A 104567-nucleotide genomic window follows, 5' to 3' on the forward strand; every position below is an offset into this window, starting at 1 on the left:
TTCCGGCCATGTAGGCCTTCGGCAGCCTACCGGCTGTTAAGAATTGCGAGAGCTGAAGTCCCAAACATCTGGAGGACCTGAATTTTGCCCATGCCTGGTGTAGATGCATCCTAAAATTCCCAAACCTTTGGAAAACAAGAAAACATCTCACGTCTCAGATCTCCGTGTGTGAGAACCTTAAAAAAACCCGGAACCACAAAGGCTGTAATCACATCACACAATTACACTCCAAGGATTCCTGGACTTTGTAGTTTAGCTAGCCAGGGATTTCAATACCTAGCCAGGGTCAAAACGCTTTTAGAAAACTGCATGTCCCATGATCCCACGGGAAATCCCTACGGCGATGACACGTTTTCTCCTTGCGACGTAAACGTCAGGACGTCGACGTGCCCTACGTCACGGGTTCTGCGTGAGGGAAGGAGGCGGAGCTTGGGAGAGAGCGCTTGAGGAGGAAAAATAGATCAGGGGAAGGGAAAAAGCTGGGGCCGGGGAGGTGACGGCGGCCCGTAAGGTCCAAGAAGGGAGGAAGGACGGAGCGGGGCCTTCTGCGCGCTCTTCGTTCTGCTCCCCTTCCCCGCGAATAGGCGCGAGGCTCAGCCGGGGACGGCAACGACGAGGCCGCCATTCTTTCCCCTGCTCCCCCCCTTTCCTCGTCCATCCTTCTCCCCTCAGCCTCGCTTTCCGCGTTCCCTGCTTATTGAGACGGGGCTGCCTGCTCCCCTACCTTCCTCCCTGCCCTTTCCCTGTTTTCCTGGGACAAGCCAGGGTCCTGGACCCTTCCAGTGTGGAGGCCCTGGAGGCCTTGGAGGAGTTTGCCCACCTCCTCCTCTCCCTCTCCCTCACAGGTACGAAGCGTGTGTGTGTTTTGATTCGTGGGGTTCGTCTGTGTATATATTAGGGAGGGGGTGTTGCCTGCCTCCATGGCAAATCCATTTACTTATGGTATTTTGCAGTGGCTGCTGCTTTAAAAAAAATACAGGTTGTGTGTATCCCCCAACATGTATGTACATCGCACACACATCAGTATGCATACATATACATGCATCCTTAACATATATAACACACAATTCTGGCTTTTATTTATTTATTTACCATATTTCTATCTCGCCCTTCTCAACCCTAAATGGGACTCAAGGTGGCTTACACATAAGAAACTATTTGATATCTTAAATTAAAACAAACATTGGAATTAAAACATTTTAAAACATTACATTCGTTATTAAAACCACACTGTCCTATCCACAGTTGTAGTCCGGGCCATTCCAGTAGTCATTGCACATAATTCCATATCCATCTTATTCTCCAAAGGCTTGATCCCAAAGTCACGTTTTCACTCCACAGCTGAGGAACCACCACTGAGAAGGCCCTGTCTCTCATCCCCGCCAGTCGCGCCAGTGAAGGAGGTGGGCCGAGAGCAGGGCCTCCCAAGATGATCTTAACCTCCTAGATGGTTCATAGGGAGAGATTTGTTCAGACAGGTAAGCTAGGCCGGAACTGTTTAGGGCTTTATAGGCTTTGAGTTGTGCTCGGTAGCAGACTGGCAGCCAGTGGAGCTGATGCATCAGCAATCTGACTGGCTCCCGTTGGATCATTTGAAGCTTCTGAACACTCTTCAAAGGCAACCCCACATAGAACTTGTTGCAGTAGTCTATTTGGGATGTAACCATAGCATGGACTACCATGGCCATGTCTGACTTCCCAAGGTACAGGTGTGACTGGTGCACAAGTTTTAATTGAGCAAAAGGTCTTTTTGCCACTGCAGAAACCTGGGATTCCAGGCTTAGCAATGGGGCCAGGAGGACCCCCAAGCTGCAAACCTGTGTCTTCAGGGGGAGTGTAACCCCCGTCCAACACTGGCTGTAACCCTATACCATGTTCAGCCTTGCGACTGACCAGGAGTACTTTTGTCTTGCCTGGATTCAGTTTCAATTTGTTTGCCCTCATTCAGCCCGTCACAGCTGGCAAGCACCAATTCAGGACCTATTACTTTTGGTATCCCTCCCCTTCCCCACAAAACCACGTAGAAAATATGTTATAAATATTTTGTACATCTAGCTGCCCCTTCCCATCTTCCCTATGTATGGAGATTTTAAATGTTTGCATATACACATGTATATGCAAACATCTGCATACATCCTTTACAGCATATAATTTTGGGTATTATTACTTTTGGTATTCCCCCATCAAGTGTGTGTGTGTATACAGGGTGTCCTAAAAGTCTTTACACATAGGAAAAATTATATTATATATATATATATATATATATATATATATATATATATATACACACACTAGCTGTGCCCGGCCACGCGTTGCTGTGGCGAAGTCTGGTGGTATGGGAAATAAAGTATTGAGGAATTGGTGGTAGTTAAGGTAAAGGGTAAACGTTTTCCTCTGACATTAAGCCCAGTCATGTATGATTCTGGGGGCTGGTGCTCATCTCCATTTCTAAGCCGAAGAGCCGGCGTTGTCCGTAGACTCCTCCAAGGTCATGTGGGATGACTGCATGGAGCGGCGTTACCTTCCCACCGGAGCAGTACCTATTGATGCACTCACATTTACATGTTTTTGAACTTCTGGGTTGGCAGAAGCTGGGGCTAACAGTGGGGGCTCTGTCAGTTCCCCCAATTCAAACCTGCGGCCTTTAGGTCCAGAAGTTCAGCAGCTCAGTGCTTTAACATGCTGTGCCATCAGGGGACATTATTTCCTAAAGGTTGTGAATATGCAATATTTCTGATTGTTTTTTTTTTTGTCTGTTGGAGGCAAGTATGAATGCTGCAATTAGGAAAAATGATTAGGATGTAATGGTCTTGCAGATTTAAAGCCTAGCTGTTTCCTCCCTGAGTGATTTGTTTGTTGGGAGGTGTTAGCTGGCCCTGATTGTTTCCTGTCTGGAATTACCTTGTTTTCAGAGTGGTGTTGTTTGCGATATTTTATATGCTTCTACTGTCTGTGGCCCTGAGAAAACAGAGGATTGGCCAGACTTTGATGATGGGAATCCTTTGTTGGGAGGTGTTAGCTGGCCCTGATTGTTTTCTGTGTGGAATTCCCCTATTTTCAGAGTGTTGTTCTTTATTTAGTGTTCTGATTTTAGAGATTGTATTGTTCTGTTTTATTATACCACATTAATTTTTATATATTCTGATTTTAGTGTTTTTGAATACTTGGAGCCAGATTGTATTCATTTTCACGGTTGACCGCAACACAATAATAATAATAATAATAATAATAATAATAATAATAGTAAGGATAGTAATGATAGTAATAATAATGACTTTGGTAATACATAGTGCTTCACTGCCTTCTCAGCTTCCTTTCTGGAAGAATCCTTTCTTGGGAGGTGTTAGCTGGCCCTGATTGTTTCCTTTGTGGAATTTCCAATTTCCTTGCTTTATTTACTTTCTTTATTTCTTTATTTCTTTATTACTGTCCTGGTTTTAGAGATTATATTGTTCTGCATTATTCTATCCTAGAAATTATTTCATATCAAAGTAGAATCTCACTTATCCAACATTCGCTTATGCAATGTTCTGGATTATCCAACACAGTCTGCCTTTTCATAATCAATGTTTTTGTAGTCAGTGTTTCAAATTCATTGTGATATTTTACTGGTAAATTTGTAAATACAGTACAGTAGAGTCTCACTTATCCAACAAAAGTGGGCTGGCAAAATGTTGGATAACCGAATATGTTGGATAATAAGGAGGCGTTAAGGAAAAGCCTATTAAATATCAAATTAGGTTATGATTTTACAAATGAAACACCAAAACATCATGTTAGACAACAAATTAGGCAGAAAAAGTAGTTCAATACGCAGTAATGCAATGGAGTAATTACTGTATTTATGAATTTAGCACCAAAATATCACGATATATTGAAAACATTGACTACAAAAATGCGTTGGATAATCCAGAACATTGGATAAGCGAGTGTTGGATAAGTGAGACTCTACTGTAATTACTACATAGCATTACTGCGCATGGAACTACTTTTTCTGTCAAATTTGTTGTATAATATGATGTTTTGGTGCTTAATTTGTATAACGATTACCTAATTTGATGTTTAATTGGCTTTTCCTGAATCCCTTCTTATTATCCAACATATTCACTTATCCTGCCGGCCTGTTTACGTTGGATAAATGAGAGTCTACTGTATATTTCTAATCTTATATTATCTGCTCAGAACTGGATTATATGAGGCCCCTTCTTCACAGCTGTATAAAATGCACACTGAAGTGGATTATATGGCAGTGTGGAGTCAAGATAATCCAGTGCAAAGCAGATAATATAAGATTATAAATGGGTTATATAGCTGTGTGGAAGGACCTTGAGTCTACACTGCCATATAATCCAGTGCAAATTAGATAATCTGTGGAAGAAGCCTAAGTGAAGCCTAAATCTGCCTGTCCCCTAACTGAAACCTGGCTGTCCCTTGGTTGCTAGGCAACGAAGTGGGCAGAGATTAGCCCTCTAAACTGGCAGCAATTGGATAAAAAAAATTATTGCTCTCCCTCTAATTAGGACTTTATTTTTCTTTTCTTTTTGTTGTATCAACCTAGAGGCGTGGATGATGGGTTGTGTTGTCAAATTTCGAGGTTGGGGGGCCTGTAGTTTTGTTGTTTTGTCCACTGCCCTGATGCCATCACTCTTTTATATATATAGATATACACACACACATACATATACATAACTTTTATATATATTACACACAGATTTAAATTTATACTTGCAGATATACAGCATGTAGATCATGTTTTTATTCTTTATATTATTTCTTTTGAACAATTTAAGTATTATTATACAATTTATAAAGATAGTTTTTCTCTGTATGACTTTAATTCCTCTATACAAGTTACGAAGAAGATAGGTTTTGTAGGTTTGTTCTTAAGTTGAATTTGTATGTAAATTGGGACAGGCACATTTTAAAAATGTAACTTCATCCATATATATATATACACACAAATACCACAGTGGTGGTAATCCTTCCATATATATATATATATGTATATGTGTGTGTATATATATGTGTGTGTGTGTGTGTGTGTGTAAGGATTACCACCACTGTGGTATTTCTTTTGCCGGGTGCGCTCCTGTTCAGAAGATTGGATCCCACTTTCTGTCCCTGTGATGATTGGATTTTGAAAAAAAAAGCTTGTTGTAGAAACAAGGATTGGTGATAAAGCTTCTGTTGAGACACCTTTTCCCCATGATAACTCTTTCAGGGGTGAATTTCCCTGCCAAGGGATAGATTTCTCTCACATCCTCTTGTCTCATCCCTGTTCTTAACCATGTATCATTTATAAATTAAATGTTTGTAACTCAAGGATTGCCTTTGCATCAATTTAAGTTTCCCTGCCCACCCCATCGAAAAATAATAATAAAATTGATTAAACTAAAAAATTGAAATGTACTTTCCGTCTCCCATCTCAAAGACATAAAATGAATATATTATTATAAACCTGCTAATTTTATAATTTTAGCCAGTTTCTTAATTTTACCTTACTATGACATGTAGAGAATATTTTGTAATGAATATTTTGTAAATAAAAATGTATTGAGCTACATTTTCCTATTTTACCTATGTATGTAGATCTTGGGTACATCCTGTTTGTGGGTATGCATGTATATGCATCCTTAACAACAAATAATTCTGGATGTTATTACTTTGGGTACCCCCCCCCCCAAAAGTATGCACTCTTAACAGAATTAAAGTAGAGGAGTGTGGCAAAATGGCAAGAAGAACTTTGTGAGGTTTGCAACTCTATTTTGATAAGCAAGCAGCATATGGCTGCCAAGGGATGACACCTTGAGCACCTGCAATTTAAGATGGAATTTGTAACTCTGATTGTGATAACATTTATTATTATTATGATAACATTTACTTCCCAATCTAAATGTATTGACTCAGCCGCCAAATAGTTATCATAGCAACTCCTTGCTGTTAAAGGTGTATAGTTTTTTAGTGGACACCCTGTATAAGGTGCTACTACTGCTGTGGTCAAATCCAGATCAATAATTTTGGCCTCTAAACCTGCCCTCAACTTATGTGTAAGTATATACAGTACATCCTCAATAGCAGGTAATTCTGGACATTATTGCGTTTGGTATTCCCCCCACGACCCCAAACATGTATGCACCATCCACAGGATTAAAGTAGAGGAGCGTGGTGAAATGGCAAGGGAAATTTCAAGTGAGGTTTGCAACAACTCTATGATTTGACAAGGCAAGCAGTGTATAGCTGCACTGGGAAGACACTTTGAACACCTGACATACATTTGTCATTCAAGGTGGAATTTGTTACTCTGATTATGATAACGTCTATTCCTCAATATAAATGTACTGACAGCTATCAAATAATAACTACAACAGCTATTAGCTGTTAAAGATGAATATGTTTTTGGAGGGACACCTCGGATATGGTGCTGTTTAGTCTGATTGTAGACTCACCTGAAGGTTTAGTTCGGCAGGCAGTCTTCTTCCCTTTTTCACTTGTAGAATCATAGAGTTGGAAGAACCTTTGTGGGCCATCCAGCCCATCCCCCTGCCAAGAAGCAGGGAAAGTGCATTCAAAGCACCTGTTCTTTTAAGTTGGAGGAAAAAAGGGGCAAAAATATTAGGGGATGCTGGAGTGGCCTTTGAACAGTCAGTGTGGAATAATAAAGACCCAGGTACTAAGACTGCCTTATGAAGAAAGAGGAGGGCTGAAGAGGGTTTGCAGATCTGAATGTGTGCCGGTTCAGAAGTATATCTGTTCAGAAGTAATGGGATCCCTCTTACTTTTGTGGGAAACACTTTAGTCTTGGTTGTATCTTACAAAGCAAGTAAGGCTTGGACTTCTGGCTTGTTTGGATGGACAATGTGGTTCAGTGCATGTGAAGTTGGACTTGGTTCTCTGTGAAATGGGGAAAATCTATGGACTCAGACTGCAGATAGTAGTGCTTACATGCACATTAATTTGTCTGAGTGTGGAATATGTTATATGAAATGTGGCCTTGTGTCATACCCTGGCCCCATTGCTATATATGTGAACCTGGAAGTGAAAGAATCAGATCTGAAGTAAAAATAAAGAAAAGCCTGCGATTTTTTGGTGTAGAATATCAGGGTAAGAAATCACAAATGATTTAGTGTTGTGTGAAATGTGTAAAATTAGATTAGAATTAGTGTTGAAAATATGTTTTTAAGAAGAGGAGAAAGCCAGAGCGATTAGAAGTAAAGAAGTGTAAGAAATTTCTTTAACTGCAACCTGTTGATGGTGTAAAGAATATATCTATCAAAAAGCAATACGACATAAAGTTATTTTATTGGTATGTGTGTCTCCTCTGAATGAATGCCTGGAAGAGGTAATGGGCTGGATGAGGAAAAACAAACTGAAACTGAATTGAGACAAAACAGAGGTGCTTGCTATCAAGGGTCTTAACCTGGGGGTGGAAGTGTGTCAACCCATTCTGGGTGGGGTTACACTCCTCCTAAAAGATTGTGTTTGCAGCTTGAGAGTTCTGGTGGATCCGTCTCTCTGAATGTCAGCCCAGGTAGATGCAACAGTCAGAAGTGCTTACTATCAGCTTCCACTGATACACCAGCGGCACCCCTTCCTTGATTTGAAGGACCTATAGTGCATGCGCTGGTAACCTCAAGGTTGGACTTCTGCAATGCACTTTACATTGGGTTACCTTTGTACTAAGATCAGAAACTCCAGTTGGTTCAAAATACGGTAGCCAGACTGATTACAGAAACATCTAGGAGTGAGCATATTACACCTATCCTAAAGTCACTCCACTGGCTGCCAATTAGTTTCTGGGCAAAGTACAAGGTGTTGGTTTTGACCTTTAAAGCCCTACATAGTTTAGGTCTAGGTTACCTAAAGGATCGCCTTCTCCTGTACAGTCTTTCCCAAACACTTCAGTCCTCTGGGAGGGCAGTTACTCCAACCAGCCAGAACCTGACTGGTGACTGTCACCCAAAGGACCTTTTCATCGGCTGCCCCAAGACTGTGGAACAACCTGCCGTAAGAGATCTGTCGGAATTTAAGAACCTTCTAAAGACCTATCTCTTCCGGCAAGCCTACCCAATTTTTAAACATGGATTTTAAACGTCCTTTGTTTAATCTCTGTATTGTATGTTTTAGTACGTATTTTAGAAATATGTTTTAATATGTATATTTTATAGAAATATATTTTAATATGGGTATTTGTAGTATTTTTGCAATGTTTATATGTTTTAATTATTCTGTAACCCACCATGAGGACAGGCGGGTAAGAAATAAAATTAATTAAAAAAAAACATGGTGTAGAAGTGAAAAGGTTTATACAGTCTGAAGAGAAATCAAAGTTACTTGCAAAATGTTTAATTTAAATACATTTTAAGAAGCATTATAAGGGCATAAATTCTCATATCAGTCATAAGGTTTTCTTACATAAATAAATCAATGAAATCTCAGTGTCTGGTTGTGAGTATAAGCAGAGAAAGTTAAGTAAGTTGTAGTGATTCAGTAGTGCTGAACAGTGGAAATGTGGTCTCAGGAACCTTGTCTCTGCTGATAACTGTTCACTTGTGAGGTTATGAGAGCTGCATATCATTGAGGGGAAAGTGAACACTGGATTCCTTTAGCTCAGAGTTGTGAAGTGGTGAACTACATGTAAGGAATTTCTCTGGCTTCCGCTATTATTTGGCAAGCAAATTTCTTGGAGTTTGCCACAACATTGTTGGTTGGAAAATCAAAGCCTAGAGATGCTGACCACATCTTGGGAAGTTTATGTTCAGGAATGTTTCTGGAAAAGGAGCGAAAAGGATAGTGGAAGTTTATTTCTATTAAAATGAATTTTTACAGCGTATGTAGAAATTTACAGTTTGAAAAAGAGCTCTAGCACATTAAATGTGTCCAGGTAAGCTCATGAATTCTTCAATGTGTGAAGGTCACATTTTCAGCAAAGTAATTTATTATTGCAGTATTAATAAAAGCTTTAGTATTTGATAGTTTAGCCATTCTGGCATTATTATAACTTTTATTCTTTTCAAGAAAGTCACAATAATAGTTTATAGTTAAAGGTCCTTTATGTTTTATTACTGTTTGTTCCTTTCTTCTCTGTTACCCATACTCTGTATGTGTTTGCACATACCAACTTGAGGAATCTATGATGGAAGCGGACTTGTATTCGTATGCTATAATAATTGGATTAGTTCTTAAGGTGTCCTAAATTTGTTGATGGCTTTTGCATTATAACTGGCAATTGGAGCCTGTAGCAAAATATTCCAGTCAATCAGACATGCCTTTTCTACAGTATATTGTTGCATTTCCACCGCAGTTTTCCATTCCTACCAGAAGGCCACACTCCATATTTACTGAGCTCCCTTCTCCATCGTTGTTTGATTTACTGGCATGTGCAGATATGCCTATGCAATTTATATATGTGTTAAAATATTTGTGTCCCAACCTATCTCATAAGATACCTGGTGCTATATAGATGAAGAGTAATTTAAGACAGCAAAGATCAATGTAAAGCATATATGTGCAGGTCAAACCAAAGTCTTTGATAAAGAGTCACATTTTAGTTTATTATTGAAATGTATTGGCACAAAACAGACTTCCAGAATAAGGCTTTCTTCCATGTCTGAGAGGAATGTTTTGCTCCTACTGGTGGGACACAGAGGAGGCCCCCATCAGCAGATATCAGTCTCCAGAGGGTAGAAATTCCTTGAGGAATTTAGGGCTTAAATATAATTACCAGCTCCTTGGATTCACACCAGATGTTTATAGGCTTCCATGCCATTCCTTATGCTGTAGAGTGTTTTTCTTAGCAATCTTGCTGAGTTGCTGCACATGCACTAGGCAGTCCCAACACTACTAGTCAGGGAACTGCCATTACATGAACTACAGTATATCCTCCACTTTCATGGGAGTTAGGAGCACAGAACCCTTGCAAAGATGGAAAAAACATGACTAAAGAAAAAGCACTTTTTAAACCAGAAAAATACCTCTCTAGGAACCTCTACATAGGACTTTTTTAACGCAACTCTGTAGCTTGGAAGTTGATTACAGAATTTCCAAATGGAAAGTGTTTTGTCTAAGAGTCTTTAACATGACTCTATGGTCAACGTATTAATCAAATCCACGAAGAAATAAATATGTAAATGTGGAGGTATGACTGCTATGTATGAAAAGCTTATCCTTGTCCAAGGCTTTGGCTGGCAAGATAATCAGAGCTGATCCTAGGTACTACAAACCACTCAGTCTGTCTGGATCTCCAACTACAGAGGTGTGTTCAAGAATACACCCAATTTACACATCAGTTCCTTTAATAGTAGTGGGCCCAGCTAAGGCAGGATGCCTAACTATTTCCTAGATGTCAAAACCATCAGTTTCCAGAGCTTTCATCTTAGCATGATTGAACTTGCTGGTCCTTATCTAGTCCATTACAACATCCTGTATGTTGCATGTTTTTCTTAACCTTGGGGTTCTTGCACATCAGTTTATTTCCCCTTTTCTGTGTAGATGATTACAATTCTGTGTAGATGAATTGCAATCATTATTTGATACCATTTGTAATTGCAATCTGTGAAGTTATCTCTTAAAGTCAGGTACTTGTATTTTCTTACATTACATTTGTTTACCAGAATACAGTAATTGATCTTGAGTTAAGAAATATTTTTTATGTTGTCAGCCTTGTCAGTTTACTTTAAGTGAAGTGTACTGTTTTGGATATCATTTTTTTCGTCTCAATGTCTTCTTGTCATTTTTCTTCCCATTTCTTCTCTGTACCAATGTACAGATTCGGAGCAAGTGAATGTATTTGATCTGGGTAGTAGTATTCATATTGAGAACCCATGTGCATGTTAGACTTAGGTGCTCAGGAATGTAACTTTGTAGGCTGGTTCTATGTGTTTGTATACTTGGAGATAAGCACTACTAAATAGAGTTAGAATTTACTCTCCAGTAAATGTTCACATTAGTATTAATCTTAGGTTATTCATCTTTCTGAAATAGCCAGCTCCTCGTCTCATTTTCCTCCTTGTGTATAGCTTGAGTTACATTCAAGCATATTGTATCCCCCAGATGTACCAAAATGGCAGCTAGAAGTGATGTTTTGTTATTTCCCACTTCCATTTTTGGAAGGAACCTGATACAAAGGAGGCTTTAAGAGGGTGTTTGGGGTGGGTGAGAGTTTTGTGTCCAAGACTTTTTGTATGGTATTGGGATAGAAATTGCATGAACATCATGCATTGTTTTCCAAATAAATATTTTGGGAGTTTGAGGTACATGGCCAGACTGGTAGGAGATTCAAGAGCAGCGAAAATTGAGGAGAGGGGCTGCATATCGCCTGTGTGCCAACCTTTTTTTTTACGCTGGTATAAATTGCAGATCAAACTTTTTAATTCACACCAGTAAAAGAGAGAATGGGGAAAATGAGAAATTGAATATGCAGTGAGGGAAATACATTTCATCTTGCACAGATTAGTAGTAAGCCGTCACACTGAGGGGTGTTTTTACCATGGAAGAAACGGAAGAATACTATTTAGCAGTACTTTCGCAAACCACTGCTTTTTAAAAGATACGGTGTAAAAATTTGCAAAGAGGGTTGTATGCAGAATATTGTCAGCAGTAGTGCTGTTACTGGAATTTTCTATCAAATTGATAATTAAATCATGTTAACAATTTTACAATCACTTTGATAGAGAATAGCACTTGTACATGGAACTCAGTGCCAGAAAATATGGGACAGGGGTTGATTGTGCACTTGTGTTTGCTTTTTACATTGCAGTAGCATAAGGAACACTGGCCTTACAAATGATGTTGAACTTCAACTCCTGTCTGCTTTTGTCGTCATGTTGTTGTTATTGTTTTTATTGTGCAATTTCATGTCATTTCCATAGACCTGGCAGAGATTTGAATCTTGTTCTCCAGAATTGTAATTCTGCATTCAAACTACTATATCACACTGGCTTTATCTTAGCATAGTTACAAAAATACAGAGTAGCAGTCCAAAACCATCTGGAGGGCCACAGTCAGCTACTCTTAATGTAAAGAAATAAGTTCGCATAGCAAGGCCCATAAAGTTGTTTATGGCCTGTTGCATAAGGCTACATCTTTTTGAATTCCGCAGTAAAGCTTCTACTGGTATTTGATGTCAAAGGGCACACTTAAGTGTAATTTCTTTTTCATTCCTTTAATTCTATCTTCTGAATAAGAGCTGTGCTATATCAATTGTAATTTAATGAAATACATGCATCTTATGACATTTTTATTTGAACAACCCTTTGGTATTAATTACCGTATTTAATCGAACAATATTCACACACACCCCCTTTGGGGGAAGGCAAAATGGGACTTTTGTCTTTCCCCGCATAATAGTTGCATCCTTAGTTCACTCACCTGTGCGACTGCCCTTTTGGTGCTGTGGGGCTTGACTCAACTGGGAGTCAAGCCCCACAGTGGGTGCTCTTTTTGAAGGAACACCCGTGTGGGCAAGTGGGCATATTGACTATTATGTGGTGAAAGATGCCCTTTAAATAAGGCTTTTTTCACTGCATAATAGACATCATCACATAATAGTCACACATACCTCCCCTCCCAAAAAATGGGAGGCTAATGTGCAACTATTAGGCAATGAAATACAGTAGTTGTACAGAATGGCGTTCTGATGAAGTGTGCATTATGTTCATGTTATATATTATAGTTCACATATCATAGGTGTACATATGGAGTACTCTCAGGGTTATGAAAGTCTCTGTTTTATTAACATTGCATTGCAACATAGCATTCTACGTATCATGGTGCATACTTTTACTGACTTAGACATTTTTAGAGGAGTTCTTTTGCATTTGATGGAATTCTATTGAATATCTTTTGACTTAATACTAGTTCCAGAAATGTTTAATAAAAATGCCTAGAGAGGCCCTATTTTGTTAGAAATTAATGACGTGATACCGCAGGTATCAATTACATGGATATAGGGGTTGTACTATACTGATCCTCTCCCACTTCCTTTTTTGTGTGTAAATAGCCACTATAATTTCCGTCTCCTTTTGCATTGAGAATATTGGTGAACAATAGTACCTATTCAGTGGCTACTTCAGTGTCATCTTTTTCTTATGTTCATTAAAAACTATTTGCAGTAAAGATGCTAAAAAGTCTGCATCCCTGAAAAATAATGTTACAAGTCTGAAGTAACAGATTTGTAAAGCAGGTGGTAACACTTCCAAGGAAAACCATTTCAGTTTAGCACACAGTACATTTTCTGCTTATCTACAGATTCCCCTTCCCCATTTAGAGGTACAGTAGAGGCTCACTTATCCAAGCTAAACGGGCCGGCAGAAGCTTGGATAAGCGAATATCTTGGATAATAAGGAGGGATTAAGGAAAAGCCTATTAAACATCAAATTACATTATTATTTTACAAATTAAGCACCAAAACATCATGTTTTACAACAAATTTGAGAGAAAAAGTAGTTTGATACACAGTAATGTTATGTTGTAATTACTGTATTTACGAATTTAGCACCAAAATATCACAATGTATTGAAAACATTGACTACAAAAATGGCTTGGATAATCCAGAAACTTGGATAAGTGAGGCTTGGATAAGTGAGACTCTACTGTAGTTTCAAAAGTGCTAGGAATGTAAGATTTTTAACTCCGAATGTATGCTACCTGAGTGTACTCATTCAGATGTTCCTTGTATTTGGCTGAGCTTAGCATCTTGAGCTTTCTGGGTGCATTTTCTGTGGAAAAAGATAGAGACAGACACATGAGCATGCTCATGAAGGAAAAATATGGGAAACAAATTATCCTTTTTATCATTGTGGGGCATTTTAGCAGATGTTCAGTCTTAAAGAGACAAGTTCATTAGGATGTCAATCTTTGGAGCCCTTTCTGCTTACTTGTGAATAATATGGCGGTGAATTCTTGATAAACTGGTTTCTCATGCATCTTATTTTCTAAATGCATTTATGTTTTAGTGAAATTGTAGAGAAAAGCTATTTATTTTATTAAAAAGCAATATAAACCCGTTGACACAAATTTAAACAATACATATATGGTGGAAGCTCCTTCCTTGGAGGCTTTTAATCAGAGGCTTGGATGACCATCTGTCAGGAGTGCTTGGATTGTGCTTTCCCTGCATGGCAAGGGATCGGACTAGATGGTCTCTTTCAACTCTATTATTCTATATAATTTAAGTAGTTGGTCCTCCACATTTGTGGGTTTAACTTTTGTGGATTTCATTAATATCGTTTCTCTAGGAATCTCTAGATCTTCTGGTGTGACTATCATCAGTTGAAAGTTGACTATGGAGTTGTGCTGGAGGAACCTAGAGATCTCCAGAAATGCCAATCAACAGTTTAGATCCAACTGTGGATCTAAAACATACCAGTGTCAGGAAAGGTTCACTAAAATTGGTGGAGGCAGCTGCTGTTTAGAAGGAAGATTGGGAACTGGCTTCCCTGTGTTGCCTCTCCATTACTTTTACAGTTATAGGAACTGGTGCATTGAGGTCATCCTCTGAATGTTGATTACTTCAATGTAAAGGAACATGTAAACACTTGGATTCTTTTGTCACCCTAGTGAGAATTGTCAAAGCTTTTTACCCTTTTCCACTGCTGCCCACCTTTTTCAGTGATGAGCAAGACACAAATATGGAGTTGAAGAAAAGATGTATGCTCAATCTCTTTCTAGTTGTCCCAAGCTATCTCCTTGAAAGGGAGATAGCACAGGTAAAATAAAGGGTGAGGGTAGGCAAGAATCTGAATTTGTTCAAACTAGATTGAGCGAAGCAGGGTTTTTTTTTTGTCTTCCCAAGTTCTGGGAAGATGAGAAGCTTTGAATTCTACATCATGATCTTTGATCCACCAAACTAATTATGCTTAGTTGCACTTTGGTGACATATCTGCTTTATTATGATTATGGTCATTCCAAAGCCAACATTTCTGCAAAGATACACATATACCACCATGAATACATCATGTCTTATCTGAAGTTGAAAGCCAAATAAGGCTGAGCCATACGTAGATGAAAGATCATGAGAGGACACCAGGGATCTTTAGAGAGGGCTGGGGAAGAGTCCTGCCTGAAACCCTGGAGAGCTACAGCTGCCAGTCAGAGTTAACATTACTGGCCTAAACGATCCAGAGATCTGATTTTGTTTGTCTTTCATTTGTGGATCTAGATGTTCTCAAACATTTTCAGCCACAGAGCCCTTTTTGAAGCAAAAGTTTCTTGTGGAGCCCCAAGAAATGTTTATATATTATATATTATACTAGCTTGGGGACCCGGTGGTGCCCGGGTTATTTGAAAAAGGCATTAGTTGTCTTTGAATGTTGTGTATTCTCTTTGGGTCTGTGTACCAAGTGTGGTCCAGATCTGTTGTTGGCTGGTCATTGCCTTGCTGCAGTGCTCTCTGGATGGGAGTGAACTACTACAACTTCCAGATTCCCGGGACAATTGTCCCGAAATATCTGTCAATATCCACAGCAGGCTATGTTGAGTCTGTGTGCAAAGTATGGGCCAGGTCCATCGACGGCTGGGTTCAGTAGTCTTTGGATACAGGTGAAACTCCCAAAATCAAGGCCCATTCCCACAAACCCCTGCAGTATGTTCAGTTGGTCATGAGGCTTCTCTGTGCAAAGTTTGTTCCTGGTCCATTGTCAGTGGGGGTCACTGTTTCTCTGGATGCAGGTGAACTATAACTCCCTTTTCCCCAAACTTGTCCAGTATGTTCTATTGGTTATGGGGACTCTTGTGTGCCAAGTTTGGTCCTGGTCCATCAGGGTTCAATTGCAGGTGAACTATAAATCCCAGTACCTACTACTCCCAAATGTCCAGGCCAATTCCTCTCAAAACCCACCAGTATTCAAATTGGGCATATCAGGTATGCATGGCAAGTTTGGTCCAGACCCATCATTGTTTGGGTTCATAGCGTTCTGGGTGTAGGTGAACTACAACTCCTCTAAATTCCCCAGTAGGAGTAGAGTGCTTTGACTTAATGCAGGGTGAACTACAACTTCCACCATGTGGAGTCAGTCCCCCAAACTCCTCCAAAAAATGTAGTTGCTGCTCAGTTATGGTCTGTTTGTTATGCAGACAGATTTGAAAGGGAGGGGCAGTAGGCGGGGTCATGCAAATTCCACACCAATGGAGAACCCTGGAATGCCTGCCTGTGGTGGAGGAAAAAGCAAAAAATAGGATGAAATGGTCCCCAAACGAAAGCATTCCTTGGGTGATGGGTCGTAGCGTTTGGGAAGGACATTGGCAGGGTTTGGGCTACATGTTCATGGCGCTCGCTGTAACCGCAATGTCAGTGGACAGGACTGACTTGGTGCCTCCTCAGCATTGGGAACTATAGACTGTTTGTGGAGGCCGGAGGCTGTCTGTGTGAATGGACACCCATGCCACATACATACATACGGATTTTCACTTATTATGGATATAGATGATAATAGCGGCAACCCCAGGGACCATCGAGTCCAACCCCCTTCTGCCATGCAGTAAAAACAGAGCCAAAGCACCCCTAACAGATGGCCACCCAACCTTTGTTGTAATAATAATAATAATAATAATAATAATAATAATAGCGGAAACCCCTTTTCAACTCCCTTCTGCCATGCAGGAAAAGCACAAAGCACTCCCTGAGTGGTGGGAGGGAAATAGGGTTTTGGAAGCAAGGAAAGTGAGAGGGAAAGGATCTGGGTAGCAAGGGGGCTGAGGAACAGTCTTTTGGTGGCGAGGGAGTTGGGGCAGAGGAAGGAGCAGGAAAGAGGAGAGAAAGCTGGGAGGGGAGAGGAGGAAGAAAACGTGGAGTCCCTCAGGATGCTTTGTAGAGCCCCAGGGGCTCCATGGAGCACACTTTGAGAACCGCTGCTTTATATTATTGCTATCTTAAGTTGTGTGTGAGGAGTACCATGACTCCTAATTGGGATGCAGGCTGAAATGCTATTACTACATGGATTTTCCATGTTAAGTCTAATTTTTCTGACTGCATTTAAGCAAACCAACTAGTTCAGAGATGGACCTCATTTTTTAAGATTGGCAATTAAAGAAAAGACGCATGGTGGGAAGCATTTTTCTTTTCAGATGTGAAGCAATTCATTCTTTTAATCACTGAATTGCTTGTTACCTTTATGTTTCTTTTTCAAAACACTTTCTGATAAGGATATGGCATAACATTTTATGTTTGTCAAAATTCTCTAGAAATACCCTTTTCAACTATTTAGTAAGGCAGTGGTTCTCAACCTGTGAATCCCCCGATGTTTTTGGCTACAACTCCCAGAAATCCTAGCCAGTTTACCAGCTGTTATGATTTCTGGGAGTTGAAGGCCAAAACATCTGGGAACCTTAGTTTGAGAACAACTGTACTAAGGGGTCTCATTGCATCTGTAAATTAACTTCCCAGCACTTCCTCTCACATATTTCCTTGTTACAAACAAGGACTTGTAACACACTTGTTTTTTATGTCATGATATGCTTCCGGTCTCTGAAGGTGTTCAAATAAAAATGACCTGCATGTTGAAACTGCTTTAAATTTCTCTATATGGCAAACAGAAGTATACCATCAAATGCAACCTCTGCTATGCAGAAATACATCATTTAATCACTCCTGAGGAGAGACCATCCAACCTATTTCAACTCCCTCCACACATACACATGAAATAGGAGTCTCCACCATACTCCAAGGGAAGCTATTCCACTGTTCAGCAGCTCTTACGGTAAAGAGGTCCTTTTAAAGATTTAGATGGATTGTCCTTTCTTACAGTTTGATTCCATTGATTTGTCTGTACATTGCAAGGTATATATATACATAATACCTTCCTGTGCAAATCAGAATAATTTTCCCACACAGTTTGTACATCTTTGTTTGCAGGATGTTTGTAGTGAGCTGAAGCATTCAGTTGTTTTCGATACTTTATGGCATCACTGTGAACAATTCCTTATACTGGACAGCTGTTTAGTGTGCATTGGCCTTAATGTTTCTAACAACTGAATGCAGTTGGTGCCAGGATGGGATTATATTATCATCTTTTTTCCTTTGGAAAATATGGTGATATTGACAGTGATAGAGGCATATAAAATCCACATTGTGACTGTGAAATATTTGCATTTCTTAAGACACAACTGTTCTAATGCCAAACCCACTGTGTATAATGGTGGGTAAAAAGGGTAAAGGCTTCCCCCAAACATTAAGTCCCGTCGAGTCTGACTCTGGGGGGTGATGCTCATCTCCATTTCTAAGCCGAAGAGCCAGCGTTGTCCATAGATGTCTCCTAGATCATGTGGTTGGCATGACTATGAAGCGCCGTTACCTTCCTGCCAGAGCAGTACCTATTGATCTACTCACATTTGCATGTTTTCGAACTGCTAGGTTGGCAGAAGCTGGGGCTAAAAGAGGGAGCTCACCCCGTCCTGCAGATTTGAACCACCAACCTTCTGGTTAGCAAGTTCTGCAGCTTAATGGTTTAATCCACTGTGCCACCTCATGATGAATAGCTAAGTACAACACATGTACAGAAGATTCCCATGAAAGACCTGGATCTCTATAATAAAGATGCATAGGGCTCGTTTGTTTTGTGTTGGGTCATACTTTCAAAACTATTGGGTTAGATGTAGACTTATTCTGGGGTGGACAACTGTGCCAGAGGTTTGTTTTCACAATAGTGAGCCTCATGGAAACATTTTTAGAACTGGAATTGATATGACATCACTTCAGATTTCAGCCATTTGGGAGTTGGAACAGCTAGGGTCACAAGATGTGTGGTTTGGAGGTGGGATTGGCTGTAAAATAAGTTTGAAGGGGGCCTCTTGTTACCTATCATAGAAAAAGGCTGAACTGCTCTGTTCATGTAGATCAATTCTGGATTTTAGAAATCTATCAGGTGTGTTTCTAATTACAGTCAGAGTATGGTTATAGTTGTCAAAGATGTAGTTACCTGAGTATGTTACAGGAAAGTGACATAGAGTCCTGAGACCTGTTCCTTGATCATTTAGACTTCTGTGAATGGGACAGTGGTTTTGAGAAATGCAGTTATCCAACAAAAAGAGCAGCTTTATTGAGAGCATTGTGCTTTGGGCCAGTCTGCGATATTATATACAGTGAACATTATATTTTTGTGTAGCAATTTTAGCCATACTGCATTATGATGATGCTGTTGAGCTGAACTGCAGGTAATTGTAAGCATTCTTACCATTTCCATCTCTCTTTGTTGGTGGCTTATTAAATTTAGTGCCTGGGCAATGGCTTTTTTCAAATGGTTGTCATCATAGACTTTCCTGAACTCAGTAATTTCTTCAGTGTTATCTGTTTTTTTCTCTACCTTTTTGTTGTTTGTTTATGCAGTAAACGGATTCTAATGGGAGAACCGTTCTGAAATTCAGGCTGGCTGGCTGGCTGGCTGGCGGGCTGCCATTATGGGTGAGTTCTTCGATTTAATAAAGCACTTCAATTATCTTTTGTTGTTATTGGATATAAAAAAGACTGAAAATGTTCAGGTGTATGCATTAAAATTTGGAAATATATGTCAGCACCTCTTAGTCCAAGAATTGTGAACTAGGGAACATCTTATGTATAATCCTAATTGGCAGCCAGTTTTACTTGAAAAGTTATATATTGGCATCACAGGTCCTGCCTTCTCCTCTTGCATAAAGCCACTTACTGACAATCCTCACATCTACCAAATCCTTTTTTGTTTTGCACCAGGAATTAAATAAAAAATAGTGAAGGAGGAGCCAGCAGCATGTTTCATTTGATCTCAGTTGTGAATGTGTCTTAGTCAGCCTCCTAGATATGATTTTATCCTTGTCTTGGTGTGTGGGTAGTCTTTAGGAATAAATATTTGTCTCCATCTAGTGAGATGCCATTTTCTTTTAATGCAGTGGTTCCCAACCTTTGGACCTCCAGGTGTTTGGACTTCAACTCCTAAAAATCCCAGCCATCTTACCAGCTGTCACAAATTTTGGGAGCTGAAGTCCAAAACATCTGGAGGCCCAAAAGTTGGTAACCACTGTTCTAATGGGTAGGTTACCCTACCTCTAAGTGGAGCTTTTATAAGTAAGATATTTGATTTAGTCAAAGATTCTCCTCCCTTTCTTAATGAGGGTGGTTACTATTTTTTTCCCCCAGAGATAGCCAAATAATTTAGTGGCATTTTATCAGTTAACTGCCTTGATAGAAAATAATGCTTTATGTAGCACATAACTGTTATGCAACAATCAAAGATTTGCAATGTTCAATCCTGCTATCTGAAGAGTGCAAGTTGGAACTCAAAGTTGTTGATACGTTATCAATCTTGAATTATGCATTATTAATGTTGTTAAACTACCTTATGAACCATTATTATAATGCTTGTTTTATTGGAGATATTCCTTAATATGATAATTTGATCATTTTAATTATAATCATCAGTGTTTTATTTTCAAATGCTTCTTAACGTTTAGTGAATATAGATGGCTGTTTTTTCTTTCTTTCTTATTAAACAGATGAGCAGCAAGCTTTGAATTCAATCATGCAGGATTTGGCTGTCCTTCATAGGGCAAGTCGCCCTTCTTTGCCTCTACAAGAAACAGGAAAAGCAAAACCATCTTCGCCAAAAAAGCAGGTAAACTTACAACACATTTGCCTTACACAAAGGAATCTGTGTCTGCATTTGATGTAAGTGATTCTCACTTCCTAGGAATGTTCCACCTTGTGGTATACATATTTTTGAAATTAGGAGGGAAATGAAAGGAGTATAGTGCTGCAGACAGATTTCAAACAGATGTGTGTTGTGTACTAGACCGAGACATTTCCCAAATTCCCACTTCCTAATTATTTTTTCCATTACCAGAGGATTTTGTTCAAATTTGTTAGCCCTCAATAATCTAGAGAGGTGTAGTCACAAATTCCCCTTCACAAGTGGTCTTTGTTACCTGTTTTGTGTTTTTGATAAGCATGCCTTTCTCTTACAGAATGATATCCGTGTCAAATTTGAACATCGAGGAGAAAAAAGGTAAAAATGATTATCTGTTTTACTACATGGCTTTTGCTTGTTGAACTTCAGTTGAACACTTTGTTTTAACTCTCCAGAATTCATTTCTGATTAGTTTAGATTTTTTAGATTATTGGTTTGAGATGCCCAACCAACATAAACATGAGAAACCTGCCTAACTGCCTATAAAAGTATTGAAGAAGCCATTCAGTTGAAATATACCCTAATGCCATATTTTTCATGTTAGCTCAACATAACAATGTTATTCCCTTCAGTCACTCTCCCCAAAATATCAAAGAACATGAGGGTGCTGGACATCATGCATGTAATTGTGATTGGATTCCACATTGGCTAGTATATTATTGGTGTTTATAGAGAGAATAAATCTCAAATTAGGTCATTTCTTCTGTTTTTCTTCCAATGAGCAATTTCAATTTATTTTGTGGAATTATTTTGTGGACAGTGTTCTTTATTTCACCTGAAGTGAATAGAGAACATGTTCTTAAGATGAAGCTTTCATTTGCTTGGGTTCAAATACTAAATCATGTCAGTTTCACTAAATGAGGCATTGATTCACACAGCTGAAGATTCAAGACTTAAATAGGAAGTTTCTGTATATGGTTTTCTAGTGCCAGAAAATATTGTGAACTTTTGCAGCAGATTAAGTCGTTAACCTATGTCTTATGAGAGGCTGAGAGTGAAAACACACAGCTGATTATTAAGAGAAAATACAAAATTTTATGAAAGTTTGCTTCTTTCACCAATTTAATGAACAAAAAGTAAAGTGCTATAATTGTACCTAATAATTGTACCACTTATTTTCATGTTAGTAGATCTCCCCTCATTAAACCATGTTGCATATTACAGAATTCTACAGTTTCCCCGACCTGTCAAGCTAGAAGATCTTGCATCAAAAGCTAAAGTTGCCTTTGGACAGCCCATGAATTTGCATTACAGCAATAATGAGGTAAGGTAATGTTTCTTGAATTGCTATTTATATAGTACACCACACTTTGAAAGTTTGATATCAAAACTTGTGGTAGAAGTAGTTATAAACTATTATTATATTTTTAAGTAAACATAATAGATACATGGACTTACAACATGTACTACTATGTTAACTTGTTATATTAAGATAACTTACACATTTTCTGAATAAAGAAGGTTGGATGTACTTTCAGAGCTTGTTAATAAACTGCAATCCCTTTTACGCCATATGTACTTTAAACTGTCACAGTATCTGTGTCTTTCATTTTAAGACATTTTCTCCAATAGTTATGAAAGAAACATGATTTTGGCAAGTACTTTGTATTCCATTTTGCCAAGGCCACTGTATTTTATTTTACTGTAAAAATTGCTATGCAGTGAAAGAAGTCAGAATGTGGTTTTCAGTTCTATTTCATCCCCAGTTGGTGATGGTAAATGTTTTTGTTGCCCTTAAATGAGCCAGGTTTTATAAGCAAAATGAAAATTCTGTTTACAAGGGAACAACAAATGAGAAAATCAGAGTTTTGGAATTCACAGGAATCTTTCTTTTTCTGATTATTTTAGTGTGGAGGAGTCAGTTGGGAAGAACAAACATGTTGTTTTTTCATCATAAGGTTCTATTTGCCAGGATCCTGATTTCCTGTGTTGTGTAGATGTGACCACTGTGAAGAATCAACATTCTTTAAAGCAAGGCAATAACAATAGTTAAATTTATATTCTGCCTTTTCCCCAGTCCAGCACTCATGGCAAATTACAAAAGTTAGAAATACATCTTTAAAATTCCTATCGAACAGAAACACAAAATATTATTAAGGTAACAACATTCTTTAAAGCATTTGAAGGCAAGGCCATTTAAAAAATAGCAAATAAACCCTGAGCGTCAACTATCAAAGACAAAAAGGTCTTCACCAACATATTTATTATTATTTTTTAAAGCATTTTTATTATTTTCAGAATTATTGTAAATGGTGGTACATAATATACAAACATTCAGAACATTTTCCATTGTTTACATTGTTCCCCCTCTTTCTGTCTCCTTCCCCTCCCCTCAAACAGTTTACAGATTTTGCTGTATTTATTACAATTGTTCGATCATGAGGATAATCTTGTTTAATTCCTTATATTTATCTTTCCCCTTTATTCTGTAAATTAAGTCTTTCCATTTTGCTTCCCATAATTTTCTGATTTGGCCCTTTCTGTAGTAAATTTTCCTTTTGCTAATGTAGTCTTGGAGGAGGTAGTCTGCTAAATATTTATACCATGTTTTAATGTCCCATTTCTTTTGGTCCTTCCAGCCTAAGACAACTGAGGCTTTAATTTAACCGTTTTTAACCGTTAGTTAACTGTTTTTAAAACATTTATATTCTGCCCTTTTCACCCCAAAGGGGACTCAGAGCGAAACACAACATATATACAGCAAACATTCAATGCTAGAACATAAAATAAACTATAAATGCATAAACACTAAAATCAGTTATCTCCACTTTAAAATCAATTGTTTAGAACCATCTCAAATCAGCCATACCGAATCCGGTCAGCCGATGAAGGTTCCTGTTATTGCCTTATTATTATTAGATAAGAGCTTTTCCGATGGTATTTTATAATAGTTAAAGTTTGAAAAAGCACAGATACAGTAACATCTTTAAAAAATCTTGCTATCTGTGATAGATTAGACCCAGATTACAGAGGCATGGTGTTTGCTCTTCAAGAATTCTGTTCTAGTGGAATCTGCCTCCTGAGGATTGATTCTCCTTTAGTGCTATTTACCACTGGTTACAAGTGTTAAGATGTACTAAGCTTCTGAACATTTGTTCCATGAAATGAGAATGACCATATACAAACAAATCTTGGTAGCAGTTCAGATAACTCTCTCCATTTAAAACTTTCTTCTAAATATAATCCCTCTGACTTTAAACTCTTTTGTGTTCACTTTGTGAAAAAAAGAAGAAAAACCAAGCAACTTTACTACTTCAATCATTAACAGATGTGCTTGATTTTGAACATGCTTGTTTTTAGGCCTACATCACATGAAGCCAAAAATAGTTTTAAAAGTGTAGTAATATGAGTTGTGGAATGTTAACAGTATTTAAAAGAGAGGCCAAAGGAATTTATATGGCAAAATTGGAATTAGAAGATGTGATGAGATTGTTACAATTAAAACACTCTCCCATGAGGCAGATTTCGCACATAGTCTCTAGAGTCCTGTGTACATTTGGAGAAGGCCTGAACCTTGGAAATACATTTCCTTCCCATCATGTAAATGTGATCATCGTCATAATCATCTTTATTTCTTTGATAACTTTTTTAAGCCTCTGATCATCTAACAAATATAAATATTAAAAATTAGAAACAATACATTCTAGAAGACAGTGTCCTATCTGCAAGAATAAATTAAAGAGATGATTATTTGTTCAGTTGCTAGTATTTAAAATACACTAACTGTATCTTGTTAAGCATTTGAGATGATAATGTTGGAGCCAGTTAAGCCTTCCTGGGAGAGCATTCTGTAGATGGGGCCTTTGGAGGAACACAGTTGAAATGGCTTTCTCCCCTCCCACCACCCTCTAAGACCTTCTTGGAGAAGGTACTTTGTTGAAAGCCTCAGATAATCATCTCAGATTATGTGTCACAGCAGGAGGGTAATTCTTTCATGTATTAGTATTTAATACTATTAATATTTAATATTTTTAATTAGAATTAATACATTGGAACCCAAAAACTTCAGAATTTTCAAAGGAACCAGGCAGGGATGTCCTCTATCTCCTCTTTTGTTCGTCTTCTCAATAGAAATACTTCTCAAAAGTATCAGGGAAGATACCCAATTAAAAGGCAGTAGTCTAAAAAAGTACAACTATAAAATCAGAGTCTATGCCGATGATTTAATTTGTATAATTGAAGACTCTATAGTATTAGTATTTCAAACCCATATAAGGCTTTAGCACTTAGAATTTTCCCAGGTATATTCTGGCACCCAGTGCAGCTAGAGCTGATTGGATTAGACTTTGTGGTCACTGTAAGCAATGTGTCCACTGAATTCCACAGAACCTGCACTTTCCAGACCATAATCTAGACCAATGGTTCTCAACCTGGGGTCCCCAAATGTTTTTGGCCTTCAACTCCCAGAAATCCTAACAGCTGGTAGGCTTAAATGTGATACTCCTTTTTGCATAGGCAAGGTTTGCAAACACTGGAAAATTGTACTCACATTTGTGTGCCCAACATGTGTATGATACAGTTCTTGTGGATGGTAGAGTAAGGGGTTTCTAGTTGTTAAGTATTGTGCCTTGCCACTAGGCAGAGCATATGAACCAGTCTACTGTAAAATGCCAGTTTCACAGACTTGTCATTATTTAGTTGTGATTTCAGTCAGTTTTATACGTGATGTCATCATCATGTGAAATAGGTTTAGAGTATTAATCTAATCTGTATTTTAAAAAACCCTAAAATGTATTGTGTGCTGCTGCTTGTGTTTCTAATCTACATGCATTGTGTTTGGGTAAAAGTATTTTGGTAACTTGTATCCAGAACATTTAATACGTTGGGGCTAGCATTCAATATCCTGGGGATTTTTGGTCTTTCAAAATGTTATAGGCCACAAAGTTGTAGAAACAAAACAACTGTATACCTTTGGGCAGTTTGAAAACATGGATGTGCACAGCCTTCACATCATGTTACCAACCCTGATTCACTCATACATTCCCCATAGAACGCACTTGGTTCTTGGTGTGGTTTTTTTAAACAGGGCAAACTGTTGTGCTTTAATCACACACACTACCTATGGATGGGAGTATTGTGACTTTACTATCTATGTGTTTTCCCCCATTTAGTTGGTAATCCCATTAACAACACAGGATGATTTGGAAAAAGCTGTAGAGCTCCTTGATCGAAGCATTCACATGAAGAGCCTCAAGATTTTGCTTGTTGCTCATGGAAACACACAGGTATGAGCTTGTTTGTATGTAACATATTTTTATAATTACAAGGCTCGATCCATACTTGCATTGAGCAGAGTCCCATACCTTGTAGGGAAAGGGCTGAGAAGGTTTTTTTTTTTTAAACCAGTTCCTTCTTGCCTTTGCTACCACTCATAACATTGCTTTCAAGTTTATGTGGTCCTTCCCAAACACCATGATGTTGGGGAATGTATAAAAATCAAACATTTACTGATAACAAACCACAATTTGCAAGGTTTTCTAAACAGGCTGACTTTCCTTTTCGTGCAGTACAACTGAAACATCTTCTGCAGAGTCCACTGTAAATAGTGCACAACAGATTCTAGTAAATGTCGAAAACAGCCATTAGGTGATATTCAGAACTTGCCAAATTTTCATGACTCCGACACTGAGCTAAGGGGACCTCATTTGGGGCCAGGACCCACAATTTAAGAAGCAGTGATTTAGGGCTATATACTGAGTCCAAATCTTTAGGTCTGTTACATATAACACTTTTCTGTAGTTAAGTATGAGTTATGTAATCACTTTAAAAACTCGGATGGCTTCCACAGGTTGTTTCTGAATAGACATTCCTATGCTTTTTTTTGCTTCATGGAAAATAGTCCAAATTGAATTACATTTGACCCACCTTAGGCCCTTAGCCTTGATCTCAGTTGGAATATATCCCCCAGATCAGAATTCAGACCCTGAACCAAAAAAGCTTCACTGGCTAGTTTAAACAAGGTTGAAAAGTTATGTTGATGATTCCTATCATTTTGCTTGAGAACAGTGCAAAACGGTTGCTTTGTGGATCAAATGATTAAAGTGTTTCATTCAAAAAAGTGAAATATTTATAGCCAATTTTGAAATATTCTATTTAGCCATGCATACTCCTTTGTATCTTTGGAATTTTTATAGCATTGTATGTTTTGAGAGTATTCTGCTACTTGGTTCCTTTCACAACATATTCACTGAGAAATGGCATGAGGGAAAAAACCTTGCTTATGTCAAAAAAATATTTCCCCTTTGTACAAGTGAAAGATTTCTTCTTCTTAAAGGAATTAATGTAAAACTCTGTGCTTTTTCCTCCAGAGCAACTTGGAGCCTCTGTCATCACTAGAAGATTTGGATAATACGGTTTTCAGAGTTACAGAACGGAAGAACAGGCTTTCTGTAATAGGTAATAAGACATTCTGTTGCCACCTTTGAAGTTGTTGGGCTGCTGGAAATATTATCTAAATCAATGGTATATTTAGTATGCAAATATTTGCTATATTACATTTCTAGAAGTCAAGAAAGGAGCCCATATTTACTTACTGATGAAACAGAGAATTTTAATAATTATTTGAAAAATGTGTCTGTAAAAACTTGTGCAAAATTATAGATATGTTATACATTCTATTTCAAATGTAGACAGATCTTCAAAAATGCTGTCCTTCCCATCTGTTACTTAATTATAGATGGTTCCTCCTGTAACTTTTTAGTACTCAGTGTTTCTTGGAGTTTTACATAACCATTTGCAAAGTTAACATCTACACTTTTTCTTTACCTCTTCCAAGTAGTCGAATTGTACTCATCATTACTTTTAAAAAACCTTCTATAGCTTTCCTTAACGGCCTTCATTAAAAAGCCATGTTTTTAGTTGGGAGTTGATCAGTCTTTCCAGAATGCAGCAATATTTTTTTAAATTCTCTGAAATGTTTGGCTAAGATAACATCATGCAATGCTGGTTTTGCAGCAATGGTTTCTTCAAACCAGCACAAATTTTTATGAGCTATATCTACTTTACATTTCCGTCAGTTTGGAAAAGGCCCCGTGCTCCTTGAAAGCAAATTTGTGTTTGATGGGGGAGAACTCAAAGAGGAATCAGTTCCCTCCACAATGCTGTTGGGGGGATGTGTCTGTCTGTCTGATTGTGCTGCAAGATATTTTTAAAGGCCTTGAATGTTGTAAAGGGATCTGTGTGTGCACACATACATATTTGTTGGTATAGAGTTTGGAAATATAGAGTTCCCCATCAAGTCACCAAATAAGACAAAAATACACTTTGAAATGTTAAAAATTTGCAGTGATTCCTTCCTGCAATGTAAGTAGGTTCCTATATTGCTAGATTATGTGTGCTGTGAAGGCAATAAGTGGAAGTTCAACGAAATACCGTATTTTTTTCTTTCAAAAAAGTGCAAATAGATCATCATCATTACCATAGATTATCACTCGTGGCTGAGTATGTGTCAAGGACAGAACGCCACCAGATAAGATTCAACACAGTTTATTAAAGATACAGAACCAAAAATGCTCGTAAAAAACAAAGAGCTAGGCAAACACTCGCCTTCAATATGAAAAGTCACTCAAAAACGGTTCAAAAGCTAAACCGGATTAAACAGGAGTTTAATCCGGGTTAAACCAAAAATGCTTACTTCAGCCTGGGACTTTAAACAAACAAAAGCTGGTAAATAAAGATTCAATAGAACATAAATACTGGCAGCAGATTCCTCTCTGCTACTCAACAGCTGTGGTTGAGCAACTAAGTTGTTACTCCTCCGTGCAGCGGGCGAACTCCGGGTCCAAACACATCAATCAGGGTTGCAGCGGTCAGCGGGGTCCCAATCCGGTCCGAGGTCGAAGGCCAAGTGCAGGCGTCTTAGGTTCCACGAAATCCTCCGATAGCCAAAGAGAGGGTAGTCCAAGGTCGTAGTCAGCCAGTCAGTCAGTCAGTCAGTCAGTCAGCCAGTCCAGCGTCAATTCCGAGTAGGTAAATAATGTCCGTCAAGAAGACGACGGAGGTCCAAGCTAATAAGATTAAACACAGGTTGCACAACAAAAGCCCACACAGTTCCTCCCGCCGTCTATGCCCAGTGTCCTTGGTAACTTACGTATTCAGCAAACGAAACACATCCGTCTTCAGGAAATTCCCAACAAGAGCCCAAGCGTTCGTCCAGATTACCTTGCCCAACGCAATTAGCCCTGGATTCAAGACCCCATTTTATGCCAGTTACAACTCCTCATCGCTATCAGGTGTTACCCTAATTCCAGGTGCCTCATCATCATCATCCTCATCAGAGCTAAAACATCTTTGACTACGCCCCACAGCATCCCCAGCTGTGGATCCCGTCCCATCCCTCCAACTCGTCCACGGGTCCGATCCTGCAACCCGCCAGTCGCTTCCCATGCTATCATTACCAGGAACACCCAAATCCTCCCTCACACGAGTCCATTCCATGTCATCCTCCTCTGAGCTAACCACCTCTTCCTCCATTCTCTCAGTAAAACCCTCAAAGGAGTCTTCGTCAGTTGATTCTGCAAAGATGTCCCGCAGCCGTTTCCTCTCTCGCTCCTCAAGAGAGTCTGACTCTCGAGGAGTCTTACGACCACGTCTCCCAGTATTGGAGCCATAAGGCTCAACCATAACAGTATGATTGTCTTCCAAGGGTAGAGTTCTTGAGAGGTGGGTCCATAAGTGACTGTAGTGACCTATTGGCTAAAAATATTTACAAATACATCTACAATATATACAAATAGATAGCTCTTGATCGCAAAGGGATATTAATTATCTTCTTATTTGAATTTTAAAAATAAACAGGTTATTATGGCCGGGACAGAAGCTCTCCTCCTCCAGGATACATTCCAGATGAGCTGCACCAAGTGGCGCGGAATGGGTCATTCACGAGTATCAACAGTGAGGGTGAATTCATTCCAGAAAGCATGGATCAAGTAAGAAAACTAATCATTTCTGCCATTCTCTTGCTGCTTTAAAGCCTTGTGCCACCTTGCTTTTTTCATTGGCTTAGCATGAAGCTCAATGTAAAGGAACCAACCACAATACTACAATGTTACAAATTCCATTTGTTACAACTACTCATATTTTGACATTTTATGGAAACATACAGCAAATGCATTTATTTTCCTTCTTTTGTATTTTTCTTTTCCTGTTTTTGTTATTGTATATAGCTCAGAATCCTTTTGAACATTTTTTTTTTACAAAAATAAGGAAGTGAATCATGGTAGATATAGATTGGCCACCCTTAGGACAACTGCACAGATAGCATTCATCCCTGCCTAGTTACCTGGCTATTCATTCTCAGCTACCAGATGCTTCTGGGGAAGCTTTAAGAATATAACCTTCTGGATGTTGCCAAAATGTAGGATCTTCTTGACCTGTTTACGTTCTCTTACAAGTTGTCTATTTATGTTAAATAGTCTGAAGAGCTATGAATATGAGAGTGCTTCTGTCAGTCTGATATATTTTTCCCTCAGATGCTGGATCCATTATCACTGAGTAGTCCTGAAAACTCAGGCTCAGGAAGTTGTCCTTCACTTGACAGTCCTTTGGACGGGTAGGTGCTATTAAAACTCATACTTCTTTGTACTATATACTTGAAAACTGCTAGTCACAAAAATATCACTGCATTTAGATTTAGTAAGTATTGTTTTGTTTTTTCAGAGAAAACTGCCCCAAGTCACGGATGCCGAGAGCCCAGAGCTATCCAGATAACCACCAAGAGTTTTCTGGTGGGTAAACCAGACAAATGCAGCATCCGGTTTTTCTGTTGTAACTTGAATGTGTCTCTGGATGAATACATGAAGTTTAGCTTAGTGCTATTTTATTTATAAAATAAAAGTGCAGTTGTACTATTATGTGATCATACAACTATTTAGAATGCAATTTTTAAAAAGGGGGCTATATCAGTATATTAAAAAATAGCATGTACTGTATTTGTAAATTGTGAGTTCTTCAGAACAGCAGATGATCACTGTTGTAAAATCATTATTTTGCTAGTACCAGATCAGATTTAAATGGAACAGAATTTATAAATTTACAGCTTCAGAAACTATTTAGCAAGTGTTTTTCATATTGCAGTGAATGGTTAAGAAATCATTGTAGAAATTGTCCTCTGCAAATACACTGTGCAAATAACGCAAGTTCACCTGAGGAGCTGAACTTGATTAATTTCTAACTGCTGACACTTCAGCTTTAAAAATAAACATCTGTGGAATTATTTTAAAAGAATGCTTGCACACTTAAGCATAATTTTGAAAGACATAAACATTTAATACAGTAGGGGACATAACAAATGCTTTAAATTACTGCAGGTGGTGGTTTATTCAGCTTCGTTTTCTCAAAAATAGGAGAGGGTAAGGCATAGCTCTCTAGATATTGTTGGAAATCAGTTCCTAATATTTCTCACTGTGTTTGTTAGAGGCAGTGGTATTAGTTGCAGTTCTTGCATGCTACTGTCCTGATTCAAAGATGAGTGCTCACAAATTTCATCTTACTTTCAAAGATAGCTGATTAAATAGTATATGCAGAGCCATATAGTAACTAAGGAATGGAGCCCCCAGATGGCGTAGTGGACTAAAGCCTCGTGACTTGGAGGTTGGGTTGCTGACCCGAAAGCTGCCAGGTTCGAATCCCACCCGGGGAGAGTGCAGATGAGCTCCTTCTATCAGCTCCAGCTCCATACAGGGACATGAGAGAAGCCTCCCACAAGTATGGTAAAAACATCAAAACATCCGGGCGTCCTCTGGGCAACGTCCTTTCAGATGGCCAGTTCTCTCACTCCAGAAGCAACTCAAGTTGCTCCTGACATGAAAAAAACCCCTAAGGAATGGAGTATGGATGTGGGGGGAAAATACCTCAGATGACAGAATTACTAACAGAAAAGTATAAAAACATGACTTGGAAATGATGATGATGATGATGATGATGATGATGATGATGATGATGATGATGATGATGATGATTATTATTATTATTATTATATTTATTTATATGCTGCCCTCTCTCCCAAGCGGGACTCAGAACAGTTTACAACAAAGATGGAAATATATGAAAGATGGTGAAATATGAAATTACTTTGTAGTGTGTGAAAGCAGACATTAACACTTGTTTTGTTCCAAGTTCCATACATAGTAAAAATGTAAACACCCAAGCTGAGAGAGATAACTCTTGGTATGTTGCAAGATATATGCTCCTTTCAGATTTAATATATGCTATGCACAAAATGACACCATGCTTTTAACCAGCTCATTAGTCTCTTTTCCTCTGACAAAATCAACTGGATGGAAAATAATGATCATATTATTGTTTCTTCAGATTATGACCTCCCAATATTTGAGAAATTTGGGAAAGGTGGAACGTACCCTCGAAGATATCATATTTCTTACAGCCATCAAGACTACAGTGATGGTGAGTCTTCTGTTCAGTTTGTGGCCTTCTATTCTGTGCTGAAAACTGAGGTGGGTTTTTTTTTTTGCACATTTCTTCAAGTTGTCGTGGCTGATGATTTGACTGGAACCTTTCCTGTTAAGAAATCTGGAATAATTTTCAATTATTTCTGATTATTCACTTTATTCTCCTATTTTAATAAAGGTACCAGAATTCACTCTATTACTGAACATAAGCAGGAATATGTAGTTTTCTGAACCATCATTATTATGGTTTGGATCAATTCAATTTTTTTCATACACCATATTTCTGGTTTTGTTAAGGATAATAATTGAATTCTGGTATGAGTTTATCTGCAATATGGTGCAGGCACAGGACAAGAGCTAGCTGTTAAAAAGATGAAAAAGAAATAGAAGATTCTATATATAGACATTCAAGTTGCCAGGCTTCCATCTTTCATAGATTGTGTTTGTTTAATTTATATCCATCTTTCACTTAGTACTAGCTCACAATATAACTGACACTGTCTTATTCTCTTCAATATATGAAGTACATTAGATTTTAAGAGCTAGGGGTTGCTTTGCTAAGTGTAAGAACAATATTTGAAGGTATGGTGTTAGATGTAGTTTTTCTTTGGGATGAATCTACCATTTCAGATACAATGCTTTGTATCTAAAGGAGTAACTAGTGCTTTATTGTATATACTCATCTGCAAGTCAGCCTCATTTATAAATGGAGGGCAAATTTATGGATTTTGATGTGACCAATGGATAAGTTGATGGTCATTGCATGGAGAGGGGAAGGCCCTAGTGCCATCTCAGGGTTGGTTGTTCCTTGCCACCACCGTTATTTTCTTAACCAGACATTCAAAATGGACCAAGATTTTTCTACTTTATTCTGAGAAGGGGATGATTATCCTACTTTGACCAATGGATAAGTCGACTCAGGTTTTTGGGATTGATATTTTTGACTACAATTTCTAGACTTGCAAATGAGTATATATGGTACATCAAGTTGTGGTCAGTGTTACAAACAAAACAAAGTTATCTTTTGTGGTACTGTACTGTAGTATTTCCTCACTTGTTCCTGCAGGTCGTAAAACTTTCCCGAGGGCTAGAAGGACACAAGAAAACAGCCTACGCTCTCCAGTTAGCTTCAGCCCAACTGATCACTCCTTGAGCACAAGCAGCGGGAGCAGCACTTTCACTCCAGAATATGAAGATGGAAGGATGCGGAGAAGAGGCAGTGACATAGAGAATCCTACTTTGACAGTAATGGATATCAGTCCACCTAGCCGCTGTAAGGAAATAGATGAAAGTCCATTTTAATGCTTTACCTGAAATTGATACCCCCCCCCCCCCCCCCCCCCCGCGTTTGGTCAGCCTTGATTTTCTTTGTCCCAGTACAAGGCTGTGTTGATATTACAAATGTTAAAATGCAAAAATGAACAAAACAGGACAAGATGACTTAGAAATAAGCAACCTAGTTTCCGTGGGACAGATTCTGAGGGCTATTAGAAAGGATTGTATTTCACTATGCTGTTTCAGAGAGCAATTTTATGGGAGATAGTGTTCTTTGGGATGCTGGATTTCGTAATGTAGAGACCCTCAATAATTTGTAAGAAGATCTTTAAAGAATCTAACACTTACAGTGAATGGTGGATTGCATTATGTATTCAGGGAATGTCCTGTGACCAATACCAGAAGAAAAAAAATACAGTGGCACTCCTATAGGCATATTTTATGGAACTGGATTTTTGTTGAATTATTGTAGAACTGGAAATTTAGAGATTCCCTTTTAGAACATTAGGAGAAACTGTTGTAGAACATTACTATTGGGGAAAAATACTATTATTTAGTAGTGACAAAAAATCTCTAATACCAGGATAAAAGGTAAAGATACTAGATTTGTGTCTGAGTACGGAACTTTAAATTTTTGGTTTTCCCAACAGTAGTTACTTTGGTTGCATCTACACTGTAGAATTAATACAGTTTGACACCATTTTAACTTCTATGACTTATTGCTGCAGAATCATGGGAGTTGTACTTTGGTCAGATACCATCAATCTTTGGTAACAAGACAAAAGACCTTGTAAAACTACAACTTCCAGAATCCCATAGCATTGAGGCATCGCAGTTAAAATTGTATCAAATTACATTAATTCCACAGTGTAGCTGCTCCCTTATTTTCAGCCTGTGTGAGGCATCTTTTCGGCCCAGAGTAGTTTTATCAATAAAAGAGTTACTTGGTTAATATCCTTTCCTCAGTTACATGGATAAATAGTATGAGGCATCACTGATTAGTTATTTGTTAGCATTGTGCTGTGCTTAATGAAACATGATGGCATTAGCTTTTTGGTACATTGTGGTAATACTTGCTGTGAGTTTTTGACAACAGGATATGCTTACATTTTATGATAATCTGCTTCTCTAAATGCACATGAACTAAACTCAAACACAGTGATTTGTGCATTGTTGGGCTTTTCTGCATACCTGAAAAGATTCTGAAATGTTTGTTCTTGTCATATTTCACCTTGAATAGTATCAGTTTTATTTCTTATTCTGTTTTCAGCACCACGAGCTCCAACTAACTGGAGACTTGGGAAATTGCTGGGCCAGGGTGCATTTGGTAGAGTTTATCTGTGCTATGATGCAGACACAGGACGAGAGCTGGCTGTTAAACAAGTTCAGTTTGATCCTGATAGCCCAGAAACCAGTAAGGTAAGAGGAGTGGGAGGTTCACGCTTTTCAGCAAGCTGGAACTTGAAAGAAACCCTGGTTTTTTGCTCACAAACATTCTGCAAATGGTAAAGGTCCATGATTTCTTACCATGGGCTTCTCATCCATGCTTGGTTGGTTGTGATCTACTGATTTGGTATTCTAGCTTGCCTCTTTCCCAGTAACCTAGCTTCATTGATAATTATTACATGCATAATTTTTATGTTTCTGTTTAAATTAATCATTTGTGTGCTACATACATGTAAACATAAATATCAGAGATTTTGGGAATAGTCATTGGGTGTTTTCTTCCTCCCAATTAGCTGTAATTCTGAAAATGAATATTGACCAGTTCTGAATGAATCATGGACTCAAATCTGTAAATTCCATGAATGACATATGTATTGTTATAAATAGATGGATAACGGGCTCCTGGTAATGGAATTGATTGTCTCAGCAGGTGGTGAAGTATCCTTATTTTGAGGTTTTAAAACAAAGGTTGTATGGCCATCACTTAGGAGTGCTTTAGATTGAATATTTCTGCATGGAAGGAGATTGGACCAGATGTGGTCCTTTCCTATGAAATGCAACCTGAATGCCCCATGTATGTGTGTCTTTATGGCTCAAGGCTGTGCATTCTGTCAGAATCTGTTAAAATGGTTTGGGGTTGTACTTTTGCTTTTCAGGAAGTAAATGCCCTTGAATGTGAGATCCAGCTGCTGAAAAATCTGCTACATGAAAGAATTGTCCAGTACTATGGCTGCCTGAGGGATCCTCCTGAAAGAACGCTCTCTATATTCATGGAATATATGCCAGGGGTAAGACAGAAATCAGCAGGTAGTCAGTAATTCCTAGTCTCCTGTGGCATCTGTGTATGTGCAGTTATGTATATAGATACAATTACATGTAAGGATTGGCAGTGTATGCCCCTCAACTTCCCTGGGTTCCTTACCTCTAAACATTAGGGGGGGGGGGAAGGTTTTCAAAATTTTATTTTGCTGAAAAGGCCACTCCTGTGACAAGGGAATGTTGCCACTGTTTGTTGATCTTCTAACCTCTTTCATGCTGAAGGAGAGCTTTTTCTCCAAAGCTCCAAAAAAGTGAAAATCACTTCCTAATTCAGAAAAAAAATCTTCCTAGAGTGTCCTTCAGATGGTAAACAAGCCCTCATGGCCTCTAGAGTGCATTGACAGGGATTGGAGAGGAGTTTAGCCCCTAAATTTGAGATAAATGACCAATTCGGTCAATCACTAATCCAGTTTGCAAATAATTATTTTCTTTCCTGCTTAAAGACACTCAATTGCCTGTCCAGAGAATGCGGTCAGATGTCACACACAAAAGATGTTGCAATTTGTGTTATAGTATTTACTTATCCGCTCTTCTGTAACAAGGTGTACAATTCTTGTATTTTGTCCCATTTGACTATGAAAAGTTCATATTTTTCCATTTCCACCCCATTTGAAATCATTTTGAGATGCATAAGCCACCAGTCAGGTGCTGACAGTTAAAAGCAGTATTCCCAAACTGTGAACATTAACTATAGTTAATCAGTTATTACTGGAGGCTCCTTCTTTAGGAGGCTGGATGGCCATCTGACGGGGGTGGTTTGAATGCGATTTTCCTGTTTCTTGGCAGGGGGTTGAACTGGATGGCCCATGAGGTCTCTTCCATCTTTATGATTCTATGATACTCAAATCTAATGCTCACCATTTTTGGATAAATTACCTTGCCAAAATCAGGGTGTGCTTTTAGATTTGTGTAATACAGTAATCTTAGTGCTGAATCAAAGTAATAGAGGAAGCTGTTTCAGGAGTACCTGGAGCTCTTATTTTAGAAAAGTCATCTGTTTTTGCTCTAAACCTATTTAGCTGATTGTGATCCCTTTATTTTATTAGTTTTAAACTTATTTATTTATGCAGTGCTTTTGACACGAAATTTAAAAAAATCAGTAATAATTGCCATGGTTCAATGCTGTGTAATCATGGAATTTATAGTTTGATGAGGTATATGCACTCTTGGACAGAGAAGGCTCACAGCCTTGTACAACCACAGCCCTCATAACCCCACAGCATTGAAACAAGGCAGTTAAAGTGGATGACAGCATAGATACACCACAAGGTTTATTTTCCATTGCTGAAAGTTTTTGTGTTTTGACACAATTGTTTTTAAAGAAGGAATTCTAAGCAGGAAACTGTAATGGGGATATTAGAAAGAGTGCACATTTTGCTGCTGCACATTACATTATCCAGCAAATACTTTTTATGATTTCAGGGTTTAAAAAAATGTTGTGCATATTACTTTCAATGGCGCATTAGACTCGATTAAATATAGGTAGCTAGCTGTGCCCGGCCACGCGTTGCTGTGGCGAAGTATGGTGATATGGGAAATAAAGTATTGAGGAATTGGTGGTAGTTAAGGTCAAGGGTAAAGGTTTTCCCCTGACATTAAGTCCAGTCATGTCTAATTCTGGGGGTTGGTGCTCATCTCCATTTCTAAGCCGAAGAGCCGGCGTTGTCCGTAGACTCCTCCAAGGCCATGTGGGATGACTACATGGAGCGGCGTTACCTTCCCGCCGGAGCAGTACCTATTGATGCACTCACATTTGCATGTTTTCGAACTTCTGGGTTGGCAGAAGTTGGGGCTAACAGTGGGGGCTCATTCCGCTCCCCCAATTCAAACCTGTGGCCTTTCGGTCCAGAAGTTCAGCAGCTCAGCGCTTTAACACGCTGTGCCATCAGGGGATATTATTTCCTAAAGGTTGTGAATATACAATATTTCTGATTGGTTTTTTTTGTTTGTTGGAGGCAAGTATGAATGCTGCAATTAGGAAAAATGATTAGGATGTAATGGCCTTGCAGCTTTAAAGCTTGGCTGTTTCCTCCCTGAGTGAATTTTTTGTTGGGAGGTGTTAGCTGGCCCTGATTCTTTCCTGTCTGGAATTCCCTTGTTTTCAGAGTGGTGTTGTTTGCGATATTTTATGTGCTTCTACTGTCTGTGGCCCTGAGAAAACAGAGGATTTGCCAGACTTTGATGATGGGAATACTTTGTTGGGAGGTGTTAGCTGGCCCTGATTGTTTCCTGTCTGGAATTCCCTTGTTTTCAGAGTGGTGTTGTTTGCGATATTTTATGTGCTTCTACTGTCTGTGGCCCTGAGAAAACAGAGGATTTGCCTGATTTTGATGATGGGAATACTTTGTTGGGAGGTGTTAGCTGGCCCTGATTGTTTCCTGTGTGGGATTCCCCTGTTTATTTACTGTCCTGGTTTTAGAGATTATATTGTTCTGCATTATTCTATCCCAGTAATTATTTCATATTAAAGAAGAATCTCACTTATCCAACATTCGCTTATACAATGTTCTGGATTATCCAACGCAGTCTGCCTTTTCATAATCAATGTTTTTGTAGTTAGTGTTTTAAATTCATTGTGATATTTTAGTGGTAAATTTGTAAATACAGTACAGTAGAGTCTCACTTATCCAACATAAACGGGCCGGCAGAACGTTGGATAAGCGAATATGTTGGATAATGAGGAATTAAGGATAACCCTATTAAACATCAAATTAAGTTATGATTTTACAAATTAAGCACCAAAACATCATGTTAGACAACAAATTTTTCAGAAAAAGTAGTTCAGTACACAGTAATGCTATATAGTAATTACTGTATTTATGAATTTAGCACCAAAATATCACGATATATTGAAAGCATTGACTACAAAATTGCGTTGGATAATCCAGAACGTTGGATAAGTGAGACTCTACTGTAAATACTACATAGCATTACTGCGCATGGAACTATTTTTTCTGTCAAATTTGTTGTATAATATGATGTTTTGGTGCTTAATTTGTATAACGATTACCTAATTTGATGTTTAATTGGCTTTTCCTGAATCCCTTCTTATTATCCAACATATTCACTTATCCTGCCGGCCTGTTTACGTTGGATAAGTGAGACTCTACTGTATATTTCTAATCTTATATTATCTGCTCAGAACTGGATTATATGAGGCTCCTTCTACACAGCTGTATAAAATGCACACTGAAGTGGATTATATGGCAGTGTGGAGTCAAGATAATCCAGTGCAAAGCAGATAATATAAGATTATAAATGGGTTATATAGCTGTGTTGAAGAGCCTTGAGTCTACACTGCCATATAATCCAGTGCAAATTAGATAATCTGTGGAAGAAGCCTAAGTGAGGCCTAAATCTGCCTGTCCCCGAACTGAAACCTGGCTGTCCCTTGGTTGCTAGGCAACCAAGTGGGCAGAGATTAGCCCTCTAAACTGGCAGCAATTGGATAAAAAAAATTATTGCTCTCCCTCTAATTAGGACTTTATTTTTCTTTTCTTTTTGTTGTATCAACCTTGAGGCATGGATGATGGGTTGTGTTGTCAAATTTTGAGGTTGGGGGGCCTGTACTTTTGTTGTTTTGTGAATTGCCGTGATGCCATCACTCTTTTATATATATAGATTGATGTTGTTCTTTCACTATTCAGATACAAACTAGTAATAGGTGGTCTTGTGAATCTACCATGTCCAATATAGTGAGGCGGGAGGTTAAAGAACCCCAGGAAATACCATATATGGGCAGAGATGGCGACGGCTAGCGACCCGGGTGCATAAACTCACAGAAACATGTGATTTCTGGGAAATCATGTGTTTCTGAAGAAATGAAAGCTAAAGATAAACAAACAGCGCATGCGCACGCAGGCGCTCTGAATGATTGTGAACACGGCACAGAAAGAGTGCGGCCGGACCGCTGGTCAGCGCTGATTGGGTCCAAGTCAAGGAGCGTCACAACTCTAAGCCAATGAATTTGCTTGTGGGCGGGCATAACCCGAACCCTGTAGTGTGTATAAATATTTACTCAGCCCGCCGCTGGGGGTTCCTCCTGGGAGAGCACTTATTTTGTGCGAGGGGGAACCCTAGTGGCCACTCGTCAAATAAAACTGCTTTCTTGGAATTACTCCAGTTGTCCGTCTCCAATCCCTCCACTGCGCTCAACAAGGACCGTAGCACAAAGGTTCCGCTACAATAGCATTTTGCTTCTTGGAACAGGAAAAAAATGCCATATGGTAAAGCAAAAAATGGGGAAAAGAGAAAGTGGCAGTTGTAAAAGAGTTGGACTGGAGGCAGGGATCTAGAATTACAGTTAGCCCTTTGCATTTGCGTATTTAATTTTTACATATTTGATTATTCACAGATTTCATTAATATGCTCTCTAGAAATTTCTAGGTCTGTCAGGGCAATACTGTGGTCAATTTCTGGCAGAGGTGACAGAGATCCTGACTTTTCAGTGTTCTCTGGTATCGTGTTTTGTTTTCTATGCTCTGCAGATGTCTCTGCAGAAGCCTCTGCAACCTTCCCCCTGCTTTCTTCAGCTTACAAAATCAATCTGTGGCCCCATTTCTTGTGCAAACCTATCTGAAGAGGCTTTTGCCAACTTCCTCTTCCCTACCTCTTTTTTCAGCCTGAAAGAGTAGCAACAATTGCTACAGTGCACCACCTTCTCTCCAAACCAGCACTTTTTAAAGATGAGTAGCAAACATTAGGCAAACACGTAAAATAATTTATTTACAAATATGCCTTACAAGTGAAGTGAGAATTAAGTTCCTGACTCTTCCTGGATAGGCAGTTCCAATACTCTGTGGTAATGTACTATCAGCCAAGGTTCATAAAGCTCCAGCTCAGTGCCAGCTTTATGAAGAACATGTAAACACTATCATAATACAGATAATTAATTGTGTAAGATAAACAACAGGACAAGAATCCATAAAATCTCAAACAAAAAACAGAGCACTGCCACAATCTGAAATGTGGCTTCCAGCCATGCTGCAGTTTTAGTGTAGAAATTTTAATCAAAAAATAGGTTTTTAGCATCTCACTTACCAAGCAAGGTATAATTAATGATTAATTAGAATTGTTGTTGTTGTGTGTCTTCAAGTCGTTTCAGACTTAGGATGACTCTTATCACAGAGTTTTCTTGTCAAGAAAGGCTGAGAGAGTGTGACTTGCATAATGTCACCCAGTGGATTCAGAGCCATAGTCTGAGGTTCAAACCACTCACTACACTATGCTTTCTGAATTCTCTTTTTCCTACCTACCTACCTTTCTTTTTCTCCTTCTTTCCCTCTTTTTTTCTTACCTCCCTTTCCCTTCCTCCCTCCCTCCCCCCTTCCCTCTCTTTCTCCCTTCCTCCTTTCCTCTTTTCCCTTCCTCTATTTATTCATTTATTTATTTATACCTTTTTCTTTTCTTCCTCCCCCCTCCCCCTCCCTCCTTCTTTCCTTCCTTCCTTTCTTCCTGGGGGCGGGCGCAGTGCTTGCTGGACCACACCAACAGCTTATTGTACAGGCCTGACTTGGTATATTCCACGAGAACCTAAAATAAATACCCCCCCCCCCCCGCTCTCTCCGTTTTGGCATTGCTTCTGACCTTTTTGAATGCTTAGGTGGGGAAATGGTGGCAATGACTGGCCCCCTGAGATAGCATTTGTGTTTCCCCTCTCCATGGAATGACCCTTAATTTATCCATGGATCATATCAAAATCTATACTTTTGGCTCCAAAACCTGCCCTTGACTTAAACATGAGATTGGCTTATACAGGTTTATTTATGGTAGACCCAAAAATTCCTTTTCTCCTTTGAGAAGCTTGTTTCCTCCATTAGAGGGGTAGGGTCTTTGTATCTTACCCTAAATTAGGAAGAAAGTTTTGTTTTGTTTGTTGATACACAGTCTGTTTCGAAAATGTTGCTATTGAGTTTGTTAAATAATGATACCTCGTGGGCCACAAGATGGCCCAGTGCTCTTCCACATCCAGGGGATTTGGATATGTGTTAAATTTATAAAAATTGTCAGAGCACAGCAGAGGAAGTGCAGCCTTCCAGGGTTGTGTACAATGACATTGTTATACCCTGGTAGTTGCCTATGTCTGATCCACATATTTGTCAAGTGTTTTTATTGGGGCCTGCCCACGGGTACTTATACTACATAGGGAGAGTGAGCGGGGCTACTTCCAAAATGTTTCATTTTAGAGATCTAGATGGTTCTGAACTGCACCATGCATGCATGGACAAACCCATATGTGCGAATTTCACAAATCACCACTCAAAGAAACACAGTTACAGGTAAGCAACTAGTTCTTACACTACTATAATATGGTTTTACAATATTTCACCTTTTTCTTTTCTTGAAGGGCTCAATAAAAGACCAGTTGAAGGCCTACGGTGCACTCACAGAAAATGTGACTCGGAAGTACACTCGACAGATTTTGGAGGGAGTTCATTATTTGCACAGTAATATGATTGTACACAGAGACATTAAAGGTAATGAAGAGGGAAATATCAAGCATCTACATGGGAACAGTTTTCTTCTTACGATGCCGTATGTGGTGAATTCTCATGATAAAAGACTGTTATTGATGCTACCAAACTCTTATTCAATTAAAAGTATCTCTCAGCTATGAAAGGGGTTTCAAATAGCCAAGCCCTTTGTTACAAGTGAGCTGACTTGGAAAGTCAAATAGCCTGTCTTTCCTGCTGCTTTGTAAGAATAGAAATGTGATCTTAAACCACCTCTAATGCTTTGGGAACAAGTTCCTAAGCATCATTATTTACATTTAGAATAGATTATTCCTTCTCCAGTTTTCCCTTATACCATCTCCTAGAGATGGTATAGGGAAAAACTGCCTCAGTGCCGAGACAAATAGTTATTATATAAGGCTCTTCTGAGTGTTTAAATTGTTTCATATATATTACATGCATGTTTAGCATCTCACTTATTATCATAATTTAAGTATCCCCATAACATACATAGAATTCAGTATTATTCTCATATTTCTAATAGAGAACTGAGAGTGAAGGCACACTAGCTAGTCTAAGATGTAAAAGGAGGGGTTGCATGGTTAAGATAAAATTTGTAATGGGGATGTTCTTGCCCCCAGTTCATAGTTTTGATCTACATAATATCTTACACTTACAAACATCTAGTGATGAACACCCCTGAGTTAATTTAGGAAATGCTTTTCTCAAGAACAATTAAACAGCAAGTGGCATGAGCACATAGCGTTTTTTACAAAGCAAAGAAAAGGGACTTGACTGATCTCAGCTTTTTCCTCATCCTGTTTCCTCTTATTAGGCCTACTAATGTGGGTTGTATCCCACGTCACCTACTGGGTCATTCTTCTTGAGATCTATAGTGTTCTACACATCTCATTGTAATCTACAGTATTTATTTGGGGAAAAGGCACACTTCAAAGGTGCACATGCAAGAAATTCAGATATGATTTCTGATGTTATAAAATTAATCCATGACTGGTGACAGTCCTTAATGGTAACAGTTTATTGTCAGATATATCCAGTGCAATATATCTTTATTTTCCAGGAGCAAATATTCTCCGGGACTCTGCTGGCAATGTTAAGTTGGGTGATTTTGGTGCCAGCAAGCGGCTTCAGACAATTTGCCTGTCTGGTACGGGAATGAAATCTGTCACAGGAACGCCATACTGGATGAGTCCAGAAGTTATTAGCGGAGAGGGATATGGGAGAAAAGCAGATATCTGGTATGTCTGTGCTGTTCTAAAAAAAAAAAAACCATGCCTGTTGGGATATTGTACTTCAAAATGCTGAATGGATTGCATCCTATTCTATTGAACACTTGTTTTATGTTAATGTATACACTTCTACAAGTCTAAATTTTGCCTACTGTTCCCAGTTGGATAGACCATTGAGTTAGTGGATGTAAACACTTAAATAAATCTCATGATTCAGTGAGTCCACTTTAGATGAGACTAGCAACTGGATTGAATCCATCATCTACATATGGGCAGCTACATATGGAAAGCTATGGGCAGGCTTCAGTCAGCAAGACAGTATTACTGGTCAAATGCATTCATGTGGGGTAAATAATTCTGATATAGCTGACATTTCATACTGCAAGTGACAGCTCTGATTAATAAATGTTCTACCTCACAGTTTCTTTTCAGAAAGAAGACTAATGTATAAGACAGGCAGGGACTATAAGCCTTCTCTTGGAAAGCTGTCTGTCTAGAAGAATTTCTCCCCAATGGAGCAGGAGAGCCATCACCCGCAATAGAAAGTGACACAGTGTAGACACAGGTTTGAGAATGATAGGTCTGTCCAAGAGAGGATGACAGTATTCTTGTTTTAGCTACAGATGTTGTTAGCTATTAATACAGAATAATAATAATAATAATAATAATAATAATAATAATAATAATAATAATAATAGCTTTATTTATATCCCGGTCCCTCTCCCCACAAGGACTTGGAGCGGCTCACAACAATATAAAATCACAAAATACATAATAATACATGCTAGGGCAATATCCAGTTTTGCACAAATTGAATTCTGCTTGTTTGATGAGGCTTGCTACATGTCTTCTTTCACTACACTTCCTTCAATCTGCTATTTTTGAGCAATCTTCAAAATAGAGCAGGGGCTCATTCTTCTGCTGGAAATCATTTTATCAGTGGGATGAGCTAATTGAATGCTATTGTTTGCTTGCTTTCAGTGATTGTTTAAGACACCTTTTCCCTCTCATGTTCAGAAAGAGAATATATACCCATGGTTTTGGTTTAGTTTTTGTCTCCGCCTGGAACCTAAGGTGAAGCCAAAACACATAAACTAGAGTAGGCTGCTTTTAAGTTGAGGGAAGACTTGAAAAGAATTAGTGTAGTCTTCAACAGTCTTATAGTATGCTCTTCACCCCACCTGTTTAGATTTTATTAGCTCTTTGACAGTAATAGAGAATGATGCTGCTGGCTAAGGGTAGGGGAAAGGGGGGCAATTTTCACCTGCAGGCCCTTGTATTTTCTAAAAAAAAGTTTCGGAGGGATAAAAGGCCCTTGAGAATAATGGTAGGGATTGCAACTGGGAACTGGAGATTTGGTTATCCAGTGAAGAATCTCTGCTGAATCCTTTTGGAAGGGCAGGTCTAAATCCATCCACTGGGAAATGTATGGCTGAGTCTAAAGCCATGCTAGTTTGTTTCTCACTTCAGTCCATTCTTTTTGAGTAAGTTTTAGTACATAAAAGAGATTACAAAATATCATAGCTATGCCTCTATCCAACTTATCTTGGTGGAAACAGGGATAGGATATTTTTCTTAGGTATGCAAAGCTACATTGCAAGATGTTTGTGAATGTAAAAATATGTCTTGTTGCTGCCAGCTTTCTACCAGCAGTTTGTGGAATCTGGTATCTGCAAGGCACTTATTAAATTGAAATGTTGGCATGAATGTTTGAACATACAGTTCAAATATGTTTGCAAAATGTTATGTTGAAACAATGCTTCTCTTTGCTTACTTCTGTCAATACTGTGGAAATTATTCATCTGCTTGATTGTTACTCACTCATCATTTTGTCTGTTGCAGGAGCGTAGGCTGCACAGTGGTTGAAATGCTCACTGAGAAACCCCCTTGGGCAGAGTTTGAAGCAATGGCTGCCATTTTTAAAATTGCCACACAGCCAACCAATCCTCAACTGCCACCTCATGTCTCAGACCATGGTCGGGATTTTCTAAAGCAGATATTTTCTGAGGCTAAGTTGCGACCATCTGCAGAGGAACTTCTAAGACACACATTTGCACATTATCACTGATGGCCTGCCTCAACCCATCTCTCACCTACTGCATTTATTTTCTGACTGCACTTTTTTCTTCTTCCTTTTTTTACACAGCGTTGAGAAAAGACAAGAGAGAACGTATTTCTCTTGATTCTTGTTTTCATATAGATTGTTAATAATCTCTCTGCTTATTTACAATGCAGAATTTGTTTCCCATTTAGGATTAGGATCTTTTCGTTTCAACAATGTACTGATGTGGTTCGCATAAAGCACTTTAGTACATATTCATTCCTTATTTGAGGGGGTAAAAGTAACTTCTTTTGGACCATCAGGAATTGTGTGTAAGGTTTTTATTTTCCCAGAGCACTGCTGACTTACTCAGGATGCAGGGAAAACATACATGTTGTTAGCAGATGTAGAAAAAGGAAATATGTCCAGTTGTTCTTTGTAGTGTGTAGATAGCAGCCCTGAGGGGTCTTGGTTGTGTTTCAGCTTTGAAAATGAATATTGGAAACAGTCAGAAGCTGAAAATTCAGACTGCTAAGAAACTATCTGACTCATACATCAACTGTAACCAAATTAGTAGATTTATGATTTTAAAAGACTAGACAGATGTGCCCCCTAGTTGAGTAGTTTTAAGGATCATGGAGCAATCAAGTAGGTCTGGTGCATGAATGTTCTTGAGCAGAAATTGTAGATAAACAGATTATTGTAGATCCTTATTCCTCTGTAGTTAAATTACAGTCTAAACATGTCATACAGCAAACTAGTTTGGTTAAAATCCCTGTGTTTGAGGGGCTTCTTTTGGTCAGAGCAAAGAATGTCTTCATTCTTCATAATTGCCTGCCCTTTACTGTCCCAGTTGCCTTGCTTGTTGCCTGAAATTATTTCATGAGATATATTTTTCTTTCCTTACTTGACACTTGTGTGAAAATTTTAGAGGGTCAAGAATGCAAGCAGTGTCTAAAATCTACGATTTTTGCTGCTGAACAGAATCCTGTATCTACAATGGAAACTTGACTTGCTAGACAAACAGCATTTGCCAATTTGTATAACTTGCATCAGTGAGCATGCAGAATTTGGCTTCCCAAACTGTAGACTTCAACTTTTATAGAGCATAGACATTCCCTCCCCGTTCAAATCAAGAGGGAAAGTAAACTCAATAGAAGTCTGCATATGTACAATATAGTTCCGTTTCAACACACTGATGATGAGAAAAGAACATAAAATGAGATATTTTTCAGACTAGAATCATAGATCACAGAATCATAGAAGAGACCACAAGGGCCATCCAGGCCAACCCCTTGCCAACGTAGGAAGACACAGTTAAAGCACCCCTGACAGATGGCCACCCTTCCTCTTCTTAAAAGGCCCCAGAGTAGGAGACTGCACCACCTTCTGATTTACTTGTCATTCGGTACCCTGAAAGTGGAGGCTGTGCAATTTGTATCTTACCTGACCCAAGTAATCTTTTGTTTTTAAAACAGTTTTGAGATAATTATCTGAACTGTGTTTACCCACATTTGGACATTTGAACATGATGATTGTAGAATGCTTGCATATTTTATATGCCTTCAGGAAATTATAAATAGCCCCTGAAGGGAAATAATTCTGTTTTCCAGTATCACCAGATAATAAAAGTAATTGAAGGATCCTGTTTTCTAGAGGCTTAACACTGCTGTTAAATATTTCCTAAGGAAATCCTTGTGGCCTCCTGTATAAAGCCATCAAAGGCAAGCCAATAATACAGTGAGATCAGGAACAGTTTAAAGCTAAGCAGTTGGCCTATTTGTAAATATTTAACCATAGTTTAAAGAAAACAGTTCCCAATGTTCTCAACTCTTTGTAACTGAGGGAAGTGCTGATTATTATAGCTGATGGGAAATTTGCACAGTAGAGAAGCTGGTAGGGATATAAAGCATCTGATCATCTAAATGTGATTAAGAGATCACCAGTTTATGGTAGTAAAAGCAGTGAAGTTTCAGAATAAAGCAAATTTATTATAGAGACTCTTGCCATTTTCCATAGAACATGCATATGGAGCTTGCCAGACTGAGTGTATTTAAAATATCTATAGTTTTAAACTTTGTTTAAAGGAAGCAAGCTTTTGTGCTTGTAGGGGGAGCAATCACCTTTTTCTGGAAGTATTATGAAATGGCATGGGTGGAATTCAGGTGATGAGTGATTGGCTCTTTTCCCTCTGTCAGCTATCAATTCCATCTGTAGCCCACAGTATTTAGTTGTCTACTGCAGATCTGTTCTCTCCTCTCTTGTACATGTTTTCCTATAGATTAGAGCCCACTTTCCCAGGAGTTTATAGGAAAATCTGTAGTATTTCATATTCTGCTGAATTGTCATTAAGCTGCAACTATGCAAATTGTGTGAAGCATGCAAATATGCATCATTGGGTTCAGTTAATTGGAATATTAGATGAAAATTGAAGTCTCCCTCCCAGCTAAACCAAACTATTTATGTACGTTTTATGTTATGACACAACTCCTTGCACTGTTTAGTTAATATCTAGCAGACAGACAATCATTGCAGCCTAAGCATGTCAGCTGCAGACTTATTGAATTGAAAATTTGATCTAAAAAAGAGATTTGAGGAGCATGAATCACCTGTCTCCTGAAAATGGAGACTGATGCAGCAATCTTAAATGCATTAAGGAGTAATGTATTTCTTTTGTATAGGACTGAGCTGTGACTGGTTCTTTTTCAAACTTTTTAAGTTGCAGAACAAAAACTTGATGGTACTGGAATAGAATCGCTGGGTACTAGCCATTGCTCTGGATGTGTAGAGACCAGTGTATTTTGGTGCTTTACTTTTATAAATTGATCTCAGATCATCTGGATGGGGTTTTGTCCCATTGGTCTTTCCCTTTAGAAGAGATGCTCAGAAACAAGAATTTAAAGTGAGATGGGAGAGTAAACTTGATGTAGAGTTGTAGGACTTATTTCTAAGAAGTGGGACAGGAAAAAACAAATCCTTAAAATCTTAGAGGCATACTTTCAGGAGTTTGGATCTGCCTTAACCTGCTTACTGTCAGCAGGTCCCCATCTGCCAATATCAATTCTATTATGTTGATATTTAGAATAGAGGGTGGGTGTGATTATTGCTTCCTTTCCCCTTGTTCAGGGTAGCAGTGCAATTTTCCACAAAGAATAAGTGCCCGTCTTGAGAGATCTCCGGGAAAAGACTGGACAAAATGCTGAAAACAACTTGCTTCTGAAATATGAGGGGATTGAGACTGTAAAACATGAAGACTTCTTAAACTTTAAATGTTAGAAGAATCTTTCAAATGTTAGTCTTATCCATAACATACAAATATGACAGGGCTTGTTGAGTGAAGGAGTGAAAAGGTTATTTACTTTGCTACATAATTTTATTAGGAAGAACATTTTTAGTAACCCTAAATTGTATTGTGCCTGTCTATAACTGATGTAATATGCATACAGCCCACAAGTTACAAACAAGATATGTTCTGTAGGTTTGTTCTTAAGCTGAATTTGTATTTAAGTCGGAAAGGTAACTCTTCAGAAGGTTTCGCTACACTTTCTGTCCCTGTGATAATTGGATTTTGAAAAATGCGGCTTGTTTTGGAAACAAGGATTGGTGAGAAAGCTTCAGTTGCAACTCCTTTCCTCCATGATAACTCTTCCCTTCCTGGGGGTAGATTTCTCTCCCTTTCTTTTGTCTCATCCCTGTTCTTAACTATGAGTCATTTGTAAGTCAGATGTTTGTAACTCGGAGACTGTTAGTGCTGAACTTAAGCTCCCCATTTTCTCTCCTCTAAAGAGTTAACAGACTCAACAGAGGACCAAAGAATGGAAATGCTTCTTTATTGTACTCTGAATATGTATGCAGAAAAACATGCAAAGGCTCCTGTAATTTCAACAAGGATACTTTATTTACGAAAAAGTGTGAAAATAGACTTTAAAGAAAATGTAAGTGCAACATACTGGTCAAAAGAAACTATTTGAAGCTTGACAACATTCAGTTTCTGTCATGATTCATTCAGATTGCTGCTTATTGGCTGTTAGGAATTGTGGGAGTTTAAGTCCAAAACACCTGGAGGGTTGAAGTTTGCCCATGCATACTCTAAACTATAGTGCCATTTTTCTTACTGTGGCTGGGAAAGGAGCCAGGTACTAGCAGAGCAATGTGATTGCATTTTGTGCCTTTTTTTTAGTACTGCGTTTTTTTTTCTCAACAGTGGCAGTAAAAAAACAGATGCCAAAATTAAGGAGTTGCAACCCCTTAGCTACAATCTCTAATCTAATGGCATCCAAGTTGTGTGAGTACTGTGATATACCCAGCTTCTAACCACTTCTAGTTTGCCCCAGGCAGCAACTTAGGTGGGTTGAAAGTACTTTTAACTGCTTTAATAATGTGCACATTTTAGATCCAGTACCTGTGTGATCTTCTAATTGAAGCACCGAACCAAAAAGCACATAGTTTGCAGCAAGCCTAGCAACAACCGTTTTCTTTGTAACTAAGCCTTTGCCAAACAGTACAGACAAGTGCTTACCTTTTTATCTTCCAGGTAGCTATATCAACAGGTAATGTACGAGTAGTGAATGATTTCATTAGGATCTAAAGTAAAATGCTGATCCTTCAGAACAATGCATCTTGCCAATCTTATGAGTCTATCAGCTCATTTTTAATTATGCCCTATTTTGTATGGACACTTGCTTCCTAACACTTCCTAGGATTCCAAGAATATAAAGAAATTTGAGATCTTTGGCTATTTTTACTTATCAAAATCATGAGTACTTGTTAGAATTATTAAGAGCAGTTTTGAGAAAATTGTTTGGGAATCGGCTGCTATAGAATATCACTATAATTTTAAAAAATTGTAGAGAGGCAATCAAATCATAGAAGGTGTGTCTGCAGAAATCTGAATCAGTAATGCAAGTTAAAAAGGAGGAAAGAAGTGGATGTATTGCTTACAGTTATAAAGCGTTTTACTTTTGTTTGATGCACTTCTTTTATAGAGTACACACTCAGGTGTGCAACACTGGCTCTTTTTAGTTGTACTAACAACTAAACTCAAACAATCTCAGTGCCTTTATCAGAATGCCTTAATTTTATTTGTTCACCTGCCAGTTATAATAGGAATTAAAGACCACTAGACACATTCTTTGAAATATAGAAAGTTGAATCCCAGAAGTTAAGGTTGCAGTATCTTGATTTTCAAACTAACTACAAGCACTACAGCTACAAGTGCTTTCAACAACTTTTGAGGGTTTTTTTTAGAGTTATCTAAAAATGATCTTACCAAAACTGATCTTATAAATCCTCTGTTTTGAAAACAGCAATACAGTATGTGGGCACAATCCAGGCAGTATTATGCTTGCATTGAAAATCCAGAACAGTTGGATTAATTCTCCCCTTTATTCTTAATGCTAAGCGGAAAGGAGAAAATTTCCTTATTTCTCTTGAAGTTCTTAAATCACCATATAGTTTGTTGTTAAATATATTCTCCTTTTTGACTTTCACTCTGTTCCAGAATCAGCACTAACATCCCTCTGATACTCAGCAATTTAGGTGAGCCATAATGGCCACTTAATTCAGTGGAGGTGCTTGTTCTGAAGGAAAGTGTTGGTGGGCATGTGAAAATGTTGCTTCTATAGAGGCAAATTGTTTTGTTTTTAAAACACAATTTATTCAAAATGAAGAAACAAGAGGGAATCTTGTTCCTGCAATTGTCCAGATTTAATGCTGTGTTATGAGTTAGTTGTACAGTAGAGTCTCACTAATCCAAGCTAAACGGGCCGGCAGAAGCTTGGCTAAGCGAATATCTTGGATTATAAGGACTGATCAAGGAAAAGCCTATTAAACATCAAATTAGGTTATGATTTTACAAATTAAGCACCAAAACTTCATGTTATACAACAAATTTGACAGAAAAAGTAGTTCAATATGCAGTAATGTTATGTTGTAATTACTGTATTTACGAATTTAGCACCAAAATATCACGATATATTGGAAACACTGACTACAAAAATGGCTTGGATTATCCAGAGGCTTGGATAAGCGAGGCTTGGATTAGTGAGACTCTACTGTATTAACAATTGCTTCAGTCAACTTTGTAGCAGTGTCAGACAGCTGTAGATGTTCGTGATAATTGATCAGCATTCATAATATAGTTTCTTTTTTGTTTTGTTTATTTAATATTTCAAATATATCACACTTATGGGTAAACACAGGTGTTATGTGCTTAAATGTAAGTCCATTGGATTATTTTTGCATTAGCAAAGGTATTACTACCAATATACTGGTACTTTATTAATGTTCAGTAATATCCCTGAAAACCAAAGCTTTTCTACCCCTGTACACAGCCAAAAGTGATATTTATCTAGCTTAGTGACTGTTATTAGTTCTCCAACAATTTGTAAGCTTTGTGCTGAATAGAACAACTGCCAGGGCTGGCCCGGTTGCACATTCAGTCCAAGTTGCATGAGCAGCAATATCTTTAGAGGTTCCAATGAAGCTGTGCGCAATCCAAGAGTTGCATCCATATCTTTGTGACATTTTAGGGAGTCCTGGGATAATAAAATGCAGCCCTTTTATAGTCCACAAAAGATACTGGGCCCATAATTGCAGGTGCTAGTCAGGGTTTCTAATGAGTACTGCCTGACTGATGCTCAGCATTGATGACTAAAAAGTTTTGCCTTGATGAAAGAGCAAGAAGAGTTATACCAGAAGAAGAAAATATTTACCTAAGGACAAAAATTATAGAAGCAAACAAGGGCACAAATGAAAGGTGTGCATATATACAATGGCCTAACCTATTTTTTAATGTGGCAAAGAGAACAAAACTAGATTGGAATCAGAAACACTAATTCATCTGAAGTCTTTTTTGAGATTAACAACCAAGAGAAGTGTTCCTTTAGAAAAAATTCAGCTTCTCCTTTTATTCTTGAGGGGGTTTAGCACAGAGCAGGAAGTAGGAGCTCATTTTGCATGAACAAAATGTCCTCTGTAGTTCTGTGGCTCAAATCCATCATTGGATGATCTTAGGAAACGATGTTATCAATGGTACTTAGTGCAAATTTCATAGTGTGGTGTTGTGTGGTTTCCAGGCTGTATGACCATGTTCTAGCAGCATTTATCCTGATGTTTCACCTTCATCTGAAGCCCGGAAATCACACAGCACGGCAGTGATTCTAGCCAGAAAAGCCTTTGGTAGGTTTCACAATAATTTGCAATTGATTTATTGAAATATTTTTTACATCATACTTTATCCTTGGCTGGTAGGCATTAGATCTGAATTTAGTGGATTGTGCATATCTTCACCTTCCATTTCTGTCCTTTTGTACTATTTTTCTCCTGGATATAAATTGTCAAAATTTGTACTGAACTTTTCTGTGGTTTTTTAATTTGCAGTTGAAGAAAAAGTGGGGATTGAACAAGGTGTAATGGGCCAAAGTATTCCTTGTGCCATAACAAAGTAGACCATATCTCATTCCAAATAATTCAGAGCCATAGTTCCCCCTGAGATATCTTGATAAAAGTGAAAGGCTTGCATCCTGGGGGACAATTTCTATACCACCGAAACTGTTAGCAGCAAAAGCCTTTTCTTTTGTATGTGCGCTTTTCATATGTCAAACAGGAGTGTAAACTAAACTGGCTGGAGATTGAAGTGAATAGAGCCCATGTAGACAAAGGTGTATTTTATCTGTTTATACAGTTGCCTTTTGGAATCCCCCAACTCTTTAATAGCTAAGGAGCAACTACAAAAAAGAAGCTGCTATAGAAATTCCCCCTGGTCTTCTGATTTGTATTGCATCAAAGTCCAGTTGGCAAAAGACTGTAAAATACTAGGGAGTTTGTAGGGAGTTAAAGCATCATTCTGGGCTTTCAGCGTCTTTGGGGTGGGGGATGGGATGGGGGCTACCATGTGTTGTCAGTAGTGGGATTCTCTACAAGAATTAATTCTATTTGATTCGCTCCCTCTACATATATGACACATAATCATGAACTATATAAAAAAAGATTGTGCTTTCTTTTTTGGAACAGGGTCTAAACTTTCTAAACTTTGTGCAGCTTTGCCTTTTTTTTTTTGCTCTCACCAATTTAAATCTTTTTATGAGAAAGTGCAAAAATGGGATCATAGCAATCTAAATGTGCTCAGCCTGTCCTCTTCAATGTAAAACAAATGTCTCTGTAGGGATGGGGAAGAGAGGTTGGTTGAAGTTGATAATGGACTTTTACTTCTCAACAAGCTATGAATAATAATGTATAAACCTTACTCCTTTGATCTAATAATGTACATTTTTATGCAGCTGTCAAATGATCTATTAAATCCCTTGGTTTTGGTCTGTAAATGTTTTTACTCTGTTTAAATGCTGGGCAGTTTGTAATGTATGTATACAATGGTGTTTTTTTCTATTGATGTCAACACTTTTGCACATTTTTTTGGAAATGTTTAATTTGTACACTGATTTAATTTTTTACTCTTTGACCAACTGTTATGAGTGTATGTGAATAATGTATGGGTGCAATGTACTACTGTCTTGAATGTGTGCGAGGTTATTTTTTAAAATTACTTCAGTATAAATGTGTGTCAACTTCTGGCTTTATCTTGGTTGAGGAACTCAGGATATTAGCTTTGCTTACAAGTTCCCCACAATATCCCGAATCCAGCAACTTGGTTGCAACTGCAGGAATTTTAATGTTGAATTTTGTGTGAACAGAATTGTCCCAGTTCATTTTTTATATTGCTGGGCTGATTGATCAGTCAAATATTGTCAACTGACCACCACATAATTTCATTATTCCAAAACAGAAGTTAATGCACTTGGTTCTCTGTTAGTAACCATAAGCCTCACTTCTACCATTTTAAGCCACCATTGGAAATAACTTATTTGAGCGAGACTGGCCAAATGCCAGGCTCTTTCACAATGGTGCGAACAGGGTGCACATCAAATTTTTTCATAAGTATAAATAGGAAAGGAAAGCCACTGTTCACCTGAAAGCTTCAGATACTCATCAGAGTTTCTGTGGAGTTTGGATCGTGGCAAATGTGTCTAAGAACTACCCAAATATAAGGTACATAAAATGCCTTCTGTGTACTGTTTCTCTTTCTTCTTCCCTCTTCCCACAGACTTATTCCGCAATTTCATTTCTACATTTTTTAAACAATTGTTTTTAAAGGTACTGCATTTAATTAGATAAATATATTAAAAAGCTTTGAGAGATAATTTACTAGATAAATATATTTTCAGCTGGCTGATGTTCAGAAAATATTTTTTTAATTTTTGTTTTTAACCATTCAAAATGTATTTGTATTTCCAAAATTGGACATGAATTGTATATTAAAACACTCGGGCTGGACAATGGTACGGTTTGTCTTGTAAGGACTGTCTCCTTTTTTTAAAAGCTAAAAATGTTTCCATAATACAGAGGATAATACTGTTCTGAAAAGGTGAAGGCAATCTTTTGAATTTATAGCTGCTTAAGAGAACTGAGACACATAACCAGTCTTAGAGAACTTTTTATTGCCTGTTCTTTTTTGTTACATTGAATGTAATATCTCTTGATCTTAACTCTTTCCTTGTTTTTGGATACTGGGAAAATTAAAGCATGTTGAAGGTACTAATAAAATGCCAATACTTAATTTTAAATTGACAACCGAGTTTGTGGCTTCAAAGGATCTTTGTATAACACTTCTGACGTGCCAACTAAAAAATGTCATGTTCGGTAAATAGTACACTGGTGAATATCAAAAACCAACCATTTAGAAAAAGTGGCATTCTTGTTTTCTTTATTTTTAAGAGCTCACAGTGGCCCCAAAATGGTGTGGTTTATTCCATTGTTCATGCACATTTTGATCTTGTTACAGTCTCAAAACTGTGCTTGTACAAAATGTATAAAATCATTTTGATTTTTTTAAAAATACGTATTTATCTGTTACTTTCTTGCTGGTAAATGGCTTTTATTTTATTTGGGATTTTTATCAAATATAAAAGCCATGTTTATATTATATTCTGTGTTTGACCAAATGACTTTGTTTTATGAAATGTGTATATTGCTGGTACACATCTGTCAGGATGATTGTGCATGAGGATCTGCAAGAATTAATACGATGAAAGATTTTTTTCTTCCAAGTTTAATTCATTTTGGGAAGGTTATGGTGAAAAGGTTTACTGGATGTAACCTTATGAACTTATGGAATGACTATAGATAATAGCACTTTTAAGTGTTAATAAAACAAATATTTATTTCCACTGTGTGTTTTCTTCTATTCCAAAAAGTATACAAAGACTGATATTTAATATGAGTACTTCATGACCATTATTTCAACAATTCTAATAATATTGCTGCAAAATAAGCCAGTTGTAGGTAGACAGCTATAGCCTTTGAAAGACATTTTGAAATATGAAATACATCCAGCAAGTTTCATCCTTATTGGCTTAAAAATCTGAATCCTTTTCTCTCAGCCAGTATGTTGTACCTTTTATATGGCAAGTAGTGCAGCAAAAGCATATGCAGTAGAGTCTCACTTATCCAACACTCGCTTATCGAACATTCTTGATTATCCAACATTTTTGTAGTCAATGTTTTCGATACATTGTAATATTTTGGTGCTAAATTCGTAAATACAGTAATTACTGCTTAGCATTACTGCGTATTGAACTACTTTTTCTGTCAAATTAGTTATATAACATGATGTTTTAGTGCTTAATTTGTAAAATCATAACCTAATTTGATGTTTAATAGGCTTCTCCTTAATCCCTCCTTGTTATCCAACATATTCACTTATCCAAAATTCTGCTGGTCTGTTTATGTTGGATAAGTGAGACTCTATTGTAATACTAAAATAATACATCACGTACACTTTACATTTGAATGATAAAATGTGCCAAACATCTTTGTGCTTTATATATTTCTGATGCAACATAGGTCATTATTTAAAACTAATCAGAACTAAGTACATGTATATGTCTGTGTTCATATATACATGTTTGCTCTGTCCTGAAACATCGCAAGGCAATAGCTGAGCGGTATTGGAATTTGTGCTTATAATTTGGGCAGAGGAGAAGCACCCAAACAAGCCTACATACAAACCTACATAAACTTTGCATCCAGCTACCATTCAGCTGATGTATCGTCTCAACGAAGATCATCTTTTTGAGTACATAGATCACTTTATAACTTGCAGCAAACTATTTCAACTGTAAGTAAAATTGAAAATTGATTTTGTGGTATGTCACATGGGAGTGTATGTGATCCTATGTGACCTCACATAAGCAAATGTCAGGATTCATTCAGATTCAAGCCCCCGCTATATCAGAAAAACACTGGATGCCTGCACTAGTCACCCCCCACCCTCAGTTTCACATCACAGCATCGTTATGAGAATTAGGGAGGGGGAATAAAATAAAATGCACTCCCTTGTCATAAGGGCTTGGGTTTTTTTCTGCTTATATTAAACCAGGAGAAAGTTTGGGAGAATGATTGGAAAGAGAAAGCTGTCACTCTGCTTTTCCCCATCACAGCAGGCAAAGAAGCAGCATTAGAATTACTCTGTCATTTTCAAAAGGCTACTTGTCTTAGTATGTTGCAGCATAAGAAGAAAAAGGAGAGGGGGAAATGGATTTATAGCAGCAACTTTAAGATTGATTTAAATATTAGCATCGGCTGTCATGGATACCAGTTCTGATGCAATCGTAAGAGTGATATTAAAGCCTCAGGTTATCAAGAATATTTATACAGTTGTAGGAGTGAGAATGTACAAGTATCTCGGATTTTTATAGTGAACAGCTAGTATTGAATTGATAGAGCAGTGGGTCTCAATCTGTGAGTCCCCAGATGTTTTGGCCTTCAACTCCCAGAAATCCTAACAGCTGGTAAACTGCCTGGGATCTCTGGGAGTTCTAGGCAAAAACACCTGGGGACCCACAAGTTGAGAACCACTATATTAAAGAAACAAGTCTGGTTACCAAAAATCACTTCCCTTGTGAGCTAAAACCTCTGGGAAGATTTCGCACACACACACTCACATTCAGTCTTCCATTACATAACCGATTCAATCAAATTAATCCCATGCTTGCACTATGTGTATGTGTGTGTGTATGCCCACCTTCACATTCACCTGTTGATTTAGGGTGAACCAATTTTGTAGTTTTCTTAGGCAAGCAATGCTTAAAATGTGGTTTTACCAGTTTCTTCCTCTATATATACACACACATGCACATGTACTGCATATACTCTTAAGCAGCTATTCGTACCTATGATGATTTGAAGGCTAAGTAAATTCACTGATATTGAATAAATGGTATAATGATTAAGAGTTACTAATTAATCTTAAATAGGTATTTTACATAAGGTATTCAAATAGTTGTCCCTGCGCAGCAATGCACTGTTCACATTGCCGAAGTACAGAATTGCAAATCTCCCTTAACGTTTCACTTCTAATTTCGCAACACTTCTCTACTATGGCAATCTTTAATTCTTCAAGTGTATTTGGTTTTGTGGCATAAACTCTACTTTTAAGGTACCCCCATAAGAAGAAGTCAAGTGGTGTTAAATCTGGCGAACGTGGAGGGAACTCAACACTGCCTCTTCGCCCAATCCACCTATCTGGGAAGGTCTCATTAAGAAAGTTTCTGACATCATGTTGAAAATGAGGTGGTGCCCCATCATGTTGAAAATAAAACTCATTGTCACTGAATATTTGAAGAATCCCTGGTATAATTAAACCCTTCAGCATGTCTAAATATGAGTCGCCGGTAACAGTTCCATCAAAAAAATATGGTCCAACCAAACCCTTTGATGATACTCCACACCAGACAGACAACCCTGGTAAATGTACATGTCTTTCCACTGTAATGTGTGGGTTTTTGGGGTCCCAGTATGTACAGTTATGTCGCTCTACTAGGCCATTCAACTTGAATATAGCTTCATCACTCCAAATAATCTTGTCACCAAAAAATGAGTCTTCTGCTACTCTTGATTGAAACCATTCACAAAATTCTAGTCGCCGATCAGGATCATCCTCGTTGAGGGGATGCACTAGTCTTGGAACACAGGTCTGCCACTTACAAAATTCAAGTCGACAGTCAGCATCATCCTCATTGAGAGAATGCATTAGGTTTGGAATACAGCTATTAAGTTTTGCACGCCTTAAAATTCGATGAATGCTCGATTTGGATACTCCTGTTTCACAAGCCATTTGCCGTAGCGATTTTCTTGATGACTGCTCAAAATTCTGCAGCACCTCTTCCGATTTCTCGTCGTCTGTTGATGTCCGACGTCTCCCAGAACGCTGCTTTTGTATGTTTTGCAAAGTACCATCAGTTTCAAATTTGTCTCGTATCCGCGCAATTGTAACCCGTGTTGGAGGCCCTGTTGGAAATTCCTGTCTCCACTGTCTCTGGACCTCTTTGACATTTTCAGTTTTCCAATACCACTTCAGTACAAACTTACGTTGGTCAAATGTCAGTCTGGGATTGGCCATATTTAATAGTGATTCTTAGCTGGAAAAGGAAAAAAATACAGAATTATAAGCTGTTAAAGGCATATAAATTTCTTGGGACATGCTGCATATACATTTGAAGACTCATACATTGTAATATTTTGTGAAACCATTATTTTTGTTCATGCCTCTTCTAATGGATAAGAGCTTGTGACTATAACTCAGTTTGGTCAACTGGAATTTTATGCAAAACCACTTTCCTGAGCATTTCTGTTTCCTAATGCAATTGATTACTTGGTTGAAGCTCAAGGCCTTCCCACAATGGATTTCCTTCCTATCTATCTATACACATAATAAAAGTGAAAATCTGTATATATGTGGCACGCGTGTCTGCCTTCACAAACAAGCTATAGTTCCCAGTGCTGTAGAGCCACCAAGTCACTCCCAGGACATCGCAGGTTACAGAGGGCACATCCCAGTGTTCCTTTCTCTTTCCATTTGCATGACCCCACCCACTGCCTCCCTTAACCCTTTCCTACACTTTCCTATGGCACACAGCAAATGGAGGAATTGATCACCAACTGTACATACTGGAAAAGTTTCGGGGGAATTCACCATGATTTACAGGAGTTGTAGATCCTGGAATGTATAGTTCACCTGCAATCTAAGAGCACTCTGAACCCCATCAATGATGGACCCGCGACTAGCTTGGAAAACAGACTCAACATGGCCAAATTGCATACTGTCAGTGTTTGGAGGTGATGGCCCTTGTATAGGTCACCCGTATTCAGAGAACACAACCCATCTGATGACAGATCTAGACCAAACTTGGCACACAAATTCAACATGGCCAACTGGGGGATACTGGTGGACTTTGGATGTGATTGACCTTTATCTCTGGGAGTTATAGTTCACCTATATTCTGTTAGCCCTCTCAACCTCACCAGTGATGGATCTGGACCAAACGTGGCACACAAACCCAACGCTGCCAACTTGGAGTGATTGACCATGGCATCAGAGAGTCATAGTTCACCCATATTCAGAGAACACTCAACTCAGCAAGTGACGGATCTGGACCAAACCTGGCATGCAGAGCCAACATGGCCAACTGTGAATACTGGCACAATTTTGGGGTGATTGCCCTGGAAATCTGGGAGTTGTAATTCACCTATATCTAGAGAACACTGAACCCATTAGATGACGGATGTGGACCACATTTGGCACATGGACTCAAGATGATCAACTGGGGGAGTTTTGGGAGTATTAACCCAAGATTTTTGGGGACTGTAGTTCACCCACATCCTTATGCATTTTCTAATGGGATGAGTCATAAAAAGAACAAAAGCAAAAAATGGCTTTTTTCTAACAAATAGCATAACCTATGATCAAACAGATATTACCTATGATCAAACAGATATTCAAAAACAAATAAATTCACATTTCAAATAACCCAGGCACCGCCGGGTACCCAAGTTAGTTTGAAAATAAATGAATTAACCCTGAAATGCATGGCTGTATACACTGGGTAATATTATAGGCTCCTATTTCCCTGATATGACCAGATAGTAGTCTGGGAATAATCTGGGTACTACTGAAGTCACTGAATCTTCTTATAATAACAATTTATTTCTAACCCGCACCTCTCTTCTCGAAGGGACTCGGAGCAACTTCCAAATATAACATGAAAACATGGCAAACATTCAATGCTGTGAAAAAAAACATTTACACATACAATGAAAACAAAGAAAATGACTTTGGCTAAAAGGTTATAAGTCAATCGATTAGGCATCATTGACTGCACTGAACTGTTAAATCTGTATACAAATATAGCTTCAATAAATTTAACTTAAATAGTCATTATCAACTTGGTCCACTAAGATGGCATCAGTGCTATTATTCATCCTGTTACAGTGGTTCTCAACTTGTGTTGGTCTCCAGATGTTTTTGGTCTTCAGCTCCCAGAAATCCTAACAGCTGGCTGTGATTTCTGGGAGTTGTATGTACTGAGTTATACTTGTATGTATATTATTTTGTTACATTGTAATTGCCTGGGCTTGGCCCCATGTTAGCTGCCCTGAGTCATTTCGGGGAGATGGAGGCGGGATACAAAAATAAAGTTATTATTACTGTATTAGGCCAAGCACATCTGGGGACCCCAGGTTGAGAACCACTGTGTTAAGGGCTCATAGATATTTTGCAAAATCATTGCAATCCTCTCCCCACCCTCCAATTATAAGTTGTTCAGCGTATATACATTTTTGGGGGCACCCTGTGTGTAAGGCACGTTGAGCCCCAGTTTGGTCTTGTCTGTTGGAGGCATGTGTGAAAGTTACAATCAATCACCTTGACTGGCATCAAGGTGATGCAGCAAGGCTTTTCAATGCTAATCAAGGTGGCCAATTGCAACATTTTTACACTTGCCTCAAGCAGACAAGATTTCTTTCTCCCACCCTGGACCTCCCACAGATATATAAACCTCACTTGCCTAGTTTCCAACAGACCTCACAACCTGTATTAGCCTCTGCAAAGCTCCTCTGAGCGCGCGGGAACCATCTCTTCCTGGGCTTCCACCTTTTCCGCGTTCCCCCGCCCCTCGAGAGTGGGCGGGGCAAGCCGTCTTCTGGGGCGGGGCTTCGGGGGCGAGGGAGACCGGATTGGCTCCGCTGTCTGCCCCGGAAGCGGCCTGAGAGAAAAGCTGGCGCGGCCTGGCAAGATGGGCAAGAAGGAGCGCGGCGGTGAGTGAAGGGAAGGAGGCCTCGTTCCCTTTGAAACCATAGCGGGCATGGGCACACTTGCGCCCTCCCTCCAGGTGTTTTGGACTCCAACTCCCACCATTCCTCACAGCCTCAGGCCCTTTCCTTTTCCCCCTCAGCCGCTTAAGCGGCTGAGGGGGAAAAGGAAAGGGCCTGAGGCTGTGAGGAATGCGACTGAGGGGGAAAAGGAAAGGGCCTGAGGCTGTGAGGAATGGTGGGAGTTGGAGTCCAAAACACCTGGAGGGAGGGCCCAAATTTGCCCATGCCTGTCCCTTAGCAGGACATCTCATTTTGGATATGGATATCTTGCCTGGATACTCCCATTTTACCAGATTCAGGGGAACCTTTGTACCTTTTGTGCTAAACAGTCTTGTGTTGGGTTGCTGTGAGTTTTCCAGGCTGTATGGCCATGTTCCTGATGTTTTGCCCACACTTACGGCAGGCATCCTCAGAGGTAGTGAGGTCTGTTGGAAATTAGGCAAGTGGGTTTTATATATCTGTGGAAAGTCCAGGGTGGGAGAAAGAACTCTTGTATGCTTGAGGCAGGTGTGAATGTTGCCATTGGCCACCTTGATTAGCACTGAATAGCCTTTCAGCTTCAAGGCCTGGCTGCTTACAGCCTGGGGAAATCCTTTGTTGGGAGCTGTTAGACATGAAAGGCACTGCAGACTAATCCAACTAGAGAAGTCAGCCATAGCAGAGCACTTCATGAGCCAGCCACGGGGAAAAAAAGACAGAGATCCACCCAGAGGAAACGTGTTCTTATCATACATCAAGGGAACCACTGACCACATAAGGAAGCTGAGGAAGAAACACAACCTACAGACCATCTACAGACCCATTAAGAAATTCTAACAAATGCTCTGTTCAGCAAAGGAGAAGAGGGATCCTCTCACCTCTGCAGGAGTCTACCGTATACCATGCAGCTATGGACAAGCCTACATAGGGACCACCAAACACTGCATCGCCCAAACACGAATCAACAACAACAACACTTTATTTATAGTCTGCCCTATCTCCCCAAGGGGACTCAGTATGGGCAAACATTCAATGTTCTTTGGAGACAGGACAGAACAGAATAAGACAAACAGAAGGAAGTATGTAGTCTTGAGAAGTCCAGTTTTTGGTGTCTTGGAGGTTGATGTTGCGCTTAGATTCAGTCACGAGGTGCTATTGCATCATTCTCTATGACAAAGAGACCTCCCCCACAATTTGCAGTACCTAATTTCTCTACTTACAGCTTATAAAGTATTTTTGAACTGCTTAGGTAAACAGTGAACTGGGCTTGAGGTTGAGCGCTCACCCCCAACTGGGTTTTGAACTGGCCACCTTTTGGTTGGTAGATCTTATTACAGCTGATGATTTACCAGCTGTGCTACAGCCCAGCCCATAGGGCCATAATCCCTATTAGGTTGTAATCCTAACAGTTCATAATCCATCATCCCAATAGGAACGACTTCCATTTCTACCTCCATTTCGTGCTGTTTGTACATCTGATATGTTTGTTGCCTACACCAGGCATGGGAACCACTTTCAGATCATGCTAAACTGCAAATCCCATCAGCTCTCATTGACATAAGCAGTCAGGATGAGTTATAAAGTCTAAAAATGTCTACAATTTTAAATTTCTACTATAAACAGCTTTGATGTGTATATGTATGTGTGGAAATATTTCTGCATTATTTTTCAGATAAGAAAAAGTCTAAGAAGCGGCACTATGAGGAGGAGAATGAGGAAGAATATGACATCCCAGGCAGAGACTCACAAGAAGCAGTACCCTCAGCAGCAGGGAAGCAAGTGGAGGTTTCTGGGAAAAAAGTAGATGAATATGGGGCGAAGGACTACAGGAGCCAAATGCAGCTCAAGGATGATCATTCCTCTCGCCCACTGTGGGTGGTAAGCCGCACCAAACACAGAAGTTTCATTAGAGCTTTGCTCATGTTCTGGTAAAGTAAACCTGTAGAGATGTTTGCCTGTGCTGAAGGAAATGAAATTGAAACTTACTATGGTATGCTTTGAGAATGGCTGAGGAAGGCATTGGTGATGCTTGGGAGTACAGTATTTACTACCCATTGGCTTCTGAAAGTCAAAGACCAAAGGTGCACCTGCACTGTAGAGTTACTGCAATTTGGCAGTACTTTAACATCTGTGGCTCAGTGCTATGGAATTCTGGGAGCAGTAGTTTGACGAAGACTTTCACCTTCTCTGCCAAAGAGTGCTGGTGCCTCATCAAACTACAATTCCCATGATTCCACATAATCCAGTTATGGCCGTTAACGTATACAAATTCCCCCAGATCATACTTGGAATCAGAGCCTTTTCTGGGAGCTAGAATCCAAAAATCCCACCTACATTTCCAAGCTTTCCCTTTCCAGTTCATAGCGGAAGAGAATTTTGATCCTAGCGTTTCCAATAAACTCTAGTCAAGTGATTCTGAAATACTTAAGAATCAATATGTATCTAGTTAAGCTTCTGAGAGTTCCCTCCACTCTTTGAACAGCAAGTTTTTGTCACTTCTTTTCCCAAATGCTAGATCATGAACTGATTCTGGCTGTCAGGAAATTTCAAAAATGATTTATCATTTGGCACAAGGGTGAAGGCCAAAAATTCTGCCACTGATTGGGAAGCAGAAATGGAAATTTTATTCCAAAGCCGATGGATAGTTTCCAATCCATTGAACAGCAGCGGAGTAAAACACTTCTGGGGTGTGCCAAAATACCAAGTTAGTACTTGTAAGAGACACACACCCTTAGTTCCATAGGACGTCAATGGCATACTACCGCTAAGTATTTCTGACTTAAGATAGCTTTATGAAATTAATGGAATCGCTGTAAGTCAACAGGCAATTTGAAGGCACATGCCTATATTTCTTTGTATATTTAAAAGCAGCAGTATAAAGCATTTATGTTGTTTGCAGAGTTTTAATAATATAATTGCAATTATTCTTCTGTCCTTTCATAGGCTCCTGATGGCCATATTTTCCTTGAAGCCTTTTCACCTGTTTACAAATATGCCCAGGATTTTTTGGTTGCCATTGCTGAACCGGTTTGCCGACCCTCCCATATACATGAGTATAAATTGACTGCTTACTCTCTCTATGCTGCTGTCAGCGTGGGTTTGCAAACAAATGATATTACAGAGTATTTGCGGAAGCTGAGTAAAACTGGTGTGCCTGATGGGATCATTCAGTTTATCAAGGTAAACTGACATTCTTTTGTCTTCTTGTATATAGCGCTATACACTGAAAAGATGATTAAATACAACAGAGAACTATACTGTCTCGGCAGTCTTTGATTTAACACAGGTCATCAGAGTATAGATCAACTTGTTCTTCAAAAGATAAGCTAGAAAGGCTTGCCAGCACAGCAGTGTAGTTTAGTTTAGTGAGTGGGGACATCCAAAAGTCATAGTAGTACAGCTCCCATAGTCCCCCATTGAATATTTAGTTAGGTCTGGGTTGTGGATTTAGCAAGACTGGAATTGGGAAGAAGCCCTCTGTTGGGTTATGGAAAACCAGCTTTTCTCATTTACTCAATGTTATAGGAAGCACACACCTTGTTTAAGAGAAGAATCACACTTCCCAGAAATGTGAAAATATGCATATGTAGATGAGGTTGAAGGGGGGGGGGGGAGTTGCCCCTCTCTGTTCCAGGTATGCATCTTAATTGTAATGAGGAAAATTGGCTTTGCGAATTGATTCTTCACGTGTTCTGTTTCTGAGTAGTGTTTTCATTTTTGTTTTGCAGCTGTGTACTGTCAGCTATGGAAAAGTAAAGCTGGTCCTGAAGCACAACAGGTAAGCCTTTGTTGATTTTTTTTTTCATTTTTTAAAGTTTTGGCCTGGATTCTGTGTGAATAAATTACTGGGTTTTTTTCATAGAATGCTTTCACAAAAGTGAACATGATTGGAGCCATAATATTGTTAACACATAATAATGAACCAGAAATCCTGTCTTACTAAACCACAATATAACTTGAGTTATATATTAGTAAATGTTAGGTATTCACATGTGCTTCCCCCATCTCATAGTGAAAACTAGTATACAAATCAGGCAGGGATAGGTAGTGTAATACTTGTGCCTGTAATTGCAGTTACTTGTAACCAAGCAAGACAGGATTTGTAAGGTTTGTTTGTTAAACACAAGAAACCATAATCTTAGATTCAGATAGCATCCTAAGCTATTTCTGACTTGTTGGTTTACATTTAAAGAGGGGAGAAAAATTGTATTTATGGACTTACTACTTAATCAGACTCTGGCTTAATAACACATGGTGTCTTGCTTCTTATTATGTGTGAAGACCAGGACTGGATCTTTAAAAATTACAGTCATGTCCATGACCTGAACATCCTAACACAGTGTGTGTCAAAGACTTCAGGTGTTTTGGACTTCCACTCGCCCAATTCCTAACAATTGGTAAGCTGGCTGGGATTTCTGGAAGTTGAAGTCCAAAACACCTACAGGAGTAGAGATTGAAAAACACTGTCCTAAAGGCATCAGATCCCATCTGTTCTTGGAAAGTAAACAACAGTACTTAGATGGGAGATTACTAATGAATACCAGGTACTGTATATGAGCCTACAAGATCCCTTTGTTTGCTGTGTAAAGAACAGTTATGTCAGTGATTGTGTAGGCTGTGAAATTATTTTGTAACCCACCTCAGAGGAATGAACTAGTAAATCTACCTCTGAGTATTGTTTGCCTAAGAAAACCCTATGAAATTCATGGGGTCACCATACGTTTATATATATCTATTTTAAAATTCCAAATAAGAGATACTCAACCTGTATTTCGTTGTTGTATCCTCTTTCCCTGTTTTCTGCTTTCCAGGTATTTTGTAGAAAGCGCCCACCCAGAGGTCATTCAGCAGCTTCTCCAAGATCCAGTTATTAGAGATTGTCGGCTAAGAAATGCAGAAGGAGAAGAAACGGAACTCATAACAGAAACATTCACAAGCAAATCAGCTGTATGTTGAGGTTATGAACTACTATTTCATGTAAAATGGTTTGTTCTTTTTTACCGTGTACTGATAAATTTGTATTTGTATGTCTACATATATAATGACTCTGTTTATCTTGTCCAATGGTTATATTTTGGTGCCAGTTTAAATCATTTTCTCCATTTACTTACTTTTTATATGGCTTTTAGCTATTATAGGCCCTCAACTGTTGGTGGAGCTTATTGCCATCTTTTTGACTGCATCCTCCTGTTCCCTGTTGAAAACCTTGTAGATCTCCAAGTCCACTGAGAGTGGCAGTGGTCCATCTACTTCACAAGGGACAGATGTTCCAAATAAGCCGGATGTCCCTGCTGACTTATTTGAATTTTATGAACAAATGGACAAGGATGAAGAAGAGGAGGAAGAAACACAGACAGTCTCTTTTGAAGTGAAGCAGGTAAAAATCACCATGTTCCTTGTATGGCAGGCGGTTGGACTGGATTGGATGGTCTTGATGGTCTCTTCCAGCAATTGATTTTGAGAATTAATGAGTCAATGTGGTGTGGTGTGATGAGTGTTGTATTCTAGAAAACCAGGATTTCGATCCCCACTCAGACTTGTAAGGTTGCTAAGTGACATTAAACAAGTCACACTCCCTCTTAATACACCTCCAAATAAAGTGTGCTGAAAACCAATATGATGGAATTGCTATAACTTGAAAGCATTTAACAACCATAATAAACTGAGTGTCAGTTAAATGTTAAATAACTAATGGTAGGATGTAGGCCTCATTGATTGTTTCTCATTTATCCTCTAAATTTAGATAGCAGTTTTCTTTTCCTATGATTGTGGGACTTGACAGCCTTCATTGAATTTTAGCTACTACCTTGTTTCCCCTAAAATAAGACATCCCCAGAAAATAAGACCTAGTAGAGGTTTTGCTGAATTGCTAAATATAAGGCCTCCTCTGAAAGTAAGACCTAGCAAAGTTTTTGTTTGGAAGCATGCCCGCCAAATAGAACACCAGAGCATGCAGGATCAGTAAATGTACATACCATAGAGTGTTGTACATGGAAATATTGGTAGTAACAAGAAATTCTTGATAGGATTCACAGTTTGTCTGGTTATGCTGGTTTATGATAACTACTGTACAGTATATAATAAATGTTCATTTTTTTTCAACAATAAATGTGAATTCTTCTTCATGGAAAAATAAGACATCCCCTGAAAATAAGACCTAGAGCATCTTTGGGAACAAAAATTAATATAAGACACTGTCTTATTTTCGGGGAAACATGGTAAAGTCTGAAATGGAAACTTGTCTGCTGAGTTTTGTACAAGCACATCACAGTTTCCTATCAAGAATGAAATGCAGAATGAGTGAAATATCTTCGAAACTGATTAGCACATTTTGAAGGCAGCAGTCAATTTCATCACATATATTTAGTGGACTGAAACCTTTTAATGTATGCAGTTACTTTAGCTTGGGGACCATATATTTAAAACATCAGTTCAATATGCAAGAGGTGGAAAACACAGAAGTATAGCTCTTCTCAAGAGCAATATCTAAATATTGACTTCCTTTGTGGATGTTATGAGGAGTAGCAACTTCTCCTTCCTGAGTTGCGGCCACAAGTATATTGTTGCCTGCATCAATAAGAAAGAGGAATAAAGAATAATTCTGGAAGTGTCTTGCATGTTTTCATGAAATTTGATTTCCGCACAAAAAATTCATGTGCCCATCTACTTAATATTTGGGTTCATGGTATCCAATAATCCTTTCCTTATTAATAACCACTTTCAGAAGTTTTTTGGGGTGTAACGTTATTTGTTCTGAGTCTAAGACGGTGATCAGTGTGGAGATTAAATCTCATAAAGAAATTAGAAATAACAGGATGATTTCTGCAACCTAGTTTGGTTAGGTAGCAAAAAGAAATTAATTACATACATACACACACTCATGGAGCAGCTTTCCCCAATTTCGGACCCTCTAGATACACTAGAATACAAAACAAAGTTTGCTGTGGGACTGTGGTTGTTGTCATTCAGCTCATTAGGATGGGACCAGATTGGCAAACATTGCACTATTCCAGTTCTTGTTGTAGCCTGTGAGTTTTCTTGAAAGTATAAAAAACACTTAAGATGTTCATTGTGTTGTTGAAGGCTTTCATGGCCGAAATCACAGGGTTGTTGTGTGTTTTCCAGGCTGTATGACCATATTCCAGAAGTATTCTCTCCTGACATTTTGTCCACATCTATGGCGGGCATCCTCAGAGGTTGTGTGGTATATAACTTAAGATGTTATGACACTCACAGTTGAGCAGCATTTTCATGCAGCTGTCCTTTGAGTGTTTCTTTTGTAGCTTTATTTCAACTGTTACAAGCTGACATACTTCTTCCAAGCCTTATGGGGGATTGCAGTGCTTTCCTAAAGTGCTAAGTGAGTAATCAGTAGTGAAATTTAAAAATTAACCTCCCCCCACTCTGTTTTTAAGGAAATGATTGAAGAGCTTCAAAAGCGTTGCATTCAGTTGGAGTACCCCCTGCTTGCTGAGTACGACTTCAGGAATGATTCTGTGAATCCCGATATTAATATAGATTTGAAACCCACAGCTGTTCTGCGACCATACCAGGAAAAGAGCTTAAGAAAAATGTTTGGGAATGGCCGTGCTCGGTCTGGCGTTATTGTCCTTCCCTGTGGTGAGTTGGCCAAGTTGATATTAAATGTTTCTAAAATTCACATAATTTGGGCTTTAACTTTACTAAGTCATTATGCACTTTATTTTTCATACATCTGTATAGTACTTTTCATATTAAAAATGTAAGTCATCATTATAGAGTCTTATTTTGTTTTTTCCCCATTTTTTCCTTTATCTTGTGAATATTTGTGCACTACATGTAGATTTTTTTTAAAAAAATTGTTAATTACAGGTGCTGGCAAGTCACTTGTAGGAGTAACAGCTGCTTCCACGGTCCGTAAGCGATGCTTGGTGCTGGGCAATTCTGCTGTCTCTGTGGAGCAGTGGAAAGCCCAGTTCAAAATGTGGTCCACCATTGATGACAGCCAAATCTGCAGATTTACTTCTGATGCCAAAGATAAACCAATTGGCTGCTCTATTGCCATTAGTACCTACTCAATGTTGGGACATACAACCAAGAGGTCTTGGGAGGCAGAGAAAGTTATGGAATGGTTGAAGAGTCAAGAGTGGGGCCTTATGATCCTTGATGAAGTACACACTATACCTGGTAAGGAGAGCATGGCGGCATCTCTGACAGAGCTTGAATAAGTATTAGAAGGTATCTGACAGTATCTTTGAGACTAACTGAAAGAACAAAGTTGATAGCATAAGCTTTTATAGATGTGAGTATTTTTTACCAGAGCTCGATTAAGTTCCCTTTGGGACTAAAACTCCTAGAATTTGTGAACTAGTTGTGATCATTGGGATTATGAGTGTTCAAAAAGAGAGCATCTGGTATATGAATTGTTCCTCTGTCCAACTCCCCCTAGTCTTACATTCCTGTTAGTTTTTCTGTAGTATCATAACCTTGGGAGTAATGTGATGGAAAAATTAAAACACATAAAGTAATTTATGTTTGTAGAACATAAAGAGCAAATAAGCTCATATAATATAGGCTTCCAATAACCAAATATATCATAGTATTTTAATCCCGTATGAATCTGAAATAGGTTAACCGCTTAACTATAACGTATCCTTGCATGATTTCCTCAGCAAAAATGTTCAGGCGTGTGCTCACCATTGTTCAAGCCCACTGCAAACTTGGACTGACGGCTACCCTTGTAAGGGAAGATGACAAAATTGTAGACTTGAATTTCCTCATTGGACCAAAACTGTATGAGGCCAACTGGATGGAGCTTCAGAACAATGGCTATATTGCTAAAGTCCAGTGTGCTGAGGTACATTATCTCTAGTTTCATAATGCTGATGTATTTCCTGAGCTACAAAATGTCTTTATAAACATCCAGAGCAACTGTAAAATTGTTTTATCTCTAGAATGACTATTCTGCTTAAAATTGCAGTGTCCCTGTCCTTTAGTGTATTCCAAATGGGCAATGACATTTTCTCCCACAGAGAATTTAAAAACACAAATTTTAAAGCAAACAGCAGAAAAATTATGTGTTAAGCCATTTGATTGATCACCAGTTACAATTGAGCTCAGAAATAGAGCTGCTTCAGGTACAGTACTTTTACAGACAGAGTGAATAAAATCCTTTTATGAGCGACATGTATTTTGAGTTAACTATTTTTTCCAGGAAGAATAATTTCTCTATCCCCTAGAACACACTGTCCTTTTGAGTGTCTGGCTGCAGGGGGCAGTGCCTGTTGTGTAATTAGACAAAGCCCTGAAACCAGTTCTCCTCCAGTTAACACAAATGGAATTGATGGATATGTAAATATGGATGGGAATAATAGATAAGCTTTAGGCCCAGAGACTTCGTTGTTTGATAAGCCAAGTAAAAAGAGTGAGGAGAGGCGAAAATTGTAGAAACTGCCTCATCAGGAGACAGCATTATCACAAAATCCAGAGTTTATTTATTTATTTATTTATTTAATTTATATACCGCTCTTCTCCCCCAGGGGGACCCAGAGCGGTCTTACATAATGGCAAGATTAATGCCACATATAATACAAAATATAGTAAAACAAACGATCGTAAAAACACACTTAAAAACCAATATCATACCCCATTTAAAACAGTAAAACACTGTGTGGCCATTACAGCAGGGCCAGTAGCATTGGGCCAAAAGTCAGTGCCAGTCTGTATTCAATTACACATTAATCCAGCGAATACATCAGATTATATCAACCGTATCTTAGGATGGGCCAAAAGCTTGGTCCCACATCCAGGTCTTCAGCTGCTTCCTAAAAGACATGAGTGAGGGGGCTTCCCTAATCTCCCTTGGCAAGGAGATTCCCTAAGTCTCTGATAACACAAGTACTCTGGGACTCTGAATTTAATTCAGAGTCCCAGTTTCTAATTTCACAGAAAAAAGTGAACAGAGTTTGAAAGACTATGTATGAATAAATTCCCAGAATCCATTAGTATTGACCATATTGATTGGGAAGTCTGGAGTTGAATCCCAAAGTACCAGAGCTTAATCTGGAAGTCCCAATTACCTTAAGTAAAATTTATCTAGTTTGTAAGTGCCAGAACAGGGAATCCAGTTGACAGACAGCAGCCAGAGTAAATTTAATTACAGGGTGTTTCAGAAAGATGGACCTGATTTGAAATCACTCTATTTCTGCAACCCTAAACCACCCATCACATGAAAGAATAGGGCATAGAGTTTCAAAATACCATTGAAGTGCACGCTGCACTGCAATTACGGATTCAGTCTTGCTGAACTGTGCTTTATGTTGTGAGATCGCCACCTTGCAAATGAGTGGGCTGAAAGAAGCATCTAGCGACAATCACTTGAAACTTTATGCCCCACACTTTCAAGTAGGAAGAGTTTCGTTTATGGGCAGTTTGTGGTTTCAAAGATACAGCAATTTCAAATCGGTTTCATCTTTTTGAAACATCTTATAGATTTCTCAGACCCGCAAAATGCTATGTCCTAACATTCATTCTATGACTGGCTGGTTCAAAGCTAAGCATCTTTGAATTCACATTGGAAGGAGGTGTTTCAATAGTTAATTTAAAGCAGGGGTAGGGGAACCTAGGAACCACCTTAGTTTAGTGGTTTGAGTGTTGAATTAGGATTCTGGGATCCCAGGATTTGAATCCCCACTGAGCCATGGAAATCCACTGGGTGCCCTTGAGAAAGCCATACTCTCTTAGCTTTAGAGAATGGCAATGGCAAACTTCCTTTGAATATATCTTGCCAAGGGGATTCTATGATAGGGTTGCTGTAAACGAGAGTTGACCTGAGCGCACACAACAATAACAAAGTACATTATGTGCCCCTCCAGGCATTTTGGATTGTAACTACAGTCTCTTACTATTGGCTATGCTGAGTTGGTTGATGATAGTTGCAAACCAAAGACATCTTTGAAACTAAAGAATCCACTACATATAAGTGGATATATGTCTCTTTTTTCACTTGGTATCTTTGACATAGCAAGATAGATTGCCAGAAAAGTGCACACCAGTACAGCTATTTTATAGGTATACAGACAGATGACTACCAATTGTGCCGAAGCTGGAACTCTCTTGCACATACTTAGATAGTTCTTGGATTTGTAACCCAAGGAACATCCAGAACAGAGAGCTGCCAGTAATCTGCTGTAATTGGTTTGTGATGGACAGACAATCCAGTTAATTGTTTCAAAATTATTTGACTTGAAGCATAAGAGGTCACACATGGATTAGAGGTATACATAAAACACTAGATTTATTGTTTGTGTGTTTTTGGAAAAGCTGAGATGGAAAACCCTTAAGTTAAGTTTGAGAGTCAATTAGAAGGCTTTCACAAAAGGACTAAGAAAAGTCTGCAGGATTGTGTTTTGGGGAGTGGTATTGAGGAATGTCACGTATTCCTGAAGAGTTTTTCTTATTCAAGCTGAGGACTCCTTCACATATGAAGAGGAAACGGCAAATAAGTATTAGACAAAGGGGTCTATGCATCAAATTCTGATGAAAGTACAATTCTCACTAGATCTCCTTTCTGTTTTCCCTCCCTGTCTCTACCCAACTTCCTTTGATCCACTTCTTCCCCTTTATTCCTTCTCTAAGAATCCCCTGACTCTTCGGAAAGCCTTTGGGTACATGAAGATGCCTGCTGCCAAGAGGAGGAAAAAAATTCCCCATAAACAATTGCTTCTTAAAATGCAGCCCAGTATTTTGTTTCTTGTCCATGGTGTCCCCTCTTTCTGGGAGGACGTTGTAAAGCCATTTCAAGCCTCCTTAGAAAATCACTCCCTGGATCACCCTCCATACCTACATAAAGGTTTCATGCTTTATAATAGTACATCAAAATCTTGCAAGTCTTTATCTCATGCTTTCCCATTGATTCATTATTGAAGCATTATTATTACTATCTGATAATTTTATCTATATCTTAGGTTTGGTGTCCAATGTCTCCTGAATTCTACAGAGAGTATGTAGCTATTAAAACAAAGAAACGAATATTGCTCTATACAATGAATCCAAACAAATTCAGGGCTTGCCAGTTCCTGATTAAATTTCATGAGCGAAGAAATGACAAGATCATCGTTTTTGCAGACAATGTGTTCGCTTTGAAGGAGTATGCGGTTCGGCTTGGCAAGTAAGTATTGATGGATAAAGGGTGTCTCTGTCTCAGTATTGATAAACCTGTTTTTCAGGACTTTGCTCTTTGGGTGATTACATCCTTAAAATCGTCTTCCTTTCACTCACATCAAAATACAGGATTTAAGTATCACATTTAGAATGGGGCTCCTTGCCGCCTATATAATAAGCAGCTTCTGAAGCATCAGTTTGAGGGAGTTTGGTTTGCTGTACAGAGAGAAAAGCTACCTGTATATTGTCCTTTCTCAAACTGGGGCTTTCAAGGTATTTTAGACTAAAGCATGCAAGAACACCAGGCAACCACCATGGTCAACAATCATAAATAATGGCTATAGTAGACCAGTTATACCTTGGGGACACTAAATTACAGAATAATTATGCATATACAGCGGACTTTCGATAATCGTGTGTTTATGGTTCATAGAAATTGAATCTTTATACGGAGTTTTTAACTAGAACATTAAATTATGCTTTTTATGTTATTTGTCTTATGGGCCAGGGATGTAGACTTTTTAATGTGACAAATTACTAATTTCATATATGTTGGGGTTTATGACTGTATTTTACATTATGTAGTCTGTCTTTGTTATGTTGTACACTGCTTTGAGTCCCGCTCGGGGAGAAAAGCGGGATCGAAATTAATAATAACAACAGTGTTGTGTGTGAGGATGCTACAGGCATCTATTTAACTATTCTGGGAAGTCGCAATTGTTGTGGAATTTCGTTTGGACGCGGGTGAAGAAAGCAGACTGACAGAAGTTGTCTTCAAGATAGTTTACTTTTGGCCAAGAGCAGGTGACAATGTTAGCTAATGCCCAAAAAACGCAATGCCACACCTTTCCTGTAGTGGCTTTCCAATTTATACAATTTTACAGAAGCATGCGCAGAAGCTAACTGACAATGGAATTTGCTGACTATTACAATCCTTTTGGACATGCGTAGTTGCCTTGTAACTTATATAACTCATTACTCATCACATCAGGTGAAGTGTCCATAGTTTGCTCCACGTATGCACTATCCTCAGGTGACATGTTCATAGTTCATCCCACGTATCATCCAGCAGCCAAATAATTACTGCAGTTTGCATGACCTTATATTGTGTGCAAAGAGCAAATGTCATGCAGAACATGTCCTGTCAACATTTTCATGGAAAAACAAGATTTTTGAGTAAGGGTCATCTAGGTAACGGATTTTTAGGGTCTTTAAATAAAATATTCAAGAGCTGCTACATTATTCACCCCTTTTTGCAAAGCGGTGGTTTACAGAAGCTTTAGCAAACCCATTGTTAGCATATATATTTATACTTGATCTCATGTTGTAATAACTTAAACTTTTCGGCCTCAGTCAGGCTTTCTGGTGGTGACACTTAATTTTTGGTTAAGAATTTTCAATCCTCAGTAAGCTTCAGATCATTCTCAATTGATAAGGCGGACCCAATGGAAACTAAACTCCTATGTGTCGGCCCTGTATCAGGGGCTGGAAACACAAAGGAAAACAATATATCAATAAATAAAACAAGCAATTCTCAATGGAAGTGTTTAACTATCCCTTAATTTCCAGTCATGGAACAGAACCCCCCTTTTGCTGATTGATGAACAATCCAGAACTACCTATGGTTGTATTATCATTTAACTCAGGTTTTAATTTCAGTGTACAGCGTATGACCAATCCAACTATCAACATTATTTTCACTCAAACAGCATGCTAAAGCTAGTATGTTTATGCAATTTTTTCCATTCTCATGTTTTTTTTCATCCAGGGTAAATTACTAAGATTAGAACACAAATTAGTGGTTTTCTCTTATGTAATTGGACAGGCAAAATCTAACACCTCACTTGTATATACTGATACCGATATAATGAAAATTAGTAGCTCATTCGTATCAAAAAGAAATCTCATATCTGGATCTTGAATTTGTTATCTGAAACAAACACTGAATCATAGGGTATTTAGGATATCTCAGCCCAAAAAGTGACTTTCAAGGTGCGGCTGACAGCAGAGGTGGAATTGTATATGTCTTGAAGACAATTTTCACACCAAAGTCACATTCCAGCCATCGTTGCCTTATCTCTCATGTGTCTGATCCTAATGGCATCTAGGCCATCAGGGACATGTGAGAATATATTTGGAGGGCCTATGACAATACCTTGTAACCCTTTTAGAACAACCTCTGGATGTCATAACCAGAGCCAGCAGACATGATGAGCTCTCTCCTGTTTCAGGCTGTATATAGTAGAATAACAGTGTTGTGATCCAATTTCCTCTTAAATCGTTAACATAGAACAAAATATAGAACAGCTGTTGCAATTTCATATAAACTATCTTCATAGAACAATGTATGATTTGGGCCACCTGAGGTCAGCTTAGGTCCACTCAGACTTGTTTGAAAGGTATTTTCAGTATCCAAAAGCTTGTGTCTATAAAAATACAGAAACTCAAAGAAGGCAAGGGTCAAAACCAAAGAATCACAATAAATAAACAAGGATATGACAGTTCACATATATATATTCATGGATTCACAGGTGCAGACGGTACGCTGGTATGTCTTGTGGTCGAGTCTAGTCTTAATTTTTCTCATCCTTATGCAGGTGTAAACAGGGCATATGTTGCATCAGTATCTTCCAGTGTAGATGCTGATAGGTATTCAATCTTATTAATAGTCTTTTGTCCTGAGGAATCCTGAAAATCAAAAATTATCTACCAATTTTTTAATGCTGCCATTTTCCAACAGTAGCCCACAATATTAGGAATATAGATTTTATCACCTCTTCTGTAGCTAGGTCAGTGAAAATCACAATACAAGTGTGCAGTATACACTTCTTTCATTTTCAGGTAAAACCTCATAAACATATTATCTGAAAGCCATCAAAATCATTTTTAAACCAACAAGGTAAAGCCTTTGATTTATAAAAATCAATCTTTTGGTTACTTTTGGTTAAAGTAATAAAGCAATTATCTTGATTGTGTACCACTATTGTACTTAAAACTGCATTGTTAATTTTCAACATCTTTTGACAAGGTACCCTATAAGCCAAAAATTAAAATGAGCAAAGCCCTTAATACTAGTGTAGGGCCATTGATCCTGGCGGCCCTTTCCATGAGTCTGAATGTCTTTCGAACAATTACCAAAGGCAGCCCCATGCAGCTTATACCATGCAGAGTGATATAATTAAGGGTTACTACTTGTGTGATAATTTAAATTCAAGATATGTGGTGACTGAAGAAAAATGCTGTTTATGTGATATGTTTACATAATCGTGAGTTTCTGGTGGCAGTATATGGGACAAACCAGCAGTCTTTTTTGTTTCCTCCCCTTTCTTTGCACACTTCTCATTTGTAAATGCTTGTGGCTGTTTCAAATTGAAGCTCTTGACCAGAAAAAAAAAAGAAATGAATAATGTATCCAAATAAAAACTTGCAATATTTCTATGTTTCCAAAACTCACAATTAGGTCGTTAAAATATACAGTATACCAATTTAGAAAAACATCAAACCCTTACTTAATTTAGCATTCTGAACCTGCTGGTGATCTGTTTTCATTCTAATTACTGAACCATGTATGGACAGAGATTGTACCTAATGATAATTCTTGAAAGAGTGCTATTACATCCATATATTAGTGTTGTGTTTTTTTTTAAGTTAGGTTCTTAAAACTGCAAAGGGATAGGTGAAGTGTTTGGGACAATGGGATTAACGTTGTCAACATATTTGAGGTCTTGTTTTTTAACTCTTTTTATTCGTATCTGGAGATAGAGTACCATAAATGGTGCAATGGCATGAGATCAGAATTGTAATACTAATCTTAGGGTTGTTTAGGGTGATAGAGACACAGCTAGTGGAATAGATTTGGTATTTGCTCTTCATCGTTCCCCCTCATAGGAGGTTCTCCAAAAGTAGTCCAAAGGATTGAGGAGCTTTCTGGAGAAGATTTGGGAATTCAGTGAGGCAAGGCAGAGGAGAAAGTAAGAGTGGAAATCCAGTTTTTCTGGCAGCATGATGTTGGATGGAGCCCTTAGTTTAAGGATGAGCAGACTCCTGCCACCCTCACAATCGCGGTTGGCGGAGACGAGGGAGATGGCTTTCTCCGTGATGGCCCCCCCGGCTCTGGAACTCACTCTCTAGAGAGATTAGGCAAGCCCCCACACTCCTAATTTTTAGGAAGACCCTAAAAACTTGGCTCTTCAAAAGAGCCTTTGGTGATTGATCCTCACCCCTGTAAGGCTTGTTCTGGAGATAGTTTGCACTTTATTCTATTCCTTCAGTTGGAATAGTTCCTATGTTTACTTCATCCTTAGCCCCTTACCTATGATAACAGTCTTGGGTACCTTTTTTGACTTCATTCTTCACTGTATGCACTTTATGGCCTAGTCATTTTATGTGTTTTTATGCTTCTATTCAATCCATGTTTTATTGATCTGTTTTACTGATTTGTTTTACTTGATGTGTTTTTACTATGTCTGTTATTTTTGGGCTTGGCCCCATGTAAGTCGCCCTGAGTCCCTTTGGGGAGATGGTGTTGGGGTATAAAAATAAAGTTGTTGTTGTTGTTGTTGTTATCCACAGACCTGTATGCAGCAGTCAGGACCTCAAAGTGCAACATTGAAATCCATTAGAAAATAAATTTTCAGCCAATTTTTTCACTGCAAGTCTCATTAAATTGATTTAAAACTGTCCAGAAATTATGTCATCAGTGCTGGGGAAAGCATGTACAGAGGGGTTTCCAATCCATTGTGAAATGGATATATTATCACAAATGTGCTTGTATTCCGTTTTCTTTGGCCTTCATAAAAATGTATGTTTGCACTGACTGTGGGTTTTGAAAACTTTAAATATAGGATGTCCCTCACTTGGCTTTTACAAGATGGCATAGGAACCACTCTTGACTGTTTAACTGCTAGAAACCTTTAGCTGTCTCTCGTTGCATTTCCCCATCAAGCTCCATACAAATCAGCAGTCTTAGTACTCCATCACAAGGAACACAGATACTATTCATATGTTGATTTCAATACTGGACACAATCTTGAACATATATCTCACACTCTGAAACCAGAGGAATTTTCATCTGAGAGACCATAAACTGTGCAAGGACACGAGTGGGGAGGAAGAATGGGAACACAGCTGTTAATGCGCTAGCTCAGTGGACTGAACCAAAGAAAACACCTTTTTTATTTTAACAGCTGCTTCTATCCTTTCATCTAGGATTAGTAGATATATCCAGCCCACTGATCTGTTGAGTCAGGAGGCACACATCAAGCGGATAACATTTACAACTGTCAGGATTTATTTCTGTGTAAGGGGGTGTCTGACAAAATGGGTTTGTCTCCAGATGGGTGGGTCTGCCATACAGGCAACAAAAGCTGCTACAAAGATAACAAAGAAAGGAAGTGTTTCTGGAAAGTAAAGCATAAGTGTGCATCATGGATTACGTTAAAATATGCTACAGGTTTAGTATGCCTTATGCTTGGGACCAGGAGGCTTTGGGGTTGAGGATTTTTTTTTGGTCTTGGAATATTTCCATCGACATTGTGAAACATTGATGGAACCTAAGTCTAAACATGAAATTAATCTATGTTTCATGCATACCTTATATACGTAACCAATGGTAATTGTATACACAATATTTTAATAATGTTGGGCATAAAGCAAAATTGTAAGTTTAAACTATCAGAAAAGCAAAGGTGTCATTGTCTCAGCCACCCATGTGGACGATTTTGGAGCATTTCAGATTTTGGAATCCAGAGTAAGGGGTACTCAATCTAACACACTTACATGCATATCTGAATCCATGGGACAAAGAATTATAACATTTTTGTGTCTCTTTTTAAAGACCATATATCTATGGGCCTACAGCGCAGGGAGAGAGGATGCAAATCTTACAGAATTTCAAACACAACCCCAAAATCAACACAATTTTCATCTCCAAGGTAAGAGAGAAAATGCTGTTTTCCACTGAGTTGGTTTGCAATATCACAATAGTGGTCTCTAAGATTGTTGATTCGTTGTAATATTGACACCGTTTTTATTGTAGCCCACAAGATTATGTGAGTCGTGTTGTTTTGCTGTTTCTGTATCCTAGGTAGGTGACACATCCTTTGATCTCCCAGAAGCCAATGTTCTGATCCAGATCTCGTCTCATGGTGGATCTCGGAGACAGGAGGCCCAAAGACTGGGCCGAGTGCTGAGAGCCAAGAAAGGTAAACCAAGGCTTGGAATCTGTAAATTTAATGGAACACTCAAGCATGAAAGTAACATAAGTCAACTCATGTAGCTGACTAAGCACGTACAATTTGCCATTGTCCCAGTTTTTCACTGCCAGCTCAAGGTCACAGGTTAAAACAAAATTCAAGGTTAGTTATTAAAAATGCTGCAGTAGGGGGCCATCTTTTTCTTTCCCTTTCCTGCCTAATCAGTCCTCACATGACAGTATTAGTATTTTGTATGTCACACTTAGCAGACCTTAGGCTCTGTTCTTTTTGAACTTTCAAGGCAGGATGGAAAGTGTAGCTATTCTGAGACGACTCTTGTTCTATGATTTTAAAATAAGATTCAGGGCTTAGAGAAAAATGCTTTCTTTTTCTTCTATCACGAATTACTCACAGTGAGCAAAATTTTAATTTGACACTTTGTCCAGAAAATGCAGCAATGGTTTTCAGTGTGATCATTTTGGTGTGCTTTTAAGCTAGTCAGCAAGCAGCCATGGCATGTCTTTGCCATTGACTTGCAGAAGATATTTCCCTAAACTTCTAAAAACACCATACTTGATCTCTGCGGTATTCTCTTCCTGGTATATGCATAAGATGAAAAGCATGATTGATTGTCTGGAAGAGAGGATATGGGAAAATGTTAATAAGTAGATTGAGATATGTGAAATCAAGGAATAAGGGAAATGTGGCGATTTGATCAATCTGAATACAGGTTTTTTTAATATATTTTCAATTCATTTATATGCTGTATTTCTCCCAACATGGGATCCAAGGTGGTGTGCAACATTTTAAAAGCACAATACAATTAAAAAGGATTAATACAACAGTAAAATATAATTAAACTTTATTTATATTTCAAAACAAAGTTAAAAACAGACAAAACCTTTATTGAAAACATAATAAAACCCTACCAAATGAAAAGCTTCCTTAAATAAAAAAATCTTCACCTACCAGCAGAAAGACATTGTGGAGAGGGAAAGTAGTTGTATGTTTCAAATGTTTATTGTAGGAAGTAAGGCATGGAATATGTGAAACACTTTGCTGGGAGAACCTGGATTTATTCCTTGTTTAAACAAAGCTGTAATGGGGAGGAACTGTTTGGAAAACAATGCCAAGGTCTGCAGTGGAAATTGCCTTTGGCCTCAAAATGTCTTCATAGTTATATCAGCTGGGAAAGGGTGGTCTTTCTTTCAAACAAAGTCTAAGGACTGTTTCTAGTTTGCATGGAAATGAATAGCAGTTCTTGTGAAACCTGAGAGATAGGAACGGTCACAATAACTGGATTTTGCTACCTGTAATTTTAGCGTGATCTCTTACTGAATGATATCCAGCTGTATGTTGCTTTACATTTTGAGTGTATCTCATATTTAATTGTAAACCTAGCTGGTTAAATGACATCTTGGATGCTTGAAAAACAAACCAGTTGCTTCTGTATCTTGAGATATGTGTGTTCATTATGATCAGGGTCAGCCCTTTCAATAGGTCCCACAAATGGAAGCAAAATGTTAGTTACTTGTTTTTCTATTGTTGTTGTCTCAATGTCAGGAAATAGAAGGGATACCTGTGGTGTTTTCTGCTTTGAATTGGATAATCCTCACCTTGACTTTAAGGGCAGAGACACCTGCTTGCTGTCTTGCTTGAGACCCTGAACTGGGCTACATTGCAGTAATACGTTTTAGTATGTGGTCCGTACCATCTGGATTCTGCGATGCAAAAGACGTTGAATGGAATATGATAAAAACCTGGCCCTTGAGGAAAATTCTTAGTACTTGTGGATAGGATAGTAACTTAGAACTTGCCTGTTTCAAGAGAAGGTCTCTGTATTTGTCAATCTGTACATTTTGAATTGACAGAAGTGCTACAGCTTGTGATTTACTTGATTTCTGTAATAAATAAACCACATGGGACTAATAAATCAGGAAATGTTTAATTTCTTTTTAAAAATTGACTTGTTTGTGTGGTTTAATATTTCAATAAACTTTTCCTCCAGGAATGGTTGCAGAGGAATACAATGCCTTCTTTTATTCTCTGGTTTCCCAAGACACTCAAGAAATGGCATACTCAACCAAACGGCAGAGATTTTTAGTAGATCAAGGCTACAGCTTCAAGGTAATTCTGTTCATGTCTGTGGGACTGTAAAGCAAGTCATATTATTTAACAGTAATTATGTAAATCAACTATATAGTGACTCAGAAAGAAAATTGTACTAAATTATTACTTGTTTTATGTTGTCTAGTATTAATAAAAGATTTTTTAAAGGAGGCAGGGGTGAAAATGCATCAGCTTTACTGAGAGTGCAGTTTAAACACATAGCAGTGTTAATGTGCTTTAGCATGTAATGAGAGTTGATATGCCCTTGTCTGAAAAAGAGGAAGGGATACATGGTGCTGTCTTTGCATTTTATGGTTTAGTTCTAGTACCTTTAGGATCCAGTTTTGTACACAACCATGAATATAGGAGAAGGTTGTACATATATTCCTGCTCCTGTTTGCATTGTTACCTAGGAAGTACCCACTGTTCCATTTACTATGCCAGCATACTATTGTGAGAATAAATCTACCCATCCTCACTGTAACCATTGCATCTGGTGTGAGATACTTTTTGAATGTATGATGCAGTAAAACAGCGGGGTTACACACAAAGCCCTGATGAAACACAGTGTACATTTTAGGTTTTGCAGCCATTGTTGTTAACTGTTGTCAGTTGGACTTCGACTTATGATGACCCCATGAATGACAGACCTCCCTCCTTGGAAGCCTGTAAACAGAGACTGGATGTCTGGGGTATTGCGATTGTGTTGTTCCTTGCATGGTTGGATTAGATGGCCCGTGCAGTCTCTTCCACTGCTATGATTCTATTACAGCCATTAGGGTTTGCTAAAAGGAATGCAATAAATTACTGTAGGTGAATATGGTTAATGGTTTTTTTTAAAAAAAAAAATCTCCTCCTTGCTCTTCTCCAGGTAATCACTAAACTTGCAGGTATGGAAGAGGAAGACCTTATGTTCTCATCCAAAGAAGAACAGCAGCAGCTACTCCAAAAAGTTTTGCAAGCCTCCGATATGGATGCTGAGGAAGAGGTGGTTGCAGGAGAGTATGGTTCAAAGTCATCTCAGGCAAGTGGAAATTATAGTGACTAAGAATGCATCAGGTCTTTGGCGTGGAGAGAAGTTGACTCAAGAGTTGTGTAAATTTTTCCTTATCCAGGCATCCACTTATAGCCCTAGAGAAGAAAGTGATCTACAGCTCTGCCCCTCTTTTTTTGCTGCAATGCCAGCAGTCTTCATTGGAGTAGAATGAGAAAGGATATTCTTCCACCTACTCCTAGCATTGCAGTTTGGGGCTTTTGCCACATGAAAAGGAGAAGCTCAGGCTGCTTTTTCAAACCTGTTGCTGCCCCTTTTGCTCCTGGCCCAACTTGTAGGTCTCAGAATAGAGATTAAGATTGGTTTTCTCCCCTGTGTCCAGGGAATGACATACTAAATGAAGGTCAGGAGACAGTGTAGGGTCAAGGACTACGAATGTGCTATTTTAAGAAGAGTGCATTCTCTTCCCAAACAGGTTGAAATCCAGTTCTCATGCCAGTCTTTCCATTGACCAGCATAACTCCCATCTTGCTATTCATTTTAATCATTCCCATCCTACACAAAGTTAAGTGGTTTTTCCTTGGGGAGAAGAGGCAATTGTCAGTTCAGAATACCATCAGCATACTGGTAATATTTCTCTCCAAAACACTGAAAAACCTCCCACATACCTTTCATAAGTCAACATCACTTGACACCAGTGTCTTTGTGTCAAGTTACACCTGAACCACTGCAGAAGAGCACACTAGAAGTTTCAGTCAGGGCAGGATGTAACTGCTAGGGTGAGACATAGTATCAAAAGCATATGTCAATATTGAAAGGCCTGTACTAATTGCCAGTTGCTTTCTAGGTCCAATTTAAGGTGCTGATTTTAAATCTAAATGGGATCTGGAAGCCCTCTTGAAAATACTGTCAGGTACCCAAGGAAGGATTTTCTCCCCTGTTGTGTCCAGATTTTGGAATGTATCTCTCTTGATTTGGGATAAGTGTCTTTCTTGTGGCTTTTAGGAAGGATATGACAGTACATCTTTGCAGGGTGACTTCTTAAAACTGTTTTCCACCTTGTTTATATGTCTGTGTATGTTAGTGTAAAAATTGGATAAATGTGATGGTTATAACCACAACAATAAAAGGTAAAGGTTTCCCCTGACGTTAAGTCCAGTCATGTCTGACTCTGGGGGTTGGTGCTCATCTCCATTTCTAAGCTGAAGAGCCGGCGAGACACCTCCAAGGTCATGTGGCCAGCATGACTGCATGGAACGCCGTTACCTTCCCGCCGGAGCGGTACCTATTGATCTACTCACATTAGCATGTTTTCGAACTGCTAGGTTGGCAGAAGCTGGAGCAACAGCGGGCACTCACTCCGCTCCTGGGATTTGAACCTGGGACCTTTCGGTCTGCATTCAATTTCTGATTTGCTTCCACATTTTAAAAAGCAGGTTTTAACAGATTAGTATTTGCAGAGAGTTCCCAGACAGCATTATTTTTTTTCAAGGAAACGTTTTCTTGCCTTTTCTAAGTTCATGTTTACTTTCCTAAATCTGTCAGGTTGTTCATATTGCGTATAAATCTTTCTCAGTTTCTTTAAGAAAAATGGCAGAAAGTTCCTTAGTGCTTTAAAAATTTGGTTCTGACTGCAGCTTTTCCTTGAATTTCTGAAAAGCAATGAACTCTCCAGAACAGCATGGAGGATGGCACAGGATTTCTAGGTAGAAGAGCAGTTAGGAGAGTGAAAATAGCCCTTTCTTCAGCCTTCTAGATCAAAATCCCTTATGTGAGCAAGAGGAATCTCTTAATTTTCAGAAAGACAACTTTGAATCTAAGCTTATAAGTCTCACTATGAAATGTCAGTAGTCAAAAGAAATTCCAGTTGTTTAGGAATGTGTTCAAATCCCAGAGATTAGCAGCTTGTGACTTCCAGTATTTCCCCCATTGGAAAGAAAAAGGGGTAATTAGATGTCAGAAGACACATACCTTGTTGAGAGGGGGAGAAATCACACATCCTGCTGGCCTGGCTAACTTGACATCTGTACAACACTTATATGTGAGCAGCTGGATAAATACAAGTGCTCTATGTGCTGCAGTCTGGAGATTTCTTAGTTCAAATGATGCAGAATATTGCTGAGATTATGTATGTTGTTTTTCTAGGTTTCCCGACATTATGGCACAATGAGCTCCATGTCTGGAGCTGACGATACGGTTTACATGGAATATCAAACCTCACGGAGCAAGGCATCTTCAAACAAACATGTTCATCCACTTTTTAAACGTTTTAGGAAATGAAAAAGAAAAATGTGCTATGCATCTTTTTCTTCCAGTAAAGAAGAAAGGGAGACATGGACTTGTTTCAGACATCATTTTCTAAAAGGACAAATAAATGAAATGAAGTGGAGCAGTACATTCATAACTGAAATGTTATCTGTGGACTGAATTATTATTTCTATATGTCATTTCATAGATAATAGTATTTATGTTATATTGTTAAATAGATTTATAGAATAATTCTGGAAAAGGGGGAATTATTTGTATATATTTTGTTGCCAGTAAAGTAAGAGTTGAAATACCGAAAAGCACTGAATAAAAACATTCTCTAGCAATGTACACCTGGCATTTCCTTGTTTCTTTCCTGAATTGTCTCCACTCCAGACCCTACTTGTTTGCTTTAAATGACTTGTGGGCAGAGTGGTATATTATCATCTTGCACATCTTAGTATATCTGAACCTACTTGGTCTTCTTTGCTGCTTTGGTTATACAAGATTGGCATCCTATACTCTTTTGCATTGGAGAAGAGGAAAAGGTGTTAATAAACTCTAGCTCATATAATAATTCAGTAGGAACAGTTTAACAAATGTCACCTTTTCTTTTCACTTTTGTTTCCTTTTTTGTTGACAAAAAATCATAAAGATTGAGAGTGATTCACAAGAAATCACAGAATAATGGAATTTCACCTAACTTCCACCATTCTACCACCAGGCTCCCAATTTTGCCCAGTTTCCTCCCTTGAATTAACAAGAGTCCTGCCAGCTAAACTGAATTGCTATGTTGGCAAGTTTTTTCCTAGTGGTTTGATGCATTTTGGCAGTACAAAAGAATTTAGTAACATTGCTACAGTGCCCAGTAAGCATAACCGAATGGTAGGATCACGTAAGTCAGTTCTTAAAAACCACTTTCTTTTAGATGGTGCTTGTATTAAAAGGGAGGGGAAAATATAAAAAAATAGTTGATAAGCTATTATATGCACAACTTCCTGAGAAAATTTAAACATACAGAGTTAGCAATGCATATGGCCTTATAACAACTGTATTGATGAATACAGAAACGTTTTAAACATGTACATTGTTCCTGTGTGTTCTGTAGCAGAGCTACTGGCAGTGAGTATCCATTACAACATGAATGGACTTACAAAGCAGCAAAGATCACCTACTACAGTTACTCTCAAAGAACTGTGGGTTCATTATAATCTGTTGGAGCATTTTCAACTATTGCCTGTGGTTATTTACCAGGACTTCATTAAATAACAAAGTGTATGTTCATACTAGTTAACAAATAATATGAAATCACTGAGAGTCTTTTAACTTCCTATGGGTGGTTTGTATTAGTGTTAAATCTTGAAAGAGAGTTATTGTCTTTATAACCACACTAGCTGTGCCCGGCCACGCGTTGCTGTGGCTTTTTTTTAGTGATGTTGGTCAATCTACATTGGGTTTTATTTTTGTTGTGACCGTCAACAAAAATTATACAGTATTATTTATTCATTTATTACATTAAAGACGTATGATAGGATATTACGCTATAACATATACGACTATTTCGCAATATTAGTAGTAATATATATATTACTGTATTTGCAAATACAGTAATATAATATATATAATAATATATATATATTATATTGTAGTGTATTATAATATTATTAGCAGTATTATATGTATATACAATGTATTGTATTATATATGTATTGTATTATTATATATATTAATATATTGCAAATTGGCCCCAGAGTACGGAATGGCCTTGTAGTTTCAAAGCTTGGGTGGTTCCGTGTGTTAGAGGGGGGGAATGCTTTGTTGGGAGGTGCTAGGTGGTCCTGATTGTTTCCTGGATGGAATTTGTGTGTTTTCAGACTGTTGTTGTTTATTTACTGTGCTGAGATGAGAGAGTGATGAGTACGGAATGGCCTTGTAGGTTCAAAGTGTGGGTGGTGTCCTGTGTGAAGGGGGGAATCCTTTGGTGGGAGGTGTTAGATGGCCCTGATTGTTTCCTGGATGGAATAGCTGTGTTTTTAGAGTGTTGATCTTTATTTACTGTCCTGAGATGATATTGTTGTGTATTATTGTACCACAGTAATTATTTCATATTACAGTAGAATCTCACCCAACATTCGTTTATGCAATGTTCTGGATTATGCAATGGAGTCTGCCTTTTAATAGTCAATGTTTTTGGAGTGAGTGTTTTTAATGTATTGTGATATTTTGGTGGTAAATTTGCAAATACAGTAATTACTACATAGCATTACTGCGCATGGAACTACTTTTTGTGTCAAATTTGTTGTATAACATGATGTTTTGGTGTTTAATTTGTATAATGATGACCTAATTCGATGTGTAATTGGTTTTCCTGAATCCCTTCTTATTATCCAACATATTTATTTATGCAACGTTCTGCCGGCTTGTTTATGTTGGATAAGTGAGATTCTAGTGTATATTTATAATGTGATATTATTTGTTTAGAAGTGGATTATATGAGGCGCCTTCTGTTATAACAATAATAATTATTATAGTCTTGAATGATTATCATTGTGATAAAAATAATAACTACTTATTATTAGTTGTTATTATATTGTTGAATGATTATCAATGTTATAATAATAATTATTAATTTGTGAATGATTATTACTATAATAATAATAATAATTTTCTATTATTACGATTTGTTAATACATTGTTGAATGATTGTCAGTGTTATAACAATAAGAACTGACTATTATTATGAATTATTATGTTCTCGAATGATTATCAGTATTATACTAATAATAAATTAGTATTATTATTGGTGATTATTACATTCTTAACTGATGATCAGTTATTATATTAATAATTATTACAGGGAAGGGAAAGGTGAGGGCGATAGGGTTTGAGAGGGGAAAAGGGGGGGCTTCTGAGGCATTGGAGGGGTTGTAATTTGTGGGTGAGAACAACAACAACAATAACAACAACAGAAAAGGGGGAAGCTCAGCCTGGGCCAACTGGGGCCTTTCCTTGACTTGTTTTGGGCGCCAACTTCCACCCTTCCTGGCCTGAGGCTCTTTCCTTTTCCCCATCAGCCGTTTAACCGGGTGAGGGGGAAAAGGAAGGGCCCTGAGGCCGGGAAGGGCGGGGGTTGGCGCCCCAAACAACTCGAGGGGAGGTCCAGGCCTGCTCGAGGGCCGTGCCCTCCTCTTCCCCCCTCACCTTGAAGAGCTTGAAGACCTCCGAGAAGAACCGAGAAGGGAGGAGGAGAGAGGGTGAGGCGGGGGGGGGGGGCTCCACGGGGCCTTCCTCGCATTGGGGGGAGGGGAGAGGGGCGGGAGGAGGGGGCCTGAACGGCAACCGGGGCCCTCCATGGGCCCTGAGGGGGGAGGACATTGAGGGGGAGAGGGCAGAGAGCGACGTGAGGCCCGCACGCCTCCCAGCGCGGCCTCCTCCATCCCGCGCCCAGCAAGGAATCGGCCTCCCTGCCTTCCTTCCTTCAGCTCTGAGGCGAGGTGTGTGTGTGCGCGCGGGAAGGGATGGGGGGGTGCGTGCAGGCGCATATCGCCTGTTGCAGTTTTTGGCCGTTTGTGGCCCTGTGATTGTGTTTGTCATATAAATGTGTTGTATCTTACTGGAGCGCCATAAAGGTTTGAAGCATGGTGTTTTTGCGCATGCGTACCTAGTTTTGGCATTTTTTGGTGTTGTGATAGTGTTTTATGTGTAAATTTGTTGTATCTTACTGGAGGCGGGGATGATGGATTGCGTTGCCAATTTTCGAGTTTGGGGGGGCTGTAGATTTGTTGTTTTGTCCATCGCCGTGATGCCATCACTCTTTTATATATATAGATGACGGTATCTCATTTTAGGCTTCACTCCTCCAGCCACTATTCAAGTAGAGCTCTTTGAAATCAATAGGAGTTGTGGGTGAGTAATGACTGTTGGGCAGCAGCTTTTGTGCTCGTTTCCCACTCTTTGAACTTGCCACTTATCAAAAGATTTTGAAGTTTGGCAATTGTTATTACAAGCTTTTATTTTTCTAAGACTGATGATGCTTCAAACTGTCTCTCACTCTAGGTCAAAGCATGCGGAGACAAGGGGGAGTCAATTTGTTTGACTTAAAAGTGTTAGCCTGACCCATGGTGACAGTCATTCTTCATGTTTGTCTTTGTGCCTTTTCCTGACAGCTGTGTAACTTTCAGTTTAATTACATCTGCTGTATACAGATTTATCAACTACCACCTAGAGAGAATGTGTCTAATGAAGTCAGCAGTAATGTCAAAATGACATCTGGTGCTTTGACTTACTTTTTTAATTAAGGGAGAAGAGGGTACACTTTTAATATAAGATCATGAGAACTATTAGATACATGGGAATACAGGGATTGAAATTCTTACGTATTACTGCTTGAAGGATGTGATATATACATACAACGTGAATTTCAAGGCAGTACTGTATTGTAAGAAAAGAAATGATGAGCAATAATAGTTTAAACTCTGGGACTATTTGGAGCTTCTCAGAAATGTATGCAGAGTAAGGAAGGACAAATGGCTGCCAAATGCTGGAATCTGAAATCTGCATATGATCAAAAACCTCAAGATATGTTTATGGTCATCATTCCTATCCTGCTCTAACACCATCCTCCAACAGCCCTCATAAGCCACATTACTATATTTTCTTCTTCTCTTCTAGCCAAGCCAAGTCACAGTATTCTTTCTCTTAGCCCACAAATGTTGGCAGCTCCCTGTTGTAAGTCTCAGGAAATATGCTTTTACCCGAAATGCCTTCTCTTCATATACACTCAATCACAGTGTGCGGCTTAAAAAGAGGTATGTGAATTGGTTAAACAAAGTAATTTGTTGAGGCATAAACATCATGTATTGTGAATGGCCGTGTGTTTATACTCCTTGGTGAAACTGTCGTAAGTGATGAACATAGTCATTGATGATTCAGGATTAGTAGTGGGTCAGTGTTTGGGTAGACAACGGCAGTGTAGATCTGTTCAGTGAAACTTTTAAAAAACAACCAAGTTTCTGTTTAATCTCAAGAGCCTGCCATGCACATTATATTCATCTGGCCTATTTCATATTATGAAAAAGTGTAAAATCATTCTTTTTTTAAAAAATAGTTTTTATTGAATTTAATTTTTTTCATACAATAATTACTTTTATCACATAGCAGATATATAATGTATCCTACAATGCTTGCATAATTATTTTATATCTATTGTTGATTTATATCTACTACAATGTTAACATTTGCCCATCTATATTTCTTCACCACTGTGTATCCCCCCTCCCACCCTGAGCCACTTCTAATATATTGTCCAACTAAAATCTCATCTCTTCCTGAGGCGGTAGCCCTCCATCCTTTTTTTGAAGTCCTTTCTCAATAAGAAAAAGTGTAAAATCATTCAAATACAGAAGAGTGTAAGAGTTTTTCACATTATACAATAGCATGACAAGAATACATTGCGCTCACTTGGCAAACATTATCTTCTTTGCTGAAGGAATACCTATCTAGAATCTATTGTTCTGAAACGGGCAAAAAAGTAAAAGGGTCAGAGATGTCTTTCATGAGATGAATTGTCTTTCACAATGATCAAACAACAAACTGAGGAATTAGTTATTCTGGATACATTCTAGGAGGACCAAGAATTAATGCAAGTCATTCATTCAGGAAAAAAATTGAATGGACTGACCATACTGCTATTAGTTTTATTTTCCATACAATTCCCTATTTCTCAACAGCTTTATGTATTTTCCCTTATACACCAAAAGAGTGCTCCTCTCCCTCCTCCCAAATTGCCTTGGCATGCTGGATAACATCACTCCAGGCACCAAGCAGTATCCATCACCATTTTTGTACCCAGTGGGCACTGCTAAAGTAAGATAGGAGCAAGATCGCAGCGGTGGGCGAGCAATGTTAAAACTCGTTCATGCAGCCACCAGACTGGTTCAAGGGAACGGAGTGTGGCCTTCACACAGCTCCCAAGCCGGTCTGGGGTGGAAAAAGTAGCCTCCTACAATGCTGATCTGAAGAAGTCCACTCTGGATAGCACCACAGTATCTGCTCTGTCAAGATGCACCCAAACTGAAACTCAAAGCCAAGGTGCTCCTAGTCAGTCAAAGGGCAGATCAAGAAGTAGGGATTTGCAATGTGTTGAATGGGATTTACATTACCATCGAAGATGCAAGCTATGTTGGGACTACCTTTGGAAAATGTTTGGAAACCAGTGGGTTCAAATTGTGGCAGTCAGAATGCTGACTGCAGCCAGTTATATGGAGCATCCATTTCCATTGTTACATCAGCTTCAGTGGCTACCAGTTCATTTCCAGGCACTATTCAAATTGCTGGTCATAACATATATAGCCCTATAGAGCTTTGGGCAGGAGGTTCGAAAAGCTGTATCTCCTGAAACAAACATGCCAGAGTTTTAAGATCTACAGAGGGAAGTTTTCTTTTGGTCGTGTCAGCATCACAGGCATGTTTGGCAAGGATATGAGAAAGAGCCTTCTCAGTGGCTGCTGCCATTCCCTGGAATTCACCGGCCCTTCCCCGCTGCCTTTTCACCAGCAGGCAAAGACCTTTTTGTTGAAGCAGAGTTTTAATTAGTTGACTCTTTACTGAGGATGTTTTATTGGTCTTCTTGACTTGTGTAAATTGTTAATTGGTTTTAATTTGTTTATGGGTGCAATTTCACAGTAATTGTTTTTAAGTTTTATGGCAAAGTATTTCTTTTAATTTATTATTTCTCTTATAATTTATCACCTTAGCTCCTTTCTTGGGAGTGGGGAGGCATACAAGTGAAATAAATGCATTGTTCTTTTACAATTATTTACCAGAAAGACTGTTAGCACTAACCACCTTAGATTTTATGTTACACAGCCTGAAGTATCAGGATGCATTAACTAGTTTCCAAAGAGAACCTGATATTAAGCATTGCAATTCCTAAATCAAAGTGAAAACTGAAACATTGACCAGAATATACAGTAGACTTTTATGTGCTTCATTCAGGTTTTTCATCCCATATCAATATGCCTGTTGTAGACCAGACTACAAAACATAGGTAGGTGCCTCCACTGGAAAACAACCTTATTAGCAGCACTAGTCCTACTGCGTGATAAAATACTGCTGTTGTTATGTTGATAATTTTATAGAAAACTGAACCATGTTATTACAGTTCCTGAAAAACTACATACAGAAGGAAATCAACATAGAAAGGTTTGTTTTTTTCACAAAATCATTTACAAGGAACCAAGAAGAAAGCTATGTTTGACTAAGACTAAAATTAACCAAGAAAATTTGGGACATAATGTCAGTGGACTCTTCCAAGACATAGGCTCATTGATTTGCATTGTTTTTGCTGGTTATATGGTACATCTTAAAATTCTAAAAAAAAGAGACTAAAGTATACTTTAAAATGGCGATTTCCTATGTAAACAAAGTTTGAATTACAGGCATTTATATTTACTGAGGAATGAGATTGTTGTGTAACATGAGAGATGGAAAAAATATTTCTTCTTCATGGTCTCTGTAAATCACACAACTGTGTTTGTGCCTCGTTGGAACATTCTAAAATGCAGAAAAACATTTGGCAGCAACTTTATCCACCCTCCATATGGTGTAAATACAGAGGTTACCGCCAACACCCCAGTTCCTTTTTGTCTGTAGCTGCCATGTTCCATTAGATGCCTATTTTTACATTGTGATGCATCCAAAGGTTCCTCACCTATGTTGTCAGTCACAGCTTTTACCAATTTTGTGTCCTTCCATTTGGCCTGTCAAGAGCCCTAGTATCTTCATGGAGTGAATGGCAGTTGCCACCACTTATCTAAGAAGATGGGCCATCACTGCATGCCCCAATCTCAATGACTGGCTACTGGTCGCAGATTGTTTTCAATGTCACTCTTTTGCATTGTCTCAGTCTTGCTGTCAACTCCCCAAAATTCATACTGACATCAATACATTCAGTGAAGTCTATAGAGGCCATACTCAATTCCATGACTGAAATGGCTTACTTTCCTTCCGAGCAGCACTTTATGATAACTCCTTGGTGGCTGAGACAACCCTGATTCTTCACACTACTACCATATTTTCCTGAAAATAATACCGCATCTTATATTAATATATATTAATTGAAGACTTAAGAGACAGGAGTGGCAACAAAAATGATGACAGTTAAAAATGATGATTCACACAAAAGTGACAAAAAATTGCAGGCACCAAAATTCAGAAACCGTTTCCTTATTTCACTTGAGTACATTAAGTACATCTGTTACAACACAGGATGTATTGAAATATGAAGATTCATATTAGACACAACCACGCCTGCTCATTATCAAGTGTGCATGTTTTTCATGTGTTGTGTCTGTACTCTGATTGGTCATTCGGCAATTAGTCTTGAGTTCATCTGTTTACATAGGCATTTACCTCTTGTTCAAAGGTGCCAGCTCAGGTATTTACAAATACTTAATTATAATTTATATTATCACTTATTTTAAATATGAAGCCAATAATATTATTTATTTATATTTATATATTAATATCAATGTTTTATCATTTATAAGTCAATTGTGTGTTGCGATGGATGTAGTCAATATTTTTGTCTGGATGATTATCTTAACTGGGGCTTATTTTGGGGGTAAGTCTTATTTTCAGGGAAATATGGTAGATCTGTCTTGACATAACTTTCACCAGTTCTGCCACCAGCCAGACCTTCTTGCCATCTCAAATACTTGGGTTTGACATTCAAATGTACAGATCACATGTCTTACAGCCAGAGCCGGCCCTAGGTATTTTTCAAGTGTAGGCGAACAGAATTTTGGCGCCCCCCCAAACCAATCACTGAAAAATAAAAGCGTTGGATAAGCGAAAATGTTGGATAATAAGGAAGTATAAAGGAAAAGCCTATAAAACATCAAATTACATTATGATTTTAAAAATTAAGCACCAAAACATCATGTTTTACAACAAATCAATAGAAAAAGCAGTTCAATACATGGTAATGTTATGTAGGAATTACTATATTTGCAAATTTAGCACTAAACATTGAACAGGAATATAGGGCAGTGTGGACTTAGATAACCCAAATAGCCCTCAGTATTAAAAAAAAACTCTAAAATCAGGACAATAAATAAAGAACAACACTCTGAAAACAGAAGAAATCCAGACAGTAAACAATCAGGGACAGCTAACTCCTCCCAAAAAAAGATTCTCCCAGGCAAGAAGAAGCCAGGCCTTGAAGCCACAGGGCCATTAAATGCTGATCAAGGTGATTAATTACAACATTCACACCTGCTTCAAAGAAAAGTTCTTTCTCCCACCCTGGACCTTCTACAGATATATAAACCCCACATACCTAGCTTCCAAGTTTCTACAGACCTCACAATCTCTGAAGGCCCCAAAGGTGGGCTTGCGTGGTGCGAAGGTGGGTCTGCGCTGGCCGGAAGGCCCAGCGCGGCCGCTGGAAGGCCCAAAAGAGAAGGAGGTGGAGAGTGGTGCCCTCCTCCCAGGACGATGGTGCCCCCGGGACGATGGCGCCACAGGCAAATGCCTATTTCGCCTTATGGTTGGACCGCCTCTGCTTACAGCATTGAGATTGAGGATTGAACAAGCCTTCTACTACCATGCTTCAGATTCTTCATTGCCCTTCTACCTGCTGCTCCTATAAATATAAGTCATGCCTTTTCACTTCCTTCCTCACTTATTTATTTCCGATATTTCCACTTCCGGGGATAGGGTGTCAATGTCTTCAACTATTGAGGATGTCTCATTTCCCTACCAGGGAAGAATCTGTCACTGTCCTCTTTAAAGTGCAACTTATTAGCCATCTCCTTCTTCCTGTGTTAGAGATCTTTGTGTTTTTATCACACAGTCATTCAATCTTTCCTGGAAGGGTACAAGAACCTTTATCAACCAGTCCTAATCCCAAATCCACCATGGGACTTGAACCTAATACTCTTCTTTCCAATGGCAAGCCTTTTGAACCCATGTCTACACTTGACTTGCAACTACTGTCCTAGAAGTAGCCTTGACCTTTGCACAGACCTGATAATACCTTCTTGTCCAAGGTTGTGTCATCATTCCATATGAACCAAGACATTGTCCTCCCTGGGTTTTTCCCTAACCTAGATTTCCCCTTGAAAGGAAGCTTCATCTCCTTGATGTTTGGAAGGTGTTGGCTTTATCCCAGGAGACTGCCGCTTCGAGTACTCAATGGGTTTTTGTTTGCCAGTCCCCCAACATGTTGGGTTCTCCTGTGTCCTCCCAGAGATTAAGTGGGCGGGTGCAACAATGTCTTTATGCTATGGCCTTGCCAAGATCCTCCTGCCTGGTTGAATTTGACCTCAGCTTTTTTCAGAGGAGTGCCTTTAGATTGCATTTGTAAAGTGGACACTTGGTCAACTCCCATGACCTTCAATACCCATTATCTCTAGATGGGTCATGGCCTTTTGCGGTCAGTCCTTTCTGCTTATTTAAACTGAACATTGCAATCATTACGCAAAAGTCATGTTAAGTACATCACTATTTACTACCTAGGGGTCATTTTGGGTGTAACACCATTTTATTGTTATTTAAAAAAAAAAAACGCTTTTAGCATGCCTTATCTAGACTCTTGGAGTCCAGGCTATTTGGCAGATCATATCCCCATGTACAAACCTGCCCAGGTAGTCCCACTACCATTGCAAGCATGCTTAGTGGGAACTTGAGAGTAGGCCTGCACTCTCAGTGGCTGCCCCTTAACTTTGGAATTCCCTTTTCCCCAGGGAAACTAGAATTTTCCCCTCCCTGCTGTTCTTCCAGCAGCAGGCTAAAATCTTTCTATTCAAGCAGGCTTTTAAAGTGCAAAGTTCCTAAGAACACACCAAGGTGGTGCTGTAGGATATTTGATTATTTTAACAATTTTAATTGTTTTAAGTGTATTAAGGGATTTTAATTGACAGGTTTGTTTAATTCAATATTAATCTTACGTTGTGGATTTTAAACTGCACTGTTTTGTAATGCTGTGAGCCGCTTTGTCTATCAATTGATATAAATAAATACAATAATAACAATTGTGTCATCCACAAAATTACTGAATTACCTCCAGGTTAAGTGCATAAAATATATATGAAACATAAATGAACTTTCTGTTCAGATTTTGGTCCCATCTCTAAGATATCTCATGATGTATATGCAAATATCTCCAAGCCTGGATAACATTACCTTTATGTGTATACGGTATATTTGAAAGGTATTTTTATGTTTAGACTTAGATCCCATCTCCAAGATATTTCATAGTTTGTACGCAAATGGAATAATAGAATAATAGAGTTGGAAGAGACCACATAGGCCATCTAATCCAAATCATGCCATGCAGGAAAAGCACAAAGTACCCCTGATGGATAGCCATCCAGTCTTTGTTCAAAAACCTTCAAAGAGGAGCCTCCACCATACTCCAAGGCATAGAGTTCCACTGCTGTACACAGATCTGTTTTTCAAAATGGACTCTGGCTGATTTGGCTATTTGGGCCAGACAACAGATCACAATGGCTACTTTCAGTTTCATTTGGCAACGTGAGGAGTGCGGAAAGGCCCACATGGAGTTTCCTTGTGAGCACTGCCTGCTGGGCCAATCAGAACTGAAGAAAGGCATGATGTGTCTTTTAGCCAAACTGACAGGGGATGATGGGGTGCAGAGTGAATTCCAAAATTCATCATCCCGGTCTCACCTCCTTCTCCAGACTGTATTCCCATGCTGAGAAACAGCACTGGTCAAACACTCCAGCAGGCGAAGTCCAACTGTTGATTAACTTTATTTACATGTCTATTTACAGTTTGCATTTCTCGGCTTCAGAGCATAGCATTCATAGTCCATCTTCAGCGAATGCTCAAGCCGAACGCCAGATAAGATAAACAGCATTCCTCAGATCGGAGGAAACTCCAACCCTCAAAGGCCGGAAATCAAGCCTCATAGGTCACAGTAATCACAACAGGCTGTCAGTCAAAACTAGCCTGCTGTTAACTATTTCATTACTGAAAATACACACTCTAGCTCATCAGCAGTAAACACTTGATTTACATTTCATACAAATACAACCATACTCCAACAATTCCCCTCTGAAATGTTAATCAATGTTTTACACTCTACATTCTATTACATATATCACTCTAAAGCATTCAACTCCTTTTCTCCTGGAGTTCCACAGGTTATATTACATGTTACATATGCAGTCTCTTTCAAATACATGTAAATACATTTGGTTACAATACATCAAATCTCTTCTCGCATCTTTATTAACACAATCGATGCTAACAACATAACACAATACACTTATGCTTCACTTCATTAATCCATTGTTTTCATAACCTCTGAAAACTTGATTCATTGTTACACTTAATGCTGCCAGGCTATATCTCAACTCACACTGGTTTATTTTAGTTTCTCTTAAATCCAATTCATCTCATAATCATACTTCACACCAAAAACTAGAGAGTTCTTTCCTTCACTCTCAATCTCTATTACATCTTTATTTTTCATCACAATTATTCACAAAAATGATTTAACTCTCTCTGAACATATACACATATTTCAATTTCCGTTCAGACAAATAAACAGTCACACTCTATTTACCATTTCTGGCATTTTGGCAACACTCGTGCCAAATGACATTTTGGAGACCACCAGTCATCCGATTCAATTTCGGTCTCAAGAAGAGATACGTCTTCACTCTTTTCTGTCACCTGCTCCTCACTCTCAAGCTTAGGTGATTTTCTCCTTTTACCCCCTCTCTTCTGACTCTTCTGGGGAGTCTACTTCCCCGTGTTTTACTGGAGTAACCATTTCCTCCTTAATGGTTCGTTGCACACCTTTTTCAGCAACACGATTCCCTCCACCTGAAGCATTCTGTACCTCCGCTTCTGTAGTGGAATTGTTATTAAACAAAATCTCTCTATTCAAATGTAACCTGTCCCAGCCTTCATCCTTCTCAAAGTATGCCTTCTTTGAGAAAATAAGCCTCCCAAGACCACTGTGAAATTTAAGCTTGTCTTGGTAGTAGCCTAAGAATTGCATTCTTCTCCACTTAGGCTCTCCCTTTTTACACCTTTAGCCACTACTCGGCCATCTTTCTGAATATAGCAATAGATTCCAGTAAATACCACTCTATATCCGTTCTCGGTTGAGGTAGCCACACTTAACAGATGAGAACTTAACTCTGGGATGTAAAGTACATTCTCCCAATCTACACCTAAACAAGGGATGACTGCAGTGCCACATTTGTTAAACTTTCTCTCAGTTTCATCAGCCAAAGTCACTGCTGTACCTGTCACATCCCTTATGTTTTTCAAAAGTTTAATATTAGTAACAATATGGTGTGTACAACCTGAGTCCAAATACCACTTGTTCTTCTCGGTGATCCTCCCATTCGCTGCAGCCATGAACACCTGAGGCTTTGTTGTTGTTGACAAACTTCTTGCCCCTCTGTTCCCACGAGAACTTCTAGCCTTGTTGTTTGGGCAATTCCTGGCAAAATGCCCCGGCTTGTTACAGACAAAACATCACCGTGTTTTGACTTGGAGAACTGCAGCTTCCTCACGATTCCCAGGAACACCATCTGGACCAAAGCCGGCCACTTACGCCTCCTCCTGGTTGCACTGCGCCATCGTCTGCTTCTGGGCTTTTTCAAAAGATCTTCGGTCCACTTCTAAGATTTTTCCACATACTGAATCCAATGTTAAGTCCTGGACTCTCACATTCTGAAAAGAATGTACCAGAAAGTCCCAATCCTCGGACAAACAGCAAAGCACCAAATAACACTTCTGTGCCTCTGTATATTGCAGGCCCCTTTCTTCTGCTCCAACCAATATATGCTTTAGATTGTCCAAATGCTTTCTGACATCCTGGCCCTGAACAAGCTTTGCTGAATACAGCCTTTTAGTCCAAATCATCTGAGACATGCAAGTCTCCCTCTGATGGACATCTCTCAAAGCTTGCCAAATCTCCTCAGGAGTGTCCTTATTCCTCACATGGACAAGTTGGTTTGGTTGAAGGCACAGTACCAAATATGCTTTGGCTTTCCTCCTGTGCTGTGAGTTCTGGTCAGATCCATCAAGGGTATTTTCTAGATCCTCTGTTACCAGCAGAGATTGCATCATTATTGACCACGAAGCATAATTATCATCAGACAGCTTTTCCATGCTGGAAATGAAGCTTTTTCCAGCCATCTCTGCCATCAAGAAACAACAACAACACCCCAAACTCCCGGTGAATCAGCTGCCTCCGTGACTCTCGGTCCCCGAGATTAAGCCGTACTACTACTCACACAAGCGCAGACTCAGGCAGTCACAACCTTCTTCCTGCAGCTTCGCTGGAGCTTTCACTGGGTCCCCTCCATCTCTGGATTCCCTCTCTCGGCCGCACAGTTGTTGAAAGCACACCAGCCATCAACATCTCCACTCACTGCGCAGCGGAAGCGTGCTGGGCCCATAACCCTTGACAGGGGATGATGGGGTGCAGAGTGAATTCCAAAATTCATCATCCCGGTCTCACCTCCTTCTCCAGACTGTATTCCCATGCTAAGAAACAGCACTGGTCAAACAAACACTCCAGCAGGCGAAGTCCAACTGTTGATTAACTTTATTTACATGTCTATTTAGTTTGCATTTCTCGGCTTCAGAGCATAGCATTCATAGTCCATCTTCAGCGAATGCTCAAGCTGAACACCAGATAAGATAAACAGCATTCCTCAGATCGGAGGAAGCTCCAACCCTCAAAGGCCGGAAATCAAGCCTCATAGGTTGTTGTGGAATTTCGTTTGGACGCGGGTGAAGAAAGCAGACTGACAGCAGAAGTTGTCTTCAAGATAGTTTACTTTTGGCCAAGAGCAGGTGACAATGTTAGCTAATGCCCAAGAAACGCAATGCCACGCCTTGCCTGTAGTGGCTTTCCAATTTATACAATTTTACAGAAGCATGCGCAGAAGCTGATAATGGAATTTGCTGACTATTACAATCCTTTTGGACATGCGTAGTTGCCTTGTAACTTATATAACTCATTACTCATCACATCAGGTGAAGTGTCCATAGTTTGCTCCACGTATGAACTATCCTCAGGTGACATGTTCATAGTTCATCCCACGTATGCATCATCCAGCAGCCAAATCATTACTGTAGTTTGCATGACCTTATATTGTGAGCAAAGAGCAAATGTCAGGCAGAACATGTCCTGTCAACACTTTCATGGAAAAACAAGATTTTTGAGTAAGGGTCATCTAGGTAACGGATTTTTAGCGTCTTTAAATAAAATATTCAAGAGCTGCTCCATTAAGGTCACAGTAATCACAACAGGCTGTCAGTCAAAACTAGCCTGCTGTTAACTATTTCATTACTGAAAATACACACTCTAGCTCAGGGGTCCCCAAACTAAGGCCCGGGGGCCAGATGCGGCCCTCCAAGGTCATTTACCTGGTCCCCGCCCTCATTTAAAATATAATATTTTATATCAGTTTTAATAATATAATACATTGTATATACATATGATACTGATAATAATATTATCATTTTATACAATATAATACTAATAATACCATATAATAATATTAATTATATGTTATATATTACATAGAATATTACAGTATAGTGGTATAGTTCAATATAGTAATATATAATGCTAATATTGTGCTATGCTAATAATATAATATATTGTATGTACATACAGCTGCTCTGAGTCCCCTTTGGGGTGAGAAGGGTGGGATATAAATGTAGTAAATAAATGTAGTAAATGAATAAATAAATAGTTTTAGACTTAGGTTCACCCAAGTCTGAAATGACTTAAAGGCACACAACAACGACAATCCTAATTAACCTGACTATCTCATTGGCCAGAAGCAGGTCCACACTTCCTATTGAAATTCTGATAGGTTGGTTAAAATTGTTTTCATTTTTAAATATTGTATGGTTCTTTCATTGTTATTGTTGTAGTTTTGCAATACAAATAAGATATGTGCAGCGTGCATAGGAATTTGGTTTTTTTTTTCAAATGATAATTCGGCCCCTTAACAGTCTGAAGGATTGTGGGCTGGCCCTTTGCTTTAAAAGTTTGAGGACCCCTGCTCTAGCTCATCAGCAGTAAACACTTGATTTACATTTCATACAAATACAACCATACTCCAACACAAACTGGGCCTCCATTTTTCTGTTGCAAGCAGGCTTCTGAGAAAGATCGTGCTCCAGTCTGCTGGTGATCTAAATTCTCAGCGCCGTCGCAGCTCACAGCTCTCCATTGGTTGCCTTGCTTTTTTACTCAAATGTCAATGAATAAGCATTTACTTTCTACACACTTAAGAAACTGCCACCGATGGTGCCCTTCACATGACGCAGGCTTCAAATGTGGGGTAGAGGTATCTTGCCATTTCCAAAGCTGCCATAAAATGCAGAGGCAATTTATAACTTTTTAAAGAAAGGCTCTCACTGAAATTATTGTTTAAAAAGAGGGCCTTAACTCAGCTTCTTTGAAAGGGTGTTAAGGACAAATGATCCCAGAAAGGGTGGTTTCTTAAGTCTGATGCCTTAACTCAGGTCTTGTTGAAGAATTTGGGCCCAGCCTACTTGAGGGACTGCATCTCCTCCTATCAGCCCACACAAGCCCTGAGATCATCAGGAGAGGCACTTCTCTTGGTCCCACCACCGTCACAAGTACAGTTGGTGGGAACGAGAGAGAAGGCTTTTTTGGTGGTAGCCCCATGGTTCTGGAACTCCATCCCAAGAGGTGTCTTTGGCCCCTTGTTACTGGCCTTTCACTCCCAGGTTAAAATCTTTTTTATGGAAGCAGGCCTTGCACTAGGCAGCCAGTGATTATTGCCAAGTCTGATCACTGAAGGCTATTTCAGTCTGGTAAGATCACACGGCCAAAGACTTGGAGCTTCGATTTTTTTTTTAGTATAATGTTCTAAGGACAACCTCAGCAGCCTGAGGCCCAGGGATATTTAATATTAATGATAAATGTTGTTATTTATTATGTTTTTTTGTATGGTTTATGTAATGTGTTTATGTAATGTGTTGTTTATTGTTTACTTGGTTGAGTCGAAGGGGATGATGTTGTGCTCTTGTATTATGTAATTTCTGTTTTTTAACCATTTATTCGCCGCTTTGAGTCCCACCCGTGGGAGAAAAGCAGGATAAAAATAAAGAAATAATAATAATAATAAAAAGGATATGAGGAGAAAGTATTCCAGAAAGGGTGGTTTCTTCAGACTGATGCCCTAACAATGAGGGAAAGCGTAGCCTGGGAAGTTCCCCATTGCTGCCAATGGGCCAGGACTTCTCGGAGTAAAAGTGGATCTTTCGGCTGTCAGATTGAAAAATGGGATTTTGTCCGTCTGAATTTAGGTGGCTCCTGAAAAACGGATTAGGGGGGCCACTGAAATCTGAATACTGAAAACAACACGGGGTTTAGCTGAATTGCACGCCATTACTGCTGAACAGCTCTTACAGTCAGGAAATTCTTCCTAATGTTCAGGTGAATCTCCTTTCCTCTCATTTGAACCCATTGCTCTGAGTCCTAGTCTCCAGGGCAGCAGACAACAAGCTGCTCCCTCTTCAACAAATATCCCACAATCTGTATAACATTTATTCAGGCTCTGTGTATATGGCAGTGGTGCACAGTCTGTGTCCCTTCACATCAACTCCCATAATCCCTGACCACTAGACAAGCTGGCTAGGGCTCCTGAAAGTTGGAGGCCCAAACAACTGGAGAGCCACGTGTTGTGGAGCACTGGCATAAACTACAGTAGAGTCTCGCTTATCCAACGTAAACGGGCCGGCAGATGTTTAATAGGCTTTTTCTTAATCTCTCCTTATTATCCAACATATTCACTTATCCAACATTCTGCCGGCCGTTTATGTTGGATAAGTGAGACTTTACTGTATCACTATTGTTGAATATAATTGTAATTGTTTTACATACTTGTTTTTTTTTAATTTTTATTAAATTTTGAAAATAATAAAATCCACTTTAGTGGGTTAGGAAAGTATGGGGGGGGGGGGGAAGAAAGGATGGGGGGTAGGGAGGGGGGTGGTAGAAAGTGAGGGGGAAAGGGGTAATAAGGGTAGGGGGGGTCAGGGTCCTTGTCGATTCTTGACTTCCATTCTTCTTTATAAAGTTGTCGTAACTATTTGTATTATTTATGTTGTTGGTATCATTCATTTTTTTGTGTGTCGACAGTTGACACTTCTCCTTCGCGTTAAGGGCTTTATAACAATATTCTAACTTTTTCTTTCTTCATCCAGTCCTTTACCAGTGTCCAATCTATCCTTTTTTTGGGCTTATTTTGTGTTGTTGATAGCAGGAACGTTAGGTAGTCCATATTCATTATATCCCATATTCTTTTTATCCATTCTTCCACTTTGGGTATTAATTTCTGTTTCCATAATCTTGCAAGAACTAATCTGGCAGCTGTTGTTAAGTGTGTAAAGATTTTGTCTTCATTCTTTCCCCTTTGGTTATTTGTCATGCCCAATAGAAAGAATTCTGGGAGCAGTGGTATTTTTATCTTTAAAATTTTTTGACATTTGTTGTGGATTTCCCTCCAGTACGGTTTTACCTTCTCACAAGACCACCACATGTGTAGATATGATCCTTCACCTCTTCCACATTTCCAGCATTTAATCTTCTTTCCTTTGGTAAATTTTGATATCCTTTTTGGGGTCAGGTGCCACCTATAGAGCATTTTCCACCAATTTTCTTTCAATTCATAGGCATATGCATAATTTATTTTTTTCCCCCATAAAAGTTCCCATTCCTCTAATAATATAGTTCTTCCTAGATCTCTTGCCCAATTTGTCATGCACTCTTTTATTTGTTCCTTCTCAGTGCTCCATTCCAATAGAAATTTATATATTTTTGCAATTTTCCTCTTTCCCTTGTCTAATATTACATCCCATGGTGTTACCTTATCCTCGAATCCCTGAATCTTATCTTTATTGAAGCTTTCAATATAATTGAATATACAGTAGAGTCTCACTTATCCAACATTCGCTTATCCAACGTTCTGGATTATCCAACACATTTTTGTAGTCAATGTTTTCAATGCATCATGATATTTTGGTGCTAAATTCGTAAATACAGTAATTACTACGTAGTATTACTCAGTATTGAACTACTTTTTCTGTCAAATTTGTTGTTAAACATGATGTTTTGGTGCTTAATTTGTAAAATCCTAATCTAATTTGATGTTTAACAGGCTTCTCCTTGATCTCTCCTTGTTATCCAACGTATTCGCTTATCCAATGTTCTGCCGGCCCGTTTATGTTGGATAAGTGAGACTCTACTGTAATTGTAATTGTTTTACATACTTGTTTTATACTTGGTTGTAAGCCGCCCTGAGTACCCCCTAGGG

General features: G+C 38.7%; 3 protein-coding genes across 4 annotated transcripts; 2 read left to right on the forward strand and 1 right to left on the reverse strand.

Moving 5' to 3' along the window:
• Positions 1-399: 399 nt before the first annotated feature.
• map3k2 (mitogen-activated protein kinase kinase kinase 2) lies at positions 400-55562 on the forward strand. Its single transcript, XM_008118788.3, has 17 exons — positions 400-845; positions 19319-19393; positions 20458-20576; positions 20926-20966; positions 21813-21912; positions 25760-25873; positions 26957-27044; positions 29445-29575; positions 30119-30198; positions 30306-30373; positions 31959-32051; positions 33123-33329; positions 34602-34750; positions 35434-35565; positions 41943-42072; positions 43130-43307; positions 45141-55562. Exons 2-17 carry the CDS (start codon positions 19390-19392, stop codon positions 45364-45366), a joined length of 1860 nt encoding a protein of 619 aa, XP_008116995.1. The 5' UTR covers positions 400-845; positions 19319-19389; the 3' UTR covers positions 45367-55562.
• On the reverse strand, positions 55529-61369 carry LOC100557975 (uncharacterized). Of its 2 annotated transcripts, none has more exons than XM_008118786.3 (2): positions 61239-61369; positions 55529-58814 (listed from the first exon to the last, which is right to left on the reverse strand). In XM_008118786.3, the coding sequence occupies exon 2, from the start codon at positions 58793-58795 to the stop codon at positions 57656-57658; it is 1140 nt and encodes a 379-aa protein (XP_008116993.1). In that variant the 5' UTR covers positions 58796-58814; positions 61239-61369; the 3' UTR covers positions 55529-57655. The 2 variants fall into 2 exon arrangements, with proteins under 2 accessions (XP_008116993.1, XP_008116994.1); XM_008118787.3 differs by having other exon boundaries at positions 61255-61349.
• Positions 61355-85560, forward strand: ercc3 (ERCC excision repair 3, TFIIH core complex helicase subunit). Its single transcript, XM_003226086.3, has 15 exons — positions 61355-61488; positions 63197-63402; positions 64468-64704; positions 65253-65302; positions 66336-66471; positions 66737-66901; positions 68940-69144; positions 69376-69690; positions 70176-70360; positions 73470-73672; positions 79502-79598; positions 79751-79868; positions 81868-81986; positions 82840-82992; positions 85108-85560. The coding sequence occupies exons 1-15, from the start codon at positions 61467-61469 to the stop codon at positions 85240-85242; spliced, it is 2346 nt and encodes a 781-aa protein (XP_003226134.1). The 5' UTR covers positions 61355-61466; the 3' UTR covers positions 85243-85560.
• Positions 85561-104567: the final 19007 nt, after the last annotated feature.

Source organism: Anolis carolinensis, chromosome 1, assembly GCF_035594765.1.
Source record: "Anolis carolinensis isolate JA03-04 chromosome 1, rAnoCar3.1.pri, whole genome shotgun sequence".
NCBI classification, from domain to species: Eukaryota; Metazoa; Chordata; class Lepidosauria; order Squamata; family Dactyloidae; genus Anolis; species Anolis carolinensis.

What these genes read in the sequence shown, in the direction of transcription:
- map3k2 (XM_008118788.3), top strand. An exon ending in CCATCAAGACTACAGTGATG is followed by an intron (nt 32,052 to 33,122) that starts GTGAGTCTTCTG and finishes TTGTTCCTGCAG; the next exon opens with GTCGTAAAACTTTCCCGAGG. An exon ending in TCATGGAATATATGCCAGGG is followed by an intron (nt 35,566 to 41,942) that starts GTAAGACAGAAA and finishes CTTTTCTTGAAG; the next exon opens with GGCTCAATAAAAGACCAGTT.
- LOC100557975 (XM_008118786.3), bottom strand. Translation starts at nt 58,795, where the DNA reads ATGGCCAATCCCAGACTGACATTTGACCAACGTAAGTTTGTACTGAAG.
- ercc3 (XM_003226086.3), top strand. Translation starts at nt 61,467, where the DNA reads ATGGGCAAGAAGGAGCGCGGCG. An exon ending in GGATCATTCAGTTTATCAAG is followed by an intron (nt 64,705 to 65,252) that starts GTAAACTGACAT and finishes TTTGTTTTGCAG; the next exon opens with CTGTGTACTGTCAGCTATGG. An exon ending in CTAAAGTCCAGTGTGCTGAG is followed by an intron (nt 70,361 to 73,469) that starts GTACATTATCTC and finishes TCTATATCTTAG; the next exon opens with GTTTGGTGTCCAATGTCTCC.